Raw genomic sequence first — 120,259 nt, forward strand, 5'->3', positions numbered from 1 at the left:
AATTCTTTCGTTAAAATTCCAACTTTAAATTTCAAATTTGTTATCATTAAAAAAAGAAAAAGAGACAATAATACTTTTTACCTGTTAGATGAATATTACCTTATTTGTTGAGAACAAATTTTTATTAGGGTTATGTCATTTTCGAGGCAAAATAATATATTTGTATAAAGTAATGGAATAAGGAATAATTTGATAGATATAAGAGATAAAGATGAATATTTAACTTGTCAAATTTGTGTCCAAAAACTAAATGGGCAACTCTCAAAATCTTTTTATTTACTTTAATTTATAAAAAATAATTGGTGAAATAAATTATGCACGTAAAACTAATTGAAGTTTTTTCCATCAAAGACTATATAAGGATAAGTTCCTCTTTTATGTATAGTATAAAGTTAGATACATATTAATTGACTTGATATGATCAAAAATTGAAAGATTCTTGAATTTTGAAGAGCTTAACTCTAGAATTGGATAATTGTGAGAGGAATTCGACCTTCTAGTATTATTAATAATGGCAAGATTAGAAAAAAGAAAAAGGGTAACAAATTGAAATATAAGATTTTCTTTTTTTCTCTAGAAAATAATATTTGAATAGACTTTATGGGTTGACTTCTTATGAGATATTTGAATACACAATGTCATTATCATGATACCAACTAGTACTAAGGTTAAGAACAATGAAGGTGAAGGTAAAGTGAGTTGTGAAAGAGAATTATTGATGAGTAGCTTCATGTAACCAAAGCAACTCATAATCATAATCACTGCTACAACTTCTTCTGTAAACTTATAATACTTATTGTGAGCAACAAAGAGGCACTGCATCTTTCTATTTTTTTTATATATAAGGAACAAAAATACAAGATTTAAAAAGTATATTTTCCGTCTTTTTTTTGTCTAACATAAACCACGTTAAAAATATATAAGAAGTTGTGTCCCGACTTTCATTTACAATTAAAAAATAAAATAATCGTACTAGAATCATGTCTCTCATATAAGTACACTTTTATAATTTAAATTTGTGCTTAGCATGACTTATTATTGTAATATTTTTTAAATTTGGTTATTCTATTAATTTTGTGAAGAAATTACACTGCAATGATAAATTTTCTGATCTAGTTAGTGCTTCCTTATGAGATGTAATGAGATACAGGGGAAAGTTATTTATGCGTAAACAAAAACAGATTTTGGTATTATGCCAAAGTTAGAATATTTGTCCTTATGATACCATTAATATTTTTTTCTAAAATAATATAAATTATTTGTATGTACTATTGAAAGTAGTTAAAAAAACAAATTACTTACAACTTGTTCTTTTCCAATATCAAGGTGTTTGTATTTATATGATATAATGTTGCATTTTATTTGTAGTAAAATTGAATAATGAAAAATATGACGTTGTTTGAGTAAAATAATGAGCATGCAACTTGAAATAGAGAAAGTAGAGATTAGCACTCACGAAAATTAAAAATCGATAATCATCGACATAGGAGTAGATACAAATAGTAGGAAGTAGTATCTAAGGAGAACTAGAGAGAATAGGGAGCGATACACCCTTGCTCTTCAATTCCTCTTCACTGCCAATACAACAATTTATAGAAGATAAAGCTTTCTTTGCAAAACGAGGGAAAAAAAAATAAAGGCACCTTTTTCTTAACTAATAACAATTGGTTGCCCAAGAAATTTCTAGTAAATTCTTGGAGAAACCCTCCAACATAGAACTATAATGTCAGCTATGGCTGTGTGCACAAAGAAAGATCATGATTTTTCTCTGGCAACAATTATCAATCAAAGCCTCAAGAGATACCATACCACCATACTACTTACTACTTACTACTCTTCTTCTACCTCCTCCGTTCTCTGATGCACTTCATCTCCACCTTTTCCCGCTGTCTGAAGCTTCTTATGTTTCTTACTTTTCGCTTTCTTTGCCTTCATTCTGCGTTTCTTCTCATTGGCATCCACCCATTTGTAGTCCGCAGGTATGTTGAAAGGATCAACTTCATCTTTATATCTGTGACTATCAGAGTCACTGGACTGGCCCCCACGACTTCCTTTCATCCATGAAATCCACGAACTAGAGCCCTCTGATTCCTTCGATTTCGCATCATGGAAATGTGCTGGGCTGGACAGTGGAGTTGAAAACTCCTCCACAGGCTGAAGCTCTTCGAATTTCGTAAAAGTGACGAGGACCCGGATGGTAGGAACTATAGGAATAGCAACCTGAGTGACAGAGGTTATAATCATTAAAACCAGAAGCTTTTATGAAGAACAAGTATGGATGCTGAAAAATGTAATGACAGATAGTAACAGATTGGTAGAAATCACGCATAAATTACACCAACACTCAAACAATAATTGATTTCTTTGAAGTAGATCAGCTAAGTGTGATCATCTAACTCCCACTCAACTGAAATGTACTGTAACTATTCAACGATGAGAAAAGTCTAAGTGTGATGTGATAGGAGTAACAATAAATCTAGAAAAAAACCTCTTGCTCGTTTAGTTGTCCAGACAATAGCAGCAAATCTCGGCTTTGCCTTGAATAATTTTAGAATATGCTAGCATGGTTTAAAATAACAATTAACAGTACAGGTGTACCGTGGAAATGATATTCACTCAAAAAGACACCTATAATCTACTCGTGCGCAAATACCAGTACAAGAAACAGGAGAAAAGATAAACCCATGTCAGTCAGAATGTCATCAAAGTTGTGAAACTTCAGATGCTCGTTAGGTACGTATGTGTATATATAGGCCAATGTCGGAAAAATCATAAGATTGTAGAACAATCTTGTACGTTTTGGAGGGTGCGGTTGTGATCAGAGCAAAATCACTTATCTTGCTCGTAACATTGAGATAATAAATTTTATGTCAGTTTTTGCTAATGCAGCTAGGTTTAGGGGGTTGAGTTTCCCAACCCAGTTTGCAAAACAAAAAAATATGACTTCGGCATTATGAGTCTATGCCTTGGGTTCTGCTTTCAAATGTTTTTATTTTGTCATCTGGTTATCTGGACTCTCTATTTTGGTGCTTCCAGTGCTTGTTACGACTTGCAGGTGAACTAATAGATATGAATAATGAACTTTTAATTTAAGTTTTCGAGTTTAGTAACTATCCATTTTTTTATGATATTTATTATGCATAAATATATACTTAAGTATAATTTTGCATTTTCATTACATGATATGCAATTTAAGCTGACTCACTGCCAACAAAAACCAGCTACAGGAGATATGAGCATGCTGTCCTGCAAGAGTGCAGAGCAACCATGCATAACATATAAAGAACTAGTGGTTATGGTATTAGATTACCTTGACAGGAAAAGTTCCATGAGGAAGCTTAGTTGTCAAAAGTTCTCTGAGTCTTCTGATAGCCTTAACCTTATTTGCTAAGATGTCAAGTAGAGGCAGAAGCTCATCAGTTTTCAGAGGAAAATCTGGCGTCAACCACAACACAGGCCTTAAACCCTTTTTATACTCGCTCTCATTCTTCGACTCAGTGTTTGTTCCTTTCTTCTTCTTCTTTTTATTGATTTTATCTTTTCCCTTCTTAAGGTCTCCACTATCCTCCTTCAGAGACTCAGATGCTAACTTTTGCTGATCAACAGATCTCTGATTGCTCCCTTCTGAGCCAAACTTGGAATTTTTCTTCACACTTTTGGAATCCTCGGGGTCATCACTGTTCTTCAAACTTTTCTTGTTCCAACCAAACCAGCTCTTCTTTTCTTTAACCGTGCCATTGGCTTCAGAATTCTCAAAGGAAGCTGCAGAACCATTTTCTTGACCGTCAAAGGCTCCATTTTCCTCATCCTCGTATGTACCATCAGAGTTTCCCATATGGAGTGCAGAATCTAATTGCATTCTTTCCTCAGCAGTCAGTACATCATCATATTCGTCATTGTTTTCCCCATTTATCATGCTTTCTCCATCCTCCACAGCAAAAAGCTCTTCATCAGTCATAGCACCAGGAACCCTCCTTGACTTCACACTAACCATCACATGAAGCATGTCATAAACTTTTGCCTTCCAACTCCCAATCATCTCAGTCTTCTCCTGCCGCCTCCAATTTAAATGGGGAACAAGCTCAGCCTGAGTAACGTCAATACCTGGTCTATACATATTTGTCTGAGACATCAAGGAAACTTCGTGAGCAACCTCAGACTCTGTTGGCTGTGTACCAGCTCCTTCTAAAGCATTTGTGATTTCCTTCTCCTTATGAGAAAGAGCAATCAAAGAACCAGGTGGCAGAGTTAAGTTGCCCTCCTCTGCGACATAGCCCTCTCCAAGGAACAAAAATGTCTGGTCCGATCGTTGGATACGCAAGCCATCAAAACCAGCAAGGGTCATATCAGCACGGAGATTAGACCCACGCTTCCAAATCCGGTAAGTGTCAGAAGGAGCTATTCGCCCAATGAAAGGAATGACAGAGCTCTCAAAATGAAAACTTATCTCCATATAAAAATCACGAATTCGGGACGCTGAAGCAACAATGCGGGGAAGCCTACGACACCATTTAGCCCAAGCCAAAGGTTGATAATGCCGTGCAATAATCATGGCAATAGCTTCCTCTCTAGTGCACACTGCTTCTTGGAGAGCACTCCAACCATGCTCATTCTGTAGACTCCAATCCGCACCAGCAGCCATCAGAATCTCAGCAGACACTGGATCCCGAAGTCGCACTGCAAGGTGAAGAGGGGTCTCCCTACCAGCAACATCACGGCGATCAATAACAGCAGAAACCTCATCCGAATGAAGCTCAGCTGCAAGGGATTCAGCTTCTGTGTTGACCTCTCCAGCCTTAGCCAGCCTGGGAAGGGCAGCAACAATGCGCCTCAGGGCAGCATGGTCGCGCCTGGCAACGGCCAAGTGAGCAGGACTATGTGCATATCTACTTAAATCTTCCATCGATTTCTCTCCCACCTCTCTCTTGTCCCTTCTCCCCGCTCCTAGGTTACTCTCATGAATGATTCCATTGCCTTCCATTATCCGTACACCCTGAGTTACGAAGCAGAAACAGCATACACTTCACACATACCTTGGCCTTGCCTCACACACCCAAATCAACAATTGACGCGGTGCCAATGACAAGGGAAAACCACAGAAATGGGTAATCCGAGTTTACTTTCTGCCCAATTCTAACCCTCTTTTCCCCTGCCACAATGAACCAACCTCCACTATCAAATTACAAGATATTACTTCACTTGCATTAACGATTTAGAAGCAATAACGACAAAAAGCAAGATATCGCGAACTGTTTTTGCTCCAAAATCCGATTTTGGTCCCGAGCACGAGTATGCAGTGAGCCGATCCAACCAATACTGCAAACAAAACGAGTCTGAGCCTAAACCACCGAACAAAGACACAAGCACGGAGTGCCAAGACTTACAATTAAACCAACTTAGCGTTTGCCCATTAAACAAAACGTTTCGAATTGTAACCACTCCCAGAAAAAAAAAATGTTGTAAAACGTAAATTGAAATCAGAAACAGAACACAGAAAACAGCGAAAGACAAAAAAGAAGAGTTAGGAAGAAAAAGAAGGGTATAAGATTGGCGCGTTGGAAAGAATTAAGAAAGAGAGTAAAGAAGAATCCAAGACCTGGGGAGAGCGAGAAGGCGAGAAGGCGAGGCGAAATTGAGTTGCGGGTGCGATCCGAGGAGTTGAGAGGGGATGTGTGGGATAGTTGCAGGAGCAGGGTGTGATGGTTAGGGTTCTTCAGAGAGGTTCAAATTCTCGCGAACTGAAATTGAAATTGGGAGAATGGAGAGAGAAAGAGAAAGGGGAAGATCGGACGGTGGGAATGAAAGGGGAGAGATGAGATCGAAGGGTGAGGATGGATTGGCGAGGGAGGGACCATTAATGCTGACAAATGACAACACGAGACGACTCAAAAGGATAGAGGACGGAATCGGTCACGACTCGGTCCTCCACTCTGACTCGGAGGTCCCTCCCCAACATCCCGCGCTCTACTGTTCTCTGTCCGTCTCTCTTTACCCCTTCACCCTTTTTTTCATTTTTTTTTCTATAATCTTACTTTTCTTTCTCCCATTTAACTCACCTGCCACCCATTTAAATTTAAATATACATACAAAATAAGAAAAGTTTAAATATTCTTTTGGTCATGTTTTTGACAAATTTATTCAATTTTTGGTCTTTTTTTTACATGTTTTAGTTTTTGATTTGTTAAATTATGTTCAATTTGTCATTTTGGTTGATGTCACTTAAATTAATAATGACTGAGTGTCAAGGTGACACGGTTGACATGACATAGCATTATTCACATCATGACTAGTTGTGTTTTTTTCAAATAAGTTCTTGTTTTAGTTAAATTTGTTCAATTTAATCTCTGTTTTAGTTAAATTTATTCAATTTAGTCTCGTCTTCCATTTCATGACCCTTCACCACTGTCACTACTACCACCACCATCACCATTATCGCTGCCACCACCACTACCACCCTACAACCACTACCACCACCACAACCAACCCCTACAACCCCCACCACCACTCACCAACCGGAATAATATTTATCACTTCTTTTATAACACTTTTTGTTACAATAGTCCAAATGGGGTTATCTAACTTGCAAGGTTTTGAAACAATGGCCTATGATCGTCATTATATATGAATGTCATTTTCACCACCACGTCAAGGTTTTTAGACTATAATTGCAGTCACAACAACCGTATTTCTCCATAATTTTCTACAACAAGAATCGCAAAGAAAACACGCACCTATAGTGGAAAACCTCATTTACAAGTGTGGTTATGTCGGTAGTTGCAAAGTGGTTTTGATGATGGTGGTTGTGGGTTTAGTGTGGTGGTGATGGTGATTTTAGTGTGGTGGTGGTGGTGGCATGGTGGTGGTAGTGGTGATAGTGGTGAAGGGTCATGAAATGAGATGTGAGACTAAATTGAACAAATTTAACTAAAATAAAAACTTATTTGAACAAAACACCATCAACCATAACGTGAACAATGTCACGTCATGTCAACAATGTCAGCATGTACACTTTATTACTATCAATTTAAACGGTGTCAACAAAAAAAAACAAAATTGAATATAATTTAGTAAATCAGGAACCAAATTGAACGCGTAAAAAAAAGGAACCAAATTGAACGCATAAAAAAATGATCAAATTGAATAAACTGAAGTAAAAGAAATAACCAAAATAGTATTTAAATCAATAAAAAAATAAATTTAATTCAGGATAATATTTTTTAAATTGTCTTACATTTTTCTAATTTGTACTCTTTTATTATCTATCAGCAAAGAAAATTAATGGTTTAAGTCCATGAAATATAACTATATTGTTAAAGGTATATTTCAAGTAGGTAATTTCAAATGTAAAGAACATTTATAAAATTAACTAGGTATATTTTACGATCAAACTTGACTAAAAATTATTCTTATATGTTATTTTTTTATTATTTTGATTGTTTACGAGAATTCCATTTATTTCGATTGCATCATCTTCGTAACTTAATTATGTTTTATGGATATTATTTTGACATAAGAAAACTTAAAAGGAGAGTTCACATATTATTTTAAGTTGATCGATAATAGCATTAAAATGATAATAATAGAATTGTAAAATGATTCTTTTTAAAAGGTGAATTTTAAGTATAAATCAATCTTACAAACTTAATTTGTAAGGTGGTTGCACCACTTATATATTATAAACTAATATTATCACTAGTCGATGTAGGACTTTCAACTCACTCTCTCACACCGAGACATATACATATTAAGTATGAGACTGATGGCGAAAGGAATGATAGACCCAACAAATGACATGACAAATTGTTATGATAAACTTTAATTTATGACTCTTATACCATGTTAAGAAGTGAACTTTTAGCATAACTCAACCTTAAAAAAGTTTACACCCTCTTATATACTATAAACTTGCATAATCTCTAACCAATGTAGGACTCCAACATACTACGCTGAGGTATATATATCTCTACTGTGGGACTAGATATTAAAGATTATGATGAAATGAGAAAGAAATATATCGAAGATGTGAATGAATTTCATAGCAAACCAAAATAATTAGAATATATATATATATATATATATATATATATATATATATATATATATATAAGCTTACTTAATTGACTATGAATAATTTAATAATCTAAACAAGGACGAGTACTATGAAGGGTATCTACATACTCATCCTAATACCCAAGTACCAAAGTGAACAAGTCGGGAATTCTCCTGTTAATGCAAAATTCTCGTCAAAACGAAACGAGTTCGAGCAATATCCACAAAAACAAATTTATTTGTCATCTTTAACTATTACGACAATTACATATAATTATAGTAAGACATTTATTAACATTTATGATAAAGATTTCAGTTTTCTTAAAATGCTAAAACATAACTAACAACAGGTATATAAAAATAACTCATTCCCATATATATATATATATATATATATATATATATATATATATATATATATATATATATATCACTCCTTATTCTGAATACACCATTAATTAAAATATAATTTACTTTTCGTAAATTTAAAGTATAGTTTACAAATAAAAAGTATTTAATTATTACAAATTTTAACTTTAATATAAATACAAACTAAATCATATTTATTTATTATTTATTACAGTAATATCAAATAAACATTTACTGCATGTACTTTACTAACTAAAATATCAGTCTACAATTTATAACGCACGTGTCTCGGAAATAGCATATAAATGAAAATAGTAAATATTTAATTTCAGCACATCTTCTATGTATTTAATATGTCTAATGAATTTAACGTAGTGAAAATATAATATTTGTTTTCTTTTTTTTGTCAACTAAGTTCATTTGTGTCTGCAATTATAACTCAATATGCATAAGTTAAATTAAAATTTGTATTATAAATTTAATAAAATTACATATTTCTCAGGAAACATTGTTATTTCATTATTTGAGCAATAACCATTTTTTTCATTAATAAGACGAGGTGTGAATTACTAACACTGTTTTTGTTATGATATAGATGTTATGAATTGTTTAAAGTCAACTATATTATAAATTATTAGCAGTTTTTAGATTTAATTATTGCTTTTAACTTAAAACAAAAAAAACTAAATAATAATTTAATTGAAGACAACATCATCACAAAAGTACATCATCAACCATAATGTATGCGTACCTTCAAATGCTTGTTTCAAAGAATTTCACTTGAGAGTGACTACAATTCCAATGATAGAATTTTGAGATAACTTAATTTTTAATTTTTCTACATTAACACCATTCTTTAACTGTGAGTTTTTCTTCCTAGATTAACAATTCCTAAATTTTCATTTTGAAATGAAAGAAAGGGTAATAAACAATACAAAATAGTTTTTTACAACGATCAAATTCAGCGTAAAAAACATACATTTATGGTAATTTTAGTAAGAATTTGATTTTTACACGTAAATATACATGAAAATAAAGTTTTCATATATTAATAATATTATACTGAAATTAAAATATTGATTAAATAAACAAGTCACGCAAATGAGTTATATAGCACAGATAATTTAGAAAGAGAGCTTTTATATGCAAATACTTAATTGAAAATGTAACTTTTCATATTTGATGGAACTATTTAAGTGCAGTTATAAAAAGGGTTTTTTAATTCTTTAAATAAGGGTAGCATTTATTTGTCCTTTAATTAAATTTTCCATTTTCTTAGTTTTTCAATTTTGTAAAATGTTTCTTTTTCATTTTTCGAATTGGACTGTATTACTTGATATAGTAAATGATGGTCCGTTAAGCTTTTCTATACGGATTTAATTCAATGACATGAATTTTTCAAAAACTTATATATGTTTTAGTTTTCTAACATACTACTCTTTTTTTACTATCCGACTATACTTTTTTAATTTTTTAATCACTTCATCTTAAGCAATGTTATTTTTAGTTTCTACTGTTAAATGATATTACTAAAATCTTCGAGTAGTTGTAATGTAAATTATCAGTTAACAAATACAGATATTTTGTAATACTAATCTTTTTTCACTTCATTTTCATTTTCAAAATTTTGGTTCAGGATGGAATTATAATTAAATTTCTTTATTCGAATCAAGTTACGTTAATTTGTGACATTTTATCTTTGAGATATTGTGAAAATCGTTATATTTTATATAATTTTATTATATAAATTATTATTCTCCGTTTTTTATTATTGTGGAATAACACTCTTTATTTTATGAATGATATGTTATTTTGGACTTATGATGAACGATTTGTGATACGTTGGATCGTTTAGTGAATGGTTTATGATCAACTATAATATTGTTCAATAACACTATTCCTAATCAAGTACGCTTCCACTAATTAAGTACTAGTAACTGTTCTGAATATATTTTGAATATTTTATTGTTTGATCACACTCTTTATGATCTTTCTGTTTCGATCATAATCTAACAAAAGTGACATAACTAATATCAAATGTAAAATATATATCTTTTGATTTATTTTTACTATGATGTACTTTTTGAAGAAAATCGTTTAACAAAAGAAATATATTAGGTAAGAGATGCAAATCATAATTTTCCGAAGACAAAAGTCAATATTGATAAATGATTAAAGTATTATACTTTTCAAAGTTAACAAAAAATTAATAAATTAAAAAAAAGTCACTTAATTAAATTCAGATGACAAAAACAAAAAGAGAACATTGTACCTAATGTGAAAAACTAAAAACATATTCAAATCTTTAATAAATTTTAAAAAATAGTCATGTCATTAAATCGAATCCATTCGATATATATTAACTAAACTACAATTTGTTATATCATCAATCATGTTTATTTTTAAAAACTAGAAAAGAAAATATTATAAAATTAAAAGATAAACATTTTCATTAGAAGTTAAAAAAACAAACAAACTAGTAACCGAATTTGGATAATTAAAATTATATTTATGGCAAACAAAACTTTTAACTTAAGTAGAATAGTGGAAGAAAAATTGGAAGATAATTTTAAAATACATCAAGAACTTAAGATTTTCAATAGTTTTTTTATGTTTTTTGTTTTATATAATTAGTAATGTTACATGTTTAAATTTTCAAAGTTAAAATTTACATTCCACAATTCTTTATGGACTAGGTTGAATAATTATTCCCTTAAGCCTACACAACGACCTTTGTCGAAAACATGTTTGTCGTTGTCCGAGAAGAAACACATCCACAAAACTATTTTCTCATTTATAACTTCCAACGTTGTCTTTTACTTCACTATCAAAAAATAAAACTATTTTCTTTTTAATACTTCTAATAATAATTTACTTTTTGAATTTTCTTTACTATGATCATGAGAGTTTCAAAACTCTACTCATCTCTTCCACATTCTATCAATTTTATCATAAATAATTTGAAATATATCTAATTCACATTTTTCTTCTACCATTAAACAACGAACTACAATTAATGTCACTTCAAATTAATGAAATTAAATTTATTATTGATAACTAATTCGACCCTACTTCTTAATGTTCAACAGATGCAATAAAAGACCACCTTAAAAAAATATATCAATGTTTTTGTTCTTCACAAAGTTTTTTTGTGTGTGGAATTCACTCAATGCTCATGACCTAATATAAATAACATTTTGAATTAAAGAAAATAATTGAAAGATTGTAAAAGTTATTAGGAGATAATTGAATGCACTTTTTCCTTCATAATATTACTTAAAGTGAGAATTATTTACTTAATATGAATTAATTTACATTGAATAAGTCTATTTGAGAGACTTTGATCATTAATTAGACGTTAATTTCAAATAAAGTTACTCAATACTCGTCATGTGCGTGATTAACAAAAAAAAAATGCAATTCTTACTTTTTCATTAACTATGACTCGCACTAACTTGTCCTTTCTCATATAATCACGGGTGCACCAAAATAGCCTCACGTGCAAGCAAAAAAGAGGACTTAAAATTTGAGGAAATTTTTTTTTTTTACTCTAAACAAAGTTTTCATTATGTGACCTACGATTTCTCTTTACTATGTTGCAAGCATGAAGGAAGGGGAGAAAGAAAAATTCTTTATACTTATATAGGGAAGTCAAGAAGAAAGTTATTGAGATTCAGTTAAATAAGATAAAAAATTATTTTTTTTCTATTTCTGTTTGTCACCTTAAAAGTAATATTAAAACATAATTATCATTTTAATTTAAATTTGAAACTTTCCCACATAATATCCTTACAAGAGTAGTTTCTTACATAAGAAAATAATATATTATAATTTAGTATATTTCCATATATAACTATCAGAAGTATTTTCTATAGAAAATTGAACGATACATGGAATTTAGTTTCAATCAATCATAAGAGTTATTGTGTTTATTATTGTATGTCCTTTGTACAAGTTGTCATGTTGACCTAATTTTAATTGTGCACATTCTAAATTGAAGTCATGCAAAAGTTAGTATAATTTTAGTCCAATTTTGATAGAAGTTGTACCAATTTGATACAATTTCAATTTTAAAAATGTTTTGAACTAAAATTGTATTACCTTAGCATGACTTATTTCATAATAAAGTTATGTCACCTTGGTGACTCGAATTATCTATTTTCATAATTGATTTAAAATTTATCTTATTTCATTAATTTAAAAAAAAAATCATCAAAATGATGTTTTTGCCGAATTTGTTTATCATAAAACCATCTTTTAATGACATATCTTTTAATGTTACCAATAAATTTCTATAAAAATTCTAACACAAGTCTGAGTCATCAACAATAAAAATCCTATTATATTGTTAATGTATATAGAGACATTATGAAAATAAATATTGTATTCAACCACCATATCATGTTGCAACTTAAACGATGTCAACAACCAATCATTAACCTCTGACTTTATTAAAAATAATCACTCTCGTAAATTCTTCATTCAAATACATGAAAACATCCAAATATATATAATTACAAATACATAATTATTTTCTATATAAAACATTCATATGTAATACCATTCCAAATGTTCTTAGTATCATAAGAAGTTGATGATTCACATATCTACTTCTTTAAAAAAAATTACTTCATTTTAACATAGAAATGACTTGTTGATTCTTTTTCAATTTGTCTTCCCTCTCAAATCTAAGTGTATTGACATGCAACTTTGTTGATCCTATCCTAATGGAATCTAGATCATGTTTAAGCCTTTGCACGTTCCTCACATCATAAAACCTAACAAATCCATGTTTATGTCCCCACCTGTCTAATTTTCTAGATATGAACACTTCAAGTGACTCTATCCCAATGCTGGAACACCTTCCACATATCAGATTCACCATAACTCTATGGGAAAAAAGGAGAAGTACGTATTGATTTTTCTTTCCCTATCCATGGCTCCTCTCACTTATATTCAGACGGAGTGAGTCTCAAATGTCATCGATGATGTGAACACCACCTTTAGAAATTGGAAAATAATAGAATTGGCTTTGATATCCCTATGAATAATTGTATGATGTGTGTACATGTGAAAATATACACCATAACGCTCGTGGTTTTAGTGCTACTAGGTTTTTAGTTTCTAAATTAGTTGAATATTCCTTTCATATAACAATTAATATTTTTTTGTCTTCTACATAGTCCATCCATTGCTCTTCCTATTTTCAGGTGATTTTTTTTTTCTTTTTCAATTGTTATTGTGTTATCTTGACATTGATTTGTGTTTTAACGGAATGTTTATGGAAGATATGCAGAGAAAGATATGTTAGTTTTGATGCACCAATATTTCACAACCAAAAGGAGGGTGAATTGGTTTTAATAAATTTTTCCCAGTTTTAGTAATTTCGAAACTGTTTTGATAAAACCTTTTTGTTGAATCAATTAAAATAGTGTGATTGGATGTTTAACGTTTGGAGCATTTATACCATGTCAAAAATATAGAAAATAAGAGATATATCACACAAGAGATTTATACTAGTTCGATTCTTTAAAATCTACATCCAGTTTTCTCTAACAAACAACATCTAGAAATTTTCACTATATCTCAAGAATTACAAGATTTAAATATACACTTGATAAATCCTGACTTTAAGACAAAAATAACACACAAGCAAGGCTACCACACACTTCCTTAAACAAACAAAACAACAAGACTATCACACACACTTATTTTAGACAAAAAAACATAAAAAACAGAGAGTTTCAAACTATACTAAAACACAAGAACACAACCTAAAAATTAGATTGAGTACATCTTTTTCAAGTCTGAATTTTCTTCATCTTGCCAAGCCAACTTTAATGTGTCTTGATGAAATTCTCAAGGAGGACCTTCCAAAATTGCTTCAAAAATCTGTCCCACACCGACACCTATCATTGTTGATCATTGTTGGTGCAATAATTTACATTCTTTTAATCTTTTTATTAATGTAGTATTTTTTTGGCATTGCATTAAAAAGTTAATACTATTTACACAATGATATAAAAGTAAAGAATCACCTTTATCAAACAAAATATAAAAAGAATAAATCAAATATTAATATCTTTAAAGAATTATTCTTATAATAATTACTAACTTAATTTTAGAATAATAAACACATTAATAGTTTATTTAGTCATTTAAGAATGTGATAAATATTGTAAAAATAATCAAAGTAACATGTTTTATTAATTATAGGTAATGTGTTCATGATAATTATGGTCCACTGTTAGTAACTTTCTTATATATACTCGATTTATAAATTCAATAAACGGGAGATCTTAAAACATGTTTAATTTTTTATTTTATTTTAATTTAACCAATAGTTAATAAAATGCTGTGAGAAAAAGCTAAGCAACATTCTTTAAATATTGATTAAGAGTAGAAATAAAAAAAAATTACAAAACTCATTTACACATTTCATGTAATTTTTAATATATTATCTTTTTTACTAATAGCCAACGAGTTATTATACTAAATACTTGTAACTAGTATTAATGGATTGCATTCAGCCAAAATAACTAATTAACTATTTTCTTACCGTATGAGGAATCAAGTAATATCTATATTTAACTGAGATGCAAACTCTTCTCAAATTTTATTGTATTAAGAATATTTCAAATTTCATATTAAATATAAAAAAAAGATGTGTGATTGTTTGAGTTTTGCAATAGCGGTCCAAGTTCAACGTTTTGGAAATTGAGATATGCATAAATGTTTTGAAAATTGAGGTATGCATAAATGTTTTAGTTCATTAATTAATGATATAAAAAAAAGAGCTTCTTTTTCTTAACACTGAGTAAACCTTTATCATCATGATTTGACTTACGCTAAACCTAATTAGCCCAAAGAGATACAGACATAGATTATTCTGTCTGTTAAATCTTGCATTACTAATATTATTCTGGAAAATATCCATTAACAAAGTAATTTTTTTATAAAATTTGATAAATTACTAAATAAAGTAAAAAAATACTATTTTTATTATTTCTTTTTTATTAAAAAATAAAAAATTAATTACTTTAATCATATTTATAAAAAAATTATCAACTTTATCGAACAAAATTTGTCAAAACCTCATTTTCCCCTTATTTTATATATCTTATAACAATAATAATGATAATAATAATTGTTATTATTGTTATAAATAAATAAACAAACACATTTTTAATTTAAAATGACCGTAAAACTGGAACAGAATATATATTTGCATTTTCTAAAGGTACCTGTCATCTGAAAATCAATTTATTACAATGACTTTAGTAAATAAAATTATAAATTTATAAGTTTCTAAATAAAAATATTTATATTTTGGGAGAAAATATTTTTTTTAATATATAATATACTTGTGTCATTGGCTGTTAAAAATATATATATTTGGTCATAAATTTTATGCTAAAATAAAAGTCCTATTAATTATAACTACTTTAATAACAATAAGTGTATGTTTATAAATTAAAAATAAAAACATTTATATTTAGGGTACACCTTATATAAATATAATCACTAACTTTTATATATATATATATATATATATATATATATATATATATATATATATCACCTAACATATAAATATTATTTTTTATAATTTAATTTCAATTTGTTATGATAAAAAAATACTGATAAACCAGTTTAATGAGATTTGTGGGATTATATCATAAATTAGAATATACATTTTAAAAAACAATATATTTTTTCTTTTTTCACACTCTTAATTAAATATTATTAATATTAGATTTTTTTTCTGATGTAGATTTCTATTCCAAGCACTAATCTCACATCTAATATAAAATTTTATTTTTAAAATTTTCATGTGTTTTCTTATTTAGTTTGTCTTGTTTTTTCTGTCTACATTTATAAATCAAATTTTATTAACATTTTTTTTAACGGTGAAAAGTAATCTTATATTATAACATGAATTATTTATTATAATTTTAAAAAATAATTTACATATTTTATAGAACTATAATCACTTCCACATGAAATATAAAATCAATATGAAATCGAAATATTGGATTTTATTTTGAAATCTCTATCGCCGCAATAGAAACCAATAGGAGAATTTTACCTGTGCATCAAACCGCTATTAATTCGTACAAATCGATGGGAAGACATGCATTGGTTTCTTTTGAGATTTTACCTAATATTTTGGTCATAATTTTTTTTCTTCCCGATGTAATAAATAAGTATCTTCTTTTACCAAAAAGATCTCTTCTTTAAAGATCACGCCACAGATAAATAGCAGAATCAACAACAATAACCATCATTAGTCACTGTAACTTATACTTTGGGGATTCTCTGCACCCACACTCAAAATGTTCAAGAACATGGAAAAAACTACAGCAACTTTTCTAGAAAAAGAAGAAGAAGAAGAAAAACCCTCCGAAGAGTGGTGTTTTGGATGCAAGGATGGTGGGCAAATGATCATCTGTGATCACCCGTGAGTCTTCTCTTTAGTTTCTTTTCACCAAGAAATGTTGCTTAGTTTAGTGTTAATTAATCAATGGGTGTTAATCACCATCCATGTTTATTTATTGTCTTTTCAGGGGGTGTAAGAAAGTCTATCACCCAATCTGTGTGGGAAAGGATGCCGGTTTTTTTGAGCATGTACATTCATGGTTATGCAGTAAGTTTGTTGTATTTATTATAATGGCGTTAATGTATTAGTTACCTTCTGCATGCAATGAAATCTGGTAGTGATAAAAAATACAAAACATGTTTTGCATGTATTGGAATCTGTGTTTTAATCTATTATATATAAGGATTGGATAAATTTTATACTTCTACATTTTGAAACTTTGATTTGTTTTTCTTCGTATTTTCAGGTAGACATTTTTGTTGCCAATGCAATGATATTTCAAAATTTCACTGTCTTGCATGTCCAAAGAGTTTGTGCAGGAAGTGCTTTGGTGCGTCCGAAGAATTTACCGTTGTTAGAGGGGTAAAAGGATTATGCATAGACTGTTGGAAGCTGATGGAGATTGTAGAACAAAATTTAGACCATGACTCAAATGGGGTAAGCGTTAGAATGGAATTTTGAATAGTTCTTAATAAATTTACTTGTTTATGATCTGATATTCCTTACTGTCAAAAATAATAACACATTCATGAAACTAGCTAGTTTGACAGTTTAATATTGGAACGATCATAAAGTATCTTACAAATTTAGTTACGATGTTACCATTGATGTTCTTATTATAACTAAATTTGGTAGTATCTTGTAAATTTGGTTTCGATGTTACCCTTGCTGCTCTTGTTATAACTAAAGTTGGTTAGTTTTTGTCGGAACAACAATACTGGTTTAATCAAATTAGTAGTACTAGTTGGGGTTATATTACTATGTATGTTCTTACTGGCCTTGAAAACTTATTTGCTCATTGCAGAACAAAATAGCCTTGAATGACAGGGAAACATACGAATGCCTGTTCAAAGAATATTGGGAAATTATTAAGGTAGAAGAAAGATTGACTAGTGAGCACGTTTTTGCTGCACAGCCAGATTTCAGAACGTGTAAACCTTTTCAACATCATAAAGAAAACAGTAAAGGTGAAGAGAAAAAAGTACAAAATGAGTTGAAAGAAGGGTCGAGAAGTGATGCTATTTTTGCTGAAAGCCCGGACTACAAAAAGTTTGAGAGTTTGCTACATCATAAAAAAGTTAGTGAAGTTGAAGAAGCTCAAAATGAGGTAAAAGAAGGGTTTACTGGTGATGTTACTTATGTTGCACATGCTGACTACGAAAAGTTTAAAAGTTTTAAGCATCATAAAAAAATTAGTAAAGTAGAAGAAGAAGAAGAAGAAGAAGAAAGTGAAGATGAAGAAGAAAGTGAGGAAGAAGAAAGTGAGGAAGAAGAAGAAGACGATGAAGAGGAAGAAAGTGACGAAGGAAATGGTTTGATGTCATTTACTAGTGATGAAGATAGTAAGTCAGCTAAAAGGAAAAGGAGCAACGCAGAGGAGTTTGTGGGATGGGGATCAAAACCTCTCATTAGCTTCCTTGAATCCATTGGGAAACATGGAACTGAACCATTAACCAAATGGAATGTGAATTCTCTCATACATGAATACATCAAAGTGAAAAGCCTTGACCACCCTAGATACAAGGAGAAGTTCCTCCCTGATGAACGGTTGTTTCCTATATTTAAAAAGAAAGTTGTCTCAAAAGGGGATATATATTATCTGCTTGAGTTTCACATTGCCAAGAGAATGGACGATTCATTTGAGGATAAAAACAATGTTCAAATCAGTAACAGTTCACTGGACCAGCATCTCAATGCTAAGAAATCATGCATTCAAAGCAATTTGTCAACCTTAATTGGAAAACCTCCATTGAGAAAGGGAGAGTCTTTTATCAAGCATAGCCACTTTGCATCCATTAATGCCCATAATATAAAGCTCATTTATCTAAAACGAAGTTTGGTGCTTGAGTTTTCAAAACAGCCTGAAAGTTTTCTTGGTAAGATTGTTGGGACTTTCGTCCGAGCTAGAATGGATTCCAATGATCCTAGGCAAGGGAAGTCTTACCATCTCGTGAGAGTTTCAGGTAATAAATTTGATACAGATCTGATACTTTGTGTTCACCACTTCCATTCTTTCTTTTTTTGTATGTTATTTCATATTTGTTCATGTAGTTTTAGTCTCTTACTTATGTCTTAATTCTCACATGATTGACCCTTTCTCTTGCTTAACTTCTAGGTGTTGAATTTGATGAAACGTCTAAGAGAACCCTCTTGCAAGTTTCCATAATGCCTAAGGCCATTGCCATTTCAGAGCTCTCTGATGAAGATTTCACAGAGGTAAATGACTTGCACTGAGCCTGTAATTATGTTCATGGAATCAACTATAAACATGTAATAGGAAAGATATCTTTCCAAATGTTTCCAATTCTTAGTTGAATTGGAAATTATCTAATTTTGACATTCCTCTCATCTCCTAGAATACATTAGATACCAACTGTGTTATTTTTCTTACAGCAAGAATGTGAGGATTTGCAGCAAAAAGTGAAAGCCAGCTTGCTCCCAAAGTTAACTGTGGTAAGTTATTTGATACATAAAGAGCATATGTTTTATCTTTCGAAGAGTGACTATCTGAAAAATAGTTTAATTGGAACCATATTATTACTACACATTCTTGTATCAGTTTTTGTATGCGTAGTTTAATGAATATTATCATAACTTAGAAAATGGTAGTTTCTTTCCATTGAACATATTTCAAACCACGATTATAACTACTTTGTCTTTACCTCAATGGCGTTTGGCAGGCTGAGGTTCAAGAAAAGGCTGAAAGTCTTCATGAGGATATAAAAAAACATGTATGATTCCCTGACTCTGCCATGTCAACATTTATCTTTGTTGCTCTTCTGATTTCAACATATCTGATCAATAACTAGTTTATATGCATTTTCTGGATTCTATCAATCGAATATCATTACATCAAATGCAGTAGCCAAACTTTTTGTTTCATCTTCTACTCATCTAATCGAACTCTATTTTACTTATATCATGTTAAGATGTGGTAACTATTTATGCAGCAAAACTTTCACTTGTGTGGTTCACTTTCTTCTACTTACATGTAACATGGTTTAGTATTTGTTGAATTAACAGTTTGCAAATATGCCACATAATATTGTTTTTCTGACAATCCTCACTCCATGATTATGTTCTTGGTAGAGCTTCACTACTCGCTTAGTTCATCTGCAAAATCAAATTGACCGTGCAAATCTCAGAGGACGAAATAAAGAATATCCTTTTATATTTTACATGGAAGTTAATGAACATGTGAATTCATTCTAGCATCACATTCCTACATACTTACTGATACTAACTAAAAGTGTTTGATACATAATGCATTATGATGTATGCTCCTAAGATGCTATAATTAGTGTTGTTTGGTTTGGCATTTGATCCATGTTTGTATTGTATCTCCTAAAATGTGTCATTCAAACCAATCAAAATACAAAAAAATTAAAAGAATTATAGTTTGTATCTCCTTAACTGCTTTTGCCATACAAAAATTGCATTACTTGAGGAAAGGGAACGGCTTGAACAACTATGGAAACAAGAACAACTGATAAAGAGCGTACCATCAGTTCGTGCAGAGCTTGTTGAGGCAAAATGTGGTGATTCAGAAGACAAAGTGATTCCTCACTCTTAATTGTAAGTTTTTGAGATATGGACTCAGTTTCAGACTTAGCTTTTCACAATTATTAAGTTTCTAAACTGACAAATGAACAATATTTTGTATCTCTAATCTTATATAAGAATTCCAGTCCCTGCATTTTAAAATTTTCTTTACAAAGCCTCATAATAGAGATTTTTTTTTTTTTACATCGAGTAATGAATTTGGTTGATAAAAATATACATCTTTGTGAATATTTATATTTAAAAAAAAAAACAAAGAATGATGTGTTCTTACTAAAATATTTAACCCATTACTATATTAAATGGTTTAATAAGATTAATATGGTATTTTTTAGTATAATTTTAATTCGAAAAATATAAATAATCTTCCACAAATAAATGTCATACTAAAGTTCACCAACACTAATATAAAAAGTTGACCAAGATGATGAATGTTTTAAGAATTTTGTGTTGAAATAAGATATGGTTGTTGTTTTGAGCATGATATTTAGTGGCAATAATTAAGAAAAAGTGATTTGCAACTACAATGAGTGTCAACTCAACTGCTTTATATCTTTATCTTAAGTAGAAAGTCAACCAACTTTTGGCATATGTTATAAAGCTATAAGGCATTGCTTATCTAATTTGCAAACCTTCAAGAGTCTAAACACTTATTTGGTGGCCATGGAATAATAATAATAATAATTTTATCTTATTATATTAAGTTATTTGGTAATAGTATGTAATTAGTTAATGTAATCTCTTATTTTATCCTATTAATAAAAAGGATTTCTTATTCTAATATAGGTGTTGAGTTAAAAACTAATGGAATAGGCATATATATATATATATATATATATATATATATATATATATATATATATATATATATTGTTCATAACATATGTCTTGTTCAAAAGATTACTTTAAAAAAACATTTCATTTAGTTTTTTTAAAAATGATTTCTTCCTATCTTTACTAGTGTATAATAAAAAATAACTTCTCAATATCAAAAATAAATTAACTTAAAAAATGAACAAATAAAGATCAAGGATAAAGATTATATGGAGAAAAGTAACAGTGACTAAATTTCAATTTTTAAAAATTAACTTAATAACCCAATTTTGTCCTCCTACGTTAATTTACATTAACACTAAAAGTAATTGAAGTTAAAACTATTGGAAATTATTGTTTTATAATACTAATCTTTTTACTTTTACTATAACTTGTATGCTGTTTTTAGATTTGTTTGTTGTAATGGAAAATAAATTAAAACCTTTTTTAAGTTTAAATGAAAAAAATTAAAATATTTAATTAAAAATAAACTAAAATATTTTTGAATTAACTGAAAAAACATAGATTTTTTTATTTTAATTAAAAAAGTTATTTTTTTAATAATTTGGTTAAAAAATAGTTTTTTTTAATTAATGTGAATATGGAATTATTATTAAAAAAAACTTGTTTGTTTGTTGGCCATTGTTGGTGCAATAATTTATATTCTTTTAATCTTTTTAATAATCTAGTCTTTTTTTGGCATTGCATGAAAAAGTTAATACTATTTACACACTGATATAAAAGTAAAGAATCATCTTTATCGAAGAAAATATATGTAAAAAATAAAATATTAATATATTTAAATAATGATTCTTATAATAATGACTAATTTAATTTTAGAATAATAAACACATTAATATTTCATTTAGTTATTTTAGAATGTGATAAATACCGTAAAAAAATTGAAGTAACATATCTTTTAATTATTGTTAATCGTCTTCATGACATTTATGGTGGAGTGTTAATAATTTTATTATAAACATTTTCTTAAGTTCACATTTTAATGTTGAGAGTTTGATGCGAACTTAATTAACATGCGGATTTAATTAAAATGCGGACTTATGAATTTTTAAGAATCATATTATAATATAAAATATTATGAGTCATAATATAATTATAATATAAAAGATTATGAGTGTTGAAAAATTTTAAAAATGATTAAAATATGATAAATATAAGATATACGACAAATATAAAAAATATGTTACAAAAGAAAAAAATTGTTATATATATATATATATATAATAAAATATAAAGTCAAGTAACTTTAAGAGATTTTTCGTAAAATTATTAATTTGAAAATTTTCTTTTTTAAAATACATATTTAAACGAGATACGAATGTTATATATATATATATATATATATATATATATATATATATATATATATTATACTCAATTTATAATTTGGATAAACGGGGCCTTAAAACATGTTTTAACTTTTATATTTTAACCAATATTTAATAAAATAAAGTGAGAAAAAGCCAAGCAAATTCTTTAAATATTGATTAAGAGTATAAATAAAAAAATTACAGAAGTCATTTAGACATTTCATGTAATTTTGAATATTGTTTTTTATTAATAGCCAACAAGTTATTATACTAAATACTTGTAAGTATAGTACTAATGGATTGCCTTCAACGAAAATAACTAATTAACTATTTTCTTACCGTACAAGGAATAAAGTAATATCTATATTTAACTGAGATGCAAACTCTTTCTTTTGAGTTTGTTAGCATTATTTTTTAAATTGTTTTTCTCAATTACATATTTAAATATAAAATATGTTGTCAAATACTACCAAAAATATATAGGTTTAATTATGCTTTTGGTTCCCATATTGGAGTCAAAATCTCAAAATGATACCCAAATTTTTAAAAGTCTCAAAATGGTTCCTTTTTTGTTGAAACGTCTCACTTTTGCCCTTCCCGTTAAGTCAAGGTTTACGTCGTCGTTAAAGGGAGTGCCACGTGTCAGTGATAGTGACACGTGTCAGTATTACGCCACATGTCATTTTGTTAGTCTCAATTTGATCCCTTTATTTTAATTTGTCTCAATTTAGTCCCAATTTTTGTAAAAATTAGCAATTTTGTCCCCCTTCAAATTGAAACAAAATTTAATTTTATATAAATGTTATACAAATATTTTTATTAAATTTGATATTTGTATTCAAATTGATATTTTTATTATATATTTTTAATATAGCTAAGTTTAGTTAAAATTATGTTTCACATTCAACTTTACTTAAAATTGTTTTAAAATTTTAAATTTATATGTGTTTTATTGTAACATGAACTAGGTAATTTATGAATTTTTTTCTATTAACATTATTTTCTATTAACAACTTTTAAACCATTTTAAATAAAGTTCAATGTAAAATATTAATTAAATGAACTTAATTTGGTTAAAAATATTTACTTGAAATATCAATTTTGATGGAAATATTTGTTTACATTTATACAAAATTAAATTTGATTTCAATTTGGAAAGGGACAAAATTGCTAATTTTTACAAAAATTGGGACTAAATTGAGACAAATTAAAATAAAGGGTCCAAATTGAGACTAAGAAAATGACACGTGACGTAATACTGACACGTGTCACTGTCACTGCCACGTGGCACGATGACAGCTTGACAGGTGGCAATTTTTTTAATTTAAAAAAAAAATTCAAAAAAAAAATTAAAAATAAAAAAAAAATCAAAAAAAATTTCAAAAAATCGAGGAACTGACACGTGGCACTCCCTCTAACGGCGTCAACGTTGACTTAACGGTAAGAGCAATCGTGAGACGTTTCAACATAAAAGGAGACCATTTTGAGACTTTTAAAAATTTGGGTACCATTTTGAGATTTTGACTCCAAAATGGAGACCAAAAGCATAATTAAACCAAATATATAACTCAAATTTCATTGTATTAAAAATATTTCAAATTAAATACAAAACAAAGAGGCAACATGTGATGTGATTGTTTGAGTTTCGCGATAGTGGTCCAAGTTCAATGTTTTGGAATTTGAGATATGCATAAATATTTTAGTTCATTAATTAATGATAAAAAAAGAAGAACTTTTTTTTTCTTAACACTAAGTCAACCTTTATCATCATAATTTGACCTACTCTAAAGATAATTAGCCCAAAGAGATACAGAGATAGATTATTCTGTCAAATCTTGCATTACTAATATTATTATATATCCTATCATAATAATAATAATAATTATTATTATAAATAAATGAACTTTTTTTCACTTTCATTAAATTACTTTGACGTGGCATGCCGACACACCCTTCTTAAACGTGACCGAAACATTTTCGTGTATGGATATTTTTTTAATTTAGTTAAGTTAAAGATATATCATCACAAAGAGAATTTTATTATTTAAATATAAAAAATAAGTAGTATATAGATATTTTTTATTGAGAAATAAGAACGATATTTAAAATATTATGATTTTTAACAACTTTCAAGAAATCGTTTTTTTTTTCTTGAAAAACCCACTTGCCTAATTTTTAAGGAGGGACCAGGGACGAGATTCATTGAGACATGTTCATGGAATGCTTTGCATGGATTCAAAGCCCGTACCCTTCTTCTTCTTCATCATCAATGCTAGTGCGCAGAACAGTGAGTTCAACGTTTTATGTGTGTAATTAAGAATATTAGCAAGATCTGAATAATTTGAATAAATATTGAGCACTGTTTTTTTCATGTATATATATTCTGTAGCTAAGGTGTTTGTTGTTATACGTGGCTGGGAAAATCGAAAATTGGGGAAAAAGAAAAAGCATTAGATTGAAGATAGTAACTAGCACTTCACGGGGACAATGGAAAGAGGCGGCAGAAACAGTAAGAAAACATGATCAAGAAGTGCATAATGTTCCTGCCGCGCGCATACTACTTTTGACCTATCTGCCCAAAACAATCATTACTTTTAGCCTTTACCAGATGCCCCAAGTTTACAAGAGAAGCAACCTGGAAAGTCCTTTGGAGTTGGATTCTACAAACCAATGCTACTTTCTCACACAATGCATATAAAATTGTGGGAGCAGTTTCTGCTAGTGCTACATCTCTCTGAACATCATTACAAATCTGATTATGTGTATTTTTTTAATTTCATTTCAACAGTCTCTGTGTGCGTGCGTGCTTTAGTTTGGAATTTTATCACACAAAAAAGGGGATGTCATCGATCATGTGATCACTTTCATGCACTTTTGTTTTGAAAGCCATGCTGTTTATTTGGACCACATGTACATTTTCTCTGGTATAGTAATCATAAAGGAACCGAAGCTACCTTGAAAGAGCTTAAGCGGCCACCAAACTTATTACTACTCCATAGTACAGAGGAAAAGGACACACATTATTGTGTTGTGCTGTGACTATGAAGACTCCTTGCTGTGAGAGCATGGGAATGAAGAAGGGACCTTGGACTGCAGAGGAAGATCAGATATTGGTTTCTCATATTCAACGATATGGCCATGGCAACTGGCGTGCCCTTCCTAAACAAGCTGGTAAGTTCTTCTTCTAGTTAGCAACATTTTCTGTGTAAACACCAGCAAAGGTTAAACAAACAAACATATGTATGATTATATGACATGGTTGTTTAATCAGGATTGTTAAGGTGTGGCAAGAGTTGCAGGCTTCGTTGGATAAATTACCTGAGGCCAGATATTAAACGAGGGAAATTCAGCAAGGAAGAAGAAGATACCATCCTAAAGCTGCATGAAATTCTTGGAAATAGGTGAGCATCTAATAACATGTATTCATTCTAATATCTTCTGATTCTGTCTATTGTCTTCTCTACGTGCATGAAACACCATGAATATGATTTCCTGGTATTATTATGATTTAATGTAAGAGATGTAATTGAATGTGATTGAATTTGGTGAAGTATGAAAATTTGATGATGATCACCCCTTGATGCTTAGGTGGTCTGCTATAGCGACAAGCTTACCCGGAAGAACAGACAACGAAATAAAGAATTTTTGGCATACCCATTTGAAGAAGAGGATCCAAAAAAGTGGAGTGCATATAAATGGCAATGCTTCATCGCATATCTTGCAAGAGGCTCAAGCAAATAGTTCGTCAAGTTCAAGTGCAGTTTCTAGTGTCTATGGAGATGTAATGCTTGACAATTACGGTTTACCCTCAAGGAAGAATCCAATCAATCCACCTATTGTAGGTACTGGCTTTTATGGTGCAGTCTCCTCAGATACTTTTGGAGAAACTGAGGACAATCATGGTTCTTGTCAGCTAAGCGAAGAAATGGAATTTTGGTACAATATATTCGTCAAATCAGGGCAAACATCATGAGACAATGAAAATCTAGGACATTATTAGTATGCATCAGATATACTTTGTCTACCAGCTTCTTTAGTAACTTACAGATGTCAAGTCAACCTTTGGTTTCAGCTTAATTGGTGTTTGTGTAAAAAACTTAAAATCCATTTTGGAGGTTCAAATTGGAAGATGAAAACTAAAGATGAATGAATAATTTTGTTAATAGAAACTGCATATGAGTTGGGCAGTTACAATACAAATAGGAACATTTTACTTTTGATTGTCATTTTTCGTTGTGAAATTTTGAATTTTATTTGAAGCCCAGGGAAATTTTCCCTTCAAGTTTGCTCTTTCTTTTATTAATTATTTTGGCTAAGGTTCTGCCGCACCATTATTTTGTTACCATAGGTGTGAAAAAAAAAAACCTACAATAAACTCAACACCAAAACGAAAAAGCTTAGAGATTGAGCTGAGTTACAAGATAAAGGAGTTACCTTTTTCTCTCTACAAGTTAACTCCAAATATGTTTGGGAAAAAAAGGAGCAATAGAATTTCGACCTATAAACAGACGAATTTGTGAATCATGATCTTTCAAATATATAGAAAAATCGTGAGAATTGAAATGAAACCTTTCATCTATTTTGACATATTTTAATTGAATTCTAAGAAAAAATTACTACAAAAAACAACTATTTCACGCAGCAACTTTTTCAAGTAACAAATATTTGGCAGATTTTGGATATGATGAGTATCACCAGATGTTGAAAGTTTAGGACTTGTTTCTTTCTTATTTTCTGCAAAAATTTAAATTACTTTCCCACTTAATATTTCATTTGCCGACAGTTAAACATTTTTCAAAAATTTTCAAAAATCATAAAACAGTTCGTCCACGGTGGGACTCGAACCCACAGTCTCCCGCTCCGGAGGCGAGCGCCTTATCCATTAGGCCACGCGAACTGTTGGTTTCCTTCCTAATATATTTTAATTTATCAACTTTTCTTAATTAAATCTATTGGTTTTTCTTTATATAACAGATAAAATTTCATTATTTTCGTTATTAGTGTTTTTACTGCTTAGTGTACTTATTAGTTTTTCTTTTTTCCTTATATCTAAATATTTGTTGTATTGACCGTTACTTTTTTTTTATCAATGGCTTCTTTCTTATACAATTTGGTTTTTGTTTTACAATTTGCATATACTTGTTTCAAGTTTCATATAAAATGTTGTTTTGTCATGTTATAAACATTTCATCATGACGAAGGCTCAATTAGTAGTGATGATATTTATTAATTCAAACATATAAATATTCTAAAAAAAACAATTCTCTCGTGTTCAAAGTTTTTTTATTTTTTTTGTTGGTTAGAAATACTGGTGTGTTATGATCAAATTTCTAACTTTAATAATTTCATAAGAATAAATAAGTGTTTTTCTAACTTTTATAATCATGAAAATAAACAATTTAGAAGTAGCATGCAACAATAAAACTTTGAAAGAAGAAACTGTGAAAGATAAAGCAAAACCCTATGAAACTAAAATTTCAGACATAAACTGAGAGAGATAACATTGCATCGTTGCAGTGGCGCGCCCAATGGCTCTAGGAATCTCGAACATTCTGCACTGCCCCAAATTGAGTTTCTCCCACAGCAATCTCCGTCCCAAAGTTTCAACCTCTCTCAGGTCATTATTTCTTCCTCTTTTCTTATCCGTTTGTAAGAATCGAAGAACGAATTTATTTTCCGTTCGAATTCGTTTGTTTTTCGCATACGACGCGTTTCTTGTGATATCCTCGTGGACATGATTTCTCGGGTTAATAAAATGCAGTTCGGTGTCGATTTTCAGGTTTCCCCAGACGGCAACATGGAATGATAGAAAGATTGTCTGTGCTGCTGCATCTGCGGCAGGGAGCTCCAATTCCGATGGTGACATTAATCCTTATGAGGTAAAGAGTAAAATCTACTCTGTAATTAGTTCACACTTTGAAATTTGTAGTTGTTCGAATTGTATCTTAGTTTCTGTGATGTCATATAGGTGCTAGGTGTAAGCCCTCTGGAGAAATTTGACATGGTCAAGGCAGCATATGCAAAAAGAAAGAAGGAAGCTGAGATGAAGGGCGATGAAGCAACTGCTTCCAGAGTAGGTCGACTTTTTTTTTTCCTTTTTTATTTTGTGTGAAATGGTTTTCATAAATCGGCATTCCAATCATATAATATTACAGAACAGTCTGCATTGTCATTACTGATACGGCAACTAGTTTCCCAAGTTTGAAATGGGCAAGGTTGATTTGTTGCATTCGTATTTGGAAGTTAACAGTGTGTATGAGCTGTGCAATATGTATAATATTGTTGAATTTACTTATAATGCTTGTCCTCCAAAGTAAGGCTCACTTGTGGGATATAATTACCGGAATATCCTTTATTTTTTGAGGTTCTTAGTGATGTGTATTGATATTTGATTCTTTTTTCTCAAAGTTTAATGCACTAATGTGTGGGATGTTGTGCGCTGTGAATGTATAATTCAGCTGGAAAAGGCATATGACAAACTCATGATGGCTCAGTTGACTAATCGGAAAAAGGGTGTAACTTTTGGATCATTTAAGGTAATGTAGGTGAATCTTTCTTGCTGTGGACACTTAAAATCGCACATATAACTTGAAGGCGAAATAACAGTGAAATACTTATTATTTAAGTTCCGTTTGAGGTTCAAGCTACTTTTGTTAATTTAGTTTTGGATGTGTTTGTAGTCGCCAATAAATTTTAACCAATAGTATAAAGTGTGAGGAATAATGTGTAAGAGAGTGTATTGCTAGCACTGCCCTAGATTCCAATTTGTTATTTTCGTTTGCATCTCCAAATCTTAATCGTGTGTTAAACTAAATGCAGGTTTCAAAGGAGATTAAGTATGCTGACAAGCAGCCAATTCTACCTTGGGGGCCAAGGTTTGGTGTTTCTTATGATTAGTAACAATGTAGTTTTTTTTCTGTATATTGTTGTTGCTACTATTATATCTGGTAATTCTTACTTTAATGGATGATTTAATGTTTAACTTCTCTAGGTTGACATGTTTCCTTTCTAGTAATCACAGCTAGGATCTCTGATTGCTTTACCGCATGCAGTCATCTCCCCATTATGAATTACCACCTTCTCCCCACCTCTCAGAAAAAAACGTTTTTGTCGAATAGTGTAAATCTAATCTATTTCAATAGCTCTTTTAGAAACAAGACAAAACTCAATCAAACCATCAAATAAAAAGTATTAATTAGGATATCCGTATACTCTCATATTATGAGAAGGTGATGGTTGGATTGGAATCTTCTCTATTTGGATTAGTTTTTTCTTTTTTTAATTTTTTATAAATACAATAATGTGGAAGGAAAATCTCATTTTTCTTGCTTGCATAGATGGATTACATTTATTTCTCATGTTTTACTTTTTATTCAAATTATTGTTTCCCCCCTTATCACTATCACTTTATTGATAGCTACTTTGTAACTTTTTATGTTATTTTGTATGTAATTTCAGGTTTACTAAATCAAGTCAAAATGACATACGCATAAACTTGGCAATATCTGCTGTTTTTGTGAGTTGGATACAGAGTTTTTTTTTTTCGGGGAAATATCAATACTTAAACCATATCAATCTTGTGACTTATGTCTTAAAATGTAGTGTTTAAGCAGAGTTATTTATCATCTTTCTGCAGACAGCATGGATCCTTGTTAAGCGCAGTGCTGAATATAAACCTTTGCAGTTTTTAGCATTTGCCTTTGTTTATAGGCTTTTTGAGAAGTTAAAAGCCTTTGAATCTCCTGTAACCCGCATATATAATGTGAGTCTCATCTTCTATGACAGCACTTTTGTGAAATTTTGAAATTTTCCGTTTTCACACTTCGTTGAATTACTAGTAGAATTGTATAGTTCATGTTATTGTTGGCTACAGGAAGAGGGTGAAGACACAGGAGAAGGATTGCGCATGGGGAAACGACTGCTCCGAGCATTGGCTTTGGTTTTTGGATGTGTAGCAATTTCATCTTTGGTATGATGATTCCTTAGATCTTTTGGTGTGACTTATGGATCAGTACTTTGATATCCCAAATTTTTGGCTTCTGTTTCAATTGATGTACATATAGTGTTTTTTTTTTCCTGTAACAAGAAAAGAAAGGAAGAGGGATCAATTCATCTCTTTACCCCCTTTTCCTATTTTACTTTATGTGAAACCAAATTGTTGTTCATTATGGTATGATGCATCAATTATGTTCTTTTTTAATCTTTATTGAATCTCTTTTATGAAAGAAGAAAACCACGGTAGCCAAACTATGGAATTTTTATTTTGTACTGACTTCCACTAGTAGTACCAAACCAGGCAAATGACGCCCTAACTAGTTTTAGTTGTAGTTTTTTATGGAAGTTGGATATTCTATTTATTTGTCACTCAATATTTATCGTAGTTGAATGTGGCTGAAGTTCTCTTTTTTCTTATCATCTTTACACGTTGGCATGGGCATGTCTCATAATTATTTAATTTTCCAAATGAAAATTAATACTTTCTGGTTCTTCTCATGCAGGCATATACTTTTATTTTGAACATAATTGAGTTTGCTGGTGGTTTTATTCCTGCACTTTTGTACAACAATCAGGTATACTATAAATCACTGAGAGCAAGCCCTTCCTGGCTTCAAATATATTATTATGATGTGTGCCGGGCAGTATTTTTGCCTTTAAAACGTTGGGACATTCTTTATGTGAATTTTCTTGCCAAATACATTTTATTCCCTATTTGCCTGATGCAGTTAAGAGAAGAATGATGTCATGGTTATTGATTTAAAACTTTTTCTCGGTTACGTGAGTATTGTCTTATAATACATGTGATGTGAAGGGATGGGTTGCTACTGAAGTAGGATAAAGATAGCTAATTTAGTGGCCATGTTTCTTAAATAGCATATGAATTTAGATTGTGTAACAAAATAAAATTTACGAAGCACAGCTGCAATGGTAGGGGCTTTTCCCCTTGAACAGTTGAGAGTATCAACTAATATTTCATGAATTCATTTTGGTCGACTGCAATTCCATTGTTAGTTTATCCTTTACAATATAAAATTTCCATGATGTTATAACTTTTGTCATCTATATAATTAACATCCATTTTGGGCCTCTAAATATGTATGTGAAGTTAGATAGGTTCTCCAAAGATTGCTGCTTTGATGATAATTAGTGACATTGGTTTTCCTTCCAAAAAACAATTTAATGGTAAAATGTAAAATTTTAAAACCAATTTGATCATGTTATTGATTTGATATATATTTATAAATGGTGGACCAGTGTTGTGTTGCTATCATCTTTGAAAGACCAATAATATCAATTAAACTAAATTTACGCGTAGCATGCAACTTAGTCTACGGGTGATGGTGTGGGACTAGTCTGGTTTCTTGTCTGCCATAACAAAGATGCTGTTTCTTCAATGACACATTTTATGGCATGCATTGGTTTTCAATGTACTCTGGAAACAAGATAAACATCTCCTAGTGACTAGTTTTATTTGACATTTTTCTTTATTGCTGAATGCCAATCCTAGTTAGTATCTATCCTATTGGTCAGTGTGTGTTTCTGGTAAGTTGACAATCTGTTATGGTATCTGCAGGAATTGGTAATCACCACTTCATCGGCAGTGATGCTTTATATCATGGCATCTTATTATAGATAGTGGAGTTTGTCCTGAAGACGAAGAAAGTCATCATCCATTTTTATCTTGCTTTTGTTCCTCACTATAGTGTTAGCTCAAATTTTGTCAAAAGAGATGTATTTTTTCCTTGTTTGAATATAGTAGGAATTGTGTTAACTTTCTTATGCTACCTTTTTCTTTTGGGGGTGTGTTTTATATTCATTTTGACTATTCACATATCATAGTGGTACATATAATCACGCACTCTCGCTCGTTTTTCTCGTTTATTTATTCTATTTTATTGCCAACTAAATAAAATGCTCATTTCTGTCTTGGACTACCATCATGCAATGCAAGATGCCTTGTTTGACCACACTTTTATACGAGAAAAATGTAGAATTTGGTTATGTTCCATACGATGAAGGATTAAGTCGCTTTTTGTGTCAATGGTTTTCTCGATTTCACGTGGGTCTGAAACGCAAAACTGGAAAAACGAAATAGGTTAATTTGAATTAAACATCAACTCATTTTAGAATGGAAAAATAGTATAATAGGTCAGTTTGTTTTTTCTTTTTTCGAAAAGTATTTTTTTAATAAAATAAGAATATTTTTTTGTGTATGTTCAATCTGTTTATTTTATAAATATATTTTTTTTTAATAAACAGTTTCAATTCGTTTGTTTATGCTTTATTGGAACTATTTTTTTAATAAAATGAATAGATTTATTTTTTGTCTAATCTACTTATTTTAAAATGAAAAAAACAGTTTTCAAAATAAGTGATTTGGAAAATATTCATTTCAGATAAGTTTGTTGAATATGTTATGCTACCTTTTAGAATGGATTGAATGCATGAATGTGAAGTAATTAATTAGATTAAAAATATACTTAATTAAATAGCAATAATTTCAAAAGCCAAAATAAGAATAAGGTATCATACATGATTCTTTTTTAGGCTTTTGGTGGTGCGATCTTGTTAGGATGCCAAGCATAGCAAATAAGAGTCCATAAGTAGAATGAGATGGTGAGATATGTTTGCATTTGTTGGTAATCTAAATTAAGTCTAACTCTTAGATTTAATTCAGTTTTTTTGAAAGTCTGATTAGAAATAAATTAAATTTTTAATATAAAAATGAACAAAAACTTCATTGTATATAATGAATTTTGTAAAATTAAGTTTGAATTTCATTTCATTTTATAAACAACTTAAGTTTAAAAGTACATTTTTTTTTACATAATATCATAGTCATAGTTAAAAACTATATAATAAGTTTGTATGTATATATTTATTTTTTCAACAACCATCTGATTCTGACTGATTTTTTATTTTTTATTTTTTGTTACGTGAGATCTTCATCGCATATGTATTTTTGTTTAGTAATGTTCCGTTTGGTATTATGATAATAGCATTGAAGGAGACTCAAAAACATATTGTGATTAGAGAAAGGAAATGTATGGTAGGTTGTTAGAGAGGTTAGGTCCTCTTTTTGGAGAGACAGACAAAAACTAAATTATTTGTGTTCCGTTTCAAATTTTATTAGTGGCTGTAATGGGACAGAATAGACGACACAATGCATAAAAACAAACCAATAATTGGTGGAGGAATCCATTGAAACTGTACTGAGATCATACTATGAATTGACAATTCAATATCCTATTATATTGATGTAGTTTATTAACAAAAATAAAATGCAAATGTCAATAATGACAGTATGATTCCTTTCTTCTTCCTACTAATATCTTAGTAATTAAACTCATTTCTTCTTCATCCCCTCAAATCTTGAAGCATCGCATGCACTTTCAACACAAAGTTCTTGAAATAAGTGTGTAGTATAGATACAGTTTCCTTGATCACACTTAAATTGCTTTGCTTGCAATCTTGTTGGAGTACCTAATCTAGGTAATTAATTCCCTTCAAATTTCTGAGACTTTATTCTATTCCACTTTCCTTGTTTCTCTCATGTTCTTTGCATATATATATATATATATATATATATATATATATATATATATATATATATATATATATATATATATATATGTATGTATATTTCTGTCCTCGTATATTTTCCGCTCAACTAAATTGAGAGTAATTATCTGACCTATTAGAGGTGATAATTCTGCTTCAGATACTTTGTTGAACATATCTCTGCATTGATAGTTGAGAAAAATATTTTTGTTCTTATGAAATTATTTTCCAACTTAAATTCAGTGAAGAGCTTGAGCATCTACAAAATTTCAGTTAATTCAATTCGAGTTAGATTTAAAGTCCACTTCTATCATAATTATTATTAGAGTTTATTCTAGTGAGATTTATTATTTGTTGAATATATTATTTCATATGCTATCAGACTGCTTTAGAACTATCTAATAATGTCAAGTCCTACGTTTCATATGTATATATCTTACTAGAGATAAGATCAATTTAAAATATATAATTGAGAGGAAACTCATCTTATAAGTCAATTTTGTAGGATTGAGTCAGATTTAAATCCACCCTCGACAAAAATCATAGAGACTATTTCAAGATCATATGTTGTAGTGCACCACAGGGAACATAAATGTCTAGTAATTATGGAATTTGAATCCAATAATGGTGGGAAAAAATGTCACTGTACGATTGTGTTTTTCTATTTTTGTCCCAAGAGCAACAATGACTAAAAACATGTACCTTTTGGCTTGTTTTGGTGGCAGAGAAAATGGTAGCTAAGATAGTTGATCTTCGGTCAGATACAGTGACAAAACCAACTGAAGCAATGCGAGGTGCCATGGCAATTGCTGAGGTTGATGATGATATTCTTGGACGTGACCCCTCCTGTGTTCGGTTGGAGACAGAGATGGCAAAGTTGTTGGGAAAGGAAGCTGCAGTTTTTGTTCCATCAGGCACCATGGCCAACCTTATATCTGTGCTTGTGCACTGTGACATTAGAGGGAGTGAAGTTATTCTTGGACACGATTCCCACATACACATTTATGAGAATGGAGGCATTGCAACCCTCGGAGGGGTGCATCCAAGAACAGTTAAGAACAATGAAGATGGCACAATGGACATTGCTTTGATCGAGGCTGCAATCAGAGATCCAAAGGGAGAATTGGTATATCCAACCACAAGGCTTATTTGCTTGGAAAATACTCATGGAAAGTAAGCAATTATTCTCTCCAATTTTTTCTAGACAGTACAATATTACAACAATAATAACAAAAATCTTAAGAACATAAGCGGTATCGTCAGATATGTATAAGTCATGAGAAGGAAAAATATCCACATAAGGTGTTTGATGAAGAAGAAATCAACGAGAGCTTTCATGTTGATCTAGTAGAAACTTTCAATATGTAGAGTATAATATCTCATCGTGTAAGGAGAAAATAAAACCTAATACTTCATCATAATATTGAATATCTGATAATAATAAAAGAGAATAAAATATACAATAGAATTAAAATCAGAAGATATATTGTATCTTTATCGATGGTTGGTATGTTTTGTTGAATGCAGCTGTGGTGGTAGATGTCTTTCTGTTGAATACACAGACAGAGTAGGAGAGGTTGCTAAAAAACATGGATTGAAGCTTCACATTGATGGAGCCAGAATATTTAATGCATCAGTTGTAAGTAAATTTTCTGCTTAGTAATGATTTTGATTTTGTTCAAAAACTGAGTAAACAATAAGTGTCAGCAAAAAAAGTTCTCCATCAAAGAATTGGTTAGTTTTATAGCATGTATGGTTAACAACTACATAAATGTGGCATTTCCTGATAGAAAAGAATCTGAGTTCTTGTTTTTTTCCAGTGATTACTTTTGTACTGTCAATTGTATTTTCTTATTGTTGTAATTTTATTGCAGATCTTGCTTTCAGTTCTTTTTGTGACTCATCATGTGCCTTTTTGTTTACTCTTTTGTGTTATGATGCACTTTCAGGCACTAGGTGTCCCGGTGGATAGGCTTGTTCAAGCAGCTGATTCAGTTTCGGTGTGTTTTTCTTTTCTCATTTTTCTTTTCTTGGACAATATTCTTTGATGTATCTATAGGTATACGTTATAATTAAGAACATATAAATCTTAACCTGTTTCATGACTTCAGAAACAATTTCATATTATAAGAACATTCTTCAAGATACAGGAAGATCTTTTTTTCTTCTCAAAATACTTTATCAGACTTTAAACCCTAAACTCTAAACCCTAATCATTGTCGATCATGTCTTTGAATACATGAATTCTAGGTATGTCTGTCAAAAGGCCTTGGTGCTCCAGTTGGATCAGTGATTGTTGGTTCCAATAGCTTTATCAGCAAGGTAATATAAATTTTGGGAGAATATAATATAACAGTATCTATATTCTATCTCTTTCTGAAAGAAGCTGATAGTAGCAGAAAATATACACAATTTTAGGCTAGAAGGCTGAGAAAAACCTTAGGTGGTGGAATGAGGCAAGTTGGTATCCTTTGTGCAGCTGCACTTGTTGCTTTACAGGAAAATGTTGAAAAGCTAGAAAGTGATCACAAGAAAGCTAAACTTTTGGCTGGTAAATGCTATTCAACTTTGAACTGTCCTAATCTTTTCAAAGATTTCAATTTTAAACACCCTTTAAATTTTGTCTTAGATGGATTGAATGAAATTAAAGGCCTTAGAGTGAACACCTCTGCTGTGGAAACCAATATGGTGAGTATGATTGTGCAGAGAGCATTAATAAGAGTGCATTTGCATTGTTGTTTGATTGATAGTATGATGCAGATATATGTCGAAATTGAAGAGGGCTCAGGAATTACAGCATCGAAGCTGTGCAAGGACTTGGAAGACTATGGTATTCTTCTCATGACACTTGGCTCATCAAGGTGTTATTTGCAGTTACTGTTTTCTTAATCTGCAATTAATTAATTAACTAAGTTCTGTCACATTGATATATGTAATTTTTTTTTTCTTCAAATGGTCAATTTTCTGAAAAGCATTTCTCTAATTATTTGGGTGGAGAAAAAGTGATGGTAATTATGGGCAATATGTACTTTTTGCAGATTGAGAATTGTGTTCCACCACCAAATATCTGGAAGTGACGTTGAGTACACCTTGTGGTGCTTTCAGGTGATGACTGGGAATTCATTATTATTAACCCTACACTTTTCACTTCATCTTCAACACTGCTACTTCAAAAACTTCAAAAATATCTGTTACTGTTACTCAAAATGACATTTTTGTTTATGGTTTAAAGTTTGAAAATGTGCCTATAAAATGTTGATTTTACATTGGAAGATGAAACTGAAAGAGTGTTTTGTTGAACACTGTAGGAAGCTGTGAATGGTGTACGAAATGAAAATGGGAAGTAATGGACCAAACTGAAATTTGCAATTTCATTCCATGATGAGAATAATAAGCATGAAGCTTTGTGAAAAAGCTCCAAACTTTTCTCTGCATTGGGAAACAATGTTCAGTGAAGCCACTAATAATATTTATGGATAAATCTCTATTTCCTTGACTTATTTAGTCTCTGATTTTCAATTAGAGTAATTTAGACATTAATTTTTTAACATTTAAAATTTTAATAACTAATTTTAAAAACTGATCTAGACTCTAATTTAAAAATTAATTATGATACCACCAATTTTTAATTTATAAAATATGAAGTCAATATAATAATTAATTATTTTAATATTTAAAAGTGATTGTTTAAAAATTTTCTTGTAATACTAAATTGAGATCCAAATAATAAAAGAATTAATTAATTAAAATTAACTCACATTTTACTCCAATTATAAATGAAATCTATAAATCAATTTAATTAAATTGGATTAAATCAAATTTTATTAGATAATTCATCCTAATAAACACCTCTAATATAATATACAAGTTACTATGTTATACATTTATATTTATCCAAAAATATAAATTTATTAAATGGACTTTATATTAATAAAAATTAAAAAATAATCTAATGTTACAACTTAAATATGTAGGTACTCACCTTACGTTTTTGTGAGTTTCTTCTTTGTATTATAACCAACTCTAAAGAGTTTGATAATTAACATGTTAATGTATTTCTACCTCTTTAATATTTTTTTATTCAATTTTATTCGTACCTTATTTTTATCTTTACTTTTTATAGTCACATCACATTTTTTTTCTTTCTCTTTCTGTCTCATAATAGGTGTGTGTACACTTATAAAAGTATATCAATCATTGTTCTAATATAAAGACAAAATGGAATTATCATTCTTAAAAGATACACTTCTTTCTACTCCAAACTCTTGTGTCATTTTCGTATTTAAACAAAGGAAAAGAAGAAGAAACTCTTATATCATTTCAAAAAAAGCATTGATGTTACATATTTATAATTTGTTTTTGTTCTAAAGTTAGGTTAAACCAAAATATTGGATTTAAGGGTAAAGTATTTGAATGTTAGTTTTCCTGTGTGAAGGTGTTTATTTATAGGGAAATTTTCTTAAGCTCAAAGTACTAAGTATTAGTAAACAAACAGTCATGAGAACTTTGAAATAACAAAAAAAAATCAATTCCTTATCCTCCAACTTTAAAATAAAGTTACTGAATATTCATCAAATTTTAATTATTTACTTAAAAAAATCTGCATAAATTGTTTTGGGATATGTTCAATTTTGTATCGTCTTCATGTTTTGGTTGTGAATTTCAGTGTTGTATGATGGTGGAAGATGTGGAAGAATTGATCTAGTAATTTAGATAATTCTATATTCTCTTCCAGGCTTTCAAAAATTTGTGTTTGTTTGTGAAAACAAGTTTAGTGTATATTTTCAAAAAGATAATAAGTTCAATTTTTTTAACAGTTATTGGAGACTTGAAATAGGATTTATATGATAATTGGGATGAGATATTACTTGAAATTATAATTGGATTCATTTTAATTTACTTGTAAAATAAATTATTTTTTATTAATTTACTAAATAAATAAGTTGAAGAAGTCATTGTCTATATCCAAAAAGTTAGGATTAACGTTAAAATATGTTTAATCCAATGCAATTCTAAAATAAAACTTGAATTAATTCTTAAACAAATTTGATAATTGTATAGTTTTCTAAATATTGTACATTAAAAACAAATGGATATTTAACTATGTATTTATCATTCATAACTTCATTTTAAGGTTTGGATTCAACACAATTTGCTTAGGTCTTATTTAATCTGATGTGACTTTCACTCAACTTTTCTATCCAATCTAAATCCAACTTGATCTTGATTTGAGTCTAACATAACTATTCCAACCTTAGTTTAAATCTTCTCGACTAAATCTCAACCCAAATCAGTTTGATTAAATTTTATCTTGAACTAACTTAACATAATTATAATTTAACTTAAACTCAAGCCAACCCAACTTTACATAAACCACCTTATCTTAACCCAAATTAACGTAAACTTAATGAAAAGATAATGCAATCCTAATTTAATTTAAAAATTCTATTTGAAAATACTTCATCCACTTTTTATCATAAAAGAATGTAAGCACATAAATAAAGTCTATTTTTTAATTATAAATAAGTAGGTTTTAATCTGGAAAATAAATAATTTGTATTGTTTTCTTCTCTCACTGAAAAGAGATTATCCAATCAAGACTATAAATTATAGTGATTAGTAGGTCTATTAGGCGACCATAGGAATGCAATTAATCGGTGCTTAAAGAATGAAAGAGTGTTAATATTGGCAACAATGGTGTCATTTCCTAATTAAGTTTCATATTAGCAACTATTTCTAAGAAAACCAAAACTTAAAGCAAAGCCCCGTTGGCAACTCTATCACTGAGGGTTTGGTCATTCACTGTTAATTCTTCTATCTCATAACTACCATTATTATACCAACTCAAACAAAAATATCGTTTACTAATACCTTAACGTTTTATTTTTTTGTTATTCTATTTTTATTTTATAAAATTTTTAATTATAATATCGTATTGTGAATTCATATGACATTAGTGGTATGAAAACATTAAAAAAATCTTCAATAATTAAAGTAAAAAAAATTATTAGTCGAGTGATCTATTTCAAAACTAAAAATTTATAAACGAATGGATCTATAAATTAATTACTAATATTAATTATCAAAATTTTAATAATAAAATTACTTTTTAAATTGATTTTTATTTTTTTCATTAAAATCGACCCGTATTTTAAAAAAATTTATTAGTAAAACTATAACTAAAATATTAATTTTTAACCACGTAAGTTTGAAGAAACCCAGGTCAGAAAAAATAATTAATTAAATACTGATGCAATGTCTTGTATTATTATTTAGTCACTTGTGTATATATTATTCTATACGAAAGCTAAGTTCATCTTTTATTTAAAAAAAGAAAAATCTTAACTTCTCAAAAAACATTAGTTTTTTCACCATTATATGTCTTAAAATTTGAAAATATATATTAATTTTTTCCAAATTGTATGTATTTTCAACTTTTATCCAAAATAGTCATAATCAACTAACAGGAATTGCCTTTAGCGTAAGTAATCTGCCTACGCTACGAAGGAGGCAGATTTAATTTAAATAAAAACTATTCCGTAACGATTTATTAAAAACTGTATATATATTTTTACTTTTAAACATATAAAAATTTAAATTACTGTTACTTTATTTTAAAATGTTCTAATTTTTAATTCATATATTAAGGAGTTAATGAATAAAATGTTATGTGGTATTTTCCTTAACACGTGGAAAGTTAATTTTGTGTGTTTGAATAGTGAGAAGCGCGTTTGTAGAGAAGTTTCAAAGTTTGAATTGAATGGATTTAGAGGAAAAGAAAGACACGTGTACTATTTGGAATTTGGATGTTAATGGTTTTGGTTTTCAAAAGTGATTTTAATGATATTTAAAGACAAGAAAACCAAGGTGGCCACAAACAATTAGATAGATGTGCCAAACAACATGTCAACGTGCTTCTTGACTTCTTCTTTATTAATGGGCCAGCCCAGGTGTCTGTTTTCTCTTCAAAGCTGTTTTAAATTTTTCTTCTTTCTATTCTAAATAATTTATGTTGTTAGCCTTTCCTCCTTAATATCCAGCAGGAAAACAAATTTAAAAAAGGACGGGATTTATATAAATTTACATCATTTTATTTAATTAGATTTAGTTGGATTGAATTTAAATTTTTTAACCTAATATTTTCATATTTAATTAATAAATATTTCAAAAAACCATATAAATACTTGTAAACTAAATTTAAAACATTTTAATGTAGAAAGTAAAGTTTTCAATAAATAGATTCACTTTAAAAACTGTAACGTTAATTAAAATTGTAAAACAAATTAAACTTAATACTGTTTCATTTACATGTACAAATAGAAAGTTGAGAGCAGTGAAATTTCAATAAAGAAAGTGAAAAAATTCATTAGCCAAAAGAATTGGCACAAATGAATATCATAAATTGTGGACTGCCAATTCTAAACTTTGACCTAACCCCACCTAATCCTTTTATTAAGTAAGGTGTGTGTAGGTTTGAGACTTTTAAATTCCCCCTTGTTAAGTAAGCTGAAAAGGAAAATTATTATGATGAACTTGGGGATTTAATTACTTCAAAGAGGATTCACATTTTGTAGTTTTTTCTTAAAAAATTGTATAAAAAGGTTTACAATCTTTAAAAAAAAATGCATAAGATTTACCATTTTTTTCTATAAAAAATTGCATGTTGAGTATTAGATTATGCATGACTGGTGTTAAACCAGGTTAATTTTATTGTGTTTTTCTTTTGAATTTATGCTTTTATTTGTGTATGTGTTTTCCTCAAAAAAATATTTTTCTTATTGAGTCATTCTCAATTGTCATACTATCATTCTCTTTGGCACTCCTTCATAAATAAGATACATTATTCACACATATAATATGGTAAATTTTCATGCCAAATTAGTTTAACACTATAAATAAACTAAGTCATATAAAACTCCATTTATCCCACTACTTTATATATTTCTTGATGTGATTCCAATAAACATCAAAATCAACATAATCCTTTATAGACATCATCAAATTCCATATGTTGATCATTATAATCCATAATATTTTCTTATTGGTAAAGAGTATATTTACGTAATATCGTAATTCAAATCAACATTCATTTCACCATGCATATTAATAATTATTATGCTAACATAACATAAAACATATTAATTAATTAAAAAATGGATAAAATGATTGATTATAAATTTGAAATTATCACTTAAACTAGAAAATCTCATTTGTAAAATACATTTGGAGAAAAATGTTATAAAAATCTTGTTGTTACTTGAGTGAAGAACCTCACCTGTAAAAAGAGTAAAAGAGAAGAGGATATAAAATAAAATAGATGAAAATTTGTATTATTTGTCCCTATAAAAGTTTTAGTACCAATCCATTATGTAGATGACTTAAGCTTGTGCCAAAGGAAAAACTAATTGCTAACCAATCTAGCTGTAAACGTAACAGAATGACGTATGCTACAAACATAATCACCAAAAGCTAAACAGAATATCGAAGGCTAAATATTATACACACTAATAAATAACAAGTCCAATTTCTTAAATCATTTTCAATTTAGTGAAAATATGAGAATCAATAGACATTTTCAATTTATTTTGGTCGCTAAATCATTACATATTAAATAATGTTTAGCGACCAAAATTATTCAGTGGCTAAATATCATATTAAATATATTTTATAAAATAAAATTTATTTTGGTCGTTAAATTGGTGGCTAAAACATTACATATCAAATAATAATTAGCGCCAAAAAAATATTCGGTGGCTAATTATCATATTAAATATATTTTACAAAATAAGATTTATTTTGGTCGCTAAATCGGTGGCTAAAACATAATATTTAGCGACTAAAAATAGACGGTCGTTGTTTCCGTCACTATATGAATAAAAGTTATTGTACATTTATCATGTCGCTAAATCAGTGACTATTTGCGATTATTATGAATCGGTGGCTATTTTAGTTACAATTTATGACTAAATTATTTCGATAGCTAATATTAATGACTAAATTACATTTTACTAACACACTAAGAAATTTTATTATATCCTATAGATGATTTTTAACATGTTTCTAATATCATGAATCAAACCATTTTTTAAGAAAAATAGGCCACCCACTAAATTAAAATTCATAACTCAAACCCAATAAGGTACCAACTTCATATTTGCATACATACATAAATTTAAAATAATCAAGTTTAATAACTTAATATAGTAAACTAATATGATTCAACAAATATTTTTAATTTCATCAAGCGTAAAATCAATATCTAGTTTCAGTTATATTATTTTCGTTTCTTTATTAGCTTTATTGTTATAAGTTAATCTTAATAAAATGAATTGATTACAAATCTAAATCAAAAGTAAATATTATTTTTTGAGAAATTTTATTTTTTGTAAAATAAAATTTAAATAATTAAAATTTTTTATTTACACATTTTAAACTCAATTAATATAATATTTAAATTTCATTTCACTTAATTCAATTGAAGTCCTAGACAAGTTAGTTTGGTCCATGTTTAATTTTGTATGACGATAATCAGGTGAAAAAAGGAATTTAGAAAAGTAGAATTTAAAGAGTGAATTAAAAATTGAAAATAAAAGAAAGTAAAAGAAAAAAATTGTTGAATTAGAAAAGAAATTATGTAATGTCCCATCGAGGTTGAAGTGTGACGTAGGAGAGAGAGAGTGAGTGCGTGGCATGCCATAACCTTTGGTTGGTTGGGGGTCCTCTAAGATTTTGTCTTTCCATCGTATCTCACTCAGAGGTACCTTCTGCCATTACAACCCTAAAAACCTATTCACCACATACTCACAAAATTTCATAAATCATCTTGTTAAATCCTATAATTTTTTTTATTTAAATCTTATAAATATATTTTTAATTTTTAAAAGTAAAATTAAAAAAAATTATCTGAATTTTTTTATTTTAAGATTTTAAAAATAAATGAATATAATCCTTTTAATTTTTAATATATCAATTATTTTTAGCGTTTGCGTTTTATATCTAGTCGAGGTGGGACTTCTAACACACCCTCACGTCGAGGTATATTCAGACTTTGATACCATGTTAAAAATGGGTTTAAAACCTAACTCAACCTCACAAAATCAACTCACCCACTTATATATTGTGAATTAGTCTTATATCTAGTTAACGTGAGACTTTCAATAATAATTAATTTTAATTTGGCATGTTTATTTTATTTTATTTTCGCCTACAAAATTTTAAGAAAAAAACTGTCCAAAAATCTTTTATCTGTATATATGATTTTTTTAACACATGGTGGTGCAACGCATTTGGTTTATCCGATTTTGCATACATAAAGCACTTTTTGATAATTTTTTTTCACACGAGTCGTTTTCATGACTTTCGTGTGTGTGAATGGGCCCTCATGCTAGATTCTTTAGTAACACTTCTATCACCATAATTTCCACAATTAATTTCCATCATTTTCTTTATTTCTGTCACTCAAGTTTAGGTAAGTTCCACCTCATACTCTCACTCACAGAAAAAAAAAACATATATTTCTATAATTTCCCAACATAAATTAAAAAAAAAGTTAAAAGGTTGAATTATTTTTAGTTTAAATTCAATTAAGTTTTTTTATCTTCATTAAAAACATTTTCCCTTTTATTTTTCAAAATAAATAAGACAGTATTTTCATTATTTTAAAATTAATATAATTACAAATTATAATATAACATTGAGAGTTAAATATTACCTAAAACAATGTAATAGGTTTTCTACGCATAGTAACACATTTTAAATACGAATTTAAAAAGAGTTGCGAAAAAAAAATAGTTATTTTAAAGACAACAAAAATATTAATACCCAAAGTCTGTCCATTTCTCATTTCTTAGTTCTTAGGTTTCTTCCTTTTCTTATAATTTATTTTAATATATTTGTGGATATTTATAGTTTAAAAAAATTTACAGATATTTTTAAATAGGTATGTGACGAGTAATGGTATGCATGCAATGATACTTTATAATTACTTGAATGACAATTCAACATTTAAGCCATAATACATAAACATAAATTTCATAAATATATAAAAAATCAAAGGTTAAATATGTTTCTGTTCTTTTAACTTTCAATGAAATTTAGAATTAATCAATTTCAAAATTTTAGACCAATTTAGTCTTTCATCTTTCGAATTACGTGAATTTAATTTATCTTTTTAATTAAATTTTGTCAGGTTTATTTGATGTTTTGTACTCACTTTAGGATTGTATTTAAGTTGTTTATACTTTTTGATATATTTTTGTTTTAATGTTAAGTCAAATACTATTATGAAACACGTTTAAAATGTCAAATAAAGTTAACAAAATTTGATTAAAATGACTAAATTCATGTAAGATAAATGACTAAATTGGTCTAAAATTTCAAACTTCACTAATTCCAAAATTCACTTAAAATTAAGGGACAAAATCATATTTAACCCAAAAATCAAATATAAGACATGGTTAAAATACGTTGAAACACCAATTAAATTTAAAGTATTTGCTATATCATGCACTTAATTTTTATAGTTATACTTCAAAATTTACATTCACATGATTTAAACACGCATTAAAATAAAATATTCAATTGAATAACGAAGTTACTGGAGTACAAATCTTTGGAAACCTAATTATACGAGTGAAATTTACAGAGTTTAACTCTCTCTCTCACACACACACACACACACACACACACACACACACACACACATATATATATATATATATATATATATATATATATATATGATTAAAATAAACATAATAATAAAATGAGTTAAATCAACGATGGGAATTAATATTTACTCTAATAAAATAAATATATTCAAACTATCTTAATCTTTCAGCTGCTATTTCCTCAAAGTATATTTGTCAGTACAGCAAATTACTTATGAAACTATAATATAAAAAATAGAAAAAAAATATTAATAAAATAAAACACATTTATAAATTCTTCATCTTGTATTTATTTTTAAATTATATATCTCTAGAAAATCATGTTTAGGAGCAGCCCCCGTGTGGAGTTATTCTTTTGTTTATGGACTTTTTATATTTATTTTTTAAAACGATTCTTATTTATATACCTTTCTTGAAAATTTAAATATCATTCTGCTTGGTTTAAGTTCAAATAAGTAAATAATAATAATAATAATAATCATAAATAACTTGTAAATATATAAATAACAAAGTTCAAATTATTTTTAATTACCTATAAATGAAATAATTTACTTGACATAACAGAAGTAGTATTGCTTTAATGTAGATAAATAAGGGAGTTAAGTTGATATTGTTTTTGCCCTAAAATAACTGTTTTTTTCTTTAGCCAACAACTATATCTGCGTCGCAGGCACCAGAAACAGAAACATAAACCTCAAAGTTGAAGGTCAAAGGTACAAAACGCCAACCAAAGCAACTAAATAATAAATGATGCAACACACCACCAGAGGAACAAAAACCTATTCATTTGGGGAAAAAACTTTAAACAAATTTTTAAATATGTACTTCGATTAAATTTTTAAACAAATTAAACTAAATTTAAAATTAAAACAAATTTGATGCAAAAGTTAGAAAATGTAAAGAGCATTTTTTTTGTACGCTTGAAATTGAGTTACCAAAGAGTTTTACAATTGTAATTGTAGTTTTCCACTGTGTAAGAACAATTTGTGAGTTCTTAAAATACAAGTTTCTTTTGTTACAAAACTACAAATTTGAGAAAAAATGAGTTTATTAGTAAGTAAAAGTGGATGGAGTTCTTAAGTATGACATGGAAGCTTGGGATTTTCATAATGTAGTTTAATAACCATTAGATGATTTCTTCATCACATATTTTTCTTGTAATTTTAGTTCTTCAATTTTTAATTATCTGTAATTATGGTTCTTGAATTTCCTCTTTACACAATTATGACTTTTAATTTTAAGTATATGAATATTCGTTTAAATTTTGGTTAATTATTCATACTTTTATTTTACCTTGCGACGCAACATAACAAAGATCTCGATACTTGTTTCTTTTTAAAGGATCGATAATGTTAGCTAGAATTGAAGAGGGAGACTTCTTTAAAATGAAAATGGAACAAAGTTACATATAATTATTAAAACTTAAGAGATTATAACTGTATAAAAAAATGTAGAGACTAAAATTATGGACAATTAAACATTAAGGAACTAGAATTGTGAGAAAGAAAAAAAAAAGAAACAAAGTTATAGGTAAAGTTAAACATAAAGAAATCATTTAAAAAAATAAATACAAATTCGAATGTATAATCATTTATTTTCCAAAACAATTTTTTTACGGACTATTTTTACATAAATTAAGAAGAAACATATATTATGAAATTAAAATATTTTATTTTTCAATGAATAGATTATTTCATATATTAAGTCCAACAATATTAAAAAACAAAAAGAGTAAATGCAAAGTGAAGGATGTGGAATGACGCGCTTAGAAGCAGAGCGTGAAAAAAAGAATGCAAAGATGTGTGTATTGAGCTATGGTCAGCATCATCACCATCTCTCACTGCCAAACTTTGTCCTGTTTTGGGGCACAGTGCCCTCTTCTTCATTTAACTCTTCTTCTCTTCTCTCTCACTCCCTCATGCTTCAACTTTACACAACTCTCACTTTGCTTCACCTTTTCTCTCTGCAAACACTATTTTCCCCTTTTTATTTTCTCCCATTTCCATCACTTTCTCTTCTTCTTCATCTTCTTCTTCTTCTTCTTCTTCATCTTCCACTTCACACTACAACACAAGTTAATGAAAAAAAAAAAACACAGTGAAAACATGCACCCTTTTAGCTTCTATCTCACTACCAATACACATCCTCTTCACTTCTTTTCTACAACACAATAAAAAACCCTAACAACATCTTCATTTCTAGATACACACACATATATATATATATATATATAGCAGGTGGGTTGGTGGTGGATCCTTCTACTTCAACCTCCCACCACAAAGTCAACAAGATCCCACTCAAATCCAAATCACCAACCATCAGATCTTTACAATGGAGACCGTGCAATCCCCAGTAACAACCACTGGTGGAGGCGGCGGCGGCGGCGGTAGTAGTAGTACTACTACTCCGAGTAGGTACGAGAACCAGAAGCGGCGAGACTGGAACACCTTCAGCCAGTATCTGCGGAACCACCGGCCGCCGCTGACGGTGGCGATGTGCAGTGGGGCGCACGTGCTGGAATTCCTGCACTACCTGGACCAATTCGGGAAGACGAAGGTGCACAACCCGACGTGCCCGTTCTTCGGGCTGCCTAACCCTCCGGCGCCGTGCCCCTGCCCGCTCCGCCAGGCCTGGGGCAGCCTGGACGCCCTCATCGGCCGCCTCCGCGCCGCCTACGAGGAGAACGGCGGCAGAGCCGAAAGCAACCCGTTCGGCGCCCGCGCCGTGCGGCTGTACTTGCATGATGTTCGCGAGTTTCAGGCGAAGGCGAGAGGAGTGAGCTACGAGAAGAAGAGAAAGAGGCCAAAGTCCTCCACCATCTCTAATGCAACTCCTGTTACCACTTCCCCTAATGCCACTGCTACTGCAACTTAGCTTCATCACATTCAAACCATTTATATAATTATAATATCATATCATCCATCATCATCATCATTCCATGCCCTCACATGCATATCGTTTATTATCACTCTTTTCTCTTTCTCTCTGTTTATTTTTGGCAACTTTAAGGTTCTATTTATACGCCGTTGCTTACAAACGTCTTCTCGCCGCCTTCTGAATTCTTGAGACGTTTTTCTTAGGTGTCTGTCTGGCTTCCTGTGTTCGAGGAAATAGAATGTATACCAAACTAGGATACATGTTTCTGTCTACTTTTAGTGTTCAAATTAATGGACATTTTCGGGGTTTCTCATTCTCTACAGTGACAGACACACTCACTGGAATCTATTAAAAAAAAGAAAATCATGAGCAGAAGAAGTGTATTTAATGAACACTCTCAAGATTGAAGTTTTAACAGGATTAATAATGTCTTACTTTATATATATACCTGAAAAAATTATATGAATGGTTGAACTGCACTCACCCTTGTACTTGTAAAGTGAGAGAAGTTGCTGGTGCTGCCAATGTGTTGTGTATTTTTGCTAATAATTAATTACTCCCAGAGGACATTTCTCTTTTTCTTTAACTGTGTTTTTTAGCCAGTACTTATTTTGAGGAAGGTTTTTCTTTTCTTGTAATAATTACACACTTTCTGTGTTTGTGATATCCATGCAGGATTAAGAAGTTAGTTGGGATTGAAAATAATGAATGCAATATAATATTTGATGTTAAGTAATAGTTAGGTTGGTATAGAGTAAGTGGAAGAAGAAAAATAATTGGTGAAGAAATGGAGTTAGGTTTGTGAAATGTGTGTTTAGATAAAAACCTAGATTATGTGTGTAGTGTTGTAGGGGGCAGCCAAAGATGAAGATTGAAAAGTAGGTAGATTTGTAACAACAATATTTGGATTATTGAGAAAGAGGGTAGGTTATTTGCCTAACCCCTGAAACTAGGACAAGGAGCCCTTAAATTTGATGAGAAGTGGTTCTATATGGTAGGTTTATCATCAACTGTCTCCTCTCAGAATCTATGGGTTAAAGGTATATTCTAATGTCTAAAACCCAATAAGATTAATGCAAAGTTACTTGGTTGAATCGGTTGGTTTAATTAACTTAATTGGGGATTGTTTAACAAATGATTATTTTTGTCATTTTCAATGATTCAACAAGTGAAACCAAAAGAAATGTTGGTTAAATTATAAATGTTATGATTTTTTTACCACTGATATGTAGTATATATATGTTTAATGTATAATTGATATATGTTATTCAGTAATATTATATTAATTTAAAAACTATTTGTATAGTTAGTTTACTTTTTATAGGAAGAGAATTACATTAATAGAGGCTAATTTAGGGCATGTCAAGTTATTTATATATGGAATATTTTATATAGCCCAGGATGTATGTCTATTCGCAAATTATTTATTGACAAATACCTATATATGCCACATACATTCAACTTTAATAGATAAGTGATGAGATATTTTGTTCAGAAAATAAAAACATTAATAACTTTCATATTTTCATAAACTTGAGAATTTTTCATATAGTACTCAATAAAAAAAAAACTCAATTAAATCGTTGATATATATATATATATATATATATATATATATATATATATATATATATATTAGTTTCATTGTATTTGTTTTAAGAACATATTAAAAATTGTTATATATCGAAAAAAATATTAAAAATTGTTAACAATTAAAAAAAGAGCACACATGTAACTAGTTAGGTCCTCCCATGTATCACTTAAAGAAAGCTAGTGAATAGTAGATACAAAAAACATAAATAATCTTTTTATCAAATAAAAAGAAAATCAATGATCTAAATAATTTAAATTTATGTGAGTAATATTATACTAAAAAAAGTTTACTTTATAAAGCAAATTTGATCTAATCATAGTTTCCTTGTTAGAGTGATATGAGAAAAGTTGTATAGATGCATGTATCTTTTCCCAGTTAGTTGAAATATGGTGTACCATCATATCTTATAGTATTTTGTAATTATTAGAGATAATAGAATTAAGGTTACTTTATAAGATTCTAGTCCCATCATACCTTAAAGTAGTTGCCCACAAATTGTGACAATAATTGTCAAAAGTATTCAAATTTGTTTTATTTATATTTCTTCCAGAAACGCCATGATTTTAGCATAACCAAATTCAGAATTATCAAAATTTTGCACTGGGCCAAAATGGTAAATGCAGCTAACATATTGCAATAACTTACCTAATCAGATTATAGAATTTTAATAACCTTTTCGACATCTTTGATCATTTTAACCAAACATTCTAAGTTCTATCGAAAGATTGAACTTTGTTATTAGAGGTGTCTTCTGCTTGTTGCGTTTTGTTCTAAGAATATTCATCTTTGCTGAACTAGAAAGAATAAAAGAGTTCATAAAAGTATATTTCCAATAATACATATAACTTCCAGTTGCATACATATATAGCAATTGTATGAGGAAAAATCCGAAAGAAAAAAGAACAATTTATTCTTTTAATAATATTTTAAAAAATTATTGAAAAAAATACAAATTTGAAAGGAAATATACGAGATTTTTCAAAGACAGGTACCGGACAAATTTGGCATAATTTTATTCACTTTTACCTTATGTAGAATTTGTAATTTATCTTGAATTTCTACATCTATGCGAGTCTTTTCTTAGAAAATGATTAAACAAATAACATTACTAATAATAAAAATATGAAAAAATATAATAATAATTATTAGAGTAATAATATTATTAACATGTATATGAATCGAAGAATATTAATGAGAGATTCAAAAATTATAACAACAATAAGACATAAATAATAAATGACAGAAGGAGTATAAATAGTCTCTGTTGAAGCACACATAGTGTTATTCTTATCGAGAAAACGCTTCCATTGTATAAGGCAATACACAATATTATGTGTTCCTCTTTTAATATACAACAACCCATTAGATCAATCTAGGAATGCAGTGAAAGATCTCCAAACCTTATGAACACTACTCTTTTAAGAGATAATATAGAAAAAGAAGAGGTGCATTTTTGAGAGAACTCTAGTGTTTGGTGTGTCTTTCCCATTCATAAGTAGAAAAGATAGACACAAAAGTCAATTGTAATAAAAGATATAACCGTTAATCATAACCAACATTAACACATTGACCCATCAAATTAACAATATCAGTAACAAATTTTATTTTAATTATTTATTTTTAAATTATATTAAAATATTTCCACCATCTTTTCATATTGAAACACATATTTCTTAATAGTAGAGCCATAATTAAGATAAATCATCAGCTATATTATTATTATAAGGTTTTTCAAAAGAAAACACCGAAAAAATTTGATACAAATGAATACGAGAACAAATTCATGAAAAAGATAAAGACATTACTTTTAATTAAAAGATAATAAATTTACGAGTTATTCCGTTTATATTTGTTCATCTTACTCATCTTTATCCAATATAAATTTTTAACTCATATTAAATTATTAATAAAATACTCTTAAGAAATGGTGCTTATACGATATTATTTATTTTACTTCTTAAGCTTTTCGTAAAATGCACCTTTACTTCCGCAACCAATCAAACTAAATAAATCTAATTCAATTCAATAACTAATCAAGTTTTAGTTTTAAATTTAAACTTTTAATCTTACAGTAATTAATAATCGATTTCACCTTGGATGTCAATTTTATTTTACGTATCTCAATTTAGGTTCAATGCTAATCTAATAATAATTTCAGTTTTATGTTTTTAAAATGAAAAATGTAAAACTTCCTTTTTAGCACTATAATGGATTTTCAAACTGAGTCTAAGTGGATGTTTGTTTTTTATTTTTGAAACTATAAGGATGCCAATATATACATTCTTATATTTATATATCAATTTATTATTAAGATATGTTTTTTTTACATATTTATTTTTTTTAAATTGTATTTTACGCCTTTAGTAGTATTTGTTCTTAAAAAGAAATGAGTATCTCATTTTCTCGTATATGTAAAAGTCGTATTGATGCCTGATTAAAAAACTCAAACATTTTATGATATTTACGATAGTAATATTTTAAAGTTAAATAATATTTCTAGAAAAAAGAAAGATAATTTGGGATTCTAAAAAGGAAAAAATATTATGTTATTATTTTGAAGCGATGAGATTCATAAATGTCTGTGTGGGAAGTACAGTACCCAAAATTTTCTACTCTACCAAGGATTTCAGAAACCCCATGGGACACTGTACAAATCATGCTTCTTCCACATTTTCGTAAAAATATTTAAATTCTTAAAACTTTGTATTCTACGTGTAGATCGATACAGTGACTTATAATCTATCAAATTTAACCTAATTTTTTAATCAAAATATGGGAGCAACCAAATGTTAAAACTGGATTGCATTTTTTAATTTAATAAAGAACAAATGTATAATCTGAATGAGATATGATACTGATATTCAAACAAACTTAACCGAAATAACTTCAATGTTTAATTTTTACGCAAGAGTGATTAAAAGAAGAGGGAGAATAAAAACTTAAAAGAATTAAGAAAAAAATATATGAATATATAGACATCTGGTTGGTCACATTCTTACAGTTTATTTAATAGATATTACAATTGAGAGAAAAATAAATAAAAAATAAAAGTAAATTATAATTCTAAAACCTAAATTACTAATTAAATCTTTTATTATGTATGGTTTGATTGAAAAATATGGATTTGGCTAAATAGAGACTTTCTTAAATTAGAATACCGTGTCAAATATTACGCATATAATACGATATATATTTTAATAAAAACAAATTTGAATTCGATTTCTGAACTGAATTTTTAATTTTTTTCCTTAAAAAAAAGGAAAATTTTATGAATAAAACCATATCATTAAAATTAGTGTATTATTAATGTTCAATTAGAAAAGTGCATGGGTAGAATAGAATATCCAAAAAATGTTTACAAAATTTTGTTAGGAGTGAGTTTTAAGTCTAATTCAACACAAAATCAACTTGTAAGATAAAATTTGCACCTCACTCATATATATTATGAAATTGTCTTATCTCTGGTTGATGTGAGACTTGTAACAACACCTAAAAATCCAATAGAATATCTAGATCAGTGTTAGAGACTTTTGAAAAGTTGTGAATAGTCACATTTGTTGAAGTTAAAGTGTACGAAAATTGATTGAATATGTTAGTGATGAGAAAATTTAGATGGACGAGAAATTTTTGAGCAAGAGTAGTCTCAATGGTTGTGCTTGGAGGATGAATGGTGCATGAAATTTGTGCAAACTTTAGGTAAAGGTGTTGTATGATTGTACCTTTTCTCTAATATTCTATCTCAAGATGCTGTCCTTAGAATTCAAACAACTTGTTTTTTGCAGCAGAGGACTTCATCTCGTGTCTTCCACGAACTTTATATTAATGTACGATCTTCTCATTACCTCTTATTGTTACTGTGTTACGAAACCAAGGGCAAAAATTTGTAGTCATTTTCACCAAAACGAAGCCCTCGGAGAAACCGAACAAAATTTTGAATACATCGATGTCAGAGCGTTTCTTTAAATGCTTCAGCTCCACAACTTTCCATCGTATAATTCATTTATATCACTTCTTGTTTTGCTTACCATCCTTAATTTATTCCCTCACTCTCTTCTTTCTTGTGCTCTTCCACCACGGGTTGGTCATTTAGTGGGTCAACCTAACCCGGTTCACTTATAAGGGAGCCAAAAAACTTCAAACCCAACCCGGTCCATCACGGATTGATAGGTTAAACAGGTTGGTTCATTAGCCCACTTAAGTAAAATAAAATATAATTTTTTTCTTAAGTCATAAATTATAATTCGAATTAAAATTTAAATAAACTTTAATACAATCTAAGTACAATCCAAAATGATATTAAACTCCAATACAAACCAAAATTAAAAAAAAATTATTATTATCTAAGATCAAAGCATTCTTGTCACTTATCCAACTATAATATTAGAGTTTTTAATGGATAAATTCACAACATTTTCATTTCTTGAAGCATCTTCTTTATCCCCATCTATTTGGAGTTGAAGCTAGGTTTCCATTTGTCAACCCATTAATGTGTTTGGTTAAAAAAAACAGCCCAACATTGCAAGGTCCAACATAATGTGTGTGACCATACGGGTTGGTGGGCCAACCTGACTCAGCACGGGTTCAACTTGGGTGAACTGGATTCTTGGTGGACTGGGTCAAAAATTAACTCGCATTTATATTTGTAAAAAAAATTCAACCCAACCGAATCCAAACCCATGGTGGATCGAATTGGCTTACGAATTTTGACCCACTTTTGACGGCTCTAGTCACAAATATCCAATCACATGGAATATATATTTTCATAATGAATGTTGTGTTGAAGATTCAACTAACAAAATTACCATCTATAATAATATATAATAAGGGAAAAGATACATCTTTATGATTTGTGATCGAATTTAATGTTGTACAACAAAAGAAAAAATACACTTTTATGTTTTCTTATTTTTTGTTTTAGCATGACAAATAAATATAGCTAAGGTACTATTTTATTTTGTGGATGGAAAGACGCAAGTTTACTGTGTATAAAAAAGTGCGGAAATCGATGAGAATTTTCGTAGAAATTTAGATAAAATTTGGATGTGAAATTTTCGTTACATTGAGAAAAATTTGCAGAAAAATTTGCAGGAAAATGAATGCTAATCAAATAAAATAATTATTATCATAATAAAAATAATTTTTTATGCATAACAAATTTATAATAATTTTTAATCTATCAAATACATCACTGACTAACTTTCATAAACTTTTATCTCAATCTTATTCTTTTTATATAGCGAAGTGTGGTTTATTTTGTATATTATTGTGTGATTGGTTGAGTGCGAGAGTCAACAAATTATTTGAAATTAATAATATAATAATTTTTGTTTAATATTTCTGATTGAGTGAAAATTTTAGACATGTTAAATTCAAATTTGTTAGGTTGTCTATCTGATATGAAGTTTGTTATTTTTTCTCGAACAATTCGTCTAATGGATAACAATTTGCTCAAGTAATCTTAAACCGAGAACAATGAGCTCATTTATTATTTAAAATTTGTTGAGCAAATTATATTTCATCCAACAAACTTACTTTATTTTAAAATTATGAGATATATGATTTGTATAGAAATAAGATTCGATAAATCAATTGAAATTGAAACTAACGCGTTATGTGTATAATTATTTAATGATGTAATATTTGAAAATTTTGAATTTACATTAATTTAATTGGACACGTTATACTAGATTAAATATTTTAGATAGTATGATGGATTATTTATATAGCTTATATAAGACTAATACAAAAATTCATTACTGCGAAAATAGACTCTTACCTGCTTCATTGATAATCTAAGGTGGAGAAAAGCAAAAAATAAGTTAGGCAATTGCTTTCTGCACCCATGAAAAGATAAATTGATATATATTTAAATTCTTGATAGTTTACTATTTATTTTGTAAGTAGCTTTTCATATGACTTGTCCTCAACATACATCAAAAGGAAAATCCAAGAGGAGCATGGAAAAGTTCTATTGTGAGAATACTTTTAAAAAGAATTTGTTGGTTGTTATTGGCATGTGATAAGTTAATGTTTGTATGTGTATAGTTATTTCGGGGTTATAACAAAATTTGCAAGGTACTAATAATTATGAATGAGCTTCCGAGGCGATCACTAGCAGTCATCATCATTGTATATTACACGAGGAATAAAAAAAAATGGAGCTAAATGAAGATTGAGTTTTGATGATTGTCACTCGACAATTGCATTTACAGTCACACGTAACTGTACATATTGATGAGCAAGATCTTAACATAAGATGCAGACACACCAAAACAGATGGATACAAACATAATTGCAAAACTTGTGTGAATAAAATCACTCTACCATTTTGATCTTCTCAAGAATGAGTTTCCGTGAAAGCTTAAGTTTGCACAAGCTTAGGAATGGTTTAGTATCTGTAACGGATCTGAACGGACTGTGAGCCTGTACGTTAGAGCACAAACATGAAAGGGTGCATAGAAAGAGGCTCCTGCCAGACTAAGTGATAGTAATATATATCTACACAAGGATGCATTTTTCCAGAAAAGAATGTGCCTCCACAACTATTGTCATTGAATTGCAACTAAGATCTTCAGGCAGCTTTTTCTACTTTCGTAATAGCCTCTGACAAACAAAAAAGAAGCTTTTACTTTTGCAAACAACCCAAGTGATATATGATATAACTGAGGAAAGCCGAGTGAAGATATGACACGGTGTAACTCCAAATAATTTGTATGCCAAGAGATTAGCTCTCTACGTTTATCTTCAGCTGCTGGCTTAATCAGTAGTGATCTCAATTCCACTTTGGAAGCTTTATACAATACAAGCCATACACAGTTGATCACATTGTCCTCAGAAATCCACGAACTTCAACTAGGAAACTAGTAAGATTTTTTCTAAACCTCTGGTAATTTATTCGATCCAGGGAGGAAGAAAGCTGATTTGCACTTGTTAGTGTGTGAAAAGCATTTGCCAGCCTAGTTTTGAGTGTTGGATTTGGTTGTCTCTCTATCAATTCATTCCCCAATCTCTGTAAGGAAATTTACCCAAATCTTCTCAGGATCCATTCATAAAATCAAAGGGGGAAATCATATAGGGATACAAGAATGTTGTATAGTAACTGATTATGTAAAATTTTCTTAAAAACTGAAGTTTGAATACCCTAAACCCCAAAAACATAATATGTAAGCTGGTTCACAATTGAAGTTTCTTTTCGGAAAGGAAGTCGCCAATAGCAACAACAGACAAGCTAAGCTTTTCACTGAACAGATCGTGAACCAATGTATGCTGATTTGAAATGGATTTATATGAACACTGAACAAAAATAAAAAACATATTCCTGACATGAAAAGTAACGTAGCTTGCATATTCACTATTGAAGAGAATAAGCAACACTATGTTCATTTATACATCAATTTTATAATACTAGTTCAAACATGTTAGCTATGAAAATTTAATAAAGAATGTTTGTAACCTAGAACTAGTTGCATTGAATATTTTTTACCAAATGCAATTTAGAGACTCATACCTGATACAGGCCTTGCTCACACAGGATTAATGGAAGGAGAGCATCTGCTGCAACACTGATCAGATCCGAACTGAAATAACAAGGGTAATACTGTTAGCCAATTGCAATGTGATTTTGCAACAGTATTAACTAAAGATGTGAAGTGGCCGTTTACTAACAATATACAAGGAACTAGGAAACAGATGTATTTGTGTGGAAATGTCTTTGCCAATTTAAGATAAATCATCCGACAACTTTTATTAAATCCACACCGCACTTGAAAATAAAGTATGTGGGTGTGCTCTAAAAGATGGCACATTTATTTGACATGCACATTCATTTGACACCCCCACAATAGATAACTATATGTTCTCATTTATAAGCAAAATAGAAAACTTCACACATACCAAGGAAAACAGCTAAGTATATTAAATTTTAACAATATTACAATATTCTTCCTAGCCCTTCTCGTAAAACAAAATGTATATAAAATTATGGGTGTAACCAAAGGTCACTAATAAATTGTGGTTTTTTCGCTCACATATGAGAAGCGAGATGGTACTATAAGTAATGAACGTTAGATTTCAAAGGGACATGAGAATCATAAATATTGGCAGTGCACTATTTATTACTGACTGAAATTTATTGAAAGCCACATTTTGATGGATTCCACTTCAGTTTTAACGATTATCTCTCCTGATTCTATTAAATTTTCAATATAGTTCAACCTGTAAGTGAGTTGGAAAAAGTGTTACTATCATTCGCAGATGAGAAAAAGGTACGAGTAGTACAGCGATCAAGTTCTACGTTCTGATGGATGTATGACCACACAAGAAAGTAAGAGATATAGAGTGATTATATACGAGTAATCCTTAAGGTAGGACAAAGTTAGGAAAATATGACCAAAAATTAGTTAAGATATAAATTGTATGGTTTGTAATCCTATGAAAAGGAGGAGCGAGACTAAGAAGACCTTTAGAGTAAGTTGTCAAAGAAAAACTCACAGCATACTGAAACAATTAACTATGTTGAATGGCATTACGCAATCCATGCAGTCAACCTCACCTAATGGAACAAAACTTTGTTGTATTTATTTGAAGGATTAAATATGTTTTTGGTTTCTTAATTTTTGTGAAAATTGAAAATAGTCTCTTTTTGAAACTTTGATTCGATATAATCTCTCAACTTTATAAATGCGTGAATTTAATCCTTTTAACCAAATTTTATTAACTCTATTTTACATTTTAAATGCGTTTCATGATAGTTTCTTAGCTAACATTGAAGCAAAAATGGATCAAACGGTAACAACTCAAATGTTATCATGAAACGCGTTTGAAATGTCAAACAAACTTAACAACATTTGGTTAAATGGACTAAATTCACGCATTTCTAAAGTTGAGGGACTAAATTCACGTATTTCTAAAATTGAGGAACTAATTCCAATTTTCACTAAAAGTTAAGAACCAAAAACATATTTAACCTTTTATTTGAAAATCAAACTCCAAGAATTTGATTAACTCCCGGTCTAAAAGAGACATTTTATTAAGATAACTAGATATTGATCTCCTTAACAGATTCCCCATTCCTTCAAAATATTTTCTGCAACAACTTATTAGGATAACAGAATAAAAAACTTCTTAGATATACAAACTAGACTCTCCAAACCTTCACCCTACCATGGTTTTACAAGTTGGGTAATCTATGACCAAAAGAGAAGGGGAGGGAAGGAGATAATAAATTATCTGCTGAGTGACAAATGCAGTACATATATTTAAGTAAAGGTGCTAAATTATCCATATTGATCCTTGTATGCTAGTTTAGATAACCAGTCCCACTCTCAAGGTCCAAAACATAGTCAGGCTTGTAAAACAGAAAAGAAAAGGGGAAAAAAGAATTTTCTGTGCATTCTCACCTATAATCCTCAAACAGGAGAAGCTGCAGCAACGAACGAAGAAAACGGCTCAAAAGACCTTCTTGAACATTCCCACTTGAATCCTTAAGACCCGTGGTGTGGGCACCCAAGCCTATATTACCATTACCAGTCTCTTTGTAGTGGTAAGAAGCAAGAGCTTGCAGAGCTCTCAGACTCTTACTAACCACATCTGCGTCCTACAAAATCCAAAATGATATAGCTCTTAGCCACAAATTCTAAGCACAATATAAGTTACCAATTAGAAAATAAATTCATCTCTGAACTGTAATAAACAGTGGAGCATATTTTCAAAAAAGTTTCTTTAGGACATTGGAAAAGAATGCTAAACTGTTGCAAAACTGCTTAAGCTTATTGTAGCTTAATTAGTTTAGTTTCAAACTGCTTTATTCTATAATATTGATTATTAAAGAAATAGCACATTACCAATATTACCTGATGGTGAAGACCAAAATCAAGGGTTCCAAGTACATGAGCAAAGGCTTCACTATTTAGTAGCGCAAATGTTTCAGGATAAACCTCCAACATATGTGAAAGGAGAGAAAAATACTGCAAATGAGTTATACAGTAACTATCAGCTTTGGATAACACTTAATCCCGTATTATTCCAGAGCACAGGAATATCTTACATCATGACAAAGTTTGGGATATTTTAAGAGTTCCATAGAAATCAATGGTGCGACCATGTGAAGTCCATAGTAAACCACCTGCAAGACACATGCATTAAGAAATTGACTATCTAACTTTACATGAAACTGATTAATCTTGATATTACCTGAGATATGTTAGTGCCTTGGGCCTCAATCGAATCTGACGAGAAATCAATCTGCCACAATAAGATTTTTTTAGTTAAGTTGCAACTTAGTTAAGTATGAGTATTGGAGGCAGGTAATCTCTTTCCAACTGCTAGTCAAATAAATTACGCAAAGAAAATCTTTACCATGTCTTTAGAGCAAAGACTTGAGAGAAGTTGAAGAAGCGCACGCAAATCTCTATACTTGTCTGTATTAGCCTCACTAATTAAGCTGATTGACAGACTAAGTGATATCTGAAAAAGGAGCGAATAACTTGAGAGAGAATGTTTTTAAAATAACAAAAAAGAAAAATTGAATCAGCAACAATATATTAATTTCATAGAGGGCCAGTTTGTTTAAACTTAAAAATAAGTGGTTTTGAACAAACATAACTGTTAAAAACCTATTCATAAGGTAAATTTTATTTAATTCAACTTTATCATAACCGAATGCATCCAAACAAATTAGAAAATGGAAGCCACACGGGAGCCTCAACAATCTGAGGTACCAAAAGGAAAGTTTAATATTATGATTGAGGAACAATCAATAGCAAATGAGGTGGCAGCCATTAGCAAGGTGCAGGAGAATTTTGTTACAGGGTTAGGACACGTAGTTAAGAATGATAAAATCAAGGTGATCAAAAAAGGTGAGAGAAATTGAGTAACAAACTCTGTCGTGAAGGACTATGTTTGATCTCCAACAGACTATGTTTGGTAAAAGAAATGAGGTAAAATAAGGAAAAATAGAAGAGAAGAGGGAGGAATTGGATCAGTCACTTGGCCTTCTTTCCTTGATCCCCTGGAATTCTCCGTTCATTTAGTTTTCCTTATCTCCATTTAGCTTTTGTATTACTGTATCACCCCCACAGTTTCAGTGTTAGTTCTTCCTCTAGTAAGATACCCATACATGAGTAGCATAAATACAATACGGTAATTTTTCTCTTTTTTCATCCCTGTTAGCTGTTATATTCGCTTACATTTAACTAGCTAAGGTGTTCATCCTGATCCAAAGTATTTGCCGTACGAAAAATAAAATATTAGTGATAACAGAAAATTACCTTGCCAATATTGTGAGATGAATATAGCTGAAGCAAACGCATGCAGAAATCAACAACAGCAGCGGTTTCTTGGGCCTCCAAGTATGTAATTTGTCCATCAACCCAGTCAACTACAAATTTAAGTAGCAGGTAGACAACTGCAGACTAAACAATAAATACATATAAGTACAGAGCAACAAGATGTCAGAAACTTAGAAATTACACACATTTGTTAACAATATAATGAAATCATTATAAGGAATAAAATTAACTTGATAAAATGAATAATTTAGATAACATAAGATGTTCAAAAAAGAATATAAGATAGTCATATAAATAAAACTTCTGAGTTTGTCAAGAGCAATGATGATATTATATTGAAGTACCGATATATGGGACTGCTACCTCATGTTTATAAACTTCAAGAAGAACTAGAATGGGATTCATTACAGAGAAGCCCAGTTCATAGATAGGCTTCTGTGTCCGAGGTTCAGATGCACTTGCAGCTCCACGTAGCCGTTCCAACATGCAGCTGACCTACAGTACATCGATGATATAGGGGAAAGATTTTCATACAAACATTGGAATGGAACAAATGTTCAAGCCCTCACCGAAAGGATAATATCTGGTTGTTGGGCAATGCTTCTAAAATTATGCTTCCTGGATATCTCCACTATGTATGTTGCAATAGGACCCATGAGATTTCTTACATACCTATAAATAAAAATAAACCAAAAGGTTTATAGCATCAAATTTTGAAAATATAGCAAAAGAAAGTTTAAGTAAATACTTACTGACTAGATGCCTCTGAATTTCTTATGCCTGAAGCTGAACGAACTAGTGTTTGTGCTAGAGATCGCTGGAGCAATAACCTGATGGCCTTAGAAAACAACTCATAACAACATAGTAGATGGTGGGTGATAAAGATCTTACCTGATGAGCAGTGTCCAACAACATCAAAGTTTTTTCGGTGGAAAATGAGGTTGCTAGTTCATGCCATGAATTCTGCACATAATATCAAAAGAACATGCAAATCAAACTGTGATAGTAACACTGGTGGTAAAGTAACAACGAGAATAACAGATGAGAGCTTACTGTATGAAGGTCTTTTTGGGTCTCGAGTGTATTAGAAATAACCATCATTTTTATGATAAATGGGAATTTGATCTCTTCTAGTATGTACAACACTTGTAATATTGTTTAAACCAAATTAAAAACATTAATGTATCATTAAGAAAGCATCTAAAGTGACGAACATGTAAAAAACTACAGAAATTATCTTTTAGAATTACACCATCACCAAAAATCGTTTCAGAATACTTCCCCCAGTTTAAGGGAGTATAAACAATGAGAAAAACTTCTGTGCTGGATTGACCATTAAGTTGACATGATTACTGAAGATCATATTAAAATGGTAATGCATTATCCGATCTATGTACTAAAACACCTTACAACTATCAAGGACATTGACATACACATTGTGGTGACATAGACCTTCTGTTTGGAAGTATATCACCCAAGGAAGAATCCATGCTGTGAAGCATTGTAACCCCCCTACCCCTCCAATGACCGATTTGCAGCTAAAGTAACCAATTATAAGGCTAGTTGGGTTAGTCATTTTTGGAGCATGACAAGCAACCTACTTGAGCTACCTCAGTAATTAAAATTGTATCTGCTAAAAATTTAAGATACACTCCAATGTTCTAAGATAATATGTGAAAATTGGAATGGAAGATACTGATAGTAAACACAAGGAAAGGATGGATATGATGCGTTTTACAGTTTGATTGATCATTTTGCCATCATTATACTGTTACGAGCATTCTATTATTATAACTTATAAAAACAACTACTTACCAAATTTGAACCCCCCATTAATGAAAAAATACATTTTAAAATATGCAGACTCTAAGTTTGCATCAATACAACACTTGATGTGCTTTATCAATGTAAAGGTACATAAATAAGTATTGACTCACCAGAGTAACAAGGTGGATGCATATATGCTTTTGCTGAACCAGAGAATGAAGTAACTGGTAACAAGTGAGTCCCTAAGGAAAAATACATTGCATTAGGAACAAGGTCATTTGACATTTATTCCAGTATCTTTTACAGATGAATTGCACTTTGGGATAAAAATTGAATATTAAATTTTAGAAGGAAAAAATGGTAAAGAAAACATGCATATCAAATCAATCAAACACAATTGTCTAGGGTGCCAATCAACACGTTCTCTTAACGGATCTAAGAAGATGAATCCATCTACCCAAGTATTAGATGTTACAATTTGTGCTCTTTTTGGATAATAATTTTGATATACAATTACATATTCAATTCTATTTTTTTCTTTAAAATATCAGAAATCTAATTCATTCATAATATCTTAATTTTTGGCCGAAGACTTAGAATACAAGGATCGGTTATATTTGCACCAAGTTGGGTTCATACAACTTATATGCTTCAACTTGAGGGGGAGTGTTACAATTATATAAATAAGGAATTGATCTTATATAATCAAAAAAATTTCAATTATATATGTATTATTAGAAACGTTTTAATTTATTCTCGTATTATATTTTTATTATTAGAGGATATCATATCTCCCTTATTATATTTCTTCCCTATTTCTTAAAATGAAGTACTCAAGTTGTCTCAAAAACACTGTTCCAACTCAATGTTCCTCTCTTTCCTAGACTTTAACAAGCGCTACATGAATAGTCCTCTGAAGTAGAGCTTACGGAAATTATACATATTCAGATTACTATTCAAAAAGGATGAAGAGCTCTTTGGATTGAGACCAATTCTTTCCTTACTGTAAAATCCTTTATGATAGCTCATTGGTTCCTTGGAAGTTAAGCAAGCGATGGCTTAATGTTTTAGAGTCCATTAGGAGAACAAATTTCAAATTTTCTCATATTAAAGGGAGGGAAATAGGAGTTGAAGGTTTAGCGACTTATTATTTGACAACTTCGGTTTTTTCAATGGATAGTTAGTTACCTCCTTGTATTGTTTCTGACTTCTTTGGGAGAGGTGTGGTCTGCTGCTCTTAAATAATATTTTTAAGAATACTGCATATGATTGATACAAGTTGTAGAGTAACTTAATTAGGCTTGCAACTTCTATAGTGATGCTATAACATTCTTTTCTTTGATTAAAATAAAATCTACCACCAATAATACATTTACATAATACGATAAAACATACTGCATACTGACAATTATGATAAATATGCATATAAAAATTGTAGTTTGTGAACGTCTGAATTTTGATATATACATCACATTAGTTACAGAAATTCAAACTAGGCAAACAACCATGTTCAAAACAGAATGTCCAAAATTGTTAAAATATTAAACTCAAACCTGCAAATCCTTCTCTCCTGGATATGATGTAAGTGTGATGAAAGCTATACGAACAATAATATCAAGAACAAGTTTCCCTTGGTTATGTTCTCCAAAGAAGCAAAGCAAAGTCTTTTTTGAACTATGCTCGTGATGATGACCTGAATCTAATATTTTCTCCGCAATCCCATCAGAAGACATCAAATACGTACGAGACCACCTTGCAAGGAACCATATAATTGACTGCATAGAGCATAAATTTAAAAGGGATTGGGAAATAATAAAGTACCTCACCAGAAAGAATCACAGAAAATTGAACTCAACATACTTAATCTCCAAATAAGACCACAATTTAAAACCAATAAAATTGGCTTCTATTGGCGTACACAGCCAAATGTTATCAATGGTAATGCCATTCTTTATTATTTTTTAAATGACTTGCTAAACTAAGAATTCTGAAAAAAAAAAAAATAGTCCAGTTAATCATTAGTATAGTAATGAACTGTACATACAGAAATTTTTTGAATCATGAATCATTTATTTGTATCATATGATAAGATTCACAAACAAGGAAAAACTATTTCACATATATCATATATTATGTTCTGTATCAAAAATTTAAATCTGAAAAAACTAAAACAACTTAAAAGTCTTATACAACAAAATCATTCATTATATTTGGAAGAATGGAAATAAAGCAAAAAGTAACAAAAGAACATATTATTTCGGGGTTTGAATTGTTAGATTCAAATCATGAATAAGATTTTGGTAATTATTTCTACCACTGAAATAAAGTAAGAAAATGACAAAAGCAACATATTCAGATTGGATGTCTAACAGAACTTTATGAATATAGGAGGTAGAAGAGCCAATTAACATTACAAAAAGATTAACATAATATAAGGTGGATTGACATACCTCCACAAGTCGCGGACTAAAAACCGATGCCCTCATTTCCGGACTGAGGCACTGCTCAGCAAATTTTATGATTGAGCTGCATTCATGCATAAGGAAAAGGGTCTTATGGATGCATAATTGGATCAGACATTATGCCTAATGCAAACTTCGACATAAGGTATTGTATTCAAGTGTTAACTTCGTGTCATCAAAATTTCAAGAATCAACTCTTCACTATTATCCTAGGAAGAACCATACTAAACAAAGCTCTTTAATTCAGACAAAGTTATCAGGCTAAGAGAATAACAGTCACTTATGTCGGTAAAATCAATGTCAATACTTTGCTTTTAGCACAAAAGGGTGGCAATTAGGACCTGATCCGTCGGGCCGGTCCGCGAAAAAAATGTGAGGCGGGCTAGGGTAGTGAGCCCGTAGTGGCCCGGCATGCATAAGCCCGTAGCCCGCGCGGGCCGGCCCGCAAGCCCGCATAAAATTAAAAAAGAAAAAAAAAACTTGCACTTATGTATATTAATTACTTTTTTTATGGACTCTTGCATTAACGTTTCAAATTCTTGTATAACTGGAAAAGACAAGTATTATGTATTTTTTAATGTGCTAAAATTTAAAAAATACATTGTGTATGTCATAGTATGAATATGATGAAAATGTTGAATTATCAATTTATCATCCAATTCCCCAAAGTCTTTACTTAATTTTGTGAACTTCTTAAAGTTTTCCAATTTTTAAACATTGAAAGTTTTATCATAAAAATATAAAAAAAAAGCGGGCCAACCGCAGGCCCATGGGCCAAGGAATATGTTGGGGGGGGGGGGGGGGGGGTGCAAGTGTTTGCAGTCCGCATAAAGTGTGCGGGGTACGGCGGGCCTTTTGCGGGCCGAGCTGGCCCGCATTGCCACCTGCATACTTTTCAGTATTCAAGAAGCACTACCAAATTTCCTCAAATTCAGTATTCAATAAGCAAGATAATTAAACTTCAACATGTGAATTTATGAATTTTCTATAAATTTATACAAAAGAACTAATACATTAGCACTACCAATTTATTAAAAAAAATCAAGAATTTTAACATAGCCTAGGAAAAACCAAGTTCCAATATCTGAACGAAGTTCACTAAACATAATTTGCTAAGATTCCTTTCAAAGAACTCAAACATCAAAATTCCAAGTAAGAAAAGCAGAAGAAAATAATATACCTGGAAAGTAAAATAACAGGATGACTATCTGCTTCAACGACATCAACAACAAACTGGGTTTGTATCGTATTAGGAACCTAAATATCACAAATGACATAACCTTAAATCAACATTGCACATTATAGTCAACATTAGGGGTGTTCATGGATCGGGTTGGGTAGGATTTGACCAAACCATTACCCAACACCAAAATAGTATCGGGTTGGATTGGGTTTCTGCATTTTTATGTTAAACCCAATTTAACCCAACTCAATCTTGAGTGAGTTGGATTGGATTGAATCAATCGTATCAAAATTTAGAAAAACTTTATATTTTTTGTTTAAAGTGGTAGTTTTCAAGCATCAACCTAATTAAAAATAATACAATCTTTACAAAATCTAACCCTAGACTTCAAGTAAAGCAATAAGTCAAGTCACAACAAACTTGTCCAAACTAATTTAAAACATAAAAAAAAAAAACATAACACAATTTGTTCATACCACAAGAATAAGAGTGAGTATCAGGTTGAGTTTTGCATTGCCCATACAAAACCCATGACCCAAACTGTATAAGAGTGGGTTAGTTTGGGTTGGACCAAATCATAATTGAAACCCAACCCAATTTAATTGGGTTGCATTGGGTCGGGCTGTGTCATCGGGTAATTGGATCCAATGAACAACCCTAGTCAACATTGCCAGAACGAATAATAAAAGTTAAACAATGAAATATTAAAGAAATACAGTTATTTTTTCTGTGCATAAAAATGGCAATTATTTCTGGTAAATCCTGTCCCTTCCCCCTAAAAACCCCGTTTTTCTTAACAGACTTTTCTCTATATTATCCCACGAGATTTGCAATATTTGCCAATTTGATACACAGGAAATGGAAATATAAAAGAAATACCCAAAAAAAAATTCTTGTGTATCAAAGTTGCAAATTGTTTACGGTAAATGTTGTCCACCTCCCAACCCCCCACCCCCTGCCTAAGCCATCTTTCCAAATAGAGTATTTTCTCTATTAAAACAAAAATATGTGCAGAACGAACAACCAGTTCTAAATGAATCAAACACGGACAAAATTCAAAGCACATACCAATGGTAGTTCCCCCTCCCCTTCATCTGCAATTACATGACCAATAATAAGCAACAATGAATAAAGTTCTTCCAATGTTTCAGTCAAGTCGATGATGCCCCTGCCCTACAAATTAAGTAAATAACTTGAGCTATGGAAATCATTCACATAACTTACAAAAATATTTATTATTTAGGGGACAAAACAAAATCACAAGTATTCAACAAATATATAAAAATACACATACTGAAGCCAGTGTCTGTATTATGAAGTTTTCTCTTATAAAACTTTAGCTTTTCCATATTTCAATTTGTTTTATTTTAACGCAACATTTCTACACTATCACTAAGAATTATGAAGCATTTGTTCAAAGGAGAAACTATTTTATTATATATATTGAGATATCCAATTCGTATTTATTGATATAAAAAGTTTTTTATTTTTTAAAATATAACCAAAATGAACAATCAAACTCATAAAAAACTTATTGTCATTTTAACCAGTTTCCAACTTGATTGCAACAAAAACTGTAGTCAAGTTTAGAAGACATTTGCTTCACAATTTTCCATAATTTGATTGCAACTAATCCCACCATCTTTTTATACACCTAAACTCTGATTTTGCCACTTATAGTTGGTGTGAGATAATGAACACCCACAAGGTATTTACAAAACATTATTCTTGTGTTTAGATAACCCTAGATCCATGTGATTACATGGGTGGTGATATAAATGACAAAATGCTAAATTAACGGTGGTTTTGATGTTAAAAGTTGCATTGTATCTTAATGGGTGTAAACCAACAGTGAACCTTTTCCTTGTGAGGGCATCCAAGAAAGGTTGATTTATCAATTAGGCAGCAACATGTGAACAGAATCTAACATTCTAATAGCAACAATCTAGGGGCAATGAACACTGCTATTGTAAGTAAATTGCTTGCTTATAATAGTTACTAGAGCACTAGACCATATCTTCCCCATAATGCTTAGAATGTAGCGGGTTACTGCAGATGTTATATGATTTTTGTTTACTGCAACAGAGTAGGGGTGAAAATAAACGTAAAGATATTCAAAGCAGTTCCAGGTTTATTGCTATGGGCATTGGGCTTTTAATAAAAATGAAATAAACTAATAGTTCTGCGCAGAGAGCTTGTTAGTGTATATATTGTAGTCAACTTGTATAAATAGTCAAACGTGTACAGCTATAGGTTTCTTTCATTGTATGTGTTCTTTTTCATTTTACAGCTGTTAGTTTATAACAGCATGAAACAATCTATGTCTATAAATACCTCTTGTACATAATATTCAAGTGTGAAATCAATTAATAAAAAATATTCTGTTCTTGTTCAGTTTTTCCCTCTCTTTTATTTGTTTCAAATTCTCCAAGAGAGCTCCTTAATTACTTTCCTGGATTTCTTATCTGATGATAGAGTACATAGGATCTGTTTGGACAAACTTCTCTATAAGCAATTCTGGGATAGAATGATTTTCTGCATAATCTAAAAGTAGTTTATGAAAAAGTTAAAAATTAGAATTCAGAGAAACTATATGAAAGAACTTCTACAATATTAGTTAATGCATAAGCTTATTTTAACTTATAAAAAAACCAATTTCACTTTTTCTTCTTATTTTTCTCCCCAAAATGTTATGGAGAAGTTAATTGCAACAGCAGTGTGGCACCTCCCAACATACACGTTTTCCTTTACATGTTAGTGTTCATTATATTTTAGAATATTTTAAATCAATTAATATTCTAGTAGAATCTATACTCAGTTATATAGCTGATATACATAACAAGAATACTGAATTTTATTTTCCTGGAGATTTTCTCCCAACTCCTTTCTCTCTAAAGAACATTTCTTTATAGAATCTCTTCCTTAGACTATCAAACACATCCATTATTTTTACATTGCTTTATCCACCTCCTGTAAAAGGGTGTAACGAACATTCTTCTAAATGAAACAAAAAAGAAATCCTGTCTCGGCTCTCCAGCCCCGTGGCTTACATCTAAATTCTTGGATTCTGAACAATTGTTCATTTTATTCTTTATGTTGTTAATAACAAATATCAACTTTTTGCAGTATCAACAATAACTGATATCAATCTTTGCAGTCAAAACAATTAATAATATTCAGAAACAGGGGATGGGGTAGAAAATAAACTAATAGCCAACAGATCTAAAATACTCATGAAAAAAAGTTCATCCCCATAAAAAAGATAGAGAGAAATCTAAACCCATTCTCTAAAACAATCTTTACCATCAGACCATTCTACTGAGATTTTCAAAATTGTGTGATATCCGATAAATAGAGGGTGACCCACATCATTTTGAGAGTCCCAAAAATTTGTAATCTATAACCATACATAAAGAAGGCTATTTTTTTTAAAACTACCTTTTTTGTGACTCAATTTTTTACCATTTTGACCCTTATAAATATAACATTTTATTAATTTATAAAAGACTACCCACTATAAGTAATACTTATCATAAAGAAAAGCTACATCTAATCTTATTATACAATTATAAAAAAAAATTAATAAAACAACTTTTTTTTACACACTTTTATAATTGTAATATAAATTTAATAATCACTTTTTATTTTAATAATTACTTTTTTAGTTATATATTTTGTTATTATTGTGAGAAAAAGTGAATACATGTGTTTCCACTAGTCAATAAAGTGCATCTTGATACCATTCCACAAATATAAAACCAACCTGATTAAGGCGTGCCACCCGCTCGGAAAATACTCTTAGGAGCAAAGGAATAGTAACATCAATAGAAGCTCTTGCAATAAGCGCATAGCAGCTTAACCTTTCATCCATGGCTGCAAAAACATTACAATTTAAAAACAAAAAGGAAATTCGTCAAGCCCAATTATGATATCGGATTGATTTCTGGTGATGAAAAATCATAATACTTTGTTATTGTAGAGGATATTTTCAAACAAGAACTGGATGTGTTCTTGAAGGAAACCATCGGCCTTAAACAAAATCAATGAAATTGAACCGTGGAAAACTATTGCAGCCCCTTTTAAGTTAATAGTTCAAATAAATCTAAAAAAGACTTTGTTCCACTTAATTCTAACTAATACTAATATGCTATAAAAAATAATACAATGACTTGAAAGGATCGATCTCAAAACATGTCACAAAAGAATGGTAGTCCTCTAGTACCACGTTGAGAAGAGAGAAACCAAGAAGGAATACAACGAAATTTGTGTGTTGGGTACACACAAGTATTATTATTTATAGTGAACAAGAGATACAATAATAAGGAACAAAATTAATATCTAATAGGGAAAATATTTGATAAGATAGTTCCCTAAGAAATACATCATATCTCCTTATTTAATGTAATCAAATCATATCTCTAACATAATCAACTCATATATCTAGCACAAACTATATTTCATTTCCAATTGCAATATTGTATTTTAGTTGTTAAGTAATTTGTGTAATATTGATGCCCCCCACACTAGGTCCCTATCCATTCCATTTCAAATATTAGTTTCAATCTGTTAATAATAAAAAAGTGATTTAATTATCAAGGAAGAGGCTACCACTAAAGGCATTTTACAATTTATGCGTTGTCATTGCCCAAGAGTGAATTATAATTTTTAGCTTGAGTGGCCATTATGTCCTAAAAATATGGTGGCACTTCAAACTCATGGCCTTTTACTTAAAATACTCTTTAACTTATTTCAAACCCACCAAATACCAATGTATGGCATGTTCTCCCAAACGCCCTTGCCTCCAACTACCTTGGTCCAATTCTAACTTGTCTTCAATTCCCAGCTTTGGATTGTACTTCATGTTTCCGCATCTCAAAGGCCGTCGCAGGTCTTACTTTCCTTTATCGCCTGGACTTGGGATTCATTTCTTAAGTTTTAGAAGCCACATGTCTGTCTGCCTTCCACCATTACTAAGCTTCCTTCTTGTTGAGTATTTCAATTTGTTATCGGCCTCTTTTTCTTATTTGGGCTACAAGTCTTCCTTAGATTTATAGGCTTTGGTACTATATTAGAATTATGAGAGTGCCCTTGTCCGTAAGTGAGAGTTAGTAAACTTTCAACTTGAGTGACTTGGATGTACAAGTGTCTTATCACTTTGGATCATTACCCTATTACATATTATTTAACTTCGTTCTATCCTGCTAATGTGGCATTTGTATTTCAACAAGGCATCAATGACCATGCAATTTTACCACATTTTGAGTTTACATTTTCAAGGCAACAACTTCCCATTTGCAGCACTAAATGGAGTTTTCAACCAATCACTGATATTATAAAACAGGATTCTGTCTGTCTCATGTCAACATCTGTTTTGTATGCAGTCTGTGTTCTATGTTCAGTAGTATAACAGCTTAAAGAATCCAGCAACAGAAAAGACAAATATCAACAAGAACATAAATTACAACATAATAATAACATGTGCAATGTTTTATAATCTTGGTTTCATACCTGATACAGAAGCATGAAGATAGTCTGAATCGCCCTCATCATTAAATGCTGTTGCAGAAGCCACTAAATAAAAAAGGAAAGTCACATTATCATAAGATAGTAAATGCAGAAAAAGAAAGTAATACAATTGTATGAAGAAAAGGACAACATTGTAGAAATTTTCATAGAGGTTTTACATCGTAGCTCGCACTCTACAATGAAACTGAAGAGATTAGCAGCAGCTGTTATCCCATCAGGTGGAAGCAAAGCATTCACATTGATTGTGTTTATTGGCTGGAAAGAGAAATAAATATAGTTCAGTGTAATCACTAGAACTAGCATATGATTAATGGGCCTTGGGGGGGCTAGCCTGGCTGGGATGTCAAGGTTACATAATGTCACCTACAACTACGTGAATTTTATGAAAAAAAATAAATAATGCCAGAACTAAACAAGTTTCCATACTTCTATTTTCATTGAAAAAATGTTATTAAAATTAGATGAAACAAGGAAAATGTTGCAAACAAGTCATTCAAATGAATACCGTTAGAATGGCAGTCCAAGTATCCAATAAAACATCACGTGCTTCCCAGCTCCAAGTCTCCTCTTCTGTGTTACTAGTCATGAGGACTTTAATAACTTCAGACATCAACATTGACAAAAAGGTAAGAGTACCCATAGGCCTAAAGTATCAAAACAAAATGTTTACCCTTGTCAGTTTATTTCAACTGTCATTATGATCAACACCGAGAAAGACCTACACTATCAAATTATGCTAACTATGACCTCATAGATTTTAGCAAACCGTCAAAATCATGGGGAGTTGTTACATTTGCAATGGCCAATAATGCTCGACAGCCATCAAGCATCTCACTGAATGAAACCAACATCAAGTTCAGGGTTAATACATATTGTAAAAACTGATCGGATGGGTATGTGTAGGTAGGTAACTGAATTTGAACGTGCATTATGCAGATGAATATTCTCCAAACCTGTCACTTTTCCCATTTTCAATAGCTTTTGAAACAGCATCAGGAGGATCTACCCACTCTATTATCCCAGATAGGAGCTGCAGCAGATGTTGCTCGTGCATTTTTCTATCATCTAAATCACGGAACAAATAATGTCAAAGAAATTCAAATAAAGGATTTCCAAAACTTATATATTTTAGGGGACAGGGGTTGTAATGGTTACACAGGTAAACATGTCCCTGAGGTTTAAGACTGATCAGGATCCTTTCATCAATAACTAGTAATCCAGTAAAATCCAGCAGCACAACTGTGCGAGTAGCAGTTTGAAATTTTTTATATTGAAGCAAGAACTGCAAAGGTTGTAATGAAGAGTTTAAAAATTTTAAAGCAACATGGGCTTCAAAAATCATTATCACTATAGTCTCATTCCATGCTTCTCAGAAGACATCTCTGTCAAATCCCTCCTAATAAAGGTAGAATACTTATCAACTTGAAGATTGTAATTAATAAAATGAAAATGCAATACGCAAAAGGGAAGACAAGTAATACTTATACCAGAAAGAAATACAGGTCCTGTTAAAGAACAAAATTGTACAACTAGCTTTCGAGCAGAGACTGCAACAGGGCAGTCCATCCAGTATCCTTCGCGTGAAAATTTCAGCCTCAATGCTGCATATAAACTCAAAAGCCATCCAACATGACCACTTAAAACTAACACGTCTCGCCATTCAGAACCAGGCTGCATATTAGCATGAAAAACATAATGAAGGCCAATTGAAGGGAGATTACAGTCTAAATTTCTAGTTATGACCTAATCATGATGTTTCTTGCTTAATGTGCAATGGTGACCAATATGTAGTGTGTTACGTTTAGTTCTATCAAATTCATGTGCATTGTTAAGTAAGCAAACCAACTCATTACCTGCACTACGTGATATTCAGACTTTTTAAGAGAATCTCCATCCTGTCTAACTCCAGCAGAGAAGACATTTACATTTAGTTTTGTGTCACTGGTATTGCTACGAAAATCCCAATTCAGGATTTGAAGCATGAGATCCAGTGCAGCAGTGCAAACTTTAACCTCGGGTACAGCAGAGTCAGATTCAATAATCCGGTTTGTGACACTTAAAGCCGCTTCTTGTGCCCAAAGGTAGAATGTCTATAATATAAAAGAGGGGATAACAATTCAGGAAGCTATGCTAATTCTAATGAAAATCAATTAACTTGGAAAAAAAAAACTGAAAATACATATTAAAAATCAGAAAGACCTTCAGGTACTCCCGTTCAAGTGACCTCCTACACTGCTCATGAAATTCCCTTGGAAGGCCCATAGCACTTGAAGTAGATGGAGAAAATTCTGATAGCTATAGATATTGAATGAAATAAAAAAACTAAAACAACACGTTTAAAGCCAAAGCAATAAGAAGAAATGGGTAAAATTTCTTAATCGTAAAAAATCTAATACCAATGATTCAAGGAATTTTATTCCAGCAAACTGCATGTCTATGCCATGAGCACCTACAATGGCCTTGTTCACCTGCAATATATAAAACTGTCAGGCTTGCATGAAACACGGATGTTTGAGAGTAAACTAAAAATCCTCAATGGTATGGCCTCTTAAAGTTAAGTGAATAGAATAAACAGAAGATGAGGCAAATAATAGATTAGCAATTGCAATGGTTAGTCATCTGAAACATCTTAAAATGTAAAGATGTTAAAATCTAGGAAAGAGAAAAACAGTGAATAGAAACCGTGTGTTTCTAAGACTGCACGGATGCTTTTTTTATACTGAGAAAAAAAAAATCAATACAAGAAATAGGGGAGATTTTATATCGTCTAATAGCAAAGATATAATACGAAAGTAAATAAATATTTTCTGAATAATATATATTCCTAATTATTTAGGATCAGAAAGACCTTATTCCTATAATTATAATAATATTTCTGATTATAAGATCAGCTCCTTATTTCTACACAATCCCATAATGAGCAACCCAACAAAAAGTTTCTGTCCAACTAAAGAAAACTAAATTACCACTCAAATTTACTTTAGTAGTTCAGTCATCAGTGTAATCAATTCAGAGAAATTTGAACAGCCCACTGATAATTTACGCATATAATTAGAATTGTGACAAAATTACTCATTTTGAGACCAGAAATATGAGCGGAATTAAGAAAAAGTAGCAGACAGGCAAAAAGTGTAATATTGAGACCAAAAAAACTGAAAGCAATTATAAACAGAAACAAAATATGTCAGCACCTGATAAAAGAAAACCACCTTCTCTCCAGCCATAAACTCAAGCCTACAAGAAAACATTTACCAAACGAACTGTAAGACAAATGAAACCATAACCACAAAACCTTAACTATACTGATCTACAAGAATATAATAATCTTTTTCTTCTACAGAAAATACACAACTTGCTATAATATACTTGAGACTGAGACTTTAAAATATATGAGTAGTGGACAACAGTACCACTCTCCTCCTCTTCTATTTATAATGAAGCAAGTACATATGAAAAGACTACTCTAAGATACTAGGTATGATTACATGCAGCAGTAGATATGGCAGTAGATAGTTTCCCACACTCAACATCCTATACATAGATAGTTTCCCACACTCAACACCCTATACATAGGGTTAATGATACAATAAGTAATAATTCTAACACTCCCCCTCAAGCTGGAGCATACAAATTGTATGAACCAAGCTTGGAGCAAATGAACTCAATCCGAGGTCCCCTTAATGATTTGGTCAACACATCTGCAAGTTGGTCATTTGACCCAACGAACTCAGTACAAATTTCCTTGGTCATCAATTTTTCTCGAACAAAGAGGCAGTCAATTTCTATGTGTTTAGTTCTCTCATGAAACACTGGATTTGATGCAATGTGGAGAGCAGCCTGGTTGTCACAGTACATCTTCATGGTCTGAATTTCACATAAGTTAAGCTCTCGAAGAAATTGTTTTACCCATATGAGTTCACACGTGAGAGACGCCATTGTCCGATATTCAGCTTCAGCGGTGGATCGAGCCACTACATTTTGCTTCTTACTTTTCCAAGAGATAACATTTCCTCCAAGGAGGACACAATATCCCGTAGTAGAGCGTCTGTCAATAGGAGAGCCTGCCCAATCAGCATCACAGTACCCAGAGATTTGAACATTTCCTTTATCTTCATATAGCAAACCTTGTCCTGGAGCCTTCTTGAGGTACCTTAAAATACGGATGATGGCATTCCAATGTCCAAGACATGGAGTCTGCATAAACTGGATAACAATTCAACCTGCGAAAGATAGATCAGGCCTCATAATAGTGAGATAAATTAACTTTCCAACGAGCCTCCTATATCTCTTTGGATCGGAGAATAATTCGCCTTCTTCCGTTGTTAACTTCTGATTTGGGTCCATAGGACTCTCTACTGGTCTGCAGTCAATCATACCTGTTTCTTGTAATATATCAAGAGCATATTTCCTTTGAGAGATTACAACTCCATCTTTTGACTGAGCTACTTCAATGCCCAAGAAGTATTTGAGGCTTCCGAGATCCTTGGTTTGAAAATGTTTACACAAGTGCTCCTTCAGTTGAGATATTCCAGTAGTATCATTTCCTGTAATAACAATATCATCAACATATACTATCAGGTAGACACATTTCCCAGGAGAGGTATGTTTGTAAAAGACTGAGTGATCTGCCTTACTGCGTCTTAACCCAAATTTCTGAACAATGGAGCTGAATTTTCCAAACCAAGCTCGTAGTGATTTTTTGAGGCCATATAAAGATCGATGCAATTTGCATACCATAACAGACTCCCCCTGAGCAACAAACCCAGGAGGTTGCTCCATGTAAACTTCCTCCTCAAGATCACCATGAAGGAAGGCATTTTTGATATCCAATTGAAGAAGCGGCCAGTGACGAATTGCTGCCATTGCAAAGAAGAGGCGAATAGTAGTCATCTTGGCCACGGGAGAGAAGGTGTCACAATAGTCAAGGCCATAAACCTGAGTGTACCCTTTTGCAACCAATCAGGCTTTGAGTCGATCAACCTGACCATCGGGGCCAACTTTAATTGCATACACCCATCGACAACCAACAGCCTTCTTACCCGAAGGGAGGGGCATGAGCTCCCAAGTATGATTGCTTTCAAGAGCCTGCATCTCTGCAATCATGGCTTGTCGCCATCCAGGATGATCAATTGCCACATTTTTGGGTATAACAACAGAAGACACTGAGGATAAAAGTGAACAATAGGAAGGCGATAATCGGTGATAGCTAAGAAAATTATAAATGGGATGTGGATTTCGAGAGGAACGAGTACCTTTTCTGAGAGCAATGGGCCAACCTGAATCACCTTCAACAGGAGTCGTGGGATCAAGAGACGAGGGAGAAGAATCTGAAGTAGGGGATTCACCATGTTCTTGAACAACTGGACTATTCGTCGGCGTCCTGTGTTGGAGAGAATCAATAGGTGGAGATGATGGCTCAGGAGGACTTTGGTCGAGACTTGGAGTGACAGGGACATTGGAACTATTGTACTCAACCACGGGAATAGGAAGGACCTGCTGTATGACATGGACATCTTGAACAGAGGGAGAGAAGTAAGGGGTCTGTTCAAAAAATGTAACATTGGCAGACATGTAATATTTCTTGGTTTCAGGAGAGTAACATCGATACCCTTTTTGAAGTCGTGAATAGCCCAAGAAAACACATTTGAGAGAGCGAGCAGAAAGCTTGTCTAACCCGGGAGACATGTCATGAACAAAACATACACAACCAAAAACTTTAGGAGAAGTGTGAAAAAGAGGATTTTCTGGGAACAGAATGGAGAAAGGGACCTTATGATTAAGAGAGGAAGATGGCGTCCGATTAATAAGAAATCCTGCAGTTAAGATGACATCTCCCCAGTGATGGACAGGAACGTTGGCACTAAGCAAAAGGGTACGAGCAGTTTCAACTAAGTGTCTATTTTTTCTTTCGGCTATACCATTTTGTTGTGGCGTATGAGGACAAGTAGACTGGTGCAGGATACCATGGGAACTCAAAACATTAGAAAGAGCAGACGAAAAATACTCTTTGGCATTGTCACTTCTTAAGATTTTAATTACTTGACCAAATTGATTCTTGATTTCATTCAAAAAGGATGTGAAGAGGGATAATAATTCAGAACGATCATTCATAAGATAGACCCAAGTACATCTCGAATATTCATCAATGAAAGTAACAAAATACCTAAAGCCAAAAGATGAGACACGACTAGGTCCCCAGATATCGGAATGGATGACAGAAAAACTAGAAGTACACTTTGATTGAGACCTTTTAGGAAAGGTAGATCTAACATGTTTTCCTAGTTGACATGACTCACATTCTAAAGTCTGGAGACGACTAAGATCAGGAAACATTTTCTTTAACTTGGACAGGTGAGGGTGACCAAGCCGATCATGTAACATTTTAGGATTGGGAGCTGCAACACATGACACACGTGGACGAGATCCAAAATGGTATAATCCGCCCGCTTCATATCCTTCTCAAATCTGTCTCCCCGAGCCACGCTCCTGTATAACAAAAGATTTGTTATCGAAGGTTACAGAGCAATTCAATGTTTTGGTTAACTGACTTAAGGAAATTAAATTGAAAGGACAATTAGGGACAAAAAGGACAGATTTTAAATTTAAGGACGGAGATAAGATGGCTTGACCGACTCCCTTTGAGGATGTTTCAGAACCATTCGCGAGGGTTATAAAATGAGATTTTTCTTGAAATGAAATGGTTAAGAACAAGGAGGTATTACCAGAAATGTGATCAGAAGCACCAGAGTCAATTACCCATGAATTGTGACCTTCCATGGATTGAGAGATGCAAACAGTTGATGTACTTGGAGCTTGAGATGATTGTGCCAAGCTGTTGGATTTGAGGCGTAGGTACTCTTGATACTCGTCCTCAGTGAACTTGGAGTCAGTAGTCTCTGCCTGGGAGACATTGGTTGTTTTGGCAAGAAATCCATGTAAAGTGTAGCAGTTTTCTTGGGTATGACCCATTCTTTTACAATACGTACACTGAGGACGCCCACGACCTCCACGTCCACCTCCTCTAGTTCCACGACCTCCTCTTCCTCGGGTGGCGACCATGACAGATGGTTCCATTACAGCAAGAGTTTCTGGAGTTTGAAGAGTTGGAACACGTATCATGCGGGAGATCAAAGTTTCCATGGAAGGAACCTCATGAGAGGTCAAAAGCTAATCTCGGATATGATTAAAGTCTGGGTGTATAGCGCGGAGGATCATTACCATATAGTACTTGTCAAGCTTTTTCTTCATTTCATCTAGAGAGTCGACTTCCAAGAACATTCGAAGTTCTTCCACAGCAGCTTGAGCGTCATTCATGAATGAAATCATATCATGGTTAGTCATTTCAATAGATGCCAACTTGTTCGCCGAATCATAGAGGCGTTGAATATCATTTGCATAGATATTTTGAGTTCGCTTCCAAAACAAGTGGCAAGTTTTTAAGGCCCGTAGGGACATCAAAAGTCGTGGTTCCACCGACTGCCACGATCGAGCACATAGTTGGAAATCTGCTTGTTTCCACTGTTCAGCTTTTTCAGAAGGTACGTGGCTGCCATCTTTCTCAAGGTGTTCGTGGTGTCCTTGACCGAGAAACCACATCTCGACGGCAGCGGACCAAGATAAGTAATTTTGGCCATTTAGTTTCTCGGACGTAATGCAGGGGCTTCCGGAGAATGAAATAGCACTCCCAGTACCTCCAGTGGCCATGATATGATCAAGAGAATAAACAAAAACAGAGAGGATCTCGGAAAACAGTGAAACAGTGACGATTTTCGAATTTGAAAGTGACGATTTCCACAAGAGGTGCTACTGGACTTCACAGGAACAGAGGTTTGATGGTCAAAACGGGTAGAGGAGGCTCCAGCGACGGCGACGGAGGTGGCGCGACGACGAACCGATGACTGGAAGGCGGCGCGTGGGCGGCACGCGCCTGACAGCAGCGAACAAAGATGACGCGCGTGGAGGCGCGTGGCGACGGCGCTGCCTGCGACACCGGCGGGGTTGGCTGTCACGCGGAGAGGTGGTTCAGATCCGGTGGTTTCCGGACGGAACTGCGTCGGTGGACGGCGGCGGACGACGGCGAACGGCGGCGGACGACGGCGAACGGCGGCGTAGGACTGCAGACAGTGGCAGATAGTGTTGAAATGTTGTTTAGCAGTGTTGGGTAGTTCAGAAACGAGGTTAAACGAACTTGCACAGCCGCGGACAGCGGCGGTGACTAACGGCGATCAACCGAGGACAGCAGTGACGGACCAGATGAGACAGAAACCAGAGCGGGATCGACCCGCTCTGATACCAACTTGAGACTGAGACTTTAAAATATATGAGTAGTGGACAACAGTACCACTCTCCTCTTCTATTTATAATGAAGCAAGTACATATGAAAAGACTACTCTAAGATACTAGGCATGATTACATGCAGCAGTAGATATGGCAGTAGATAGTTTCCCACACTCAACATCCTATACATAGATAGTTTCCCACACTCAACACCCTATACATAGATAGTTTCCCACACTCAACACCCTATACATAGGGTTAATGATATAATAGGTAATAATTCTAACAAATATAAGAACCACATAGTAGAAAAAAAACACTACAAATATATGTATAAATGAGACATGGTTGTATGCAGGTTACATATTCAGTTAATCTCCTAATAAAACTAAAATAAAAAATAGAATGCACTACTTACCAACCCCTTTTCATCAACTGACTAGCCACAGATGCGACCTTTGCTTGAACATAACCATCAGGAGAACTAGCATGTTGCATGATATAGCACAGACAAAAACTGCAAGTAACAGATATTGAAAGAGGAATCGGACATCAGAGTAAGAGAATAAAACTTATGTTTTTTGTAAAACTGAGTGGCATTTGTCACATTAGCAAAGTGGTTATTTCTGCTACATACACATCAGCAAAGTAGTTATTTCTGTTGAGCTTAGTCCGACATTAGCTTCATGCTTGTATTATATAAATTGCATCTCTCACTTTAAGAAATCAGAAAAGAAATAACTGAGTAATTATTTTTCACATTTACGTTTACTTTTTTTTTTAGATCTAAGTTTTATTTTGACAATTAGTAACTAAAGATCAAATAGAAGCATCAGCATGACTATGTCTGACAGAAAGTTGTCTTGTAACTATCAAACAAGAGACATGTTATACATATTTGGCTCCCTCCCAGTTCTTGAGGCAACGATTTAGGAACAACCATACTACTTGAAGCCATAACAATATATTTGGTAACACATACATAGTTCCATGCACTACCTTTAGGTGGATCGATAAGGAAAGTCTAAAAACAAATGGCACAACAATGTTTTCCTTTTTTATGACACAGGAAAAAAGATCAAGTATCAGTATTATAAAATCCAGACAGCTATTAAAGAGGTATACATACATCAGTTATGTTTTACATCTATAGTCTTGATAGGCCCTTCATTTAAAGTGCGCTTTGTATTTCATTCAATTTTGCAGTCCATGGGCATATGCATAGTACTGAAAGTTCATGCCTTTTCCTATTTTATTTTTCTCATCACAGCTTTTCTTAACCACAAAAAAAAATTGTGCTAAACATGATGCAAGAATCTCTGCATTATCCTATTCACCAGCAAAACACACCGAAGAAGGGTGGCTGCAGTATGAAAAATCTTGCTCCAAACCCGATAAATGGGTTGGGTCTCTTTAGGAAAAATTAATGCTTAATACAAATAAAATCGGTTTGGCTTGGGCCAGTTGGGATGGGAAGAATGTGATGGGATATATTAACCCAAACCAACAAGGTTTATTTCTCACCAAATCATGGATACACAACTCAAGCCTTTTTTACCTTTGGGTTGGATTGAGAGGCTTCACAAGAGTAATGTTATCAACAGTAACAACTTTTTGGTAATGTATGGAACAACTACTATTAGGTACATCAAAAAGATGTGTTATTGTAAACCATATGAACAAGGCTACTTATGATGGAAATATCAAAAACAACACAAAAGTTAGTGGAATAGAAGGTTATAGAAAACCTTATCAAGTTTCTCTTGACATCAGCACTGAGAACAACCCATTCTCTAATAGCTGCTTCTCGGATTGCTGCAGCTGCTTGAAACCTTGCAGTTGCCACCTGGGAATTTTCTGCACAGATAAAACCATTGCAGTATTTTAGAAAACCTATAAGTTAAAAGAGAGAGAGAGAGAGACAGTTCCTAAGAACTTTGTTATTTCATATTCTAATCTCACAAGATATGAGATCAATTTACATAGTAACAGAGACTAGCACAAGATAAGCAACAAGATAGTCTAACAAAGTTGATGCAGCAAAAAGCAAAAACAACTTATAAAGTATCATCTAACTACAGTAACTAACTATGCTGTTGATAAAAAAGAAGAAGCTGATGTAGCAGAAGCCAAACAACATTAACTAATCATGCTCATGAGGCAGATAGTCAATTAGCTTACAAAGAAAAAGAGCAGAACTCTACTACTCCTCCACAAACTCAGGCTTGTGAGAAACTCAAAACCCTGAGTTAAGCAAGTCTTCAAAAGAGCTTGGTCAGGATATGAGCAACCGGAGCTTGGGCCAGAATGATATATATTTTAGAATTTTTTTATTATATAATACTTGCTCCTTATTTCTATAATTATAACATGTCACCTCAAGTTGAAACATGCAAGTTATACACACCCAACTTGCTACAAATATTTTCAATATTTGGTCCTCTTAGAGTTGACAAGTCTAATGGCAATATCTCCAGATTCTAGTTTTTTATGAAATGACAATTCATCTCAATATGTTTGGTAATCTCATGAAAGATAAGATCAGAAGAAATGTCTAATGCTTTCTAGTTGTCACATATAAGGTGTATTGAGGAACTTTCTTCGAATTTAAGCTCTTTAAGGTGTAGTTTAAGCCATGAGTTCACAAGTGACTAATGTCATTGTCCCATATTCAACTTTTGCACTTCATCGTACCACAACATTTTGTTTCTACTATCCAATCAAAGTCACATACCCAATAATTTCAGTATTTCCCTTATCTTCTTAAATGAAACCTTTCCCAAGAGCATTCTCAATATAGTTTATGATCCATATGATGGCATCCCAATGGTAACGAAAAGGAGAATTTAAAAAATTGAATTACTATGTTCACTGTAAAGGTAATGTTAGAATAGGTTAACTTATCTTTTTGTTTATCTCTAGAAAGCTAAAAAGATGTTTTTATTTGTCACCTAGGTGTAGTCTTTTCATATCTTCGTATCTTTGATGTAAGGACTCTTATATATAAATGCATAAATAGGCTGAGAGATGTATTAATTTCTTAAACATCCGTTATCATACGTCCACTCTCATATATTTGAATGACCAATATCATTTGCATTACACAAGGCAGATATTTTGTTTGTCACACAACATGAAACTCACCAAGAATGAATTGGCAAGTCTTATATGGCTGAGAAGACTGGCCTAATGACAAAATAAGTGCCTCTGAAGCTCCTGGATTGATATGCATCTGAAAATAAATGCATAACAAGTATAAGAACATGACTACATATGTATATCTATTTGCATGTCTATATGTTCATATACATACATATGTATATACATATATACATACATATATCTCTACATAAATATACATATACATATATATATATATATATATATATATATTTTAACGGTGAAAGGGAGAGGTTTTATATGCGAGTAAAGGTAGTTCTCCTAGACATGATGAATGGGTAATCGACAAGAACCAAAAAGATTAGAAAAGAGGCCAGGAGTTAAAACAACATTTTATTATGCAATACAAAGAGTAGAAAATGCAGAAAATACGATACTGTGTGTTGCACACTTATTTCTTGTCAAATAGTTTCTACTGACAAATGAAGAAGATTTCAGAAGCAGTAATACACTTGCCATGTTCATCAGTTTAACATCTGCCTTGTTTCGGAAAAAATGTTTAGAAATAAATTCTAAAGAAAAAGGCAAATATACTACCATATTAGTGTATATAACATAATAATTGATTCTTTTGTGAATGAATGTGATCGCGCTATTTTTTTTTTTTACCTTCTAAACTGGACAAAACAAATAAAACACTCATCAGAATAATCACAACCCATGGAATTCCACTCCGCCGATCTCTCATTATATACCACAAGCATGGGAGGAATAACAACAGACGTCAAAGTACATATCAGATACTCGAGCTAGTTCTATAATCAGAACCAAGGTGAACACCTAAACGTGAAACGGATGTTTTCATAATTTAGTATTTAGATTCTCAATCCAATTTCACAACTAGGGAAAATGAGTTCATTATTCTTATCTCTGCATTCTCTCCTTCTCCACTTCCAAAAAAAACGAGCGGGGGATTATAGCGGGAGAGAATGATTGGAACCTGAATGGAAGCGCAAGCCTGCTCGATGGCTCGCATGGTGGACTGAAGCTCTTTCAAATCTGTAGTTGGCGTAAACCCTTGCATCTTCGCGAGAGAACGAATTGGAGAAAATGAATTGAAAATAGTTTATCAGGATTCAATTAGTTTTGATTGGCTAAATTTCGTTACATGCATTAACGGAAAGATCACCGCGGAAACACGCCTCGTTTCGTCGCCGATGATGACAAGAAGCTTGAGAAGTGGATGAATCGGAAAATGAGAAGAGGAGAGTGAAAGAGTGAGAGTGTTAGGGGTTTAGGGTAGTGAGATAAGAAAGAAGAATTTATTTGAAGCGCGGTGAGAGCAGAAGCAAAGGGTCCATTGGACTGTGATGTGTCTCAGCGGCTGGGTTGAGTCCCTCCACTTCTACTGCACCCAACCCAGTCTCCTTTCTTCTGTGTGTCCAAGTTCCGAAATACCAGAGAGTTTTTTTTTTTTTTCTTGACTTTACTTTACAAAACTAAAAATAATACTTGTAATAATTAATAAAATTAAAATTTTCATTTAGTTTTAAAATAAATAAAAAAAAATAGCAAATTAAGAGACTAAACAAAAAAATCTAGCCGCCTTAATCCAAGAAAAAAAAAACCTACAAATACCCTAAATGAAAATTTGCTATGTAAATGCACATGATTATGTGATTAATATTAAAACTATCACATTATGTTTCAAATGTTGTAAATTTAGGTGTAAGTTGTAAATAATACAAAAACAATATAATTTCACTCGAGGAATAGTAAGGTTTGTTTGGTGCCAAAAAATTCTTTTAACTTTGTTTAAATGTTTTATTGATGTAGTGCTCCGCCTAAACATTTTAAAAGATATTCTTCGTATTTGTGTTAATATTTTATTTACATCTTTCTAAGATTATTCTTAGTCTCTAATGAAGAATCTTGGTTTACAGATGTTAGTAATTTTAATAATTTAATTAGGAGTAAATAAAAACATATATAACTATTACATATCAAAGTTATAGGGATCAGGGTTTCACAAATTAAGAACTTAATTTTCTTAATAAAGTTTATTTTATAGATTATAGATGAAATAATAAAATAGGAAAACCATTTATAAAAAAAATTGAGAATCCTCTTCGTCTTTTTTATGTATTTTATTAGAAAGAAAAACAACTGTGAGTTATTTATATGCAAGGGTAATTTGTTGGACAAATCACAAAAAGAAAATATTTGTTTCAAAATAAATGGATAATTTTCGAATCACTAAGTGAGATGGCATTGGAGAATAATGTCTACATTTTAGGCTAAATGCTTTTCTAAACAATTATTTATTCGCTACACGTATTATGCCAAGAAAATTCTATCTATTTTCTTTTTATGTATAGTGTATAATTTGCTAAAAAAAAATCTATTTCACTTAGCAATTTTGGTATAAAGAAAATTCCTTCAAAATTCTATTCCTAAAGTGACTAAGCCATAAATATTTTGATAAGCAACATTCATAGGATGTTGTGAGTGTAAAACAATGCAACAGTCGCATATAGTAAGGAATAAGTATCATTTTTGTTTGTGGAACATATGACAACTTTTAACTTCAATAACCTAATTAGACCACAAAGTTCACATAAACACAATGCAAACTTTTTTTTGTATTTTTATCAAACATTTGGTGTGCAACAAGAATTTAACATAATGTATTTACAAATTATCAATATTAGACTTCAATCACTTCATTCCCATGAATTATAAATTATCTCAAATGCATATTCATGTTAAAATTAATTCACAAGAATGCTCAAATCTTATTCCTAAAGCCTTTAAGCCTGATCACTGATCAAATTTGAATCTCTTAAATCTTCAACAAGTGGAATCATGCATTAGTTTCAAGAGTTTAAGATTACTAATGAACTCAAGTTCTATTCTTATATATAAACATCCATTAGGTATTTAATTTCAAGTTTAGATTCTAAAGACATTTTCCAACACCTCAATAATCATAAATCAAGCATGAGAACAATCCACATCAAACATAAAACATGAAACTCAAATACTAACTTTAATAGAAAGGCATATATATTTAACAACATAATTATAAGAAATTACTGTTTTACATATAATCTCAACAATCATGCTTCATTGAGTTCCACCTTATTTTTCTCCACCATAATTGCTTCCTATTGACTTATTTCACACACTCGTAATAGATATTAGTAGTAAAAAAACATAAATCAACTAAATACAAAATACTACAAAAACAATATAAACTTGAGGATTAAACAAGTAAAAGTTTTGGAAAAGTTTATTTTATGCACAAAACCAAACACCAATAAAAGGTAGAAAACAATGTTACCAAACTCCCCAACACTTAAAACCTTGCTTGTCCTAAAACAAGAGATAACTTGACTTAGGAAGACATCTACTTGACAAAAGTCGAAAATTTTATAAGCAAGTTTACACAATCAATTTAGATAACATTAATTAATGCTATACTTCCAAAACAAAATCAAACACAATATGTGTAACTTATAACTCCTTAGGTATGATGCTCACAATATAAATGTCACAAAAATGAATTAGGTGTGATCATGGAATGGATTTGTAATGATCCAATCCAAACCCAATTTAGATCCAAATAATTGGATTAAATTTGTTATTAAAATCCATTTTTTCAACAAAACTACTTTGAAATTTTTTTAAAAAAATATTTGGATTAATAATTAAATCTCAATCCAAATATTTGGATCAAGTTCAAAATCCATAATTCATTTTTTATAAAATAAATTTAAACTGAATTTTCTAAAAATTGTGTTCTTAGGGCTGACATGATCGAATTTGGCAGAATTTTGGTTGTAACCAACTCGATCGAATTTCTACATGGGACTGACACGGTTGACTTTCGCTCGTTGTTAACCTGGCCAAATTTTGGTCAGGACCGACTTGGTCAAATTCGGTTGAATTTTGGCTACGGTTCACCCAACCAAATTTTTGTCGGGGCCGACTCGGATGAATATGTCAAAATTTTGTTCAAGCCTAACTCGGTAAAAATTTGCAGCATACACTCGAATTTTGTGCCCGATCAACATGGTCGATTATGGCCAAATTTGGGCTAGACTTGTATGGATTTTGATCAAGACCGACATGATTGAATACATGCTTTAAGAAATATTAACAATTTTGGCAAAAATGTTTCATATAATTGTTCCATATGGGCATTTAGGTGGGGTAATGATCCAAATAAAAAATAAATGAAAGCTCGATGTTTTTTGTTTCCCTGTTATAATTAGAACCACCAAGTTCTATCCATTTATTAATTAGACCCAACGGATTTTTTTTTGTTACGAGCCAAAAATTCAAAAAAAAATCTGGATCCTAAAAGAAATTAAATATTTTTAGAATTCTTCATTAATATGTGGCGTTGACTTTAACACCGTATGGTCAAACTAACAGTAAGGATCAAATTAAATATTTTTTTAAGAAAATGAGGACCAAATTGAGACAACTAATAACTTGAGGACCAAACTGAAACTTCTTGACAAATAGAGGGACCAAAAGAGTAATTTAACCTATATTTTTTTGAGTCATATGAGGTTGAACACAAATTAATACCTTGTCATTTGGACGCATGTCACTATGCATTTCCTAATAAATGTTCTCTTCAACTCTTTTATACATGTCTTCTATGTCCCTAACAAGATTACGGACTTTAGGATCATCAGGATTACCAAGGGTATGAGTATATGATAATTTTGTAATTTTTAATGCAAATAAATAAATGATATTCATGTGTGACTTTGATTTATGAATATTACATGCAACTTATTATAATCTTTTAGTATTTCATCAAATTTGTAATTTGATTATTTTTCTATAAAACTTGTGTATGTAATATGTGTTTTTTTACATAATATAATATATGTTTTTGTACCTACTATAATGCATGTTTTTTGTACGTACTATAATGCATGTTTTTGTACGTACTATTTATATGTAATGTATATTAATATAAATTATATTGTTGTATGATTAATTTATATATGTGAATATTATTATTTATTTTGGTTGCATTATAAATAAAGTTGATGCAAATATTTTTTTTAAATGATTGAATGGTAGGTAAATTTTTAATGAATTAGCCACGACAATTTTGATGGATTGATATTTATAATTACGTAATAAATATAATTGCAATTAATTATATACGATGTGATTAATTTTTATCCATAAATTTTCTTACATCTATACATCTGTATGATTAATTAAGATGAAATATTGCAAAACTTTAGCTCCGCATAAGTTTTATGTCATTGGATTCATTAATCAAGATATGTGTTTGGATCCGAAATACATAATAGTATAATAGTTTTATCGTGATATGAGTCTAATTGAGTAAGACTCTAGTGTACACGAAACACCATATATTCACATATTAGAAAGATTACCATGTATAACATAAAACTTCATCGCCGATTTTTTCTAATTGAGCCTCTCTATCCGTCATTATACCTTTAAAAGTTGAAAGAATGACAACCTCATGCCTCCTAAAATTCGAGGGATTTGTTGTTAGTTGTAATATATTCGTGGACCAGGTGTACTTATTCGTTTTAAATTTAAAAAACTTTTATATGATTCTTTTCTATTTCTTCCTATAAAGTTAAGTAGAAAATATTTGTTATTTTCTCTTAAATCAATAGTCTCGAGCTTTTTTGTTAAGAATGATGTCAATTCTTTATATATGAGTTTGACTTATGTTTTATTGATGTTATATCTCTATTGTGATCCTCTCTCGAAAAATCTAATATGACAAATTTGCTTAGTTACTCACAAAAACAAAATAATGATTTGAAAATGTTACTTGAACTATGTAAGCACACATTATTACGAAAGAGTGATAATGATTCATCTTGAATCTTTTTGAGTCACATGAGACCACAAAACAACATATGCATACAATATCCTTATAAAATGTCTCAAAACAAAAAAGAGAAGAAGGAAAAAGACAATTCACTGATGAAAATTTTTAACCGAGGTTGTATTCTAAGACAAATAAATGAGTAGATAAGTTAAATAACTTAAATAGAGTGTAGCAAAAGGTTAAATATAATATTTTTTATAAAATAAAACTCAATCATTTGATTTCTCGATTTATAAATTTGATTTCTTAATAATAAAATAATGATTTAATTAGTAATTTGATTTATATATTTAAATTTTTGATTTGTTTTAACTCTTATTTATTTTATTCAAATTAGTATTTTTTTTTTTGTAAAATAAATTCAATATGGTTCATCCAGTTAGATTGACGTTAATATTTATTGAAAGTATACTGTGTCAAGCTTTGAGATTTTCATATGAGAATACCATGTGTTAAAATAACCAAATTTTGACAATTTTGATAAATATCACTTTTGAACAGTGTTAATATTAATTTTAAAAAAATATTATATTAATTTTTTAAAATAAAAATTAAATTAAATTAAAAATAAATATAAAAACCAAAACAAATATTAACTTAAATATAAAAACCAAAACCAAATTACAGAGTAAACCTAAAATAATAAAACTCCATATAACTTGTACTCGTACGCCTCCTCTCTATCCTTATACTTTTGTTGATAAATGCATTTATTTATGTACACCTTGAACGGAAACCACTATTTGTGTTTGAAAATTAAGTTTTAGTTATACAAGAAGAACCGGTTATAACTCAAGAATTTTTTAAAGATAAGTGGGTTCAGAAAAATTTAATGAATTCACTAAATAGCACGTATTTTTTTTCTTAAAGAAATTTGTACTTTTAACTTAAATATAATATCTTATAATTGTTTATTTTTTTGAGTAGACGTATAGCTTATTTTTTATTCTTGACATTTTGAAGTGAAATTTACATTTAAAATTTATGTATATCATTTTATTTTTATTAGTATTGTTTCATATGTTTTATTCATGTATTGAAAAAAGAAATATCATTATTGTACCGCAAATCTAAGTCTGATTACGTTCTATGTTTCCACTTAATTTCTAAAAATCATTTGTAAGTATAACAAACTCTATATCTTTTCATATGGAATGAGTTTAGACAAAGTAATCCACTCTTACCTTATCCATATTTACCATTTGTTTGAAGAGTTTAATGATTAAAATTACAGTTTAAATAAGATAAACGGACAAATTCGTTGTTTACATTTATAAAGATCACTGGACAAATTGTTCGTAAAATTATTTGCATTAATTAATGAATGAATGAGGACTAAAATTTGTCTTTATTTTTTTTCTTATATTATATAATATTACACATTTATTTCACACTTAATCTCACATGGATACGTGATAATTAAAAAGGCATTATGATGTGGTCACAAAAAAGCAAGTGAATACACACTAACCAATAAACTTAAGATCAACGCATAATATACCACTTTAAACTTGTGTGGATTTCATAATTTCAAATCCATATATCAAGTTTCTTTTATTTGCAAATTAAAATTTTGAAAAAACTCATAAAATTCCAATATATATATATATGATTATATTTTTTATAGTACAAATAACATCTTTCATTATTTAATACACTACTCAATAGCAATAATGAAACCAAGGATATGTGCAATTAAATAAAGTACTGTTAGGGTCGTACCCCAAAAAATAATGGAACCATGGATGGGAACTTGAAGTGGTGTTGACTGTAGACGTAGGATCCTCCAACATGTGAAGACTGATGATTGCACTCAAAAAACCGTATTTTCCGTAAGCAGACCACGTGTCGCCCTGCCAAATTTTCATTTTCTGCTCTTTCTCTTCATTTCCAAACAAATAAAATACACAAAAACACAAAAACGAACACGCCTCTATTCATTTTCTTTTCCAGTATCTGCACACACATTTGTTCTCTCTCCCTCCAAATTCGCGTGGATCTCTACAGAATTTTACATCCAATTTTATTTCCCTCGCGCATTCTTGCACCGTCGAAGCCTCTCACCAGATCGCCGCACCGATCCATCTCCTCAATCTACATCGGTAATCGATCGTAATTCCTAACAGTAGAAAGATCTAGGGTTCCTTCTGAATCCGCAGCTGGCTCCAGCACATTTGTTTCATTCCGATATAGAATCTGGTTGGCGCACGCAGTTTCGATTCAAAGGCATTCAAATTCAGCTCGCTCGAGCAGGTTTCGCTTTGTTCTTTGCGTGGTTCGGTTCGTGAATGAGAGATAAGGTCACGGTTTCGATTAGATGAGCATGGAGGTCGTTAGCGATACGGCGTCGTTGGATGTCGAGCTGTTGCAGCTCCCTGAGGTGTCCTCTTTGGCACTCAAATCTAACCTAAGTTTCGTTGAGACGCTCTTCGAGCAGTGGCTTTCGCTTCCCGAAAGTAATCGATTGGTACGCTTCGTAACATGTTATTAGGAAATGAACATATTGCAGCGTTGTTCATTTCACAATTCTTATTATATATCCATTCGTAGTAGCAACTTCCGCTGTCAGATGATAAATTAATAATCATTCGAATAATAATACTCAAATCCACAATGTTTTTGTGAGAATGATGGATTATTAATTATTGTTTATGTTAATGAAAGATAGTCGTTGGTGTGGGGTTCCATACACCTACTTCATGAGCATTATTATGATTTTTTCCTAGATATACTCGACATATTTTTATGTTAATGAGTGATTAATGTCTACTATTATGTCTCAATCTCTTTCCTTAAGAGAAATCACCGCAGCTTATTATAGGAAGGACTATTGTCTACTTTCACAAGCCATATAAATAAGTCTTGATGATACTCATGAATGAAATATGGATTATTAATTTTGTTTTTGAAAATTTGAGTTTCCTTATTGGTCAAGTTTTCCCTTTAAACAGTCTTTAAAGGATAAATTCGTGCGTTTGTGATTTTATTCTTAATCTTATGTCTGACTTGTTAATGTGTGTAGGTAACATCGTTGCTAAATGAAGCAAAGTCAGGTGCTCCCTTGAATGTACCAGGGAACTGCTCTAGTCCAAATTCTTCAAGCAATTCTTTGCCCTCCATGTTTCCCGCTGGCACTGCACCGCCTCTTTCGCCAAGAAGTTCATCTGGCTCCCCTCGCATAGTGAAACATAGAGTTGGCCCTTCTAACTTGGGTTCTCCTTTGAAGGTTGTCAGTGAGCCAGTAAAAGAATTGATACCTCAGGTTAGGCCCATCTAGTATCTGTTTGTCAGTATATTCTTTATTTATATGTGATGCTTTCCTGAATATTTTTATTTGTCATGCTTTTCTTTTTTTCCTCGTCTGCTGACTGTTTGAGTATGTACTGTGTTTATTTTTCTTCTTTTTTGTTTATCACCCTCTCCTTCCCCCTTTTCATGCTATTTTTTTTTTCTCATAACATAGATACTTGTGTGCTTGCAGTTTTACTTTCAATTTGGGCGTCCTCCTCCAAATGAACTGAAAGAACAATGCCTTGTTAGAATTGACCATTTATTTCATGATCACATGGATGGTCTGCAGATACATGGTGAGATATTGGGAATATAGAGGCGTTACAGTCTGAAGGAGCAATTGGCAATTGGGGGAAACTGTGATTTCCAATAGCGTGCACATCATAGCTTTTTAAGCAATCACAACCCCTCATTTTATTAAATAAAAAAAATAGTTTTAATGCTTCCACAAGTCAATACGTGACTATCTATCTGAAAACCACTCTAATAAAATGAACAGTTACAGTAATACTAGATTAATTCTGTTCTACTTGTTTCTTTTGGTTGGCAGAATTCAAGACAATTACTAAGGAAGTATGCAAGCTGCCATCTTTCTTTTCCACATCTCTTTTTAGAAAGATTGACGATGGAACTGGATTTGTGACAAGGTGTGTGCTTTATTATTATCATTATAATTTAAAAAAATTATGCTTGTGTATGTTTTTGTGCTGTGGAAAGTGGTTAAAAAATGTTTATTTAGATGTCATGACATTGAATAGGGCTGAAACATGAAAAGTACGGTGTAATTATTCAGAAAAAGGAAAGAGCTTGGAACCCGAAAAACCTGTATTTCTGACTATCCCATTATTTATTTTTGATAATTAATTTCTTTATTCAACTGGCTAATCAAACTAGGGGTCAACTTGCACTGTACACTCCCCCGCTGTGTGTTCTTTTTTTCCCTCCCAATTTTTTTGTACGATGAGTTTTTTATTTTAAGGATTTAGCTAAGTATATTCTTTGTTATGTTAGGTTACGAAGTGAGTTCTTCATTATACAAAGCCTTAAGCTTACAAGATTCTCAAGTTTTACCTTATTCACACATTACCCTGCTGCTGTAATGTATTAATGTTTAATTCCCTTTCCCAAATAAGCCGTCCTTTACAAGATAGGAACATTCTTTAGGTCCCGTAATATTAAGTGATTCTTTGACATATTGGAGCCATCTTCAGTGAGTTATTCTGAGTTTTACGTGTTTATAATAAAAGTATAAAGGGAGGTGGTACTGGTAGTGGTAGATCTATCCTTGATTCATATGTCAAGCTCAAGGGAGGTGGGTTGCATTAGTTTACATGTTATATCAATGACCTTAGTTCATTTGTTTGATTCTATTTACCAATATTTCACAAATGCCATAAATATTTTATCTATGCTCTGTCCCCTATCGATAATTTAGTTGTGGTTTCAAATATCTCTTCCCACTAGTTTCTAGGATTTTAAATTTGAGTTAATTGCATTATATCATTGCAAAGTCAACAATGATGTTGATAGTATCTAATCTGAGGAGTGATTAGGAAAGTTGTTAGAAATCGACCTAAAACAGGCAAACTATTATTGTTTCGTGGTCAAATTAGCAGTCATCTTATACATATAAAATACTTCAAAACTGATAGAAATCACTTGAAAGAGCATGTTCATATTATGGTTTCAGGGGAATGTTTTCTTTTCCAGGCAGTTTCCTTTGAGAGATTTTGTAAAAGAGGTGATTAATTCCCCCTCCCGAGAAATATGTAACGGACATTTTGAAATGTGTAATATTGACTTTATCTGTTGTAACATTTAAGAACCAAATTTCTACTAAGTATTGAATTTGGACACCTAGAAATGAACCTCGTTTGACATGTCAAAAGTGTATTAAAGGAAACCAGGAAAGTATTGTCATTTGAAAGATGAATGATGGCTTGTTGAAGAGGCTGTGGAAAGTACATCGACTAATTTTTTATATCTTTTTCCCTTTGGAGTCTTTCTTCTTCTTTGCTATCAACAAACATGATCTTAACTGAAAAGTATGTCAGAACAGTTTTGACTAGAAAGAAAAGAACATTAAATTTCCTCTCTGGATCATCTATTGAGTAATGAATGTTTTTAGTTTTTCCTACTATGACATGTAAAATATTTGATGCTGTACTGTTCAAGGTAAAAAGTTAAGGAACCAAGCGTTAGTAGGAAGAGGCAAGTTGTCAGAAACAAGCATATGCCCCAAACTTTGTTTTATGCATTGTTTGGCCAAGAATTCTCTATGGTTCCCTTGTGTTTGGTGTTAAACCGGAAACTACTGTTGCAAACTGCTATTTCAATTCATTTTGGCAGTATGCTGATTGATTTCTTGCTTGAACGACCTTATGTTTATTAATAAAATGAGCTTGCTTTTATTTAAGTCTCCTTCCATGACTTAGGTAGGAACTATACTTGAATGGTTCTGTTCCCCGTAATTAGTAATTCCCAATACTTATGCTTAATTCCTTGATTTTATATTCCTATAGGAAAGCATTTATTGATTATTGGGTCAATGGAAACATGTTGACAAAAGATATAGCAACCCAAATATTCGCAATTTTAAAGCAACCACAGCTCAAATACCTTACTCAGGTATTTTATTTCTCTTGCATTTATGTTTCCTGCCTTTGATTTCATTTAGTTTTCTTCTCCTCATCTAAGAGTTACACTTAGCCTTGACCGGATTATATCTATCAAAATATCATTTCTTGGGTTCCTAGATTCTAGTGTGATTGATTATTTTAGTGGCATTTTTGTTGATTTTATTGGCTATGGTAGTATATTCCTGTTGATCTTCTTTCTAACTATATTATACTTCATGTCAGGATGATTTTAAACCTGTGCTACGTGAACTTTTGGCAACTCATCCAGGATTGGAGTTTCTGCAGAGCACACCTGAGTTTCAAGAGAGATACGGTTTGTTTTCCATCTTGGTTGTAACCTTGTATATAGGGGTTCATTTAAGTTGAAATGTGGACATCGGTTAATAAATTTGAAAATCTTGCCATACTTGATTTCTAAACAAAACCATTTGTGGATTATTGGAAGGCATGAATGTCCTCTTCTACCCTGAAGCAGTTTTTCGTTGATGTTGCCTTATAAAGGACTAATTTTAACTGCAGTAAAGTTTTATGGCAGTGTTGTTCTTCCTTTGACTGCTTGAGTGGAGTCACTATTTTGGATATTAAGGGAGATTGGGCAGATCTTCTGCATTATTCTCACACTTCCAAATTAGCCTTTTGTAAACCTTTTCTGCCAAATTTCTGACACTCCCTTTGAGTTGAACTTCCTGTCTCTGTTGAAAATTTTTCTGTAGTGTTCTATCCTGACCCTTGTTGGGTAAATCAAGTTCTACTTACTGGGTATGTCCTTAAACTTGTTTTCAGATATTTTACTGCAAGATATGTAGAGAGAGACATTACAGTTGAGTTAGTAATCAACAAATTACACACTCCATGCCCCGGAGAATGCTTTATTGTTTGTGCTAGGTCTTCTGACATATCCTTTATCTATATCTGACCCCTGTGTTGGATTTATTGAAAGAATTTGGAGCAACTTTTTGTGGTTTGGTTTTGTTATACTATCCCATAATATCAGTGTCATATCTTGGAATATTTTAGAGTATCTTAGACGGATTAGGTTGCTTATCATAGTTTGCATGCTTTGTAATTCGTGTGATTTTGTTAGCTTATTTAGTTAGGGTTACTAGTACAAAAATAAGGATTAGTAATTTAGGTTTTACCATTGAATTATAACACATCATATAATGTCTAGACAATATGAATTTTATTGTATTTATTCTTTTTCTCTCCATTTTATCCTTCTAAACCTAATTCCAACATTATACTAAAGCCACAGCATCCACTCTGAGGGGCATTTCTCTTTTTTGCTATGTAGAATTAGCTGAACTACTCCATCGAATAGAATAGTCTTTGATTATCTTCAATCCTCAGCTTTGTTTTTTGATCATCTCTTTTGAGTTTTGTCTTTGACATACACATCTATTTGATACCATCCAAACTCCCTTGGCTCCAATCAGATAATTTTTGACCCATCATATAACTATTTCGTTGATGAGTTCCCTAAAATGCAAATCTTCTCTAGTCTGGCCTTTATATTTTTTTCTGTTTTAAATACCACTGTGGAGGCTGATTAACTGTTTTAATCTTTGGTTGTTAAACCAGACACCGTTGTCTTGTTCAGAAGTCACCCATTGACCATCCCTCGGGGTGCCATTATCGGAGAACCTCTTATGTGCCTTTATGAACTACTTTTCACCTGCTGTTCTTGATGGTCCATGGGCTCCACATGTGTCGTCTTGTTTCCCTAGCCTCTTTTTTGTGGCGTAGTACCCTGCTTAGCCAGCTTTAGCATGAGGGAGAGTTTTAGAATATTACAGTCATGGTTATTGAATTGCAGGAACTAGTTTATGAATTGTACTTGGAAGATATATTTTACGCTGTTTTGTGACTATATCATATATTGTGATTTAGAAGAGATATTTTATGAATTCTGAATCAAATCGAATCAATTTATGAATCATACAATAGATGAACAATAAAAAATGACATTTTAAGTACAGCGACATGAGCAAAGCAAGGCTGCATGTTTCTGACACAGTACATCTTTTTTTTTCAATCCAATGTAGTGTGCTTTCATGAAATTTGATTCAATCTTTACCTTACAAAATATAATTAGCTATGTGTTCCTTTTAAAATTGTTGGGTATTGCCTGCAGCTGCTATTTATAAGCGCTATTGGTTTGGACAATTAGTTTTTTTCTACTCATGACCATGCAAAACTGTGTGCTGTCAAGTAGCCACTTGATCGATCCAAATCTATTGGATGATATTTAAACATTTACTTTTCTCCTGCTTAGGCAATCCACATACCTGTCAGCTCTGTTTGTTGATTGTTTACGCTTACTGAAATAATTCTAGCTGGCATTTTCCCATGTAACCAGTTTTTCAACTTTGTTGACATTATCATCTGATATAATGTTCTTTTTTTGTCTTTCTTTGTGGTGCAATGTTCATAACTACTTGTTTTTCTGATGGTCCAGCTGAAACTGTCATATACAGAATATATTACTACATTAATAGATCAGGAAATGGTCGTCTCACCCTGAGGGAGCTGAAGCGTGGAAACATAATTGATGCAATGCAGCATGCTGATGAAGAAGAGGACATAAACAAGGTTTTGAGGTAGGTGTACTTTTTGAAGACGTCATTTTCATTAACTATGTAAAATGACCTTGATTTTGTGAAGATGCCTTACTGTTTTTTACCTTAATATTATCTACAGATACTTTTCTTATGAGCATTTTTACGTCATATACTGCAAGTTTTGGGAGCTGGATACAGACCATGATTTCTTGATAGACAAAGAGAACCTTATCAGATATGGTAACCACGCGCTTACCTATCGAATTGTTGATAGAATATTTTCCCAGGTTGGTGTGGATTACTATATCATGTGTTGCTTCTGTCTTCTAATTTGACTATTGTTGTCTAGGGCCACAGACAACTCAAAGCCCTACCCTTTACTTGTAATACACTTGCATTGTCTTTTCACATCTGTTTATATGAATTATCAGATCATTTGTTCACGATGCAAAATTTGATTCACTTCAATATTATCTCAGGTTCCTAGAAGATTTACCAGTAAGGTTGAGGGAAAGATGGGTTATGAAGATTTTGTTTACTTCATACTGTCAGAAGAGGATAAATCATCTGAGCCAAGTCTTGAGTATTGGTATTTTGTTTCCATCCATTAAAATATTTGCTTAACCCCCCACCCCAAAACTACTATCATTAGGTGTTTCCTTTATATTGAATTATTTCAAATTACAAAATCTAGAAGATATAAGAAATATAAAACTGTTTTTAATGTTTGCATGGTGAAAACAATCTCTCAAACTGGTTTTATTCATTTAATATTTTAAACCGATTGGAAACTGTCAGGATACACAGATAAGTGAAATTAGTTAAGATAGTAAGAATATTCATGAGTTAGTTACTTGAGGTGTTAGTTAGATATAAATACCAGAGAAGGAGAGGAAGAGGGGGTGATTTTGTAGACTGAATGTTACCTCTGTGAATGGGAAGCCCTTGAAGGAGAGAGTGCTCTCCTATTTGTTGCTCTTTTCATTCTATTCAATAAAAAGTTTTCTTTTCTTTCTCTTTTCATTTATTGGTTCTTAACAAAAACAATTTCAAACACATCCAAACACCTTCCTTGGGATAAGAAAGCCCTTCAGGTCATATGATATTGTAAACTTTGTGTAGTAGGGTAGAATGCTTAAGTTTAGCCTCAACAAAAAAAGGTAATGCTGAAAACAGGACAGGGGAAATGGATTGATGTAAATTCGGGCTGCTTGATATATGGAATAAATGGAAGAACTTTGGATGTTTGATTATTTTTTTCTTCCCTTTTTATTTTTCTTGAAGCTTTTCACTTTTTTTTTTCACTTCCCTCTAGCAAACATTGGATATTTGACCTTTTTAGTTGGCTTTAATTAGTTATTATTTGTGATTTGATTTGTCTTGATTAGGTTTAAGTGCATTGATTTGGATGGAAATGGAGTTCTGACACGGAATGAACTGCAATTTTTTTATGAGGAGCAATTGCATCGAATGGAGTGCATGGCCCAAGAACCTGTGCTATTTGAGGATATACTGTGCCAGATTATTGACATGGTTGGACCTGAGGTTTGTCTCTCTATCTTACTTCAATTGATTCTTCGTTATGTTGTTGGGAATTCATTCTAGATGGAATATGATATGCTAATATAATCTGTTTAAAACTTTCTCTTGTCTCGGAAAAATAACAAATACTAATTTCACTTTTTGGTTGCTCATTTTCTTGTCCCTTCTCCATCCTTTTGGTTGATTTTATGCTTTATTTTCCTTAATTTTAAATTCAAATTCTTGATTCTGTAGGATGAGAGCTATGTAACTCTGCGAGACCTGAAAGGCGGTAAACTCTCAGGAAGTGTTTTCAATATCCTGTTCAATCTGAATAAGTTTATGGCCTTCGAAACTCGTGACCCATTTTTGATTCGTCAGGTGCATGAATATTTGATAGAAGTTATTTCGCTGTTGAGTCAGTATGAGTGACTATTTTTGGTGAGTTTTGATTGTATTTATGCCCTTCTGTGAACAGGAACGTGAGAATCCTACATTGACAGAGTGGGATCGCTTTGCTCATAGAGAATATATAAGGCTTTCAATGGAAGAAGACGTAGAGGATGCATCCAATGGTAGTGCAGAAGTTTGGGATGAATCGCTAGAGGCTCCTTTCTGACATCATTTTTGTAAGTTTAAATATGATAATACTTATCCAATTTACCTTGCATTTATAATATAATTTGGAAAAAGGGGCCTATTCAAATCAGACTGGGCTAAATACGGATCAGGGCAGCACTAAGCTGGACTGGTCTTAAGCAGGTTGCAGGCATTCCAAGCCAGCAAATCAAAATTATTATTCTCTTTTAATTTAATTACTTTTGCAAATGCAGAGCATTTTCAATGGCGTTCTCGCTGTAGTGATTTAGAAATTTCAATCCCGGGGGCATAATTGTTTTACAATGCTCTGTATTTAGGATTTGGACATGGAAGCTTGCATTCACCTTGCAGCTTTCCTCGTGATCAATTGATTGCGTTATTATCAATTGGGGTATTACCGCATTGACTATAGTGAGAAAGATGTTTTATTGTGAGAATAAGAGGGTTCAATAATAACCGTTGGATTAAAATAAACTGTCAAGATATAATCTAACATGACTATGTATTCTATTCTTTCACTCGCTCGTGTCTCTCTTCCTCTCCTATTTCTTCTTTTTTTCTTTCCAAAATCGTCATTTTCTCTATCCATTTCTATGCCCAGCTGACTTCAACATTCACTCTCGTCTCCAATGTTTGATGAATTTAAACATGAATATCACATGAAATAAAAAACGAGATGAAGGGAACACAAGTTCATCGTCGTGTCCAATCCTAGTGGCATGCTGCATGGCTTCAACTGTAATGGAATGTTCAGGGGCTACGCCATGGATTCATGTAGGTGGGAGTCTGGCAATAGAAAATTTTTGGATAAATAAATGTGGCCTTGGTAATTCTTTCATGAGGTTCTGCGGTTGGGCTTGTCAGCGGTCGCTCTTACTTTTTAAATAAAAAAGCATTTCATTAAACATTGGAGTGCTGGATGGAAGTCAGAGGGCAGAGGAATTGGTGGTTTTGTAAAGAGTGACGGGATACACGAGCACGAGTGCGTGTGGTGTGGGAGAGTAGAATAAACAATCGTGTAAGATTTTAAATTATGTAGTTATATTGACCATTTCTTTTATCTGATGGTTATTCTTGAACCCTCTCATTCTCAAAATGAAACATATTTTCTTAAAACTTAATAGTGTGTATATTGATAAATAAAGAAGACAAACAAATATATTGGTTGAAAAAACAAAAGCCCATATCTATCTATCTATTCATTGTGCAGAGTACAAGTATCTCAAGTCATTTATGTTATCTCCTCATGCCCTTGCCCAGAACCCGTGCTTTCATCGATATTGACCTAAACTGTGACTTCCTTCCTTGGTGGCCTTGCCCAAATTGAGCCATTGTGATTTTGTGGTGTACCTGGGCAGTTCACATTTTGCTTCCCTAGCCAATCCATTCTAGGGAGATTCTACTCGCACCCACCTTTCTATTCTCTTCATGCTCCCCGTAATTCCGTAAACTTACATTTGGGATGGGGGAAGAGAAAAGAGGTGCCAATTATCCCCCCTCCATTTTATCATGCTATTTGATCATTTTTTGGGAGCCCTTTTGGTCAACTGACTACTATGCAGTGTGTATAATTTTCTGTTTCCTCTTAATTATGAAAGCATTTTTAACTTTTAAGTTAATCTCGTTTTGAACATTGTACATTAGTAGTGTATGAAAAGTATTAATGCCGTATGTCGGATTGACTGGCCATTGTTCAGAGAGACACATGACTCAAGTTCAGCTTTGAACGCCAACGTTGCCCCGAAGGGGAGGAATTCCAAGCTTCGCTATGGAATATGTTTTGGATGGGGGCCAAGCAGCTACAACGATATTCAGACTCGCATCTGATAAATATTGGGACCGTTATCTTGGAAGTTTTGTCGCTGGACCAAAGTCCATGTAAAGTGAGGACCTTTGCTGAGAGGTGATTAGCCAAGTTGAATTAAATTGACGTCATTTTCAGACGCTTACCATAAGTAGCGAGATTTCTGATGGATTTTTAGTAATTTGATTTACTGATCGAGTCACTTTTACCTCGGATCTGTACAAGAGTACATTCCTGATTTGTTTCGTCAATTATGGCTCAGGCTGTTATTTGTTTTACCGAATTTCTTTTTCTTTTTAGGCTACGGAAGAGTTTAAAGAAAGTGTAGTACCACACAAAAAAGGTCATGTCTTTTCTGCGTTATTCCATTTGTCTGATGCATGCAGAGGCTGTAGATTGGATTTGCTCTATCTACTGTTTAGAGGAAACTTCAGTTCATTTCTGTCCAATTTGATTGATATTACTCCTTAGATGTGGACTTATAAAATTGCTAGTACAAGGTCGTTTAAGTTGGTTAAATATACTCAATATCATTTTTGTATTTAATGAAATATTTAGAACATAGCACTTATTTTCAAATCAATAAGGAAATGACCATACTAATGTTTAACGTTTCTGAACTTTGGATTACATAATTTTAATTGCTATATTTCATAATAAATTGATAAATAATGTTTGTAACTACACTGCAATTTTATTTGATACACCGCGTCATTGCATTTCAGTTTTTTTCTACTTCATTTCATTCTATAACATCTTTTGAGTGTATCATTTCATAGTTTTCTAGTTTATCTGTGGTCAAATTAGTTTATGTTCAGATTACGTATGTTTTAATATTTATGAAGATCTAAATGTTTGGTTTTAATAAGAAAATATTTATCTGGATCAAGGAGATGTTTTACGTTTTAATATTAATGGGTGAAAGTTAACAGTTTCATTGGTCAGGGTTAAAAATGTTTTACGTTTTATTTATTTAAAACAAAGTAATACTTAACAAATTTTTAAAAGCCGAGTTTAACTCAAACGATTTGGTGTGTTTGGATTGCAATTAATTAAAAAAAAAAACGTTTGGATAAATGAAATGAAAATCTAAATCTCATTCAACGGTAAGATGACAAAACAAACACGCATTATTAATACTAGCGAATATGCTATCTGTCGTATTTTTTAATTTTCATACAAATTTAAGTTAAAATTAATAATATTTATTTTTAGAATACATAATTAATTTTTAAAATAATTGTTAATTAAAATAATTCTTAAAAACTAAAAAATAAAATAAAAAGTTTTTAAAATAAGGATTAAGTTAAATTATTTATAAAATAATTAATTTTTAAAACAAAAAGTAAAATTGAAAAAATAAAAATATATATACAAAAAATGTTTTCAAAATAAAAGATGATTTTAGAATAATCGTTAAAAATTAACTATTTATAAAATAATAAATGAATTATGGATTTAAAAGAAAGAATTTCTTCGTATATTGTTATAGATAAAATTTATTAATATAAAAGTTTTTTAATATTGACTTCAAATGTTTTGAGAAAATAGTCTTATATCTGAGTAATTTAATATACAAATATTTTGATTAAGTGATAGTATGTAAACCATGGAGGGGTTAAATGATCTGTATATAGACTTTAATTCAATTTATGATTAAATTACAGTATAACAGGATAGGGTAAATTTTTTACTAAAGCACGTAATCTGTAGTGCCATGATATTATAAAAACTATTTAATTTTACATAAATGTTTTCACTTAATTACAGATTTTATATTGAAAATTAAAACTCAGTAAAATCTTTTGCAATTATTTTAAACACGACATTTACATTACTTTCTAATCAGCTAATGATGTAAAAAAAGTTATACTGAGTGTATTACGATTAAATTCTTAAATATAAATATTATACGTTCTATTACCTATTATTTATCGTTCAAGGGAATATATTCACAGTATTGTCAGTCAGTATGAAACTAATTTTTTTAGTAAGACGTATGAAACTAATCTAAATACACAATATTCTTTTCAACTTAAAATACACAATAATTTTTGAAAGTATGCTGAATATGATAGAACAAATATAATCTATCAATAAGAATAAAATATACTCGAAGTGATATCAATTTGTTTTATCGATTAATAAAGATCACACCCATTAAACTTGTTTTTATAGTTTACAAATAAAAAAAATTAATAAATGATGAATCCAGTGCCATTATATACTAGAGTATCATGTCATCATCTAATAATAGTTGTCACACCAAATAAGATATATTGTAATTATTTACAATTAAAATATTCTTTTAAAGATAAATTTTTATATTCTACCCCAAAAAGGGAATATTTGTGTCCTTAAATATTTTTTTGATAAATATGTTATAAATCCTGATTATCTCTGCATTTTCCAAACTTTGATTACATTATTTACTTATAGTATGCTGATCAAATTATGCCGAGTTAAATATAATAAGGTGATTATTACAAATGGTAAAACTGCATCCTTTGTCTTTATTGTGAAAAATTTAAAAAGAAAAAAATGGTGAGAATAAATTATTTTGAAATTCTAAATTATATTAAAAAAATATTAAAGTAAAACTACGTATAATTTTAATGCTCAATATGACAACACAAGAAAATCCAATATAGAATCTAGAAAATCAGAAAATCCAATATAGAATCTAGAAAATAAGAAGTTGGGTGGAAGAGAAAGAGAAGTCTGTGATGAAGGTGGAGCACACAGCTTGAAAAGTTTGGTGAATGAATATTGAATTAGAGCATGGTCCTACAATAGAATTAACTGAATAACAATACCAGTGAGTAAACACAAAACACCGAATATCCTCTCATATATTCTTCAAAACACAAATCATTCTATATATACACAAACACCTCTTCCATTCCAGACTAAGAATTTCCACAGACCAGAAAATGCACCAAGAAGAAGCAACCCTCAAAAAACAACAATACCAAGCGTTGGAAGAAATCGGCCGAGGCAAATTCGCCACCGTCTTCCGCTGCTTCCACCGCTCCTCCAACCAATTCTACGCTCTCAAACTCATCAACCACCGCCTCCTCACCGACGCCACCGACCGCCACTGCCTCGAAGTGGAGGCCAAGGCCATGACCTTCCTCTCTCCCCACCCCAACATTCTCAAAATCATCGACGCCTTCCAAGACGCCCACACCTCCACCATCGTTCTCCAGCTCTGCCAGCCCCGCACCCTCTTCGACCGCATCGCCGACGGCCCTCTACCGGAGTCCCACGCCGCCTCCCTCACCAAACAGCTCCTCGAAGCCCTCACGCACTGCCACGCGCTCGGACTCGCCCACAGAGACATCAAACCCGAAAACCTCTTGTTCGACGAAGCCAACAACCTTAAACTCTCCGACTTCGGCTCCGCCGAGTGGTTCGGCGAGGGCCGGAGCATGCGTGGTGTGGTGGGCACCCCTTATTACGTGGCGCCGGAAGTGATCATGGGGAGAGACTACGACGAGAAAGTTGATGTTTGGAGCTGTGGGGTTATTCTTTATGCAATGTTGAGTGGCATTCCACCCTTCTATGGCGACTCTGCTGCTCAAATTTTTGAAGCTGTTTTAAGGGCTAATCTTAGGTTTCCTTCCACAGTTTTTAGGTCTGTGTCTGCTCAGGCTAAGGATCTTCTCAGGAAGATGATTTGTAGAGACCCCTCTCGACGTATCTCTGCGCACCAAGCATTGAGTATGTTTATTCCTTTCAAAAAAAAAAGTTACTATTTTTGTGTTAGGTTATTAATTAATTCATGTTTGATGTGTTGCAGGACATCCATGGATTTTGAGTGCTGATCTCTCTTGAAGAGTGCCACTTCCAACTATTTCATCCAATTTTGTACAAAATTATAGAGAAAACTTCACTTAAAGTAGTAGTTTAGCATAAACAAAAACTCTTGTAATGTAGATGAAAGCTTTCGTGGTTTTAATTAGTCCGTAAGATGTAAAGGAAAAAGATGAATCCAGATGTTTTTTCTTTTTTTTTTCTGTGTTGATATTTTAAATATTTTTTTTAATATATCTTAAAACGTCAAGATTAGTAGTATATTATAAAAATATAGTAAATAAATAGTAAAAAAAATCTAACAGAGAATCCAAATTGAAAAATAGTTGTTTGAATTTTTCAGCATCATTTTACTAAAAAATAAATTAGTTTTAGCAAAAATTATTTTTTATATTTTTTAAAGGAAAAAATGAATAATTATGATAAATAGTATAAATGATAATAGAAAAAATTATGATAAAATAAATACTAGTGTTTAAAATGTAAATTCTATATTTAATATAAATAGATGTAAACGGAGTTTTACAACTAAATTTTTGTAAGATTTGATAGATTGAAAATAAGATAAATTTTTGATATATAAATAATATATATCACACCTTGTAAATCAAATTTATAAGGTTTAATTAAATCTAAAATTCACTTTTTAATTATTCATTTCCGTTTGAACTGTCCTGATACTCAACCATGTATAAGTTTAAAGAGCTTTTCAAGTATATATGGATGAAAACTATAAATATTTATCATCTTAATTACTAAAAAAAATATTAGTTGGATTGAAGGTTTCCGACTTTGGAGGAAATAAAACTTAAAAAATGTTTTATTATTTATATATTTTTTAATTTATCTATTTTCATGATATAACATCTCATGTTTACAATTCAACTAAATTAATTTAATGGGTTGACCTAATGGTTAAATATTGTGTATAATGATTAAATTCATTGCATTCACTTCACATATACTTTACGAGGATGTTGACGCCAAGATTAGATTCTGATCTGACTAATTTTCTTAGGAATCCGTGAAATATGCATTTCATATTATTTTAATTTGTTTGATAAATTTAATTTCTCTAGCACTAATAACAAATAAATATTCAAAAAACCTATATATCTCAGTAATTTGGTAACAATTATCCACTAAACGCATTTAACCTTTAGTATACTCTACATGAACAAATTTATAAATGTATAAACCATATTCATTTGTTTTTAAAAATTATTTGGGGTCACATATAATAATAGAAAAAAAAATATAGGAATAGATACATAAGACCAACTCTATTTATGAAAAAAAAAATGTGGTATTAATTTTTATCGTATTTATTTTTTACTTTCCTTATATTTCTTTCTTCGTTTTCTTTTATGATCGTAAACACTATTATAGTTTTTATTGCATGAAAAATAATAATTCATTCACAATAAATGGTTTGAAAGGATGAAGTATGCGATGACGTTCGAGAGAGAGAAGCACGTCTGAGAAGTTGGTTTTTTAGCGTTATACAAATAACGTGATACGTTCCTTCTCATTTCTGTGTAGAAAAATTCTTTCACCACAATAATGTCTCATTGAGTTTTTTGTTTTATTCAAATTCTTCATTTGACCATGGAAATTTAGCACCATTTTCGTTACGTGCTTTGTGAGGTGTGACTAAATCAAGGAAAAGCACGTCTACTTATGAGGCTTGGTTTTTGAAGTCATGTGATACGTTCCTTCTCCTTTCTTCACCACAACGTTTTGTTCGGTTTTTTTGTTTCACCATGATTCTTCTTTTTTTTTTTTAAGTAAAAATGAGTCTATTTTGAACATGAAGTACCAAATTTTAAGTTGAAAATTAGGTTGAGGCTCACAAATCACATCCACATCGGGTCAACCTTTCATATTTCATTTCATATCTAATGATTAATAATAATAATAATAAGAATAAGAATAAGAATAAAAATATGAAAGGTATTTATATTATATTATTAGCGTAAAAAAGATTTTATTTTAAATATTTATATTATATTATAAGTTAATAATATATGTAAATTAATTAAATTAATATATAAAAAAAATGAGAGTAATAAGAAGTATAGCGATTATTTCTAAAAAATCAGTTAATAACTATGTTATTAAAAAATCAGTTAATAATATTTTTATATATAAATATAGATTATTATTATTATTATTATTTTTGTATCATCAATAATTTTATATCGCTAAAAATTGAAGTTAAGATAATTTAAATGTATTTTTCTTCTCCAACCATATTAAATAAAATTTTGAGACTCCAATATAAGAAAAATGTTGATTAGTTATTAATTTATAACAAACTTTTGTGCTTTTAAAATTATTTGTTGTGAGCAATATTCGTTGCTAATCTAATAATTTAATGTTTTAAGTTGTTATAGTTATATTTTTACCAGTTTTATTTATTTATTTGAAACTTTTGAATTCTTTCTTTCTCAAAATGTTCTCTATAACTAAATTTACTTAATCACTTAAAATTCTTTTGTTCAAACTCCATTTATCAAAACCAATATGTAACGTCCCAATTTAATAAAATAATTCTAGTAAATAGAACTTCACATATTTATAGCACAAACTAGAACACCGACAGAAAGTATATAAGAATCGATCTTTATAATTATTCTTAATATACTGAAAAGGAAATTAAGGCACAAAATATATGTCATAACCAAAATCTAAACACAGATTAGATTAGACTGGAAATTTGCTCACAGAGCAAGAAACTTACAAAATAAAACAGTTCGACAAAAAGGTACTCAAAAAAGCATTAGTTACCTCGCCCAAAGCTCGACGTCTGCTCACACTAAGTATTTGGTGATCATTGCAAAAAGGAAAAGCTAAATAGAGAATACAAACATGAAGAGAAAGGGTAAGCTAATTGCAAGAAGAGAAAGAAATATATATATATATATATATATATATATATATATATATAACACTCAAAAGAATTGCAGAATAACGCACCAATTACACAAAGCTAAGTAATATCAACTAACACATCACACAGAATGACACTTTAGACTCAATTATCTGGATCTAGACATTGATGTATGATTCTCGGTAATTTTTGCACTTGTTGTGGCCTCTACTACCTGCAAAGTCATTGTCAATGAGTTTCACCCTACCACACAAGGTTAGTCCCTTTAACCATCATAAGAACCTAGGGGTTGTTCTTAAAGACAGGACTTCCTGTCCCTCTCACTACATGACTCATTCCACTCTACATGAGTCTTGAATGAACATTAGAGTATCAGGATAAACCTCCAATACTGACTCCTTACATCAATGAATACACTGCTAGTTAAATCAAATAGGATCTCCCCCATGGGATCTCCTATATTCTCACACAAGCATTTGAAAACACATATTAAAAACCATATAACATATGTCTCTCTAAAAATAACTAATTCTTGTGATTTTTATCCAATCCAACTTAACAACACATTATGCAAACCATTTGGGATTTTAGAAAAAAACCACTTTTATCTTCTCAAACTTCAAAGTGGTTTATAGATAATACCAAACTGAACAATTGCAACACTCAATATCTCTCATTCCAACTGCATTCTAAACTACCTAAAATTATCTAACCAAAAATACTCAAACATGAAATTCATCTCCATTCAATGCAATCATCAACCAAATATACTCAGCACATTCCAAAACAAAAATAAGTGCAATTCATTTCAAGAAAAAGGAGGAGTTATAGCTTCCCTTACCTGGACAAAGATTAATTCAGCAAAACGAGCTCCAACAGTAGAGTACCATGACACAACAACTACTTAAAGAGCTGACAACCAAGATCAAGAAAGGAATAGTGAAGCCATGACCACAAACAGAATCAGGCCAAAACTGCGAAACATATGCGAAAAGGAGAAGAGATGGAGAGAAAAACGAGTTTCCACTAGCATGGAAGGAGGGTTTCTCAGTTGCCCTAGCACAACTCCTACTTCAGAACTGGGAGGAAGAATGTGAACTACTTTTGAAAAAAATAAGACGATATGAAAGTGAGTGGCTGGAAAAAGAAGTTCTGAAGGTAACAAGTGGGCTGACTATGGGCCCTTACTCATTACTTAAAACAAGAATGGATCTTACACAATCAAAACATCAAAGTTGGTTAAAGTCCGGAATAGATTAACCTTTTCCCACTTTGTAACGTTAATCTCATATATATATATATATATATATATATATATATATATATATATATATATATATATATATTAAAACCCATTGTATGCTACTTCTATTCATTTCAATTTGTTGGTGATATTTTCCTTATTTCTTTCTAAAATACACATGCATTATTTTACTCTTACTTTACATCACACTCCAACTAGGTCACGCAGTGTTTCATACTTGAAGGAATCATGTGTTAATAAATAACCAAAATAAGTGGCGACGAATATTGGGCCTCGAGTATATACTAACAAGTTTTAGAAGATTAAATTTAGTATTAGCAAGTTGAGTTACTTAATTAAAGTAAGTGTACATCAAATGCAAACCCACCAATGTCCATCTGCAAAGCACGGTCCTTTCCATGTGCCACGTTGCTTATTAAAGTCATATTTTCATTAAACAACAACAAACAATAAGTTTGTGATGAATTATTAAAAAACAGATGTTACATCATCATGAATATTCAGGGGAAAGAGGGTCTTTCAGAATTCAATCATGGAGAATTATGAATAAGTAAGTTGGAGTATTAGGTTAAGATGAATGAAAGTCACTTTCATGTGTCTTTCTTTGGATTTTGTCGCCTAATGAAGATAATTAGTAATTGGTGATTGATGATGTTAATTACTATGACTTCTCAACCTAACCAATTAAACTGTGTGCTTTGGATTAGATGGTCGGCACATTTATACGTTTTCTACAGCCACATGTCTCTTAAATGACCACAATTTTTGTCTTCGGACCAAATAATTGTAACCTTTTCAGAGAAATAAAAGTATGGTGATGAAGTCGATATAAATTAATACACACAGCATATATTTTTATATTTTTTGCTCCACCAGAATATAGATTTTAATTCATTGCAACATACTATCTACCACTGATTTGCTTGAAGAGAGTGGAGCCACTGTCTGAGTTTCATCGTCAATGTTTTTTAGAATCTACTGTATTTAATGGGACTAGTGCAGATGGTTATCACTTTTACAAGAGCTTGTTTATAATTGCTTAAACATTGATTTTTAATACGATTTCTTTAAAAGAATATAGGTTACTATTTATTTTATCCCATTCTTTAAGAATATAGGTTACTATTTATTTTATCCCTTTCTTTATATATTACGTTTGAGGTTTCTTATGAAGACATAGGAAAATTATCATATTGAGAACAAGTTCATATAAAATATTAGGAAATCTTTAAACAATAAAATTATAAAATTTCTTATTTATATATTGGTCTTTCTACTCATTTTTAAATTTCTAACAATCTTTTTTTTTTCAAATGTAACTCTTTCTATATTAGAATATCTCCTTCTCAAGCACAGATATGTATTACTATTCTACAATAGTACATATTCTTCTAAAATGAAAAACTTTTGATGCAAAGACCTTCAAATTTTAGAATTTTTAACTTATTTTATACCATATTCATTCAAATCAGTCACTAAAATGAACCAAATATCATTATGAAATGTTTCCGAGAAGAGATATGATAAGATTTGATAACCAATGAATCTTTACCAAATTCATATAAAAAAAAAAAAGAGAACATCACTTTCAAAAAAAAAAAAATTAATTTATGAATTTTTCACTTATATATTGATCATACTCACTTTTATAATATGTGAAACTTTCGACTCATCTTCGATTCTCCCTATTATCCTCAAAAGAATTGTTCTATCACAAATTTAAAATAACATTAAACAAACGTAATTTTTACTGTTATTCCTGCTATTTTTACTGAATCTCAAGTCTTTTAAACACTTGTAATAGATAAGAGAAAAACAATCGTAAGAATCATATTAGAAATAAATATTATTTTACTCATAAATCTTCAAATTAGAGTGATAATCTACAGTTACTCCATGAATATAATTAAAAATTATAACTAACCCTATTTTAGACAGATATAAGATTTTTAATAGTCAAGAAAGGAACGTAATATCGTAAAAGTTTGAAGTTTGAGACTAAAAAGCACAAAAACTCGAAGACTATGTTCGATAGATTCCAAGAGAACGAATTTATATTTCAACAGTAAGCAGATATCGAAAAAATAAACTAGATTCACTTTTCCCCATAATAGCCCATTTTCCTTCACAAAACCTGTACGGAACCATAAAACTTCAAATCAGACTCCGTTCTACACAGGCTGAACAAGGGAAACCAATGCCTCAAAATAAATTTCAGGAAAAATCAAGTAAAACGAAAGTGATCCCAATCCAAACTACAATTCTCACACACACAAAAGACAATAAAAACGAGAAACAAAGAGATTAGACTACATTCTGTTTTACCAGCCTCAACTGGCATCCATATATGCCAACCGTATAAAGCATTTATAAATGGTTCTCAGCAACAGATGCGAATGCATCCATCTACGCTTGAGAAGCTTACAGTTAAGAAAATATACCAGCTATTAGTATACAACGAAAACAAACAGATTATGGCTTTCCATCTTGAAATGCAAATTTGTACCGATAAAAAACAATTGTTTACATGGTTCATAATGGTGTTTCCCTTTAATTTTACAATTCCAAAATATTATAGACGAAAGGAACCCGACTTTCCCTTGCAACCAAAAGGAGTTTAAGCCCAAGCTAACCCGAAGTGGCAGGCAGCAAACTTTTTGCAAAATTTCATTTCATGCTTTCGCTCCCAGGAAGGACTGCGTTAAATAATAGAAAAAATTAGAATATATTGGAGAATGAGTAAGTGTGAAAACATAAAATAGAGAGCCTGAACACTATTCAGTGCAGTGCTAAGTGATGTGATATCATCGCTTGAATTGAGTGTCAGATTAGGGACATTACAGTTTAGCTAGTTTTGGTCAAACACAAGGTGTCCCCACACGGGCACACCCTTTGTTTTCACTGGCAAATTCAATTTTTCAATTGCTTCTTATAGCAGGGTTAGCACGTGAAATAAGATCATTCTAATTATCATAATCATGTTGAAAATGACTGAATCCATGGAAATCCCACATAATTAATCCAAATGAACTCTAGGAAGAAAATACCACAACATAACCTAGACAGTGGTGAATGTGTCCTCCAACGAGCCACTCACCTCTTCCAAGCACAACCACCCCATCTCAGTTTTATATAATCATGACAAGTGCCTATTTCGTGCATTACTTTTTGAAGTTTCAAAATTAAATTTTCAGTAAGATATAAATGCCCACCAGTGGGTAAAAAAATGCCAAATCACTACAGAGACTGATAGTCTGAAATATCTAAATTTGCACGAAAGGGTTATACGTCACAAGCATTAGAAGATGTGTACCTACTGGAGCCATGCAAACATTGTCAGCCAATATTCTATAAACTTCCTACCTTTACACCTGCTGGGGAGTTTCCAGGCTTAGCAGTGGTTGTACTTCCAAAATTGAGCTTTGGTTTTTTATCAGCTGGTTTTAATATTTGGAAAGAGCACATCAGTGTCTCGTCAACACTCATCATAGCACCGGCATTGTCAAACTCCCCACAATAATTAGGTGCTGAAAATATTGTTACAAGCTGTCGATTAGCAAAGAACTCGTATCCATCTTCCACAACCTGGTAAGAAAATGCCGAAAACAAAAACAATTTATTTTCAAATAGCACAGTTGATTGAGACCTACTATCCCGGAATCTAAACATGAAAGGAATGTAAAGTACAAAGCATCAGATGCTAAAGCTAATGCATGGCACTTGAAGCAGTTTAGGCCCATGCATAAAGTTGTCACATATACAAGGGAAAAATTAATTCCCAGTTTAACAAAATTAAGTATTTGTAGTAATGCTAAGAGATAGATTACAATGGCTGGACAAAAGAAGCTAATTTCACAGTCATTTTAATCATTGAAATACAAATGGATATACAAACTCAATCCTGAAGATCTGGTGGTAACACATTAAGTACCAAAGGCAGAAGTATAACCTGATGTGCACGACAAACAAGATCAAGATCATGTTTCTGAAGAAACTCTGAGACCTTATCAGCACCAAATGTATATGAAACTCCTCTATCATTCATTCCCCATTCTTGAACTTCTTTGCTTGGGTCAGACCAAAGGAGATCACAAAGCAAACCTGTATCAGGAACATCTGTGGGCCGCTGTATATTTCTAATCTGATCCAAATTAAGTAAGTCAGGAGAAAGTCCTCCGTGCATACATAAAATCTTTTCATCAACAAGGGCTGCCACGGGCAGGCAGTTGAAGCACTCTGTAAATGTCTTCCATAACCTTACATTGAACCTTCTCTTGCACTCATCATAAAATCCATATATCCGGTTTATAGAAGCACATTCATGGTTTCCCCGTAACAGGAAAAAGTTCTCAGGATATTTTATTTTATAAGCAAGGAGAAGGCAAATTGTTTCTAAACTCTGCTTCCCTCGATCCACGTAATCCCCCAAAAATAAGTAGTTGGCTTCAGGAGGTAATCCACCGTACTCAAAAAGCCTCAAGAGATCAGAATATTGGCCATGTACATCACCTGAAACATCAATATAAGGATATGAATAAAACTTCAAGAACATGATTTTTTTTTTTGTGTGTACAGCAATAGAGTATTGCATGACTAACATCATCAGTGAGTATAAATGTGTAATATGTGGATATGAATATGAATTATACTAAAATAAATCCATATACCACACAATAAGCACTGATTGACTTTAGATATAAAACAATTCATGTGCTTTCACTAGACAGATCCTCTATGACAATGTGATCTAGAGTTCAATCCTTACTGCTCTCATTCTTTAAAATATAACTACAAATTCAGAAGCAAACAACAATGTCGTGTGGGAATAAATACATAAAAAATTATCGCAAGATTTGATATTGCAGTATAGGTGAACTAAACCAGCATGAAATATATTGCTAGGTCAAGTCCAGTGATTTTAACAGAGAGACGATTTCACATGCCTTTTTCTTCTAAATCGATCAAATTTTTGTTTTACCCAAGAAAATCAATAAACAAACAATACGACTTATCACAAATGAGTGATTGCAGTCCAGAAAAAATCTTGTCAGTAAGAGTAAAAAAGATAACCCCTAACCAAATAATCATGAAAAGTAATGATGAACGAAAATTAATTAACAACGTGTTCATTTCAAAAGAGAGCTCCCATGTTTGGTTTGGTACAAGAGCAGGAAATAGAGAATAAGAAAATCTTTCCATGTTCAATTCCTTCCTAAGGGAATGGGAGGGAAAGTATGGATTATATACAGTTGTACCCACATAAATGAAAAGAGCGGAGACTAAAAAAATTATAATAGCAGGAAAATATAATCCGTCCCAAAGTTTCCCGGCCCACCAATTTTTTTAACCAAACAAGGTATGATTAAAAAAATTCCTCTCATCCACTTCTCTTAAACCAAAAACACCTTAAAAATAGGGAAGTAAATTGAAGCATGCCCAACACTCACTGAAAACCCATACTTCACTTCCCAAGGCTCAATTATATGGTGAAATGTTCTCAAAACTCTCAAGTGTCTCCCATACATAAATTCTATACGACGTGTGCAGATTTTATTTGACTTCATAGATTCATCAATGTTCAAGGGTTCCTTACACATATTCACTCCAACACACAGATTAATCAAGAACTAACGCACACTTTTTTATTCTACTGCAGGGAATCTCATTCCACGCATATTCAAAAAAAAAAAAATACACTTCAGTACCAGTCCAATCAACTCAGGATTCTCTACAGACCATATTTTCAGTCAGAGAAAGATAAATAAGAACAGAAAAAAAAAAAAAAAACAAGTGGCTCCCACTATTTCAAATACAATCTGTACATGCAGTCCAAACATTAAGCAAGCAATCCCTACTAATCCAGTTCAAAACACACTCGTCAGCAGACATGCAAATCATAAAAACACGACGAAACACGCAATTCAAAGCACTCGGATCATGTCAAAACCTTCAAAATTCAGAGTAATCGTTAGTGCTCCAGGTTTGAATTTGACGGAATTTGACGAAATTAGACAGAGCTAGCGAGGGAAATAAAAAAAAAAAAAAAACTGAAATAGGGCGAAAAAGAAAAAGTAATTGACCACAAATCTTAATAGGCGCTTCGAGCTCCAATAAATTAGGTTGTTGCAGGAAAATGTCTCTGGAAACGACGCAGAGTTGACGGATCTCGGACTCCGACAGCTGGACCTGCTTCCCGGGTCGGGTACGGACTTCGAGGAGACGATTGATTATGTCATCCAAAAGCGATTGCTCCATTCTCTTCTTCTTCCTCCAAAGTCAACGTCTCAATTCGATGCGATGATGCGAAGAAGAAGAAGAACTGCAGCAGGAGTTTGAGTTGAAGGAGTGAGCGAATAACATGCCTCAACTCAACACCGCAATCGTCGAGTGCTCGGAGTTGCCGTCGTTTTGAGCGCAGGGGTTGTCGTTTTGCAGCCCCTCAGGATTTTCCGCATTCCTTTCCGAGAAAAGGAGAGGGTTTCGCTTTCTTCCTTTCTTTTATTCAATACCAAAAAAATACCAAAATCATAATTCCCTTCTTCCACAGACTCACCCTTCGCCTCAGTGACTGCCAGAGCGTTATGTCGTTTTTTATTTTATTTATTTATTTATTTCTTTCTTTTCTTTTCTTCCATACCAAAAATCTCGTTTTTGAATTCGGCTTCACTCATTTTGTGTGTAACTTACGACTTTAATGTTAGTAAAATATCTTTAAATATATGATTCCCACAAATATAGGCCCAACTCGATATTTATTCCTTCATTCCGTTGGTTTCATCTTGTAACTCCATGGATAAATATATAAAGTAAAAAAAATTATATGTTATTTTCTTTTGTCATTGTTGATTTTTTTTTTCTCCCTCTATCATAAGTTATTTTGATTCTCATTAAAAATTCTTAAATTATGTAATCGGTATTGAAAGAATAATTTTGAAAGTCAAATAAACTTTCAGATTATAGAATTTTAAAATAAACTTTGAATTGTATAATTTAAAAGTTTTTTAATAAATAAAGTACATCCAAAATATAAAATTTAAAAGTCAAATTGTCATAAACAAAAGAGGTATTTAGATTTTTAAATTTATCGGGTTCAGAAGAAAATTATTGGGTGCAAAAAATAAATCTCCCAATTAGATAGTTGGACTTCGGGTCTTGAATAAGAGTTCTGATCACTTTTTATGATTAAATCAAACCATGGTGTTATTATAATAGAATTGTAGGGAACTTAATGACCGATTAACAAAGTGTTAAAAAATTATGAAAAATTATATTTATTATTCTTCCATCATGTTTATTTATCCCATCCCAGATAGTTTTAGAAAATGTCAAGATACTAATATTATATATTTTTTAAATGAGAATAACAAAACACAGTTAAAGCAAGAGTTTTAATCACTCGCCATTTAAGAGGATGAAATTTATAAAAAGAAAATAATATTTATTTTTACCATTAGTGAATTCTTTTCATAAATTTATCAAAATGGGTAAGTTTTTTTTAGGTATATGGATAAGTCGTGTATACATTACATTGTTTCATTATGTTAAAATTGTGTATGTACGACACAATTTCAAATAAAATGAATTCTTGTATAACACGGTTTTTTTTTTCAATTGAAATTTAAGTCATTTTATGAAAACACAATTTAAATGTAAAGTGTGATTTGAGTTGAAGTTATGACATGTGTACAACTTTAATTCAAATCACATTATACTATAATTTGACATGTCTTTAGTTCAAATTAAGAAAGAAAGAAAGTGAAATTAAAGTTGTGATTGGTCTACACGATTTTTTTCTCTTGCACAAACTTCACTTTAAAGTTATTTAATGTATAAACAACTTTTTTTCCAGTAAAATTGTATTGTACAAACACAACTTACCCATTTATATATTTTTTTTAAAAAAAATTATCAATTTCAATAATTTAATGAAAAAATTGCAATAATAATAATTCACCTAAAACCTACGTACAAATGCAATTTATGAATCAGCCAATCCAATCATCCAATCACAATAACTATCACGTATATTCTAAACTTTTAGTGGTTGAATATATTATTAATTACAGATAAACTTGAAGATCAATAATTGCCAACTAGGACAGTCTTTTGTCTCATCTGAAAATCATGTAAATAGATGTTCTTCATTAGTCTTGCAGCATTTAATTTAAGAATTAAATATATTTTTTATTTTTAAATAATTATCAGAAAATGGACTTTTATTTAAACTAAATTATAACGTATTTATTTTTAATCAGTATGTGAATTACACAATTTTCCTAAAATATAGAAATAAAATGCTTTATAGTTTAATTAAGAGTGAAATGTAATTTTTTTATAATAATTTGAACACAAAAAAACACATTTAATTCTTAATTTAATTTGTTGAACATTCTTAATTAATTTAAAAATTAAATGATTAATATAATAAATACTTCTGCATACGAATCGTTCCCATTTTATCAACATTATGAAAATAATCTAAACTACCGTACACGACATTCCTTATATTTTTTTCTTTCAAAATTAAATGTATATATGCTTTCACGTATAAATAAGATCTATAATTATCTGCATGGGTTTTACTAAGTTTGAGTTGTATCCATCTTGACATCATCCTATTAGTTATAACTCAAAATTAAAATTCACTTGTTCCATTTATTTATTTATTTATTTTAGTTTGATATTTTTTGGATAATGTAAATTGTGTTAGGTATTTGTTTTAAATTGGAAGAGTCTAAATTTCAATTATTGAAGTTTGCAGTGTTAAACAGTTATGTTGTAACAGTTGCACATCCTAAGATAAAACAAAAAACAGAGAAAAGGATTTTATTTATTTATTCATATTAGAGGAACCCATGACCCATGACGGTGGAAAGAGAAGGGGTTGACTAAGAAGCATTCATATCCAGCGAGAGACTAAGAAGATGTTCCAAATACTCTGTTCCTAAGTCCTCCAACACCACCACATTTTGGGAAACCCCTGCTTCTTCCTGCACCTTCTTCTTCAGCTTGTTCCGCTCCCATTTTCTATTAATGGAGTGTCTCTTTTTCAACTCCAGAACAGGGGAACACCCTTCGTCAAAACCATACTCCATTTTCCGGAGCGACTGCCAAACCATCTCAGCTGGGAAATTGAGCACTGCCATGGAGCCTCGCATGGCCAACGCAGCCTGGTCGTAAGCCAGAGCAGCAGCCTCGGCAGTGTCGAAGGTTCCCAACCAAACCCTCACTCCGTTCCTCGTGGAGTCCCTTATCTCCGCCGCGTACTTCCCCCACGGCCTCCGCCGAACCCCTCTGTACGAAATCGAAACCTCTGCTTCGGCAACGGCAACGGCAACACTTGAACCATGAGACACCGGAGATAACGATAACGATGATGTTGTTGTGTCGGCAGCAGCCTGAGCGAGAACTTCGTAAAGCGGCATTTCTTGAGAGTCGTTTTCGTTGAAAGGAAGGGAGTAGTGGGTGTGACAGAATGAGGAACTCATATTTGTTTGGAATGGGTGTGAGGAATATGGTTGGTTAGTTATATAGGGGAAAGGGAAAATGGTGATTTGATTTTTGATGACACTTGGAAGTGCAGTAAATTGGGGGAAGATATGGTGTGGTGGTTAATGGGACCCAAGTTAAGGAGATGAGGGTGATGGGTAGACATGAGTCAAAGAAACTTGTGGGGGCGGCCACACTCTGGTGGGGTTCTGTTCCTTCAACACATACGTTGTATGACATCAAATCTCTTTCCATGTCTGCCACTACCTTCCTCTTTCTCTCTTCTCTTCTCTTCTCGGATCACTGCTATTCTTGGCCATACACAAAAACTTGCTACCTCGTAAGTCATGCACAACAGTACTGTTGTACAAATAGGCCTCAAGTTCAATTTCGTTATCAATCTTGTTATAAATCTTGAGTTAACTCAAATTA

At 31.3% G+C, this 120,259-nt stretch overlaps 10 protein-coding genes, 1 non-coding gene and 1 pseudogene across 19 annotated transcripts; 7 read left to right on the forward strand and 5 right to left on the reverse strand.

The window, feature by feature from the left end:
- Positions 1-1,452: 1,452 nt before the first annotated feature.
- Positions 1,453-5,938, reverse strand: LOC114187174 (Ankyrin repeat family protein). Of its 2 annotated transcripts, none has more exons than XM_028075337.2 (3): positions 5,597-5,938; positions 3,311-5,149; positions 1,453-2,220 (listed from the first exon to the last, which is right to left on the reverse strand). In XM_028075337.2, the coding sequence occupies exons 2-3, from the start codon at positions 4,979-4,981 to the stop codon at positions 1,831-1,833; spliced, it is 2,061 nt and encodes a 686-aa protein (XP_027931138.1). In that variant the 5' UTR covers positions 4,982-5,149; positions 5,597-5,938; the 3' UTR covers positions 1,453-1,830. The 2 variants fall into 2 exon arrangements, with proteins under 2 accessions (XP_027931138.1, XP_027931137.1); XM_028075336.2 differs by having other exon boundaries at positions 3,311-5,316.
- A 10,706-nt stretch (positions 5,939-16,644) lies between these two features.
- On the forward strand, positions 16,645-20,733 carry LOC114188940 (uncharacterized protein At5g08430-like). 2 transcript variants are annotated; one of them, XM_028077616.2, is made up of 9 exons: positions 16,645-16,879; positions 16,986-17,065; positions 17,265-17,455; positions 17,823-18,981; positions 19,134-19,234; positions 19,412-19,471; positions 19,699-19,749; positions 20,108-20,178; positions 20,447-20,733. In XM_028077616.2, the coding sequence occupies exons 1-9, from the start codon at positions 16,755-16,757 to the stop codon at positions 20,589-20,591; spliced, it is 1,983 nt and encodes a 660-aa protein (XP_027933417.2). In that variant the 5' UTR covers positions 16,645-16,754; the 3' UTR covers positions 20,592-20,733. The 2 variants fall into 2 exon arrangements, with proteins under 2 accessions (XP_027933417.2, XP_085530743.1); XM_085674617.1 differs by having other exon boundaries at positions 16,647-16,879; positions 17,327-17,455.
- Positions 20,734-25,520: 4,787 nt separating this feature from the next.
- LOC114188787 (transcription factor MYB4-like) lies at positions 25,521-26,948 on the forward strand. Its single transcript, XM_028077432.2, has 3 exons — positions 25,521-25,893; positions 25,994-26,123; positions 26,311-26,948. Exons 1-3 carry the CDS (start codon positions 25,764-25,766, stop codon positions 26,693-26,695), a joined length of 645 nt encoding a protein of 214 aa, XP_027933233.2. The 5' UTR covers positions 25,521-25,763; the 3' UTR covers positions 26,696-26,948.
- Positions 26,949-27,546: 598 nt separating this feature from the next.
- Positions 27,547-27,619, reverse strand: TRNAR-CCG (transfer RNA arginine (anticodon CCG)). The gene has a single exon. It is a non-coding gene; the product is annotated as a tRNA-Arg (tRNA).
- A 504-nt stretch (positions 27,620-28,123) lies between these two features.
- On the forward strand, positions 28,124-32,574 carry CJD1 (Chloroplast J-like domain 1). The gene is made up of 10 exons (XM_028075361.2): positions 28,124-28,339; positions 28,502-28,601; positions 28,691-28,795; positions 29,181-29,258; positions 29,542-29,597; positions 30,181-30,238; positions 30,359-30,484; positions 30,596-30,691; positions 31,221-31,292; positions 32,294-32,574. Exons 1-10 carry the CDS (start codon positions 28,251-28,253, stop codon positions 32,354-32,356), a joined length of 843 nt encoding a protein of 280 aa, XP_027931162.2. The 5' UTR covers positions 28,124-28,250; the 3' UTR covers positions 32,357-32,574.
- A 1,419-nt stretch (positions 32,575-33,993) lies between these two features.
- LOC114187113 (low-specificity L-threonine aldolase 1-like) lies at positions 33,994-37,777 on the forward strand. Of its 5 annotated transcripts, none has more exons than XR_003605192.2 (11): positions 34,007-34,212; positions 34,787-34,908; positions 35,007-35,454; positions 35,809-35,920; positions 36,231-36,281; positions 36,532-36,603; positions 36,700-36,832; positions 36,911-36,969; positions 37,042-37,111; positions 37,320-37,386; positions 37,590-37,777. XR_003605192.2 is itself a non-coding variant. In XM_028075247.2 (11 exons), exons 2-11 carry the CDS (start codon positions 34,887-34,889, stop codon positions 37,626-37,628), a joined length of 1,104 nt encoding a protein of 367 aa, XP_027931048.1. In that variant the 5' UTR covers positions 34,008-34,212; positions 34,787-34,886; the 3' UTR covers positions 37,629-37,777. The 5 variants fall into 5 exon arrangements, 4 of the variants coding, with proteins under 4 accessions (XP_085530573.1, XP_085530572.1, XP_085530574.1 ...); XM_028075247.2 differs by having other exon boundaries at positions 34,008-34,212; positions 37,042-37,142; XM_085674446.1 differs by having other exon boundaries at positions 34,005-34,212; positions 36,700-36,969; positions 37,042-37,142.
- A 10,076-nt stretch (positions 37,778-47,853) lies between these two features.
- Positions 47,854-49,242, forward strand: LOC114187420 (protein LIGHT-DEPENDENT SHORT HYPOCOTYLS 1-like). Its single transcript, XM_028075675.2, has one exon. The coding sequence runs from the start codon at positions 48,282-48,284 to the stop codon at positions 48,822-48,824; it is 543 nt and encodes a 180-aa protein (XP_027931476.1). The 5' UTR covers positions 47,854-48,281; the 3' UTR covers positions 48,825-49,242.
- Positions 49,243-56,567: 7,325 nt separating this feature from the next.
- On the reverse strand, positions 56,568-85,496 carry LOC114187484 (exportin-4 protein). 3 transcript variants are annotated; one of them, XM_028075746.2, is made up of 33 exons: positions 85,234-85,496; positions 85,045-85,128; positions 84,069-84,156; positions 82,673-82,781; positions 81,343-81,441; positions 75,839-75,881; positions 75,044-75,115; positions 74,847-74,942; positions 74,501-74,737; positions 74,135-74,318; positions 73,601-73,712; positions 73,395-73,481; positions 73,153-73,291; positions 72,806-72,902; positions 72,630-72,692; positions 70,885-70,994; positions 68,190-68,294; positions 67,119-67,195; positions 65,927-66,002; positions 65,030-65,251; positions 63,647-63,718; positions 62,601-62,672; positions 62,462-62,526; positions 62,279-62,381; positions 62,073-62,204; positions 61,689-61,832; positions 60,778-60,885; positions 60,613-60,663; positions 60,467-60,544; positions 60,273-60,386; positions 59,820-60,016; positions 57,929-57,998; positions 56,568-57,430 (listed from the first exon to the last, which is right to left on the reverse strand). In XM_028075746.2, exons 2-33 carry the CDS (start codon positions 85,126-85,128, stop codon positions 57,242-57,244), a joined length of 3,495 nt encoding a protein of 1,164 aa, XP_027931547.1. In that variant the 5' UTR covers positions 85,234-85,496; the 3' UTR covers positions 56,568-57,241. The 3 variants fall into 3 exon arrangements, with proteins under 3 accessions (XP_027931547.1, XP_085530554.1, XP_085530555.1); XM_085674428.1 differs by having other exon boundaries at positions 85,045-85,496; XM_085674429.1 differs by lacking the exons at positions 81,343-81,441; positions 82,673-82,781; positions 84,069-84,156; positions 85,045-85,128; positions 85,234-85,496 and having other exon boundaries at positions 74,847-74,969.
- A 6,413-nt stretch (positions 85,497-91,909) lies between these two features.
- LOC114187731 (putative serine/threonine protein phosphatase 2A regulatory subunit B''delta) lies at positions 91,910-102,835 on the forward strand. Its single transcript, XM_028076065.2, has 13 exons — positions 91,910-92,416; positions 92,972-93,211; positions 93,431-93,536; positions 93,791-93,887; positions 95,763-95,868; positions 96,102-96,192; positions 98,338-98,479; positions 98,580-98,727; positions 98,920-99,029; positions 99,829-99,985; positions 100,217-100,342; positions 100,440-100,590; positions 102,259-102,835. The coding sequence occupies exons 1-12, from the start codon at positions 92,267-92,269 to the stop codon at positions 100,578-100,580; spliced, it is 1,614 nt and encodes a 537-aa protein (XP_027931866.1). The 5' UTR covers positions 91,910-92,266; the 3' UTR covers positions 100,581-100,590; positions 102,259-102,835.
- A 2,412-nt stretch (positions 102,836-105,247) lies between these two features.
- On the forward strand, positions 105,248-106,379 carry LOC114188770 (phosphoenolpyruvate carboxylase kinase 2-like). The gene is made up of 2 exons (XM_028077408.2): positions 105,248-106,088; positions 106,168-106,379. The coding sequence occupies exons 1-2, from the start codon at positions 105,299-105,301 to the stop codon at positions 106,200-106,202; spliced, it is 825 nt and encodes a 274-aa protein (XP_027933209.1). The 5' UTR covers positions 105,248-105,298; the 3' UTR covers positions 106,203-106,379.
- Positions 106,380-112,642: 6,263 nt separating this feature from the next.
- On the reverse strand, positions 112,643-116,892 carry LOC114187633 (serine/threonine-protein phosphatase PP1-like). Its single transcript, XM_028075927.2, has 4 exons — positions 116,419-116,892; positions 114,288-114,847; positions 113,702-113,923; positions 112,643-113,034 (listed from the first exon to the last, which is right to left on the reverse strand). Exons 1-4 carry the CDS (start codon positions 116,591-116,593, stop codon positions 113,011-113,013), a joined length of 981 nt encoding a protein of 326 aa, XP_027931728.1. The 5' UTR covers positions 116,594-116,892; the 3' UTR covers positions 112,643-113,010.
- A 2,246-nt stretch (positions 116,893-119,138) lies between these two features.
- On the reverse strand, positions 119,139-119,857 carry LOC114187634 (ethylene-response factor C3 pseudogene; annotated as a pseudogene).
- Between the last annotated feature and the right edge of the window lie 402 nt (positions 119,858-120,259).

The sequence above is a fragment of the Vigna unguiculata genome, chromosome 6 (genome assembly GCF_037176805.1).
Source record: "Vigna unguiculata cultivar grain cowpea cultivar isolate G323 ecotype 2 chromosome 6, ASM3717680v1, whole genome shotgun sequence".
NCBI lineage: Eukaryota > Viridiplantae > Streptophyta > Magnoliopsida > Fabales > Fabaceae > Vigna > Vigna unguiculata.

What these genes read in the sequence shown, in the direction of transcription:
- LOC114187113 (XM_085674446.1), top strand. Translation starts at nt 34,887, where the DNA reads ATGGAATTTGAATCCAATAATG. An exon ending in TTGGAAAATACTCATGGAAA is followed by an intron (nt 35,455 to 35,808) that starts GTAAGCAATTAT and finishes TGTTGAATGCAG; the next exon opens with CTGTGGTGGTAGATGTCTTT. An exon ending in GAATATTTAATGCATCAGTT is followed by an intron (nt 35,921 to 36,230) that starts GTAAGTAAATTT and finishes ATGCACTTTCAG; the next exon opens with GCACTAGGTGTCCCGGTGGA.
- LOC114187633 (XM_028075927.2), bottom strand. Translation starts at nt 116,593, where the DNA reads ATGGAGCAATCGCTTTTGGATGACATAATCAATCGTCTCCTCGAAGTC. An exon ending in AGCGCCTATTAAGATTTGTG is followed by an intron (nt 114,848 to 116,418) that starts GTCAATTACTTT and finishes TTGATGTTTCAG; the next exon opens with GTGATGTACATGGCCAATAT. An exon ending in ACTCCCCAGCAGGTGTAAAG is followed by an intron (nt 113,035 to 113,701) that starts GTAGGAAGTTTA and finishes TATTTAACGCAG; the next exon opens with TCCTTCCTGGGAGCGAAAGC.
- LOC114187174 (XM_028075337.2), bottom strand. Translation starts at nt 4,981, where the DNA reads ATGGAAGGCAATGGAATCATTCATGAGAGTAACCTAGGAGCGGGGAGA. An exon ending in ATGGAACTTTTCCTGTCAAG is followed by an intron (nt 2,221 to 3,310) that starts GTAATCTAATAC and finishes TCTGTCACTCAG; the next exon opens with GTTGCTATTCCTATAGTTCC.
- LOC114188787 (XM_028077432.2), top strand. Translation starts at nt 25,764, where the DNA reads ATGAAGACTCCTTGCTGTGAGAGCATGGGAATGAAGAAGGGACCTTGG. An exon ending in TGCCCTTCCTAAACAAGCTG is followed by an intron (nt 25,894 to 25,993) that starts GTAAGTTCTTCT and finishes TTGTTTAATCAG; the next exon opens with GATTGTTAAGGTGTGGCAAG. An exon ending in CATGAAATTCTTGGAAATAG is followed by an intron (nt 26,124 to 26,310) that starts GTGAGCATCTAA and finishes CTTGATGCTTAG; the next exon opens with GTGGTCTGCTATAGCGACAA.
- LOC114188770 (XM_028077408.2), top strand. Translation starts at nt 105,299, where the DNA reads ATGCACCAAGAAGAAGCAACCCTCAAAAAACAACAATACCAAGCGTTG. An exon ending in CTCTGCGCACCAAGCATTGA is followed by an intron (nt 106,089 to 106,167) that starts GTATGTTTATTC and finishes GATGTGTTGCAG; the next exon opens with GACATCCATGGATTTTGAGT.
- LOC114187484 (XM_028075746.2), bottom strand. Translation starts at nt 85,128, where the DNA reads ATGCAAGGGTTTACGCCAACTACAGATTTGAAAGAGCTTCAGTCCACC. An exon ending in GGGTGGCACGCCTTAATCAG is followed by an intron (nt 68,295 to 70,884) that starts GTTGGTTTTATA and finishes CTTAATTTGTAG; the next exon opens with GGCAGGGGCATCATCGACTT. An exon ending in ATCCCAAACTTTGTCATGAT is followed by an intron (nt 60,387 to 60,466) that starts GTAAGATATTCC and finishes ACTCATTTGCAG; the next exon opens with TATTTTTCTCTCCTTTCACA.
- LOC114187731 (XM_028076065.2), top strand. Translation starts at nt 92,267, where the DNA reads ATGAGCATGGAGGTCGTTAGCGATACGGCGTCGTTGGATGTCGAGCTG. An exon ending in TTCCCGAAAGTAATCGATTG is followed by an intron (nt 92,417 to 92,971) that starts GTACGCTTCGTA and finishes TAATGTGTGTAG; the next exon opens with GTAACATCGTTGCTAAATGA. An exon ending in GAGCCAAGTCTTGAGTATTG is followed by an intron (nt 99,030 to 99,828) that starts GTATTTTGTTTC and finishes TGTCTTGATTAG; the next exon opens with GTTTAAGTGCATTGATTTGG.
- LOC114188940 (XM_028077616.2), top strand. Translation starts at nt 16,755, where the DNA reads ATGTTCAAGAACATGGAAAAAACTACAGCAACTTTTCTAGAAAAAGAA. An exon ending in ATGATCATCTGTGATCACCC is followed by an intron (nt 16,880 to 16,985) that starts GTGAGTCTTCTC and finishes TTGTCTTTTCAG; the next exon opens with GGGGTGTAAGAAAGTCTATC. An exon ending in CTCAGAGGACGAAATAAAGA is followed by an intron (nt 20,179 to 20,446) that starts ATATCCTTTTAT and finishes CTTTTGCCATAC; the next exon opens with AAAAATTGCATTACTTGAGG.
- CJD1 (XM_028075361.2), top strand. Translation starts at nt 28,251, where the DNA reads ATGGCTCTAGGAATCTCGAACATTCTGCACTGCCCCAAATTGAGTTTC. An exon ending in ATGAAGCAACTGCTTCCAGA is followed by an intron (nt 28,796 to 29,180) that starts GTAGGTCGACTT and finishes TGTATAATTCAG; the next exon opens with CTGGAAAAGGCATATGACAA. An exon ending in GTGTAGCAATTTCATCTTTG is followed by an intron (nt 30,692 to 31,220) that starts GTATGATGATTC and finishes CTTCTCATGCAG; the next exon opens with GCATATACTTTTATTTTGAA.
- LOC114187420 (XM_028075675.2), top strand. Translation starts at nt 48,282, where the DNA reads ATGGAGACCGTGCAATCCCCAGTAACAACCACTGGTGGAGGCGGCGGC.